Source organism: Hemitrygon akajei, chromosome 1, assembly GCF_048418815.1.
Source record: "Hemitrygon akajei chromosome 1, sHemAka1.3, whole genome shotgun sequence".
Lineage (NCBI taxonomy): Eukaryota > Metazoa > Chordata > Chondrichthyes > Myliobatiformes > Dasyatidae > Hemitrygon > Hemitrygon akajei.
In genome coordinates, this window is record NC_133124.1 from 189,799,274 (window position 1) to 189,943,452 (window position 144,179).

The 144,179-nt window shown below is 43.2% G+C and overlaps 2 protein-coding genes across 5 annotated transcripts; one reads left to right on the forward strand and one right to left on the reverse strand.

Moving 5' to 3' along the window:
• Positions 1-3,001: 3,001 nt before the first annotated feature.
• On the reverse strand, positions 3,002-47,253 carry fahd2a (fumarylacetoacetate hydrolase domain containing 2A). 4 transcript variants are annotated; one of them, XM_073057436.1, is made up of 9 exons: positions 47,156-47,253; positions 29,466-29,765; positions 25,811-26,027; positions 25,144-25,203; positions 21,837-21,999; positions 16,484-16,592; positions 7,050-7,137; positions 6,359-6,453; positions 3,002-3,272 (listed from the first exon to the last, which is right to left on the reverse strand). In XM_073057436.1, exons 2-8 carry the CDS (start codon positions 29,756-29,758, stop codon positions 6,391-6,393), a joined length of 993 nt encoding a protein of 330 aa, XP_072913537.1. In that variant the 5' UTR covers positions 29,759-29,765; positions 47,156-47,253; the 3' UTR covers positions 3,002-3,272; positions 6,359-6,390. The 4 variants fall into 4 exon arrangements, with proteins under 4 accessions (XP_072913537.1, XP_072913559.1, XP_072913553.1 ...); XM_073057458.1 differs by having other exon boundaries at positions 29,466-29,708; positions 47,156-47,237; XM_073057452.1 differs by having other exon boundaries at positions 29,466-29,752; positions 47,156-47,236.
• A 224-nt stretch (positions 47,254-47,477) lies between these two features.
• Positions 47,478-119,449, forward strand: LOC140733743 (putative aminopeptidase W07G4.4). The gene is made up of 17 exons (XM_073057471.1): positions 47,478-47,588; positions 76,483-76,524; positions 79,828-79,924; positions 82,645-82,710; positions 85,708-85,790; positions 92,225-92,333; positions 94,173-94,297; positions 94,831-94,930; positions 101,784-101,859; positions 103,252-103,337; positions 103,896-104,000; positions 111,271-111,346; positions 111,603-111,721; positions 113,333-113,425; positions 114,095-114,152; positions 114,809-114,990; positions 116,539-119,449. The coding sequence occupies exons 1-17, from the start codon at positions 47,569-47,571 to the stop codon at positions 116,731-116,733; spliced, it is 1,632 nt and encodes a 543-aa protein (XP_072913572.1). The 5' UTR covers positions 47,478-47,568; the 3' UTR covers positions 116,734-119,449.
• Positions 119,450-144,179: the final 24,730 nt, after the last annotated feature.

The following is a 144,179-nucleotide window of genomic DNA, read 5'->3' on the forward strand; positions in this document are numbered from 1 at the left end:
ACACCTTTCATATTTACCAGCGTCATCTCTCTAGTGATTTGGTTCCCGTGACCACCACCTAGAATTGAGATGAAGTTGTACAGTTCAAGAAAGGGTGCAGGTGTACCAGTTTGGCATCTATGATTAAAATGCATATAATAAATGATCATGGTGTTTGGGTCATTACTACCATCAGTGAGGGGGGTACAGGGGTCTGAAGATACACATTAATTTTAGGAACAACTTCTCCACCATCGAATTTCTAAACAGTCCATGAATCCTTGGACATTCTGTCACTATTTTTGCTCTCTCTTTGCATTACTTCCTTTATTTTATCATAATTTATAGTATATTTTGTGTATTGCACTGTACTGCTGCCACAAAAACAAATTTCATGACACATAAATCTGATTCTGAAGAATAAACACAAACTGCACTGCAGATGCTGTGGCCAAATCAAGACGTACAAAAAAAGCTGGATGAACTCAGCAGGTCGGGCAGCATCCGTTGAAAGAAGCAGTTAATGTTTCGGGTCGAGGCCCTTTGTCAGGACTAAAGGAGGGGGTAGAGGCTCTATAAAGAAGGTGGGGGGAGGGGTTCTTGTTAAATGGTTCACCTCTCCTGCGCATCCCCTCCCCCACCCCTTGATCTTTCCTCTGATTAGTTTTCCACCCTCCCCCCCACCTTCTTTATAGGGCCCCTGCCCACTCCTCCTTTAGTCCTGACGAAGGGTCTCGGCCCGAAACGTTGACTGCTTCTTTCAACGGATGCTGCCTGATTCTGAAGAAGCTTGTTATTTAATTGTGGCTATTTTGTTACTTATGCAAAACTTTTTGATAGAGCAGTAAAAGGTTCGTATTTATCTCTTCACATCTGTTAAACCATTTACTGAGATTATGCCTGATTCTAACCCTCAGCATCAAATCCCATGATTTTTTGACTATTTATAAAAAAACATTGGATTTATGAAGCATGATAAAAGCTTAAGAATTGTGAGCAGGAATAGGCCATTCGACCCCTTGAGCCTGCTCTGTTAATGTAATCTTGGCTCAGTACTATTTTTCTGCACTACTGTATTTCCTATGTTTATTTCTCCCAGATCCAAAATCAATTAATCTCAGTTTTGTGTGAAATCGATGACTACTCCACAGTCCACTGGGACGGAGAATACCAAAAATTCCTTGCCTCGTTATGGGGTTTCTCTTGTGATTTTGCTGAGAGACTTTAAATGTTAGAGGCATGAAATGTACTTGCACATCAGCTTGTGTACAGCTGACCTCCTGTGACATGGCAAGGTAATTTAACCTTATAGAATTCACAGGTCACGACTGAAAAATGTGGGATGTGGGATAAAAATACACTCTTTTGAAATTCGTGTGTGGAGTGAAAAGTAAATAAAATGTATTTTTTTTAACTATTGCCGGTGGCGTGGCTTTGCATTATGGAAAACCGCACTATGGTTGATTTCTAGGAATGCACTTCCCTCCTGTCAGGAACACCCAGAAAGGTCCCTCAGAACATAAACACTTCTTACTCTTTTACCTTTAAAAACAAAAACTCAGACTTTAATTTTATTGTTAGAAAATGCCATTAGATGCTGTGGAAATTACTCTCTTAAAAACAACAGCAACATCTAAGGGTATAAATCTAAACTCTTGTAGGGTTGGACAACTTTGTCCCCCACCTGAAATGCTATATCTGTTCATCTTTCCATGGAAGCTCCTGACCTGCTAATTGTTTCCAGAAATCTCCATTTTCATTTCAAATTTCCATCACTTCTGTTTTTATTTCAGATATCCTCTAGGATTTGAACTTACAACTGCTCCTTCTTTTGGCTTTACTGAAAACGGCATTAATTTTACAGCTCACTATTTGGAACTTGTTAAATGATTCATTAATAGGAAAAATGTCAAATTCAATTTTTGTAGACATGGTAATGTATATGGTTGTTAGTTCAGTTATTTTAGTCTAAAAATGTTTACATATCTTAGGTTATTATTAGTGACTACTATAACTAACTTGTATGCAATAGAATCTCAGAAATAATGTGTTACAAATGTGTTTTAGTGCCATTAGCTGAACTGGGGTAACTACACAGCTCTTTAAATAATGCTCTAGAACAGGGGTGTCAAACTCATTTTAGGTCACGGGCCGGATTGAGCAAAATGCAGCTTCATGCGGGCCGGATCAGTCGGACGTGTGCGAACGCAGCTTTCGTTGCCTCCGTTTTTTCAGCCTGCTCTCATGTGTCTCAGTCTCTGCTATAACTACAAAGTGTTTCACTTTACAAATTCCGTTTCTTATGAAGAAGACTGCCGAGCAAGACTGCCGAATAAACACTAAAAACCCTGAAAACCTGGTACCTGAATAAACTCAGCATTAGCCATATCATACGCCATAGGTGCTTCGATTACTGGGGCCAGCTTTAAAAGTAATTAGATATTATCTCGCGGGCCAAAGATAATTCCACCGCGGGCCGGATTTGGCCCGCGGGCCTTGAGTTTGACATATATGCAAAGCTATTTCAGATGTCAGACGATTTTAGTTTTGCTCTCATTTAAAACTGCTAAATTTTCTACAAAGAACTGCGCTTCAGTTTTACTGAGTCACAGAATTATTTTTGATGCCTGACCTATGAAGGGAAGCACGTCATGTGTCTTCTACACCACCCTATCAGCCTGTGTTGTCACTATGTAATTGGACTATGGGGTCTCACTAATCATTAACAATCCTCAGTGCTGTAATGCTTATTATATATATCCCAACCACTATCTGACTTCCTAAAATGCATTATCCCACACTTGTCGGGATTAAATTCCATCTGCCAGTGCTGCACCTCAATTTACAAGTGATCTATGTCCTGCTGTGACCCTTCTCAATCCCCATAATGTGTATTAAATATGTTGTGTATTAAAATATTTTAATTCTAATGTGAAGTTTCATTGCACCTGCTTCCATTTACTTCTGCTCAATGTTGAAATGAACAATGGAGTTCCTGTACTAAAATAAAAGTGAAACCAGATGTGATTTGGCAACTTTATTTATGATAACTGCATGTACTTTGCAGCACAGTAATGACAATGATTTAAACAAGACTACTATGCATCATTAATCCTTAAATCACCTAATTTTAAATGTTTCATTCCTTGTTAAAGTGCATGTTTGAGATTAATGGTCAAATCAGACAGCTGGATCTCTGCAGAAGAGCTCCATTTCATAAACATGTCTCCAACTTCCTCCCATGTTCTGGCCACTTCTTGTACCAACTGCTCCATCTTGTCAATTAAATCAGCCTGCAAAATAAGAAGCATTTTCCAGTTTAAGAGTGTAACTGGCACATCGGCTTATGGTAGTTGTTTGAGCAGTTTTTTTTTTAAAAATGAGGACTCATCTTTAACAACATTTTTGACAGATCCTTTACAGATATCCTCTCTTCCTGTTTTTAAATTACTGTATTGTTAACTATGATATGAAGATTTCTCTGCAACCGCACACACTCATCCAACAGGCAGCATCTTGGCAAATCTAATACAGTTCTCAGAAATTGCTCTTTTAGATTTAAGTGGATATACTGAAAGGACATATCATGCGTCGGAACATCCTAGTTGAGCCTTCTGAGGAATGTTTGTTTAGTTGGATATGACAAGTAAGCTTAGAACACCAGAGCTTAATCCAAGTTCCCTAACATTTTAGACTTCTCCCTCAAAACCGAAATATAGCAACTAATGTGTCTGGAGCAAACAAGCATTTTCAAACAATTTTAGGCAATGATCTGTGTAATTCGGCAAAGGCCATTTCTTCTGTATGACACTGTCCGGGTGTAAAACAGCTCTAATTCAAGGGCGGTATAGGTGGCGCCATAAGGTGCTGATGGCTCTTGCTGACACACTGGAGCGAGAGAGCTGCAAGAAGAGGACGGCTGGCACAGATTTGAGGAAGGCCACCACCTTCATCAAAGAGGGAGCCCGGCCTTTCATAACCAAACAACCAAAGCCAAATCTGCTGCTAATGGCCAGGTCCTGAGAGATGAGGGTCGATGTGGGAAGGAGGCTGCAGTTCCCGGAGGTGGTGCACACAACCCTCTGCCCGGACATTGTATTGTGGTCAACTGAAGACAGGAAAATAATTCTGGTTGAGCTGACAGTGCCATGGGAGGAGGGATGGGAAGAGGCCCACGAGATAAAGGCCTTGAAGTACCAGTCCTAAGTGCAGGAGTACAAAGACAGGGGATGGCAGGCATCGCACACAAAATGCTGGTGGAACACAGCAGGCCAGGCAGCATCTATAAGGAGAAACACTGTCGACGTTTTGGGCCGAGACCCTTCATCAGGACTAACTGAAAGGAGAGATACTAAGAGATTAGAAAGTAGTGGGGGGAGGGGGAAATGCGAAATGATAGGAGAAGACCGGAGGGGGTGGGATGGCAGGCATGGTTGTTCCCTGTGGAGATCGGCTGCAGAGGTTTCCCAGCCAAATCAGCATGGCGGTTGTTGTCAGCTCTGGGCCTGGACAAAAGGAGAAAAAAACAAGCGGCTTGTAGGATGGGGGAAGAGGCAGAACGAGCCTCTTGTTGGATTTGGAGTAGACGAGAGCAGGGAAGCTGGAGGCCAGGAGCAGATGGGCAGTGACTTGGCCACCACTGCCGGCCCACCAACTGGAGAGTGTCGTGGTTAAGGGTCGAAACACTTCGTGAAGGTTGGGAACCACCTGATGACATCTGCTCCTGGCTGAAGGCTATGGTTACCTCATAAGGTATCTGGAGAATGAAGCCTAACATGTGTATGTAACAAGCAAGTATCAATAATCTGAGAGGAAATCCAACATTGATAAATTCTAATCTCATAAAGTAATCAGATGTTACACAAGCCCCTAATAGAAATATGTAAGGTATAGGGTAAATATATGGAGTATAAAGGATAAATAGAAAACTGGTATTGTAGTTTAAAAAATAAAGATTAGGTTTATTTGTCACACAAGAGTAGGTTGAGTGAACTTGGCCTTTTCTTTTTGAAGTGACCGAGGATGAGAGATGACCTGATAGAGGTGTATAATATGATGAGAAGCACTGATCGTGTGGATAGTCAGAGGCTTTTTCCCAAGGTGAAATGGCTAGCATGAGAGGGCTCAGTTTTAAGGTGCTTGGAAGTAGGTACAAGGGGGATGTCAGAGGAAGGTTTCTCGCAGAGAATGCGGGTGTGTGGAATGCGCTGCCTGTGAAGGTGGTGGAAGCGAATACAAAAGGGTCTTTTAAGAGACTCTTAGATAGGTACATGGAGCTTAGAAAAATGGAGGGCTATGCAGTAGGGAAATACTAGGCAGTTTCTGGAGTTCGTTACATTGTCAGCATAACATTGTGGGTCTAAGGCATATATGTCAAACTCAAGGCCCGCGGTGGAATTATCTTTGGCCCGCGAGATAATATCTAATTACTATTAAAGCTGGCCCCAGTAATCGAAGCGCCTATGGCGTATGATATGGCTAATGCTGAGTTTATTCAGGTACCAGGTTTTCAGGGTTTTTAGTGTTTATTCGGCAGTCTTGCTCGGCAGTCTTCTTCATAAGAAACGGAATTTGTAAAGTGAAACACTTTGTAGTTATAGCAGAGACTGAGACACATGAGAGCAGGCTGAAAAAACGGAGGCAACGAAAGCTGCGTTCGCACGCGTCCGACTGATCCGGCCCGCATGAAGCTGCATTTTGCTCAATCCGGCCCGTGACCTAAAATGAGTTTGACACCCCTGGTCTAAGGGCCTGTAATCTGCTGCAGAACATACAGTGAAATGTGTCGTGTAAGTCAACGACCAACAGTCTGAGGATGTGCTAGGTGTAAGCGTCACTGTACTTCTGGTGCCCACGTACCACAGCTACACCTTGTTAAGCCTAATCAGTTTGTCTTTGGAATGTGGGAAGAAACCAGGTCACTGGAACAAACCCACACAGTCAACGGGAAAACGTACAAATTCCATACACACAGCAGCGGGAATTGGTGGTGTAGAGTGTTACGGAAACTGGTATGCTACCGTGCCACCTGGTGAAAGAATTTGGTTCCAGAGGCGATCGGGGACTAAGTCATTTTATGCGGAAAGTGGTTGATATCTGGAACACGATGCCAGAGGAGGTGCTGGAACCTAACACAAAGACTGCATTTAAGATTCAGACAATTTAATATGCAAGGATAGAAAGATACAGACCCAAAGTAAGCAAGTAGGAATAGTGTCGGTGGGTAAAAAGGTCAGCACAGACGGTGGGTGAAGGGTCCATTTCTGTGATGTACAACTTCATGACCCTATGACCAATCATATAGCTCCACTGGTTAGCCCAGTCTGCTGCTCTATCTCTTCGAAGTTATTGGAATATTTCTCATTAAAAAACTAATTACCTTCAATGAATCCAAAATGAGACCGCAAAGACCTAAATTACGACATTCCTTAGAATTCCAATTTCATCTATTTCACATTCCACAATGTCTCCGCGCTGCAAGAAATTCAAAATGTGAACACATTTCATGCCTGAAGTTAAAAATTATGTACAGGGTTTGTAGCTCTGTAAATTACAAACATTCAGAATTCAGATATTTAACTGTATGACCAATCTAAAATAAGTCTGAAGAAACAATTTAGAAATAATTAGTTGATCAGAAGATCAATTTCATCTGTCTGGGAAAGAAGCCATAGGCAACGAAAAGGCAGCTCTGCCAGTTGTGTGCGCACTCCAAGGACATAATTAACATCAACATGTCTTAGTAAATGAGGCAAATTTGCCAGACTTTGCATGCTCAGAAATATTTATGAACTCCTTATGTAAAGTACACCCGTTGACATTTCAAATTGAGAATTGTGTTTTTCTGGCATCTTTTGTAAAGGCATGAATTCTCTCAGCTGCCACAAGATTTAGGAGGTAATGGATCGCTGTCATTCCAGATATATTACACATACTGCTGAAGGAGCGAAATTCGGAGGTGTTTTTCACACTTGCCTGAATAGTTAGCATATGTATGCATAACTCCAAGCACCCTTCACACAGTAAAATCACTGTTGTTTCAGCTGAAGGTAAGAATTAGCACCACTTACTCTAAGGAACTTGGATGGATTCCTAAATACACCCACCCCAGAAGGTGTTCCCGTTAGAAAGACATCCCCGGGGTACAGGGTCACAAACCTGCAAAGAAAAATGGCAATATCAGAGCAGAAACCACACGAGGACATCATATAAATGGTGTAGCTGGTAAAAGTCAGCTAAAACAGGCAAGCAGCTTACATAATGAACTTCACCACTGTGGTGATCTGCTTAAATGAAAGCAAATTTTTTTGGCAATCACTTTCTGTGGCAAATTGACCCTTGATACTAGATAAAGGGCCAACAATGTGACTCCTGTCTACCTGATTAATGGCCTGAAAACAAACCAAAAGTGCTGATTTGTGTAAAAGTAATTAATCGCCTTGTCTCTAAAGAGTTTTTTTTCCGCATTGTTTGGTTGTAAGATTAATAGAATGCATTGTCCCCAAGGAGGCAGAGGCCAGTCGCTGAAGGTCACCCGACCAAGAGGTTAGGGTTGTACAAATGTCGGGTTGGATGCCTCGCCCCTTCCATCTGGACTGGGAGGTGGCGATAAGGTGGGCAAGTTCTTTCTTGGGCAGACCACTCGCCTGGGTCCCACCTTCGGGCCAAGCAGCTGAACCGGCGCCAAGGACCTCCACCCTAGCCGGTCCACGGTCGATCGCCTGCCTCAGGGACCACGCAGACATTGCTAAGTATACTCGGTGGTGTAGACCACTAGGGGTTGCTTAAGTTAGCCATACCTATCAGTAGTGTATAATATAAAGCACTTCTCGCAACTCTCTACTTTTCTTCTCTGTATTAACAATAAAGTGAGTCTCGGAGGAACTACTGAGTCTGGGTCCATTTGCAGTTGCAGCATCCACTTGTTACAATTATACTTATTTGGGTATCAGTTTTTGTGGAACATAACCATAATAGAATCAATGAAAGACTGCACCAACTTGGGCGTTAAACCAGTGTGCAAACTGTGCAAGTACAAAGAGGAAGAGATAATAATAAATAAACAAACAATGGACATCGAGAACATCAGATGAAGCGTCCTTGACAGTGAGTCAATAGTTTGTGGGCACATCTCAATGACAATATGAAGTTGAGTGAAGTTACTCCCTTTGGTTCAAGAGCCTGATGGTTGAGGAAGAATGATAACTCCTGAACCTGGTGGCCTGAGTCCCGGGGCTCCTGAAGAGAAGAGAGAATATCCAGGTGATGGGGGGTCCTTCGACAATATTTTCTGTGGATGTGCTTATTGGTGTGGACCTGTGATGGACTAGGCCATATCCACTACTTTTTGTAGGATTTTCTGCTCACGAGCATTGCTGTTTCCATACCAGGCCGTGACGCAGCCAGTCAGTATACTCTCCACCACACATGTTTTGGATGTGATGCCGAATCTTCGCAAACTCCTCAGGAAGTAGAGGCATTACCATGCTTTCTTTGTAATTGCTGGTCCTCGGATATAGTAACACAGAGATTCCTGACCCTCTCCATCTCTGATTCTCAGATGAGGACTGGCTCATGGATCTCTGGTTTCCTCCTCCTGAACTCAATAATCAGCTCCTTCGTCTTGCTGACGTTGAGTGAGAGGTTGTTGTTATGACACCACTCAACCAGATTTTCAATCTCCCTCCTATATGCTGATTCATCACCGCCTTCTATTCAGTGCTGTCATCAGCAAACTTGAATATAGCATTGGAGCTGTGCTTAGCCACACAGTCATAAGTGTAAAGCAAATAAAGCAGGGGGCTAAGCACAGTTCCCAAGGAGACACCAGAGGAGGCATCTTCTTTCAAAAAACTCCTCAAATCCACGAGACACGATTCCCCACTCACAAAGCTGTGCCAACTATCCCTAATCAACCCCATCTTTCCAAATGCTTGTATATCTCATCCTTCAGAAATTCCTCTAGTAACTTAGCTAACACAGATATCAGACCTACTGCTCTGTAATTCCCAGTTGTTTTCTTTGTAGCCATTTTTTAATAAAAGTACAACGTTATCTACCCTCCAGTCTTGACACCTCACCCACTGCTAAAGATGATGTTTCTATATCAGCCATGACTGATGCAATTTCTTCACTAGCTTCCTGCAGTTTTCTTTTATCTATGTCTCTAACCACTTAAACATCTCTACTTCCTCAAGGCTAAGGAAATTGGCATATCCCTGATGACTCTCACCAAATCTTACAAGTGCACCAATGAAAGTATCCTATCCGGATGCTTCATAGATTGGTGTGGCAACCATTCCGACCAAGATCACAAAAAGATTACAGAGTTCTGAATGCAGCACATAATCCATTGCACATACTATCCTCCATCTGACTGATTACAAGTCCCATGGCCTCAGAAAAGCAGCTAACAATCAAGGACCCCTCCCATTCTCTTTTCTACCACCTGCTGTTGGGCAGAAGATACAAAAGCTTGAGAACGCATACCACCAGTCTATCTCACTGTTATAAAACTCTTGAACAGATCTGCTATGCACTAAGGATGAACTAATAATCTCTCAATTTTAAATACAAGAGGTTCTGCAGATTTTGGAATCCCGAGGTAACAAACACAAAGTGTTGGAAGAAGCCAGCAGATTAGGCAGCATCTATGAGGAGGCCAGACGATCAGCGTTCACTCTCAACGGAGCCCACCAAGGTGAATGCGGAGGGGATCACCGATCGCTCCCAACAGACCAGGCTTCAGTTTTGAGTCATGAGGACTGTTCATTGTTCTGAGGTTTATGTGATTGGACTGTACTTTATATTGGCATCCTTCAGATTTTTGGCATTTTTTTTCTTGTGGCCAATAGTTCTCAAAAGTCACAGTAGGTATTGGAGGAGGGGCAGCTGGATTATTTTCAGGATACAAATGGTTAAATGTAGAAATAACTTCTCCTCAAAGCACAGACAGGAAATGTGGAAGTTTGCTGAACACGAATCTTGAGTCCATGACTTACGTGGGTCTATGTTAATGGAAAAGCAGATATAACTTGTGAAGGGTAATAAACACAATTGTCAGCAATTGTGGTTTCAGTTAGAGAAAGATCTGAGTCAGTCAACTCAGAAAGCGAAGTATGTCTGGACTAACTATGTGAGGAATGTTGATACACTAAGTGTTGAAATTCTAACTGGGGATCTGTGCGTTGACAGTAGCTTAAGTGATTTGAAAGGAGTGCAGGGATTTATGATTTTAAAGCAGTTTCAGTAATTCACAATCTCATATGGCTGCGGTTGAATTTCCCAGTCACTTATCTTATTAAACTTGGGGATTTAAGAGAAAATGTTAGGTCCGATGGCAATCAGTTGTGAGAGTATCAAAGGAGCCAGTGGAGCAGTTGGCACATTTGTGTGCCATGGTCCCAAAGAAGCACCAGACTGAGTAGACGGAAAGAGAGTTTAAAAGAAGCGAGCAGCATCAGTCAGCGCATTTTGTGCGCTACCGTTTAGGAGATTCCAGATGGTGCAGAGGGAGAGAAATTTTACAAAAAGCGAGCAAGAGCAGTTGGCACATTTTGTGCTCGACAGTTTCCGAAGAGACACTGGGTTGATTGCGCAGAATCAGGCACTTGGCAAGTTCCAATAAAAAGCAGTTAGGTTTAAGTAGAGCAGCCATGGTGTGAGTGGGCCAGTGTTGGAGTGGGGTGTTGAAGCTGTGTTTCAGTGAGGAGAGGTGGTGGTTGTAGGTAGAACTTTTTGTTATTAATTCTTCCTATCTTGTTGCACATTTAGAGCAGTGGGGATCCCAGAGAGGGTACTGAAAATTCTCCTCTTGCAGGCCGTGGAAAGACAGGGACGTCCAGCGTCCCCGACGACAACACCTGCAAGAAGTGCATGCAGCTGCAGCTTCTAACAGACTGTGTTAAGGAGTTGAAACTTGAACCATATGAACTCGGGAGAATGAGAGGCAGATAGACAGTACATTCAAGGAGGTAGTTACACCAAAGGTGCTGGACACAGGTAACTGAGTGACCGTTGGGGGGTGGGGGGGGGGGGAGAAGAGGGGTAAGCAGTCAGTGCAGAGTACTCCTGTGACCATTCCCCTCACTGACAGGTATACTGGTTTGGATATTATTGGGGGGGGGGGGGCAGTGATCTAGGAAAAGAAAGCCACAGCTATCAGGTCTCTGGCACCGAATCTGGCTGTGTGGCTCAGAAGGGAAGGGGAAAGAAGAGCTGAGCTGTATTGATAGTGGTTAGAGGAACAGAAAGGAGGTTCTGCGGTTGAGAACGAGATATCCGGATGGTTTGTTACACCTGGGGTTCCAGAGTTGGAGACATCTAGGATCGAGTCCAAAGCATTCTTAAATGGGAGGGAAAGCAGCCAGAGGCCATGGTACATGTCTCTACACCTGATAGAGGTGTACATGATAATGAGAGGCATTGATTGTGTGGATAAAGGCTTTTTCCCCAGGGCTGAAAAGGCTAGCACGAGAGGGCATATTTTTAAGGTGCTTGGAGGTAGGTACAGAGGAGATGTCAGGGGTAAGCTTTTTTACACAGAGTGGTGAGTGCGTGGAATGGGCTGCTGGTGACGGCGGTGGAAACGATAGGGTCTTTTAAGAGACTCCTGGATGGATACATGGAGCTTAGAAAAATAGAGGGCTATGGGTAAGCCTAGGTAGTACTAAGGTAAGGACATGTTTGGCACAGCTTTGTGGGCTGAAGGGCCTGTATCGTGCTGTAGGTTTTCTAGGTTTCTATGTTTTCCTTCCAACAAGAACATACCTTTCCTGTACTCTGTGCAATTGATGTTTAAACACCCTTCTCCACATGTTTGATGTGGACTTGCCAGCAAAAAGTTGTAGGTATATGCAGGCAGGAACAAATGAGGTATTTGAGGAGTATAAGAAATACAAGAAAACACTTAAGAAGGAAATCAGGAAGGCTGAAAGAAAACATGAGATTGTTGTTGCAGACAAGGTGAAGGAGAATCCTAAGGGTTCTACAGATGTATTAAGAGCAAAAGCATTGCAAGGGACAAAATTGGTCCCCTGGAAGATCAGAGTAGTAACCTCTGCATGGAGCTAAAAGAGATGGGGATGATCTTGAATGGATTTTTTGGGTCTGTATTTACTTAGGAGACGGACGCTGAGTGTATGGAAGTGAGGCACAGCAGCAGCGAGGACACGGACTCTGTACAGATTACAGAGGAGGAGGCAGCTGCTGTCTTGAGGCAAATCCCCAGGACCTGACAAAGTGTGCCCTTAGACCGTGTGGAGGCAAGTGCAGAAATTGAAGGGGTCCTCACAGAGATATTTAAAACATCCCTGGCCATGGGTTAAGTGCTGAAGGATTGGAGTACAGCTGATGGTGCTCCTTTGTTTAAGAAGGATGCTAAAAATAAGCCAGGAAATTATAGGCCTGTGAGTCTGACATCAGTAGTGGGAAAGTTATTGAAGTTAAGGGACCAGATATACAAGTCTTTGGTTGGTTGGTTGGTTGGTTGGATGGATGGATGGATAGATAGATAGATAGAGATGGTCAACAAGGCTTTACATGTAGTAAGTTGTGTCTAATTGATCTTATAGAATTTTTCAAGGAAGTGACCAGGAAGGGTGATGTAGGCAAAGCAGTGGATATTGTTTACATGAACTTTAGTAATGCATTTAACAAGGTCCCCATGAAAAGTTGGTCAAGAAGTTTCAGTCACTTGGCCTTCAAAATGAGGTAGTAAATTGGATTCAAATTGGCTTCATGGAAAAGGCCAAAGAGCGGTTGTAGATGGTTGCCTCTCTTGACTGGCAGCCTGGTGTGCAATAGGGATCTATGCAGGGTCGTTTGTTAAATTTGTGGATGACACCAAGACTGCGGGTGTAGGGGACAGCGACGGAGACCGTCAAAGCTTGCAGCGGGATCAGGACCAGCTGGAAAATGAGCAGATGGAATTTAATGCAGACAAGTGTGAGGAGGACCAACCAGGGTAGGTCTTTTACAGTAAGTGGTAGGGCACTGATGAGTTCCGTAGCACAGAGGTATCTATGAATTCAGATCCAAAATTCCTTGTAAGTGGCATCACTGGTAGATAGGGTCGTAAAGAGAGTTTCATCACATTGTCCTTCATTAATCAATGTATTGAGTACAAGTGTTGAGACGCATGTTGAAATTGTATATGATGTTGTTGAGGCCTAATTTGGAGTATTGTGTCCACTTTTGGTCACCTACCTACAGGACAGATGTAAATAAGATTGAAAGAGTACAGAGAAAATTTACAAATATTTTACCGAGACTTGAGGACCTGAGTTATAAGGAAAGACTGAGTATGTTAGGACTTTATTTCCAAGCATGTACAGTAGAAGATTGAGAGGAGATTTGATAGAAGTAAACAAAATTATGAGAGGTATAGATAGGATAAATGCAAGCAGACTTTTTTTGCTGAGGCTGGGTGAGACTATAACTAGAAGTCAAAGGTTAAGGGTGGAAGGTGAAATGTTTAAGGGCAACATGAGGGGGAACTTCTTCACTCAAAGGGTGGTGAGGGTGTGGAAAGAGTGCTAACGCAAGTGGGGTGGATGCAGGGTCAATTTCAACATTTAAGGAAAATTTGGATAGGTCCAAGGATGGGAGGAGTATGGAGGACTATGGTCCAAAGGGCCTGTTTCTGTGCTGTAGTGTTCTATGACTCTAAGTACATTTTCAGGTACAACACTTTATATCTGTGAAAAAAGACATCCAAAATATGGATCCAAGTTTTGTTATTTCCTCAAAGAAGTCCAACAAATGTGCTGATCAGGCAAGATTTCCTTTTAAGAAAACTATGCTGACTTTGGCCCTCTTTATCATGTGCCTCCAAGTGCCTTAAAACCTCATCCTTAATAATGGACTCCAGCATCTAAAGTCAGGGTTACTGGCCTATAATTTCCTCTCGTCTGCCTTTCTCCCTTCTTAAAGAGTGGAGTGACATTTGCAATATTCCTGTCCTCTGGAACCATTCCAGAATCTTGTGATTCTTAAAAATCAACAATCTCTTCAGCTGCCTCTTTCAGAACCATATCGTGTATTCCATCTGGTCCAGGTGACTTACCCACCTTCAGACCTTTCAGCTTCCCATACACCTTCCCCTTAGTAACAGCAACTTACCTCACTTCTGCCCCCTGACACTCTCAAATTTCTGGCATACTCCATCACTGTGCCTTCCACAGTGAAGACTGTTGCAAAATACTTAATAAGTTCATCCTTTGTTTCCCATTTCTTTGTTCCCCATTACTATATCTAACTACTCTCACTTCTGTATTTATATATCTGAGAAAAATTTTGCTATCCTCTTTGATATTATTGGCTAGCTTACCTCATATCTATTCCTATGGTTGGGGGAGGGGGTTACAAACTAAGACCAAAAATTCACCTCCATTTCCTCACAGCGGTACTCTGGGGGTGATTGTGATTGAATTACTTAATCAACTGCATCATTACAGGAAACAGAACATAAGCAGAAAAATGCTGGAAACACTCAGCATGTCAGGCCATATCTGTGAGAAAATAAAGAGTTAACAGTGACCTTTAGTCAAAACTGGGAGGAAGACACAGAAGCTCCTTAGACTGCAGGCAGGGAGGAGGGATGTCTCTGCTCGGGTAAAACTGGGGTGAGCACGTACCATAAGCTGCATACACTGTTATCTGGTCAATGAGTGAATGGGAGTCGGTAGAGGGTGGAAATGTAGACAAATAAAAAGTGGGAGTTGTTAACAGTGGAGCAAGAGGTTAGAGGTTAGCCCAGGCAGGTTAGACTAGAAAAGTCCCCACCCCAGAAAGAAAAATGATTCAGGGAAAAATAAGAAAGGGACGTTGAGTGCAAAATTGTTGTTGTGACACCACTTAATCAGCCAATCTATCTCACTCCTTTATGCCTTCTTAACGCCATCTGAAATTCTACTAACAACAGTGGTACTTTGAGAGTTTGAGTTGTGCCTCGCCATACAGTCAGTTTTTAGGGTTAGGCTACACAGAACATTGCACAGAACACAGAGACTTGCACCATTGCAATGGCACATCTATATTGCTGGACAGCTTAATGTTACATCAGTGAAAATTATGATGTAGATGATTTAGACCAGACCACACTTTCATAGAACAACTTTCCCTCTACTGAACAATAAAATAACAGTATCCCATATACGTCAGATGTGAATTCACACTCTTTGATCACTGCTAATTCGACTATCAAACCGTGAGAGTCACGCACTAAGACAATATTGACCAGTATTATCTGTTACAATCAGGGCTCTTTTATCTTGCACCTTAAATATGCTTTCATCTAGTTCCGATTATTGTAAATGTGACTTAATTCCCCGAGTATTTCCAAGAAGTCAATTTAGTAACATTGCAACATACTTTGGAAAACTAACAAAAATATTCAATGAAGAAATCAAAATAAATCATTGTGTAGGAACTTTTTGAAGCTAGAGGCAGATTTCACAGCTCTGGTTACACACAATTAATCTCATGATCCGATTTTCTTTATCCTTACAGAGGGTAGGGTTCACATGCCCCCTCTCTCTGTTTCAAGTTATTGCATGATTTCCACCTGAAAAACCTAGCACTTCACAGTTGACGTTTTGGTATTGTACGTATTGGAATTGATCAGTGACCTTCCTCCTAGCATAAGCTCAAAAGGGGGGGGGGGGCTGCTGTTGTACAATTCCTCTCAGCAACTGAAGCCACTTGTGTCTGCATGCAGCAGAACTGAGACAACAGTAAAGCAGGGGGGGGAACATTGCGCTGCACCAGACTATGAAAGGAGTAACCCCAACCAAACCCTTGGCGTACAATGGGATCACCCATCACCAACACCCTGGGAGTTACCACTGACCAGAATGTCAACTGGAAGAGGCACACAGTGTCAACTATCTCTTGTCTTTCCACAGACGCTACCTGACCCACAGAGTTCTAGTGCTTTTTGCTCCAGATTCGAGCATCTGCATTCTCGTGACTGCTGCGTTTACAAGAGCCGGTACCGCAGAGACTGTATTCTGTGACTATTGATTTACCTCCTGACACCCCGAGTCCAAGGCACAAGGCAGGAGTGTGACAGAATTTTTTTCATTGGCTGGATGAGCTGAAGATGCCCAACAGTATCCAGTAACTTATCTGCCAGTGGCTGCATTGCATACCACCTACACAAGGCAGCACAGGTATATTCACCAAAACCTGTGATCTCTCCCACCAAGAAAAGTAAGGGCCAATGGAACTCCATCACTGGCATATTCCTTTGCAAGTTCCATACCATTCTGACTTGGAAATATAACACCAATCTTCAATGTTGTTGGGTCAAAATCCTGGAACTCACCACCCAACATAAAATAACTTCAGATGACTGCAACAGTTCAAAAGCACTGGCTCATTATCACCTTCTCAAGGGCAATTACAGAAGGGCACTAAACAAAGGTCTTGTCAATAACACCCTCATCTTATACATAAATGACATAACTGAAGTAAACAGGACATACTAAAAAAAAGTACTTACTGTGATACCCAAGCGACAAGATCCTCTGTTTTAAAGATTAGTTGACTAGTGTTGCTATCCTGCATAATCTGTTGATTAACACGGCAGCGTATCCCTAGGTTGTGAGGATCTGTAATAGAGAGAATCTGGCTAGACTACATGGGCAAACTAGATATAAACACATCTATATTCAAATCACGTGGAATGAGAAAATATTACAAAGAACAAGGCAACAAGAATACATATAATTATTGGCCAGGTACAGCTTACCCTGTTCTTGTCTTTAGAAAAAGCACTTAATAAGTACAAGCGAGTGTCTTCAAACTGAATCTGAATTAGATTTTAAATTTACGCTTGATCGATTGCTTTAATCCCAATATCTTTCTTCTTGTTGCGACTCTTCTTAACTTTCCCTTACTTCTGGTTAGTATTAGACATCCTACATTTTCACATTTCTAATAATTAATTATATTTTAATATCCAATTAATTAAGTAAAAAGACAAGCCACAGGTGATGGAGTACCATTTCAGGATGGATGACTACGGTAATAACGACAGGCATTCTGGGCAATGGAGGTGAAGGTTTCAGACTCTTTTAAGATACTTTATATATCTTCTGGATGGAGGAATTGGGGTGGTCAAATATTTTCCCCACTGATAAAGACCAATGACTGCCCATAAATGTTTTGGCATAATGAAGGATGGAAAGATTTAATATAGTGCCTTAAAATTTTCCATGTGCAGTTTAAACTGTGATCACTGATTTTATCAGGCAAAGACACCTTTGCGGACATTCCAATGCCTTAAACACCAATGTATGAGATAGTTCTAACAAGAACTACGAATGCTGGGAATACGCAGGGAGTCAATCATAGCTTTAAAAAGTAAATACAGGTTCTGAGACTTTAGGTGCGATAGAAACATGATTCAACATTAGCAAAATTCAACATTAGTTAGGCCTAAGGGTCAGTTTTCACGCTTATACAGCTCCTTGACTGATGGCTAACCAATGCAGGTGACTATAGGTGAACTTATAACAAAAATGCTGGAAATACTCAGCAAGTCAGTCTGTATCTGTGAGAAAAGAAACAGAGTTAAGATTTCAAGTTGTCAGACACCGTTAACGCTTTCTCACAGATTATGTCCGATTGGTGGAGTATTTGCAACAGTTTGTTTTTGTTTTAAACTTTAAGCATCTGCATTTCTTTTATTTTCACTGCAGGTTGATGTAGGTAACAGAAAATATATTGGAATTGTAAGTACAGTTGGCCTTCCTTATCCGCGGGTTCCACTTCCGCGGATTCAACCAACTGCGGATTGGGAAAACCCAGAAGTTCTCTCTCCAGCACTCATTGTTTGAGCATGTACAGACTATTTTTTCTTGTCATTATTCCCTAATACAGTATAACAACTATTTACATAGCACTTACATTGTATTAGGCACTATAAGTAATCTAGAGATGATTTAAAGGTACAGGCAGTCCCAGGGTTATGAACGAATTCCGTTCCTGAGTCTGTCTTTAAGTCTGATTTGAAGTCGGAACAGGTACATTTGGTATTATTTAGCGTCAGTTAGTCAAACGTTTGTCTTTGTATATAGTATATATTTAACCTTTCAATGCATATAAAACACTTAAGAAATGCATGCATTTCAATAATTAAACCACTGCATTGCTTAGTAATAATTGTAGCTTTCATCGGGGCAGGACCTTTCTCATACTCCATTAAAATTGTTCAGATCGTTGACTGACTGTAGCCTAATGCTTTTCCAATGACCGATGGCATTTCACCTCTTTCTGATCGCTTTATTACTTCCACTTTATTTTCAGTCGTGATCGTGATTATTTTTGTGAACAGAAACACTGCGGATTCAGAGCTGCACCAGGTACTAAAGACCACCGCACTGAGACAGGTTAAATAAGGTCCAGGCTTCCACTGGGTCCTAAAGACCACCTCACTGGTCAGCTAAATAAGGGACTTGAGCATCCGCGTTTTTTGGTATCTGCGGGGGATTGGTTCCGGGACCAATCCCCCCGCGGATAAGGAGGGCCGACTGTATATATCGAAAAGGCCATACATACTAAATTAATGATGAAACAGAAGGAGCAAACTCAGGAAGAACAATGGTTTTTATATCCCTGGCTTGCAAAAGGCCATTGACCCTACTATGACAGACATAAAAATCTGAGAGAAAGCAGAATGAGAAATACATTAGCTGCAAAATCTATTAGAGAGTAAAAATTTACAGAACTTAACAATTCTGGGGAAACACTTATTCATATTTAGTTAAATAATTATAGCTCAAGAATTGAAAATACAATACATGGCTAGAATGAATAAACAGAATGTGAGGAGATGGAATTGCTTTTAGTGGTGCTGTGAAAGGAATGTTGGTTGAGAGTGAAAAATTCAACGCTCTCTAAGGTGGAAATGAAAAGTTTATAAGTTCATAATGTTTACTTTTCATGGCAAACAATGCTATAATGATTTAATAATGCAATCAGAGATTTTAAATCATTGTATCTTACTTTTTAAGTAGGTATCTCTGTTCTATTCAAAGTTCAAAGTAAACTTATTACCTAAGTACAGATATGTCACCATATACAACCCTGAGATTCATTTTCTTGCGGGCATACTCAATAAATCAATAACAGAATCAATGAAAGACCGCACCACATTGGATGTTCAACCAGTCTGAAAAAGGCAACAAATTGTGTAAATACAAAAAGGGAAAAAAAACTAACAAATAAATGAGCAATAAATATCTAGAACATGAGATGAAGAGGTCTTGAAAGTGAATTGAAATGTTCTATTCAAAATCAAGAGGAAATCTGCAGATGCTGGAAAACCAAGCAACACACACAAAAAGCTGGAGGAACTCAGCAGGCCAGGCAGCATCTTTGGAAGAGTACAGTTGACATTTCAGGCAAAGACCCTTCAGCAGGACTGGAGAAAAACGAAGATGAGTAGTAGAGTTCAAAGGTGGGGGGGGGGGGGGGGAAGAAAGAAACACAAAGTAGTAGGTGAAACTGGAAGGGGGAGGGGTGAAGTAAAGAGCTGGGAAGTTGATTGGTGAAAGAGACACAGGGCTGGAGAAGGGGGAATCTGATAGATGAGGACAGAAGGCCACGGAAGGAAGAAAAGGGGAGAGGAGCACCAAAGGAAGGCGATGGGCAGGCAAGGAGATAAATTGAGAGAGTGTGGTGAACTACATATACCTGTCTGGACACCCCCCTTCCCCCGCTGACTGCTCCTGTGGCTCCTCCCACAGACCCCGGTATAAAGGCGATTGGAGCCTGAGCCCTGGTCTCAGTCTCCAGAATGTAGTATGGTGGTCAATTGCTGCTTGTTCTTTCTTCCAGCCAATAAAAGCCTATATCTCGCCTCACGTCTCGGACAGTTATTGATGGTGCATCAGAGAAGGAAAAGGGGATGGGGAATGGTGAAGGGAGGGGGGGCCATTACTAGAAGTTTAAGAAATCAATGTTCATGTCATCCAACTTCCACCTACCTCAAATTTACCTGTTCCATTTCTGACACCTCCCTCCACTTTCTCAAACTCTGTCTTCATCTCTAGAGACAGCTTATCTTCTGATGTCTATTATAAACCCACAGACTCTTACAGATACCTGGACTCTACCTCCTCCCATCCTGTTACTTGTAAAAACGCCATCCTTTTCTTTTAATTCCTGTCTCTGCCGCATCTGCTTGCAGGATGATGCTTTTTATTCCAGAGTGAAGGAGATATCCTCCTTCTTCATAGAAAGGGATTTCCCTTCCTCCACCATCAACGATGCCCTCAACCACATCTCTTCCATTTCATGCATGTATGCTCTCATCCTATCCTCCCACCACTCTACCAGGGACAGGGTTTCTCTTGTCCTCACCTACCACTCCACCAGCCTCCACATCCAGCAATTAATTCTCTGCAACTTCCGCTATCTCCAAAGGAATCCCACCACCAAGCACATCTCTCCCTCCCTCTAACTTCCTGCTTTCCACAGGGTTTGCTCCCTATGTGACTCCCTTGTCCATTCATCCTTCCCCACTGATCTCCTGGCACTTATCCTTGCAAGCGGAACAAATGCTACACTTGCCCCTACACTTCCTCCCTCACTACCATTCAGGGCCCTAAACAGTCCTTCCAGGTGAGTCTGTTGGGGTCATCTACTGTGTCTGGTGCCCCCAGAATGGCCTCCTCTATGTCAGTGAGACCTAATGTAGACTGCTTCACTGAGCACCTATTCTCTGTCCGCCAGAAAAAGTGGGATCTCCCGGGGCCATTCATTTTAATTCCACTTCCCATCCCCATTCCAATATGTCTATCCTTGACCTCCTCCACTGGCACGATGAGGCCACACTCATGTTGGAGGAACAACACCTTATATTTTGTCTGGGTAGCCTACAACCTGATCAGCATGATCATCGATATCTCAAACTTCCAGTAATGGCCCCCCCCCCCCCACCTTCACCGTTCCCCTTCCCCTTTTCCTTCTCTGATCTTATCTCCTTGCCTGCCCACCACCTCCCTCTGGTGCTCCTCCCCCTTTTCCTTCTTCCATGGCCTTCTGTCCTCTCCTATCAGCCTCCCCCTTCTCCAGCCATATATCTCTTTCACCAATCAGCTTCCCAACTCTTTACTTCAACCCTCCCCTTCCCGGCTTCACCTATCACCTTGTGTCTCTCCCTCCCTTCCACCCATCTTTTAACTCTACTCCACATCTATTTATCTCCAGTCCTGCTGACGGATCTCAGCCCGAAACGTTGACTGTACTCTTTCCCATAGATGCTGCCTGGCCTGCGGAGTTCCTCCAGCATTTTGTGTGTGTTGACTGAAATGCTCTATTACAATCTGGACTCTTAGACTGAGTGTGTGCCACACAGTAATGGTAATGAGATAACCAGGTTAGAATGGCAAGTCTGGAACTGAGAGATCAGATGTACATCATCTCAATTCCACCACATTCAAACATCTGTGCTGCAGAGTGCAGGCACGAAGGTCCGTAACAATGCACTGTCAGGCAATGCAACTGGCTAGCAGTTTTGGTCCCTTCAGCAAAAAGGTAATAATGTAAGAGTGAGTCAGAGGCATATTTGTTTTTTTGCTAATATGAGGTTGCTGGAGAATGAAAGTGATAAACTGAGTAAAATGCTACAACTGGAGGAATGCAAGATCTTGAAAATTGACAGTGTTACAGGAGATACAGAGAGATTATGAAGGCATTTTGCAATCAGGATGAGAATTTTTAAAACATAATACAGTCATAATATAGTGCTTGGGGGTGGGAAAAAGCATTGGGTAACAGGCAGGCAAAAGGTTATTTTTTCCCTGTGATAGCGCCAAAAGGATCCAGATGCATTGTTCTGTTAATACCTGAGAGAGCATCGCGGGTGACAAGGGCTGGGCCCAGAGGGCAAAACGTGTCAAATGTTTTACCCAGCAGCCACTGCTTGCCGTTCCGCTTCATCTGCCAGTCTCGTGCACTGACATCATGTGCTACCATGAACCCAGCCACATAGTCCATTGCTTCTTCTTTCTGTGAAGAGGTATAACATACTTATTGCCATCTTCACGCTGTAATCACCCTTCAACTAGTTAATATTGGACCATATATAATTTAATTCTAACAGAAATGTTGTTAAGTGTTGAGATATTTATATTTCTGCATGATTCTATATTCACAGTGTTACATACCCCGTAACTGGGTCACTTACCAGCAAAGATAGAGAGGTCCGTTGAAGTCTGATGGTACTATTTTTAACAGTATTTATTGATAAAAATACACAAAATAATATCAAGGCAAACTTACAGATAATATACGTCGTCAATACTAAGTCTAAAAGTAATCAATAAGAAATAGCTCTATCGTTGTCTAGGGGATAATGTATTGTCCGATGGAAATATAAAAGTCACTCAGTTCATTCAAGCTGCAGCTTTTGGGTTGGAGAGAAAGACGGGTTAAAACTTGCCCATTCCTTTTATGATGTCAATCCTTCGAGAGTCGTTGGGAGTTGATTTCCCCGTTGTTAGATAAAAACCGTTCTGCCGTGGTACAGGGCCCACCGATTCCGGGGCAAACGGAAAAGGACGCACGTGGCCTTCCACTGGTTTTTGCTATTACGGGATCGTTAGCGTTTCTTCTGGTGCTTCTGAGGGGCTGTTCCCACAGACCCTCTTTTTATCCTGACTCACAGGGTCTCAGGTGTCAATCAGGTTGGGGATGATGCAATCCCTTCACCAACCTCCTCCTTGGATCATTGCCTGGGGGGGCTTCGATGCATCGTACAGGATGCAATACACAAGTCCGGCTCCAAGAGACAATAGCCGGTATCAATGGGTCCGCCTTTCGGAGGCCAGGACACATTCCAACTCTTTGTGGATTTTGCATGTCTTTCTCTCATTTCCTGGGTCTCCTGAACTGAACTGATCCTGCGATTCTCACAAAGGAGGGGGCTACCCCACACCCTTCGGCCCCTCAGAGCTGTGGCACATTCGTAACAACAGTCACCAATTCTATACTTGTTCTCAATGTGGCTGCTTATATTTATGACACAAACTTCCTAAATTTGGTCCAAGTTACTCTAGTTCAGTGTTACTAATGCAAATGTTCCCTAAGAGTATCCTCAGATTCAGCCTGTTCTCCAGTTGCTTCCCCTCTGATACCTAGTGAGCATACAAGACAGCTCGGCAATATTCAGTGTTCAGCAGCATTTCTTCAAAGCTTGCTTCATTCTGGGGGAGACTGACAAATAATGTACACTTAGTCTCTGGTCTTAAATTCAAACAGGCGAATTCTAGATACTGTCCCAAAAATTGGGTTTTGAAGTTGGAAGACATTGAGAGATTTTAAATTCCTTCAAATAGTAATAAATAAAAATGATGAAAGCAGAATGCCGGACTGGGTTAAAGTGGTCTTTGGTAAGGCTTTTGACAAGGTCTCACATGACAGGTTAGTCCGGAAGGTTAATACGTGAGGAATCTGAGGCAGATTGACAAAATGGATCCAAAAGCTGGCTGATAGGAAGCAGAGGGCAGTGATGGGTGAGTGTTTTATGACCAGAAGTCTGAAACAGTGGTATACTGCAGAAATCAGTGCTGGGACTATTGTTCTTTATGATACTATGATAATAAAGGTGTAGAGGACAAATTGGATTAGTGTAGATAGGCACTGTTGTCAACATAGACAAAGTGGACTCAGAGGGCCTGTTCCTGTGATGAATGATTTGATGGTTCAATAACATTCAGTTTTTTTAAACCCACAAAGTGTCATCTAACCATAACCTTTTTGCCCTAATTCATACTCTTCAGTGCTTATCTGTTTTGTGGATTCCTGCACTCATCTGTTGACCAAGGCCATCGAATAACACATCAGACATTTCACTGATCCACAGATCCCTGTTCTGATAATTCCTCGCACCAGCACATCATTCCCCAGAAGAAAGGCCCCCAAGTGCAGACCCACTGCCTTAATCAGTAGAAGGCACTTTCTGATCCCAGTGAATCATGCAGAAGAGGCCTAACGGTGCTGTTTATATATAGTCAGAAACTCATGGGTCAAGCCTTTCTGCAACATCAGTGTGGCAGGGAAAAAAGCTAGATGACTCAAAGAAAATTATCCTGAAGCACAGTGCCCCCTTTTTATGGTTGTTAAAGGTTCTTTGAATTGAGCAATCCCACAGGATTGTGAGTGCCTTGTTTCCACTCTGACTCTGGGTTTGTGGATGGCAAATGAACTACTGATGGGGTGTGTGTATGTTTTGCTTGTTACACAGAGCCTCTGTAGGCTCCTGATGCATGGTCTCAGGGTTTTCAGTCTAATTCCAAATGTTCCTTCTCTACTTGAAACAGTCATAGATCAGGGATTTTCAGGAATCAAGAGTGGCTGTTGCATTTCTTCAAGGATGACTTTGACTATATCCTGGATCTTTCTCTCAGTTCACCTCCCATGTTGATCCCCAAATACCCCTTCCCTGAATTTAGTGAAGGTCTGTCTTTGCCTACACTCAGAGACTGAGCTTCAAGCCAATGTTGATGTTTTGATCAAAGCATATAAAAAAGGGTGGGCCTTACAATCAACGTCTGCAGTTCAGGGCTCCTCTACCAATCTTCCCCTGAATATACCATACTACCCTCCAATAAAAAGTTTCATGACGAAACTTGGGAAAACATGGACTACTTTCAATATCTCAGTCACATCTCAGTGAAGACAGGCATCAGTGATGATAGTCAATGAGGCATGATTGTACCATTTACAGATAACACTCACACCTTATCAAGGGCACACTTTAACATGCCCCCCTTTCTTCTCAACGACAAATACCATCTCTATCTTCTACTGCAAAATTGGCCACAAACAGTATTGCACTTTTAAAATAATCCTTATGTTTCTGGGACCTCTGGAGTGTCAATAAGTCTTTCTTTTGCCCAAATATTTACACAGTCAAACTATTGTATTTCACAGGGTGCTGGAATGGACCCTCCTGTCCTTATGCCAATAGTTTATACTATATATTAAATGGTGGGTAGTGAAAATGTATTATTCGATCCCAATGGACTCTCTTCCCCCAACTGCAGTATCAGAAAAAGTGAACCTGCAGTACATTAACCAGAATAGTTGTTGCCACAGATAATCTGTAAACCCTGGCTTGCTAGCTGGTCCGTACCCATGACATGGACAAACCTTAATGTGCTTGCCTTTCTTCCCAATGACAAACGCCAGCTCCACCTCCCAGTCCACCTCCTGAAAGAACACAAATGAGAACGGTTGTTGAATACTCCCACAATAAGCTCTAATTTCTGTCAGGATCACTGAAAATCACACATTGTTTTCTCTGCTCTCTGCACACTGTAAATTCCTGCCTGCTTAGTCAAGAACCACAGCTGAACTTTTCAGGTGGCTGCTTCACCAGAATTCAATTAAACTTCCGGAATAAATTTAGAACAATCTTTGTCAAATGCAAACATCTCACATTAAAAGTATCCCTTCTTGAATCTAATTGGGCCAAGGAAGAACTTTTAATGGACAATAACTTAAACTTATTTCACCAGCAAACCAGTAGGACTTTGACTCCTTCCTCCCATGAATTTCCCTCTAGTTATAAAAGATCCCTATAGAAAAAAAACATACTGTGGCGACCCACTTCCTAGCGCACTCGAACCGGCTCACAAAAAGCCCGCGCGGGACTGTGAATACGTGCCCTCTACAGCATCCGCGCCCGGGGAGGGCGGGATCAGGAAGGCTTTAAAGCGAGGCCGCGAAGTTCGAATAAAATCTTTTTGTAACTGCAGTTCACCCACTCCGTGTCGTTATTTCAGCGCTGCGTGTAGCACACCGCTACAATACTTACATTACTCTCTTTAGGGTGGATGATGTCACTGTAGGGCCCTACTATAGAACTACCAAACTTGCTGAATATAACAGGCTCCTTAGGGATTGGGACATTCTGTTCCAGGCAGTGATCCATGTAGTTCATCCCAACACACACCACTTTGTCTGGGTTTGTTACAGGTGACAAAAGTTCTATCTCAGAGAGACTAAGTGCATGGCTTCCATAATCCAGGGCTCTAGTAACACAATAAAAATTCTGATAAATTATACAATTAACAGTTATTCACATTGAACAACAGCATCACACACTATATATTAACATCTATTGACTCCATATAATAAGACTTGTTTTTCTACAATTTATTTCATGATCAAAGACCATCTTGAGATTTGTCACTGTTTTAATGCATCAAATGGTTACAGTCAATTTACATGCCGCAAAATTCAAGAATCAGAGATGAGATCATGACCAGATCATCTCCTGGTCTAGACTTGTCTGTGGTGTCTCTTAGTGTCACCTGATAATCAGAATCAGAATCAGACTTTAATCGCCAAGTACCTATGCACATACAAGGAATTTACTTCCGGCAGATGTTGTCTCTCTGCTCATAACAATAATAATGATAAATATAAATGAAAATATACATTGTACATACAGGTAGTGCAATCCAAGTAATAGTTAGCCGACAGTTAACCGGCAGTTAACTGTTCAGCAAAGTGACCGCAGTAGGGAAAAAACTTCTCCAGTGCCTATTAGTCTTAGTCTGGAGGGATCTGAAGCGCCTACCAGACGGAAGCAGATCAAACAGTCCGTGCGCAGGATGGGAGGAGTCCTTTATGATGTTCCCCGCCCTCTTCTTCAACCTGGAAGAGTACAGGTCCACAATAGAGGGCAGGGAGGCTCCAATGATGCGCTCGGCAGTCCTCGCTGTGCGCTGTAGTCTGGTTCTATCTTGCTTGGTGGCGGCTCCAAACCACACAATGATGGAGGTTCACAGGACAGACTCAATGACTGCAGTGTAGAATTGCAGCAGCAATTCCTGAGGCAGACCGTATTTCCTCAAGAGCCGCAGGAAATACATCCGCTGCTGGGCCTTCTTCAGGATGGAGCTGATGTTCTGCTCCCACTTCAGATCCTGAGAGATGGTGGTTCCCAGGAACCTGAAGTTCTCCACACAGGGCTGCTGAGGACTGTGAGGGGAGACATAGCGGGGGGATGTCTCCTGAAATCCACTATCATCTCCTTTGTCTTGAGCGTGTTCAGCTCCAGATTGTTCCGACTGCACCAGAGCGCCAGTTGGTCCACCTGCTGTCGATATGCAGACTCATCACTATTCTGGATGAGTCCGATGACGGTAGTGTCGTCTGCAAACTTCAAAAGCTTCACACAGGGGTTGGAGGAGGTGCAGTCATTGGTGTAGAGGGAGAACAGCAGTGGAGAGAGGACACACCCCTGGGGGGCGCCGGTGTTGGTGATTCGAATATCCGAGGTGACCTGTCCCATCCTTACCTGCTGACTTCTGTTGGTCAGGAAGCTGTAAATCCAATCGCAGAGGTCAGGTGGCACAGTAAGGTGAGACAATTTGGAGCAGAGGGTATGAGGGATGATGGTATTAAACGCTGAACTGAAATCCACAAACAGTATCCGAGCATAGGTCCCAGGACGATCCAGATGTTGCAGGATATAGTGCAGTCCCAGGTTGACTGCATCGTCTACTGACCTATTTGCCCGGTAGGCAAACTGCAGGGGATCCAGCAGGCTGCTGGTGAGGGTCTTCAGGTGGTTCAACACCAAGCGTTCAAAGGATTTCATGACTACAGATGTCAGTGCGATAGGTCTGTAGTCGTTCAGTCCTGTGATGGTGGGTTTCTTGGAGACCGGGGATGATGGTAGAGCGCTTGAAGCAAGTCGGAACCTCACTCAGCTCCAGAGATCTGTTAAAGAGCTGAGTGAAGATGGGAGCCAGCTGATCAGCACAGGCTCGTAGACAGGAGGGGGAGACCCCATCTGGGCCTGGAGCTTTTCGGGTCTTAAGTCGCTGGAACAGTCGACATACTTCTCCTTCGCTGATTCTAAGCTGTGATCCAGGGGCGCTGGGCAGAGATGGTGGGGAGGTGATTGCAGTGATTGGGGGATGAGTGCCAGTGAGTGATGGTCGAGGGAAGGCAGGAAGAGAGACTGAAGAGGGGGGAGGGACAGGTGTAAGATGGACCCTCTCAAATCTACAGTAAAAGGTATTAAGGTCGTCAGCCAAAGCTTTGTTAACCTCAGCGGGGGGGGGGGGGGGGGGGGGCAGGGCGTCTCCTGTAGCCAGTGACCTCCTGCAGGCCTCTCCACACCGACAATGAGTCGTTAGCTGAGAAATTATTCCTCAACTTTTCGGAGTAGAACCGCTTGGGCACTCTGATTTCTCTGGTCAGTGCATTTCTGGCCAGCCTGTACTGGGCCCTATTCCCACTCCTGTGGGCGTCCTCCTTAGCTTGGCGAAGATAGATAGATAGATAGATACTTTATTCATCCCCATGGGGAAATTCAACTTTTTTTTCCAATGTCCCATACACTTGTTGTAGCAAAACTAATTACATACAATACTTAACTCAGTAAAAAATATGATATGCATCTAAATCACTATCTCAAAAAGCATTAATAATTGCTTTTAAAAAGTTCTTAAGTCCTGGCGGTTGAATTGTAAAGCCTAATGTCTGAGTTTGGGGGTAAACCATGGCTTATTGTTGGCAAAGGTCCATAATCTGTTTTTCATGCAATATTAATCATTGGGAGTGGCTACAGAGGCATGGAGTTGTTCGTAATGAAACCAGGAGCTGGATGAGGAAAATTTAAAGTGACACTGCAAACAGGCGTAACACTCTGGGAAAGGTTTCACTGCTAACGTAATGGTCTTTCTGTAGAAGCCGTGTTTGCATTATGGTTAGAGGTAATGGGTGCTTTGGGATGTGAGCCGTCTATCGAGGGAATGTGTTTTCGTGCTGTGTGCCTGACACCAGTATGAGCCGGGTCCTTTGTTCAGCGGGAGATGAAGGGTGAAGACACTGGAGAGAACCAGTCGTAGGATTCGACCTGGTGGGGGACCGTGATTCGCTGGAGCAAAGTGCCGGGGTCCACTGAGGATGGGTGAATATGTATGACCTTCGGAAGAGATGAGCTCCAACTTGAGCACATTTGACTGTTTAATTACAGTGCGCCCCTTTTGTTTTTTTTTCTTTACTAACCCTTTAGTTAAGATTCATAAATATCATTCCTTCAATCGTCCGCAGTGTGCTGTCTGTTATTTTTTGACACTGTGTTGTAACAGGGTAGTGGATTACACTGCATCCACATATACTGGGGTTTGGGGTGGGAGAGCTGTCTCAATCTCACGGGTTTGGCGGGACCGAAGTGTGTATTCCCACCCCTTTCCTTAAAGCCACCTCTGTGGAGGCAAGACATTGGGTGTATTTATGGCAGAGGTTGATTGGCAAGAGTTACTGGGAGAAAGCCGGAGGATGAAGTTGAAAAAAAAATCAGAGATTGAAAGTAGGAACAGACTCAATAGGCCAAAGGGCCTAATTCTACTATAATTAATGGTTTTACGGTACTTATCTGACTTTTTTTTGTCTGAAAATTATATCTAGTTTTCACCCTCTAATAAGCAGTGAACAAAATGAGCAAATACCTTCTTGCTGTTTCCATGGCAACGTCTCCCTTTTCCAAAAACTCCTTCATATTTCTGGGAAGGGAGTTATCAAATAAATTCAGGTCAATTACATTTCCTCCATCCCTCTCCTGCACTCCCACTCTCATTCCACTTCGATCACCAGCAGTCAGGAACTGGACAAGTCTCATCCTCCAACCCTTGGACTCTGACAGATGCCTCACTTGGAGAGGCCAGTTACGATTCAAATAAAGGTTCCACGGCCTGGTTTGGGCCAAACGGAGAATTGCAGTTGTTTTAGTGACAGCCTGCATTAAAACACTGAATATAGTAATTTAGTCAACTTGTTTGATCTTCATAAAAAAAACTATTATTTCACAAACATATGTTAAACTTATTAAGATTGAAATTTAGTAGCAATCCTAGATTAAGCAATTGAAAAAAAATTGCAGTTATGAACAGAATACTGTAAAAGTTTGCTTGAATTACAGTTTATTATTAACCATATAATATATATAACCATATAACAATTACAGCACGGAAACAGGCCATCTCGACCCTTCTAGTCCGTGCCAAACGCTTACTCTCACCTAGTCCCACCTACCTGCACTCAGCCCATAACCCTCCATTCCTTTCCTGTCCATATACCTATCCAATTTTTTTAAAACGACAAAATCGAACCTGCCACTACCACTTCTACTGGAAGCTCGTTCCACACAGCTACCAATCTCTGAGTAAAGAAGCTCCCCCCTCTACTCTCAATGGAAAAAAGCCTATCCACGTCAACTCTATCTATCCCCCTCATAATTTTAAATACCTCTATCAAGTCCCCCTCAACCTTCTACGCTCCAAAGAATAAAGGCCTAACTTGTTCAACCTTTCTCTGTAACTTAGGTGCTGAAACCCAGGTAACATTCTAGTAAATCTCCTCTGTACTCTCTCTAATTTGTTTGACATCTTTCCTATAATTCAGTGACCAGAACTGTACACAATACTCCAAATTTGGCCTCACCAATGCCTTGTACAATTTTAACATTACATCCCAACTCCTATACTCAATGCTCTGATTTATAAAGGCCAGCATACCAAAAGCTTTCTTCACCACCCTACCCACATGAGATTCCACCTTCAGGGAACTATGCACCACTATTCCTAGATCTCTCTGTTCCACTGCATTCCTCAATGCCCTACCATCTACCATGTATGTCCTATTTTGATTATTCCTACCAAAATGTAGCACCTCACACTTATCAGTATTAAACTCCATCTGCCATACTCTTCTAACTGGCCTAAATCTCTCTGTAAGCTTTGAAAACCTACTTCATTATCCACAACGCCACCTATCTCAGTATCATCTGCAAATTAAGCAGAAATTATGTTTGAATACTGAAGGAATTCCACAGGGAGCTTCATACTGAGATATATTTACCATGAACTTTTATTTACTGTATCTACTTCACATGAAGCTTTCAACACCATTTTCTGCCTTTGTTTAAACTACCTCTTTTTAATAAAATAAATTGTTTACACAGTCACCTCAGTTTATCTGCTACTAATGCATTTTATCAGTTTCTTAACTATTCTAATCCGTTTAACTGTAAAGCTCCACATTTTAAATTTCAGCTCATCCAAACCCAAATACTAAAAAGTTCCACTTACACATTTCCCTCAATATCAAATGTAAATTTTTGATGTTCATATTTCTCCATGGCATGCATGCAAGTGAACCATTGGCTCATCAAGTCTATGCCAGCTCTCAAATTCCATCAGTTCCATATCCCCATAACCCTCACAGATCCCACACAAACATACTGACCCTCACTGATGGATGGGTCTCTCTCTCACACACACAAATTCACATAGCCTTACTGAGGGCCAGGACAATGCTCAGGAGTTCCACTCTGAAACTTTATCCTTCTGTGTACTTCTTTTAGAGTTAGGAACGGAATTAGGCCATTCAGACTATCAAGTCTGCTCCAAATTATGGCTGATTTATTATCCCTCTCAACCCCACTCTCCTGCCTTCTCCCCATAACCTTTGACACCCTCACTAATCAAGAGCCTATCAACCTCCACTTTAAATCTACCCAATGACAAGACCTCCACAACTGTATGTGTCAACGAATTCCACAGATTCATTACCCTCTGACTAAACAAATTCCTCCTCATCTCTGTTGTAAATAGATGACCCTCTATTCTCAGGCTGTGCTTTCATTGAAGCTTTGGACACTACCTCACTTATTAAAAAAATATACAGTATTTCTGTTTTTGCACATTTTAAAAAATCTGTTCAATATATGTAATTGATTTACTTGTTTATTTATTATTATTTTTAATTTTATTATTTTTTCTCTGCTAGATTATGTATTGCATTGAACTGCTGCTGCTAAGTTAACAAATATCATATCACATGCCAATGATAACAAACCTGATTCTGATTCTGGTTCTGGACTTCCCCCACTAAAGGAAACACTCTCTCCACATCCACTCTATCTATGCCTTTGGTTTCAAGGAGATCCAACCTCATTCCCCTAAATACCAGCAAGAACAGGAATGGAGCCATCAAACACTCCTCCTGTGTTAACCCTTTCATTCCCAGAATCAATCTCAAAAACCTCTTCTGGACTCTCTCCAATGCTAATTACTGCTGCTAATACTCCAAGTGTGGTGTGAACAATGCCTGATAAAGCCTAACATCCTTGCTTTTATATTCTAGTCCTCTTCAAAGGAATGTCAACTTTGCATTTGTTTTCCTTACCACTGACTCAACCTGCAAGTTAACCTTCAGTGAATCCTGCACGAAGGCCCCCTCCTTCCCACTCTGTGCTCCTTGCCAGTCAGCCAGTCTTCTATCTATGCCAGTATCTTTCCTGTGACACCATGGGCTTGTCAAGTAGCCTCACGAACAGCACCTTGCCAAAGGCCTTCTGAAAATCCATGTACACAACATCCACTAACTTTCCTTTGTCTATCCTGCTTGTTATTTCCTCAAAGTCCAACAGATTTGCCAGGCAAGATTTCCCCTAAAGGAAAACCATGCTAACTTTGCCTTACTTTATTATGTACTTCCAAGTACTCCGAAACCTTATCCCTACTACTGGACTCCCAACTTCTTCCCAACCACTGAAGTCACGCTAACTCTCCTGCAATTTCCTTTCTTTTTCCTCTCTCTCTCTTCTTAAAAAAATGGAATCACATTTGCAATTATTCTGTTCTCAGGAACCATTCCAGAATCTAGTGATTTCTGAAAGATCACTATTAATGCCTCCACAATCTCTTCAGTTACCTCTTTCAGAACCCTGGGGTGTAGTCCATCTGGTCCACTCGACTTATCTACCTTCAGACCTTTCAGCTTCCCCAGCACCATCTCCTTAGTAATAGCATCTACACTCACTTCTGCCCCCTGACACTCAAATTGCTGGCATACTGCTGGAGTCTTTCACGGTGAAGATTGATGCAAAATACTTATTAAGTTTGTCCGCCATTTCTTTGTCCCTCCATTTCTACCTCCCAAGGTTATTTTCCATCAGTCCAATAGCCACTCTTGCCTTTCCTTTCCTCTTTCTATAGCTGAAAAACTTTTGGTATCCTCTATTATTGACTAGCTTACCTTCATATTTCATCTTTTCTCCTCTCATGGCTTTTTAAGTTGCCTTCTGTTGGTTTTTAAAAGCTCCCCAATCTTATAACTTCCAACTATTTTTTGCTGTGTTATGTGCCCTCTCTTTTGGTTTTATGCCGTCTCTGACCTCCCTTGTTAGCTATGGTTGCTTCATCCTCCCTTTTTCTTCTTCTTCTTTGGGATGTATCTGTCCTATGCCTTATGAATTGCTCCCAGAAACTACTGTTGTTGCTGTTCTGCCAACACCTCTGCAGGTGTCCTCTTCCAATCAACTTTGGCCTGCTCCTCTCTCATGCCTCTAATTCCCTTTACTCCACTGTAATACTCATACATCTGACTTCAACGCCTTCCTCTCAAACTGCCTCCTGAGGGTTCCTTTACCTTAAGCTCACAAATCAAATCTGGTTCAATATACAACACCCAATCCAGAACTACGTTTTCCCTAGTGGGCTCAAACACAAGATGCTCTAAAAAGCCATCTCGTAGGTATTCTACAAATTACATCTCTTGGGATCCAGCACCAACCAAATTTTCCCAATTTATCTGCATCTCTCTCATAAAAGATTTTTGTTGCCTACATTTTACCAACTGATAGGAGAGGACAGGAGGGGGTGGGATGAAGCTAAGAGCTGGAAAGGTGATTGGCGAAAGTGATACAGAGCTGGAGAAGGGAAAGGATCATGGGACGGGAGGCCTCAGGAGAAAGAAAGGGGGGGGGGAACACCAGAGGGAGATGGAGAACAGGCAAACAACTAAATATGTCAGGGATGGGGTAAGAAGGGGAGGAGGGGCATTAACGGAAGTTAGAGAAGTCAATGTTCATGCCATCAGGTTGGATGCTACCCAGCCGGTATATAAGGTATTGTTCCTCCAACCTGAGTTTGGATTCATTTTGACAATAGAGGAGGCCATGGATAGGCATATCAGAATGGGAATGGGACGTGGAATTAAAATGTGTGGCCACTGGGAGATCCTGCTTTATCTGGCAGACCGAGCGTAGGTGTTCAGCGAAATGGTCTCCCAGTCTGCGTCGGGTCTCACCAATATATAAAAGGCCACACCAGGAGCACCGGACGCAGTATACCACACCAGCCGACTCACAGGTGAAGTGTCGCCTCACCTGGAAGGACTGTCTGGGGCCCTGAAAGGTGGTGAGGGAGGAAGTGTAAGGGCAGGTGTAGCACTTGTTCTGTTTACAAGGATAAGTGCCAGGAGGGAGGTCGTGGGAAGGGATGGGGGAGACGAGTGGACAAGGGAGCGATCCCTGCGAAAAGCAGAAAGGGGGGGAGGGAAAAATGTGTTTGGTAGTGGGATCCTGTTGGAGGTGGCAGAAGTTATGGAGAATTATATGTTGGACCTGGAGGCTGGTGGGATGGTTGGTAAGGACAAGGGGAACCCTATCCCGAGTGGGGTGGCAGGTGGATGGGGAGAGGGCAGATGTGCAGGAAATGGGAGAGATGCGTTTGAGAGCAGAGTTGATGGTGAACGAAGGGAGGCCCCTTTGTTTAAAAAAGGAAGACATCTCCTTCGTCCTGGAATGAAAAGCCTCATCCTGAGAGCAGATGCGGCGGAGACGGAGGAATTGTGAGAAGGGGATAGCATTTTTGCAAGAGACAGGGCGGGAAGAGGAATAGTCCAGGTAGCTGTGAGAGTCTGTAGGCTTATAGTAGATATCAGTAGATAGGCCGTCTCCAGAGACAGAAAGATCAAGAAAGGGGAGGGAGGTGTTGGAAATGGACCAGGTAAATTTGAGGGCAGGGTGAAAGTTGGAGGCAGAGTTAATGAAGTCGACGAGCTCAGCATGCGTGCAGGAGGCAGCGCCAATGTAGTTGTCGATGTAGCGAAGGAAAAGAGGGGGATGGATACCTGTATAGACTTAGAACATGGACTGTTCCACAAAGCCAACAAAAAGGCAGACATAACTGGGACCCATGCGGGTGCCCATGGCTACACCCTTGGTTTGGAGGAAGTGGGAGGAGCCAAAGAACTAATTCCGCTAGACGGAGGAGAGTGGTGGTAGAGGGGAATTGGTTAGGTCTGGAATCCAAAAAAAAGCGAAGAGCTTCGAGACCATCTCGGTGGGGGATGGAGGTATATAGGGACTGGACGTCCATGGTGAAAATAAGATGGTGGGAGCCAGGGAACTTAAAATCATTGAAAAAATTCAAAGCATGAGAAGTGTCACGAACATAGGTGGGAAGAGATTGAACAAGAGGGGATAAGACAGTGTCAAGGTATGCAGAAATGAGTTCAGTGGGGCAGGAGCAAGCTGAGACAATAGGTCTACCTGGACAGGCAGGTTTGTGGATTGTGGACCTGAACAGCAGACACTATTGCGGAAAAGGAGAAAATATGAACCCGACTCGACGATCTGGATAGATAGTATAGGACAGCCGAGAGGTATACCTAACGAATTTAAGGCAAGAAATGAGATTGCTGCAGGCTTCGAAACATTTCTACCCTTGATAGGAACTATTAAGAATGTTGAATGGATAAATTATATATATTACAATCAGCAAAGATTCATCAACTGCACCAATGATGCACTGGAGGCCTTGGGAGAACAGTTAGATGCAACTAGCAAAATGGCGTGGCAGAATAGACAAGCATTGGACTGGCTGTTGGCAGAAAAAGGAGGAGTTTGTGTGATGTTTGGAGAGAAGTGCTGTACTTTTATACCAAATAACACTAGTCCAGAAGGATCGTTTACTAAGGCAATGTATAAGTTGAAAAGTCTCAGAAAGGAAGTTAAACAGAATGCAGGGTCCGGACATCAGTTCTTTGATTGGTTGGAAAGTAGACTCGGAGGATGGGGAGCATGGCTGACTAAAATGGCAATAACTGTCAGTATTATATTGTTGAGCTGTGCGCTTGTGCTGTGCTGTTTTCTTCCTTGTCTCAAGTCTCTTGTAGTGCGTGCTGCAACCAAACAATTTCCGATGCTCGTGGCAATTACTGAAGCAAGCTTAGTTGAGAAAAAAACACCGAAAATGTATTGTTACAGCCTACAACACCTGCAGGATGAACAAGAGCAAAACGACAGTGTGGGAGTAGATTGTAAGGGCTTCTGAGTTTTTTTCCCTGTCTCAGGTACAAAGGGACAAGTTTTTGGCTCAGCGGCCCGGGGTAACAGGGAATGAATACTTTGAGGTCTTGGCGCAGAAAATTATAGTTTAACCCAAGATTTGGGAATAAGTGCTTGAGTTTATTGGGGCTTTTGTGCATGGACTCTTAGTCTTCTTTCTCTGTGTGAGACCCTATGGGTCTCAAAGGGGGGTTATATTGGAGTATAAAGTTGCAAACTATGTAGTCAGCTTTGTGTTTGCTATTTGCTATGTATGTATCCAATTTAGTAGGAGAATGAAATCTCTGTATTGTTTCTGTACTATTGAACACATCAGTGACTTAAGAATGTAGCCAAATAAGAAGATAATGGTGTGTTAATGAGAGGCTAAGAGATGTAGATTAGAACATGATTAAGTTAATGGGTAGGAACAATAGTGGCAAGTTGGGAGCTGATGTACTGGTGATACGCAACTGTAGACCCAATGGATATGCTAATGCAACTAAACCAGGAGATTGCTATAAAAAATGCTATGTACAAGGATCGGTGGGCAATCAGCGACTAGCTCACAGACTGTCTCAGCTTTGATTTGCAAATTAAAGTTTAACACTTCTTGAAGAATCTTCTGCATCTCCTGGTCGTTTGTGGGGCACAAGAAACCACAACACTCCCTTGTCCACTCGTCCCCCCCATCCCTTCCCACCGATCTCCCTCCTGGCACTTATCCTTGTAAACAGAACAAGTGCTACACCTGCCCTTACACTTCCTCCCTCACCACCATTCAGGGCCCCAGACAGTCCTTCCAGGTGAGGCGACACTTCACCTGTGAGTCGGCTGGTGTGGTATACTGCGTCCGGTGCTCCCAGTGTGGCCTTTTATATATTGGTGAGACCCGACGCAGACTGGGAGACCATTTCGCTGAACACCTACGCTCGGTCTGCCAGATAAAGCAGGATCTCCCAGTGGCCACACATTTTAAGTCCACGTCCCATTCCCATTCTGATATGTCTATCCATAGCCTCCTCTATTGTCATCAGGTTGGAGGCTACCCAGCCGGTATATAAGATGTTGTTCCTCCAACCTGATGGCATGAACATTGACTTCTCTAACTTCTGTTAATGCCCCTCCTCCCCTCCTTACCCCATCCCTGACATATTTAGTTGTTTGCCTGTTCTCCATCTCCCTCTGGTGCTTCCCCCCCCTTCCCTCCAAGGCCTCCTGTCCCATGATCCTTTCCCTTCTCCAGCTCTGTATCACTTTCGCCAATCACCTTTCCAGCTCTTAGCTTCATCCCACCCCCTCCGGTCTTCTCCTATCATTTCGCATTTCCCCCTCCCCCCACTACTTTCAAATCTCTTACTATCTTTCCTTTCAGTTAGTCCTGACGAAGGGTCTCGGCCCGAAACATTGACAGCACTTCTCCCTATAGATGCTGCCTGGCCTGCTGTGTTCCACCAGAATTTTGTGTGTGTTGTTGTTTGAATTTCCAGCATCTGCAGATTTCCTCGTGTTTTACCAACATCATTTTTATTAATTGGTGAATCAATGGCAAGAAATTAAGCATTCACAAATTTTACCTGGGAGGAAGCATGAAAATCTGGAGAAACTGTTTCATATTGAGTAGCTTATAAGAGATTCCTATAAAATCATAGGAACTTAATTATAGAATGTAATATAACTTGAAAAAGCTTATTAGTACCCACGAATTTTTTTGAACAATAGAGAAGAAACACATGGAAATTTTACACTGAGAACAATGTTACAGCAATAAACCTAACTTTGACATTGCTATAGAGAAAATGAAGCTCAGAATTAAAGTGTAAAGATTTAATTGGTTCAGTACAATATCATGAGCCATAGGGGCTGTTCCTGTGTTGTACTGTGCTACGTTCAAAGTTCTAAAAACTATTTTGCACCTTAAAGCTCCTGAATGATCTACATGTCTGGATAGAGTAGACTTAGATAAAATCTTTCCACATGATGAAGCCTATAAAAAATTTTAAAGAAGAAATGCAAAAAGTGATTTGTCCACAACCTGGTTAGAATTTGAACAATCACATTCCCTTTGTTATAATTCAATGTAAGTGATAGTAATGATCAACAAAAACGAAACAAAGAGATTACCAAGACAAGATAAAATTATATGGAATTTTGTTTATCTTTAAGAAACAATGCCAGGTTAAACTGGTCACATTTAAAAATCCCAATGAGTCATTGACACTCCTAATAAGTAACAAGTCACAGGTTGAAATGACCTTTAACAGTATTTACAATGGTAGAATATGATGAAGGACTGGATTGAGAAAGTCTCGAGTAAAAGTATAATGGAAATGAAGAATGCAATATTACAAAGCAGAACCAAAAGGTGACATAGATGCACCTACTCCTGTAAGAAAGGATCAAAGACAATGACTTTCATCCCAATATCAACCTGGAAGAAGTTTTGTTGATCCAGAGCAGGCTTAACAAGATGAAGGAGAACTTAGAGGTAGAGCACAGATTGGTGAAAAGGTAGCCCTAAGAGTTGCCAGTATGAGAGATGAAGCTGCATTTTCAGATGATGTAGCTGAGAAACAGGAGATGTGGCGCTGGAGCATCATGAGTCCTTGTAAGCTACATTCAGCAGATTTACTATTTATTAGAACTGTTCCACTCTATTAAATCTCAATTCTAAGACTGAAAGAATTAGCATAAGATGAACTCTTAGACTCCTGGTCTACCTTGGCATGGCCCTTGCAATTTACTTGTCCACCTGCACTGCACTTTTTCTGTAGCTGCAACACTTTTGTCTACATTCTGCTTTCTCTTTTTCTACTTCGATGTACTTATGTATAGCATGATTTACCTGGATGGCAAGCAAACAAGTCTTTCACAGTTTCTCAGTACATGTGGGAATAATAAACCAATACATTACCAATAGGAAAATCTCACAGTGAAAAATGTTAGACTATTTTATACAGTATTACAGGGCACTTAGAAACTTTAAGTTATTCAGGCAATGCAAACATAGTTTGTGAAAGGAAAATTACCATTTGAGAGATTTATTGAGGTTATTTTAAGAGGTAACGTGTTATGCATGACAAATTTCAAGAAGGGATGTGATGAGGTGCTGTATCATGTTATTGTGGAAAATTAAAGCTTGTGGTGGAAGAGATAACATTTTGGCATTTTGGAACTTGGCTGACTGACAGCAAACCGAGAATAGACCTGAAGAGGTCTTTCACTGGCTGCAACATGTAGTGTTTAGTGCGCTATGGGGATCAACACTGGGCCCTTAACACGCTATAGAAATGACTTGGATGAAAGCACCAAAGACGTGACTGTGAATGAGCAAAAACCTGCCGAATGAAATAGTGTGAGAAAATGTGAAATTGTCCATTTTGGCAGGAAAGATTTAAAAAAAGTGTATGTCTAAATGTGGAAAAACTCCATAGCACTGATGTACAAAGGGATCTGAATGTTCCAGTACACACATAATTAGAAAACTAAAAAAAATTCTTCTGTATTGCTGGGAATAGAATATCAAAGTGGCGACGTTATGTTTCTATAATGTAGGGTGGGATTTAAGGAGGGATGTTATGGGTTGCAAGCAATTCAGAGAATGGGTGACAGTGTTATGAGGAAAGGCTGTAACTTATTGCTTCCTACCCACCCCTCTCTGAGCCATTGTACTTACCCTTGCAACTTAAAATGGAATTGGAATTGGTATATTACTGTCACTTGTAACGAGATAACGGTAATGTTTTGCATTATTGTTCATACAGATCAATTCATTACATGGGGTATTGAAGTAATACAAGGTTAAACAACAACAGAATGCAGAGTAAAATGTAACAACTACGGAGAAAGTGCGGGTAGACAATAAGATGAAAAATCATAAAGAAGTAGACTGTGATGTCAAGAGTCCAATTTATCATACTAGGGAACCATTTACTGGTCTTATAATGGAGGGATAGAAGCTGTCATAGAGCCAAGTGGTATGTGTTTTCAGGCTTTTGTATGGAGAGGGAAGAAAAGAGAATGTCTGAGGTGGGTGGCGTCTGGCTGCTTTACTGAGGCAGTGAAAAGTATATCAGAGTCCATGGAGGGGAGACTGGTTTCTGTCATGTGCAGTTTTTTGCAGTAGTAGGCAGAGCTCCGATGCATTCGGATAGGATGCTTTCTGTGGTGCATTGATAAAAAGTTCAGCATTGTTGATGAAGACTGTTATGTCCTGTAACTCCAGAAAAGCATCAAAGGAAAACATGGGAGCTGGGGATATTCCTGCACTTCATTTTACTTCTTTAGTGAGGCGCTCACATGATGTGGTGGGGTAATAACGTATGCCATTCATGTACATTTACATATAACCCATAATAAATTATGTGAACAAAGAAAATGCTTAATCAAATATATTTACATTACTCAAGTAATTACTGACATATTAAATACTTTACAAAGACGGAAGCATGTGTACAGCCTCCCACCTTCCTGACCAGTTCTTTTCTTTTGTTGACATTGAGAAAGGTTGTCATGGCATCAGGTTTCTGAACTATTTCCTTCCCGTACCCTGACTAATCATCGTTTGAGAAACATCCCATTCACTGTAATCACTACAAACTTGGTACAACACCTGACCCTAACCATTCCTCCTCACCAGCACACAGTCCTTTAGAGTGAAACAGATTCACGTATTCCCCTTCCCACCTGGTCAGCCGCATCTGTTTCCTGTGATGTGCTTCGCTCTACACTGGCAAGACCAAGCCTAGATTAGGCATCATTTTACAGAGCGCCCATCCTCTATGTGCAGCAGACATCCTGATTTTCTGGTAGCAATTTCATCTTCCATTTCCACACTGAATTGTCTGTCCTCAGTCTTCTCCACTGCCATGGTGAGGCCAAGAGCAATCTAGAAGATCAGCATCTTATATTCCGTTTGTTAGCTGACAGCCCAATTGTATGAACTTTAAATTTGCAATTTCAGGTAACCTACTGCCACAGTATTATTCTCCCATTTGCACCACACCACCCTGGTTCTCTCCCGTTGTTCACCTTTTCTATCCCTCTCTCCCCTTTGTTGTCTAGATTCTCTCTGCCCTGATTCCATCTGTCCATCATCCCTCCCTTGTCTGCTTCCAGCTATCACCTACTAGCCTTGGTCTCCCCCCTTCCTGCACTTGACTCCATCTACTATTCATACCGCACCCTCCCCACATGTAGTTTCACCCTGTTACTAACAGCCTAGGTCTCACTTCCCTCAACACTCTCTCCCTATGCAGGGCCTCAAGCCAAAATGTTGACCATTCTTTTGCTTCCACATTGAATTGAATGGAATTGAAATGACTTTATTACTTATATCTTTCATAGATTGTAGGTGGGGTGACTTGGGTCCCTAATGATCCTTTGGGCCCTTTTTACACACCTGTCTTTGCAAATGTCCTGAACAGTGGGAATTTCACATCTACAGATGTGCTGGGCTGTCTGCGCCACTCTCTGCAGAGTCTTGCGATGGAGGGAGATACAGTTTCCATAGCAGGCAGTGATGCAGCCAGTCAGGATGCTCTCAATTGTGCCCCTATAGAAAGTTCTTAGGATTTGGGGGGCCCACACCAAACTTTTTCCAACCATCTGAGGTGAAAAGAGGTGCTGTTGTGCCTTTTTCACCACACAGCCGGTATGTACAGACCACATGAGATCCTCAGTGATGTTTATACCGAGTGATGTTATGTTTATCTTCACCCTCTCATCTCCAGATCCAATGATGTCAATAGGGGTTAGCCTGTCTCCATTCCCCCTGTAGTCCACGGCCAGCTCCTTTGTTTTTGTGGCATTGAGGGAGAGGTTGTTTTAAGCTGCTTGATTCGCCAAGTCCTTCCAGCAGTTTATATTTTGTACAGGCTATGCCTGTAATTCTTTTGACAGGATGGATGTGGAGAGAATCTTTCTTATGATAGAATTTAGAATTACAGTTCACTGTTTAACATTAAGGGATCACAAAGTTAACACAGATGTGAATTGACATTTTTTCTCTCAGTGGGTTGCTTGCCTTTGGAACTTTCCTCCACAGAGGATAAGTGGAGACAGGGTCTATAGCAGAGATAAATTCTTAATGAGCGAGGGGATGAACAGCTATTGCAGGCAGGCAGGGGAACTAGATATGCCAATTAACAGAGCATAATCGAGCTTTAACCAGCGACCAATCCGCATTTGAGATTGATTAACAATAGCAAATTAAAGGAAGACAAGGGAAGCACAGCGGTCATTGTCTGATTGGACAGAGTCAGAGTGGTGATCTTGAGGCTTTGGCTCTTCAAGGCTTCAGTGGAGAAAAGCTTCAGTCAGCGAAAGCAGAGAGAAGAAAAAAAAGCTCTGGGTTATTTTTTATACCTTCCTTTCTTTATATCTGCTCAGCTAGGACAGTAGAGATGCCAGGCAGGATAGTTGAACGCTCCTCTCGTGGGATGTGGAAAGGCAGGGAGACCTCCAGTGTCCCTGTGACTACAACTGTGAGAAGTACATCCAGCTGTAGCTTCTAATGATCCCCGTTAAGGAATTGGAGCTGGAACTTGATGTATGCCGTAACATTCATCCTACCCATGTCATTGGTACCTGCATGGACCACAACCTCTGACTGTTCACCCTCCCACTTAAGAATGCTGAGGACTTGATCAGAGATGTCCTGGGCCTTGGCCACCCAGGAGGACACATAGCATCCTAGAATAACGTTCTCACCCACAGTACCACCTGCCTATTCCCCTAATGAATTCCCTAATATCACAGTGTGTCTTTTCCTTTCTGAGTCACAGAGCCATATCAGGAGTGATATATAGGACACATAGAAGGTAGTTACACCCAAGTTGCAGGACACAGGAAACCGTGTGACAGGCAGCAATGGGAAAGGGGTTAAGGAGCCAGTGCAGAGTACCCCTCAACAACAGGTTAATCATTTTGGATATTGTAGGGGGTGGATTTAAAAGCGGAAAGTTAAAGTGGTCATGTCTCTGGCACTGAGTCTGGCTCTGGTGACTCAGAAGGGAACAGGGGGCAGAAGAGGCCCACTGTGATGATGGGGGATTCATTAGTTTGGGGGACCGGCAGGCAGTTCTGTGAGCGAGAACGTTATTCCCGGATGCTATGTTTCTTCTGGGGTGGCCAGGGCCCAGGGCTCAATCTTCGTTTGAGTCTTCAGCATTCTAGAGCGGGAGGGTGAACAGCCAGAGGTCATGGTCCATGTAGGTACCAATGTCACGGGCAGGACAAGTGATGAGGTTCTACATGGAGAGTTCAGGGAGTTAGGTGCTAAGTTAAAGGGGAGGACTTCCAGGGTTGTGATCTCAGGATTGCTAAACATGCCACGTGCTAGTGAGGCCAGAACTAGGAAGATTATACAGTTTAATATGTGGCTAAGGAGTTGATGTGGGGGGGGGGGGGTGGGTGGGATAAGATTTTTGGATCATTGAACTCTTCCAAAAAAGGTGGGGCATGTACAGAAGGGATGGTTTGCACCTGAACTGGTGAGGGAACTAGAATCCTAGCAGGAAGGTTTGTTAATGCTGCACAGTGGGGTTTAAACCAGAGCTTCAGGGGGATGGGAACCAGAGTGCCAGAACAGTTAGCGGAAAGGTTGTGGAGGCAGATGTTGGTAAGGACTCAGACAAAGTCAGGAATCAAAAGGTTGAGCATGGTGTGACTAGTGTCCTGAGCTGCATATGCTTCAATGAAAGAAGTATCGTAGGAAAGGGGCATGGATCAACACCTGGAATTATGACTTTGTAGCCATTAGTAAGATTTGGTTGCATGAGGGGCAGGATCAGCAGCTCAATATTCCGGGGTTCCATTGTTTTAGTCATGACAGAGCGGGAGCGATTAAAGGAGGAGGGGTAGCATTACTGGTCATGGTAGTGCTCCATCAGGACAGACTGGAGAACTCGACTAGTGAGGCATTTTGTGTGGAACTGAATGGTATGGCCATACTAATGGGGCTATTTTACAGACCACCCAAGTCCTAGGGATTTAGAGGAACAAATCTGAAAAGAGATCGCAGACTGTTGCAAGAAGCATACAATCGTTATAGAGGTGATTTTAACTTCCCACATATTGACTGGGAATCCCATACTGTAAAAGGACAAGATGGGGTGGAGTTTGTCAAATATGTTCAGGGAAGTTTCATTCATCAGTATGATCTGCATTTAGGGGATAAGACAGGGCAGGTGACAGAAGTTTGTGCAGGGGAACACTTTTTATCTAGTGACCACAATACTATTAGTACATATGCAAAAAGATAGGTCTGCAGAGTGGGTGAGATTCTAAATTGGAGAAAGGACAATTTTGATGGCATCAGAGATGACCTGGCAAGTGCCAGACTATTTTCTGGCAAAGGTGCAGTTGTTAAGATACAGAACTTCAAAAATGAAATTTTGAGAGTAAAAAGCTTGCATGTGCCTGCAGAATAAAAGGTAAAGGTAATATGGGTGGGGAACATATCTTTTCTAGAAAAAAGAGGTGCATAGCAGGGATATGCAAGTAGGACCAAATGAGGTGCTTATGGAGTATAAGAAAAACAAGAGAATATTTAAAAAATAAATCAGGAAGGCTAAAAGAAGACATTAAATTGCCCTAGCAGAAAAGGTGAAGGAGAATCCTAAGGGATTCTACAGATATGTTAACAGAAAAAGGATTGCAAGGGACAAAATTGGTACTCTGGAAGACAATGTGCGGAGACAAAACGGATGAGTTCTTAAATAAATTCTTCAATTCTTTGCTTCAGTATTTACTCAGGAGACAGACACAGAGTCTATAGAAGTGAAACAAAACATAATTAACTCCACAGACCCTGTACAGATTACAGAGGAGAAGGTAATTGCTATGCTGTGGCAAATCAAGGTGGATAAATCCCCAGGGCCTGACAAGGTGTTCTCTCAGACCCTGCGGGAGGCAAGTGCAGAAATTGCCAGAGCCCTAGCAAAGAATTTTAAATCATCATTAGCGACAGGAGAGGTAGCAGAGAGTTGGAGGATAGCCATTGTTGTTCCACTGTTAAAGAAAGACTCTAAACATAAACTGGCAAATTATAGGCCAATGATTCTGACATCAGTTGTGGGAAAGTTATTGGAAGGTGTTCTAAGGGATCGGATATATAAGTGTTTGGATAGACATGAGCTGATTAAGGATATTCAGCATGGCTTTGTGCGTGGTAAGTCATATCTCACCATTATTACAGAGTTTTTCAAGGAAATTACCAGGAAAGTGGATGTTATCTAAATTGACTTTAGTAAGGCATTTGACAAGGTCCCATATGGGAAGTTGGTCACAAAGGTTCAGTCGCTCAGCCTTCAGGATGAGGCAGTAAATTGGATTAGACATTGGCTTTAGACCTCCCCAATCTCGGTGTCATCCACAAATCTGCTTATCCAATTTACTACATTATGACCCTCCCGCTTTAATCCCTAGTAATGCCACCCTTCTGCATTTAATCCTTCCTCCTCTACCATGTCTAAAACAATGGAACCCCAGAACACTGAGCTGCCATTCCTACCCCTCCTGCAACCAAATCTCACTAAAGGCTACAATTTCACAATTCCACATGTTGATCCATACCCTCAGCTCACCTGCCTTTCCCACAATATGCCTTGCATTGAAATAGATGCAGGTCAGAGCATTATTCCCACCATGCTCAACATTCCAATTCCTGTAGTACACACAAAATGCTGGAGGAACTCAGCAGGTCAGGCAGCTTCTATGGAAATGAGTAACCAATTTCAGGCCGAGAACCTTCTTCAAGGCTCTTCACAGGACGATTCCTATGTTTGTAGATAGATAGATAGATAGATAGATAGATAGATACTTTATTCATCCCCATGGGGAAATTCAACATTTTTTCCAATGTCCCATACACTTGTTGTAGCAAAAACTCATTACATACAATACTTAACTCAGTAATAATATGATATGCATCTAAATCACTAACTCAAAAAGCATTAATAATAGCTTTAAAAAAAGTTCTTAAGTCCTGGCAGTTGAATTGTAAAGCCTAATGGCATTGGGGAGTATTGACCTCTTCATCCTGTCTGAGGAGCATTGCATCGACAGTAACCTGTCGCTGAAACTGCTTCTCTGTCTCTGGATGGTGCTATGTAGAGGATGTTCAGGGTTTTCCATAATTGACCGTAGCCTACTCAGCGCCCTTCGCTCAGCTACCGATGTTAAACTCTCCAGTACTTTGCCCACGACAGAGCCCGCCTTCCTTATCAGCTTATTAAGACGTGAGGCGTCCTTCTTCTTAATGCTTCCTCCCCAACACGCCACCACAAAGAAGAGGGCGCTCTCCACAACTGACCTATAGAACATCTTCAGCATCTCACTACAGACATTGAATGACGCCAACCTTCTAAGGAAGTACAGTCGACTCTGTGCCTTCCTGCACAAGGCATCTGTGTTGGCAGTCCAGTCTAGCTTCTCGTCCAACTGTACTCCCAGATACTTGTATGTTAACAAAATGTTCCCATGACCTCTCCGGCTCTAATTCTCTGGTTCCCATCCCCCTGCAACTCTAGTTTAAACCCTTGTTTCGCGAATGTCCGTAAGAATTTCAGGTTGTATACTGTATACATTCTCGTATATTAAATTGAACTATCTGAATTTGAGCCATCGGCTACCTTGAGAAGCTGCACAACATAAGCAATTGTCTGAGTCAGCCTTTGATGCTGGGTGGGAAAAGCATTTGGGGATGAGAGAGTGCTGATCTAATTAATTGGACTTCAGACCGAATACACAGCAGGGAATTTCTACATCTGCGTCCATTAATTTGATTTGGATGCAGTTTGACATTTCACGTGTAATGCACATTTACAGTGTGAGCTCACTGGTTCAGATCGACAGAACCAAGCTAGAGCGAGGATCCCAGCTCTCGATAGGCCCCGGTGCCGGCTGAACCTCATCAGAGAGCAAACCGCTTTCTATTCTCCTCAGTCCACATCTTTACAGACGGACCAAACCGTTTGCAGAAATGCTTCAAACCTCAAAGAGTAGAAGTTTTAGCACTTTTACCTCCAATCTCAGCCGTTACCACACAAGGATAACCAAATGAAGCGGGGCGCCAATCAAGTTGGAATGCGTACCGCAGCCAATGAGAGTGCGAGGTGGGCGGGTCGAGCGGCGGAAGCCGATAAATCGGAGGGGAGGCCGCTGTTCCCGCAGGTGGTCGACCAATGGGAGTGCGAGGTGGGCGGGTCGAGCAGCGGAAACCGATAAATCGGAGGGGAGGCCGCTGTTCCCGCAGGTGGTCGACCAATGGGAGTGCGAGGTAGGCGGGTCGAGCAGCGGAAACCGATAAATCGGAGGGGAGGCCGCTGTTCCCGCAGGTGGTCGACCAATGGGAGTGCGAGGCGGGCGGGTCGAGCAGCGGAAGCCGATAAATTTGAGCCCTGTTTCCGCAAGTGGACGGCGTTACGCGAGCGGCGATGGCGGGCGAGGTTTTCAGGTGAGTGATGTGTTCACGTGAATTTGGGTCCATGCACCGGCAGAGCAGAGCAGGGTCCCTCCCCGAGCCCCTGAAGCACCACTACCCTGCTCTGCCGGACGGTGTACTTCACAGCAGTCCGTGGTCCACCGTTCGTGTCAAATCAGTGCCCTTGCTGAGCGGTTTCAGGACACACTGCAGCACTTGGGCTGATTTTGCACAAATGAAGCATCAGTATCAAATGAACATAATATTAACGAATGTAAGTAAACAGTAAATCAAAATTCTGAAAAGTTGTGTCCCCTGTTAGTGAGTTTGCAAACTTTTTTATTTTGCACTTTTCTTGCTAATAAAATCAGTTTGACTTAATTGTTTTCATGGTTAGACAGCATGGAGACTAATTCGTCTGCTCGTTTATCTCACTGGGCATCAAGTGGCTACCTATGTTAATCCCATTTTCCTGCTTTTTGGGCTTTAGCTTTCTGTGCTGTTGTAGCGGGGTGATACACGCAGCGCTGAGATAACGACACGGAGTCGGGGATGCTGTAGGGGGCGGGGATTCACAGTCCCGTCACGGGCGGGGATTCTGTAGGGGGCGGGTATTCACAGTCCCGTCCCAGGCTGGGATTCTGTAGGGGGCGGGTATTCACAGTCCCGTCCCGGGCGGGGATTCTGTAGGGGGCGGGTATTCACAGTCCCGTCCCGGGCGGGGATTCTGTAGGGGGCGGGTATTCACAGTCCCGTCCCGGGCGGGGATTCTGTAGGGGGCGGGTATTCACAGTCCCGTCCCGGGCGGGGATTCTGTAGGGGGCGGGTATTCACAGTCCCGTCCCGGGCGGGGATTCTGTAGGGGGCGGGTATTCACAGTCCCGTCCCGGGCGGGGATTCTGTAGGGGGCGGGTATTCACAGTCCCGTCCCGGGCGGGGATTCTGTAGGGGGCGGGTATTCACAGTCCCGTCCCGGGCGGGGATTCTGTAGGGGGCGGGTATTCACAGTCCCGTCCCGGGCGGGGATTCTGTAGGGGGCGGGTATTCACAGTCCCGTCCCGGGCGGGGTTCTGTAGGGGGCGGGTATTCACAGTCCCGTCCCGGGCGGGGATTCTGTAGGGGGCGGGTATTCACAGTCCCGTCCCGGGCGGGGATTCTGTAGGGGGCGGGTATTCACAGTCCCGTCCCGGGCGGGGATTCTGTAGGGGGCGGGTATTCACAGTCCCGTCCCGTGCGGGGATTCTGTAGGGGGCGGGTATTCACAGTCCCGTCCCGTGCGGGGATTCTGTAGGGGGCGGGTATTCACAGTCCCGTCCCGTGCGGGGATTCTGTAGGGGGCGGGTATTCACAGTCCCGTCCCGTGCGGGGATTCTGTAGGGGGCGGGTATTCACAGTCCCGTCCCGGGCGGGGATGTCTCGTCCCGGGCGGGGATTCTGTAGGGGGCGGGTATTTACAGTCCCGTCCAGTGCGGGGATTCTGTAGGGGGCGGGTATTCACAGTCCCGTCCCGGGCGGGGATGCTGTAGGGGGCGGGTATTCACAGTCCCGTCCCGTGCGGGGATTCTGTAGGGGGCGGGTATTCACAGTCCTGTCCCGTGCGGGTATTCACAGTCCCGTCCCGTGCGGGGATTCTGTAGGGGGCGGGTATTCACAGTCCTGTCCCGTGCGGGGATTCTGTAGGGGGCGGGTATTCACAGTCCCGTCCCGTCCGGGGATTCACAGTCCCGTCCCGTGCGGGGTATTCACAGTCCCGTCCCGGGTGGGGTTCTGTAGGGGGCGGGGATTCACAGTCCCGTCCCGGGCGGGGATGCTGTAGGGGGCGGGTATTCACAGTCCCGTCCCGGGCGGGGATTCTGTAGTGGGCGGGTATTCACAGTCCCGGCCCGGGCGGGGATTCTGTAGGGGGCGGGTATTTACAGTCCCGTCCCGTGCGGGGATTCTGTAGGGGGCGGGTATTCACAGTCCCGTCCCGGGCGGGGATGCTGTAGGGGGCGGGTATTCACAGTCCCGTCCCGGGCGGGGATGCTGTAGGGGGCGGGTATTCACAGTCCCCGTCCCGGGCGGGGATGCTGTAGGGGGCGGGTATTCACAGTCCCGTCCCGGGCGGGGATTCTGTAGGGGGCGGGTATTCACAGTCCCGTCCCGGGCGGGGATTCTGTAGGGGGCGGGTATTCACAGTCCCGTCCCGGGCTGGGATTCTGTAGGGGGCGGGTATTCACAGTCCCGTCCCGCGCGGGGATTCTGTAGGGGGCGGGTATTCACATCTCAACAACAACAGAACATTGGCAGATGTGGGAAATCCAAGTAACACACACAAAATACTGGAGGAACTCAGTAGGCCAGTCAGCATCTATGGAAAGGAGTACAGTGAACATTTCATGCTGAGATCCTTCAGCAGTACTTGAAATGGCTTTTCTCTTTTTCCTTCTTTTTGAGTTCTTCGAGCTGCATTTGTATTAACTTTCTTTGCACCTCTTCCTGCTGCTCAGCCAACCTTCGTTTGTGTTTCCGGTATTTCTCAACCACATGGACTAAATGGTCTCTAAATTCTTGTGGGATCATTGAGGTCAGCCCAACCACTTCCTCCAGTTTGGATTTTACTTGCGGAGGCATTGCATCCAAAATGCTATGTCGGAACAGTGTGGTGATAAATAAGCTATTTTCCACCTCTTGCTCAGTCCCCAGTCTCCACCTTTTCAACTGGTTTTCTATGTAGGCTGCTGGGTTTTTTGTGTCTCCCAGTGGATCCCCCTTTCAGGCTTTGGGGTCCACTTTGGGTGGGTAAAGCTTCCTGAGGGCCTGCCATACCCTCTGCCTCACTCTGTCAAACCCATCTCCATCAGTTCTCTGGTCGTTCGAGTTTACTATGCCAGCCATTTCCATTAGTTCTTTAAATTTCGAGGTTCCCATCAACCTTATCAATAATGCCTTCAAATCTCCCATAGCCAATAATCGTCCCGCTGTTTCTTCTTCAAAGGCTCTAATCCATTTCCCTGCTCCTTCATGTAGATTGGGCAGAGTGTTTTTCAGCCCTTCTAGGTCCTGGGGATCCCCAAGGGATATACTGCACTTGTCCTGATCCTTTAACTAACAACGGCATCATTCTTCCTCCTTCTTCCCACCTGCCCTGGCTCTCCTGCTCGCCTGACTCCCCATCTGTCTTAGGGTATGTCTTTACTGCCTCCCACACAAATTTCTCCAGGGTCCTCTTCTTCCCTCAGTCTCCCTGTGGAGTTCTTCCTTTCTGTCCTGATTCAATACTTGGTTGGTCCCTGGAGTATTTTTCGCATCTCCTCTGGCAATCCCCTCTCAGTAACTTATCTAGCTCTCTCTCTACTTCCGCAAGTCGCTTTCCTAACGCCTCCTTCTGCTCTTCTAGGCTTCTGCCTCCTTCCTCTTCCCCACAAATTCTCGCATCCTCTCTCTCTCCACTTAACTCTTGCTCCTCCAATGAGTCACCTTCTCTTTCTTCCTGTCCGTGTCTGTACACCTGTGGCAGGGACTCCTCATGATCCTTACTCGTGCTTGATTCCCTTCTCTCTTATGTTTCTCCAAGACTCTCATCTCCTATCTTTTTTCCCACTTCCTCTTGAATGCCTCAGCTCTTCCTGCCCTGATGAGCCACTTTCTTTTCTAGTCTGTTGATTTCTATGGTATAACTGATACTCCTCATACTCCTTTTCCTCTCTCAAGTATTTCATCCGTTCAATCTCTTTCATTTCTCTCTTTGCCTGTTCCACCTTTATCCTTTCTGCCTGTATCTCCTTCCATATCGCCGCTTTTTCCTTCTCGTATTGTCTTTTTTCCTCATTATCCCAAACTTGTACTTCTCCCTGCATGTTTACTGTTCCCGTCAGCAGGGGGCACTGCTTAGGGGTTCCTTCCTCATTATAGGGAGGGGGCCTTTCTGTTTCTTTCGCATCCGGGTACAGAGCTGAAGCCAGCTTCTCACTGTACCTTCCTCTCTCTCTAACAGGCTGTTTCTCCAGCACCTTAGTGTCTTCCTCGCTTGTAATCAATATTCTACCTGTCCTCCTCAGCCTTTCTCCCTCCGTTCTGAAGAGTTTTAACACTTCCATTTCTCGTTCTCTTTTTTGCATTTATCTTTTGGTTTGTAATTTTTAATTAGTGTCTCCATTTCTTTGCACAAGCTTACATCAAACGTTCCTTCTCTTGGCCATTTTGTGACCAGGTTTTTGGTTCTTTTTTCCCATTCTTCTGAAGTTTTTGTGATCTCATATTTATTTACCGGGATTTTTTGCTGAGAATCTCTACTGCCGTTCCTTTACCTGTCATGTTCTCTCTTTTTAAGGTATTTCAGAGATTCACAGTTCGTTTACTGGATAATATTATTTACTCTAATTCTATGCCTTGTCTATCGTCTATCTACCAGCGCTTTAAACTACAGTAGATTCCGGATTATAAGCCGCTACTTTTTTCCCACATTTTGAACAGCTTTGAACTCTGCGGCCTTTAATCCAGAGCGGCTAATACATGGTTTTTTTTCATGCCGCCTCGTAAACATTTTGCCTCGTAACAGTAGACCAATAAAATTGATGAGTAGTTCACAGAGGTCCAATGAAATTGTACGATAAATCAAGCGCACTTTCACAATTAAATTATTGTAAATCAGTCATTTGTACTCACCCTCATCAACATGGAAAATACTCGAAGAAAAGCAAGACCCGAGCACGTCAGACCCGAGCGCATCAGACCCGATTAGACCCGATCGCGTTACGCAAGCGCGTCAGACCCAAGCGCATCAGACCCGATTAGACCCGATCGCGTTACGCAAGCGCATCAGACCCGATTAGACCCGATCGCGTTACGCAAGCGCGTCAGACCCGATTAGACCCGATCGCGTTACGCGAGCGCGTCAGACCCGAGCGAAAACGCTGCTTTTAAGTTAAAGGCAATCAATAACTTTTCCTGGTAGGCTGCAGTATATATATTTTTTACCAGTCGCTAGGAGATATTGGAATGTTGTTCGTGCTGTTCAGTAAAAAAGTATATGCAACGTAATTTGTGTTACCGATACGTATGTATATTTAAAAGTAGCGGTGCGGCCTAAAATCCGGTGCGGCCTTTACAATTAAAAAATTGATTTTATTTCTAAAATTAGAGCCAGCGGCTTTTAATCAGGTGCGCTCTGTAGTCCGGAATCTACGGTATATATTGGACTGTCCTTGTTTCCTATTCTGTTCTGCTCGTACAGACCTCTACATAGAGTGGTATCCATGAGGATTTTCTCTATTTTTCCTTTCCCTGCCCGTTCAGACCTTCGTTTCATATGAAGCGGGTATCCACAGGGATTTTCTCTATGCACCTCGACTATTCAGACCCTTATCTCTTAAGGCGGTACCCACAAAGATTTTCTCTATTTTTTCTTTCCCTGCCCGTTCAGACCTTAGTTTCATACGAAGCGGTATCCACAGGGACTTACCAACACCACGTGGAATTTTTCTTCACTTAACTTCTTATTAGCTTATTTGTACTTACCCTCACTGCAGTGTTCTCGATCAATCCTCTGAGCCTCCTGTTAACCCCCAATTCTGCCAGATTCTTTGGACCAGAGAGAAACTTCGGCAGTGGTTCCACACTTCTGAGACTCCAAGACCTCCCCAAAACCAACAGAATTCTTAGTCCAAATTGTCGCAAAAAGCGCTTACCTTTTGTTTGGGTGCACCCTTAATTCTGTTAGCCCTGTGGGGGTCCCTAAGAGGACTGGGAAGCGTCCCCAATCTGCCGTTTCCTTTCCGCGGGTCTCTTTCCGATCCGACTACGCCAATTTTTGTCGTGGTTTCTTGTGCCCCACAAATGACCAGGAGACGCAGAAGATTCTTCAAGAAGTGTTAAACTTTGCAAATGAAAGCTGAGACAGTCAGTGAGCTAGTCGCTGATTGCCCACCGATCCTTGTACATAGCATTTTTTATAGCAATCTCCTGGTTTAGTTGCATTAGCATATCCAATCAGTCTATAGTTGCGTATCACAAGTACATCTGCCACTATTGTTTCTACCCATTGACTTACTGTAGATGTCGGATTATAAGCCGCTACTTTTTTCCCACATTTTGAACTGCTTTGAACTCTGCGGCCTTTAATACGGTGCGGCTAATGCATGATTTTTTTTCATGCCGCCAAAAACATTTTGCCTCGTAACAGTAGACCAATAAAATTGATGAGTAGTTCACAGAGGTCCAATGAAATTGTACGATAAATCAAGCACACTTTCACAATTAAATTATTGTAAATCAGTCATTTGTACTCGCCCTCATCAACATGGAAAACACTCGAAGAAAAGCATTGTGCTGCCTTTATGGCAGTTATTTAGTTTATAATATTTTCGCTTATTAATTCATTTGTTAGTTAAAGTTAGAACTGTTTTAACTATATTTGTTTTCTGTACTACATCCCGGGATGCTATGACGTCACACCCGGTTTCGCCGCGTCTTGTGGGATACCGGTTTGCGATAAACGGGAAGGCGGGGGGTGAGCGGCGGAGCCAAAACACTGCTTTTATGTTAAAGGCGATCAATAACTTTTCCTGGTAGGCTGCAGTATATATATTTTTTACCAGTCGTTAGGAGATATTGGAATGTTGTTCAGTAAAAAAGTATACGCAACGTATATTTAAAAGTAGCCGCGTTACAGGCACGGTTCGAAAAAAAGCATTTGCAATATGTATTTGTTTATGTTACCATATGGATTTAATTAAAAGTTAAAAAATCCTCACGTGTAATATCTTTCTGTGTAAATATCTCATATTACAACGTGGGACACCTGCGGCCCGAAAATCCGGTGCGGCCTGTACAAGTACAAAATTGATTTTATTTCTAAAATTAGAGCCAGCGGCTTTTAATCAGGTGCGCTCTGTAGTGCGAAATCTACGGTAATCATGTTCTAATCTACATCTCTTAGCTAGCCTGTCATTAACACACCAATATCTTCTTATTTGGCTACATTCTTAAGTCACTGATGTGTTCAATAGTACAGAGACAATACAGAGATTTCATTCTACTAAATTGGATACATACATAGCAAATAGCAAACACAAAGCTGACTACATAGTTTTGGTTACACAGCAAACAATGCAACTTTATACTCCAATAGTCCCAGCAGATTGGAAGATAACAGATGTCATCTCTGTTTATCAAAAGGTGTAGGCAAAAGGTGGGTAACTATAGGCCAGCTAGCTTAATGTATGTACAGTCAGCCCTCCTTATCCGCGAGGGATTGGTTCCGGGACCCCTCATGGATACCAAAAAACACGGATGCTCAAGTCCCTTATTCAACCTGTCTCAATGCGGTGGACCTTAGGACCCGGTGGTGGTGCTCTGAATCCGCGGTGTTTCTGTCCACGAAAATAATCACGATCACAATTGAAAATAAAGTGGAAGTAATAAAGCAATCGGAAAAAGGTGAAACGCCATCGGTCACTGTAAAAGCGTTAAGCTACGTTGGTCAACGATCGGAGTAATTTTATAGGATAAAGTGAGAAAGGCCCTGCCCTGATGAAAGCTACAATTATTACTAAGCAACGCAGTGGTTTAATTATTGGGTTTTGAGTTTTTGAACTTCCACATCAACCCGGCCGGATGGAGAGTGCGCTTGGGAGCGGTCTGTCACTGGCTTGCATTTGGAAACTTCCGTTCCCAAGCCCGGCACTGAAACATACGTTCTTAAGTGTTTTGTCTGCATAGAAAGGTAAAATATATACTAAGACAAATGCTTGACTAATTGACGCTAAGTAATACCAGATGTACCTGTTTCGACTTACTTAGTAAGAGAACTCCCTATTTTTTTCAATCCCGATCCACAATAACTCACGCACATCCTCCCATATACTAAGTCATCTCTAGATTACTTATAATGCCTAATACAATGTAAATGCTATGTAAAATAGTTGTTATACTGCATTGTTTAGGGAATAATGACAAGAAAAAAGTCTGTACATGCTCGAACAACGAGTGCTGGAAGAGCACTTCCGGGTTTTCTCGATTCGCGGTTGGTTGAATCCGCAGATGCGAAACTCGCGGATAAGGAGGGCTGAGGGCCGACTGTAGTTGGAAAATGATTGAACCTATAATCAAGGAAGAAATAGTCAGACATCTGAACGGAGGTAGTTTCTGAAGAGGGTCTCAGCTGAACTGTAGACTATTTATTCATTTCTGTAGATACTAACTGACTAGCTGAGTTCATCCAGCATTTTGTGTGTTGCTGTAGTACCTATTTTGTGGTGCCCCACATTGTCAGAATGATTGCAATATCATACTTTGAAAGACTTGGTAGAGAATTAATTTGGCTGATTTATTTCCACAGGTTGCTTGCTTCTAATAAGCATGTTGCAGCTTATTGCTGTCATAAATCTTATGTGCTTGGAATATGACAGTAATCATTAGGCCTACTGTCAATAGTAAGGATAAAATTGCACCATTCCTTCTTATCAGAGGGCGACTGGACACAGTTTAATAGTCATGAGGCAATAGCCCGAATTTTTGCTGTCAGGAAAATTCAAATGAACTCTGAACATTGTCACATTACTTGCCAAATAACAATTGTTTAGCACAGCCACTCAATTTCACAACCTTAAATGTGGTTCAGTTTGTTCTGTGGAAAACCTTAACTGATTAAACAATAACAAATTAAACAATTAAGACTTAGAAGTGAGCAGCAGTTATTTGGTAATTTTCTTCCTGAGTACTGATAACCAATTTAAGCTGTTTGCCTTTGATGTATTGTATTCTTTTAAAAATTGCTAATTATTAACTTGGAGTTTGAAATATGCCAGTGTGGCGACCCACTTTCTACACAGGCGAACTGGCTCACAAAATGGCGCTGGGCCTTCTTCACCAACAAGGGGAGAAATCCCGCGTGCGGGAAGAGACTTTTTGTAATGCACCTCTGACGTTATTTCCACCCGGAGAGGGCGGGAATGGAACTGCGTAAAAGCCAGTGCCGTGAAGTTTGAATAAGCTAGTCTGGTGTGCAACTTACAGACTGTGTGTCGTTATTTCTAGCTCTGTGTGTAGCACATCGCTACATTGGTGACCCCGATGGTCCAAACGGGATTTGGACCAAAGATGATCAACTCTTCATCTGTTCACGCAGTTTTGTTAAAACTGCCCACTTTCTGGATGCTGCGACCACGCGTGTGGTTTGGCTAAGCAGAAGCCCAGTTACTATTACGTAGTGAGCTCCCTTGAACAAGAGAAAGCCGCCCAGGATGAGGATTTCATACAGTCACCCCCGGAAGAAGGCCAATATGCAGCATTCAAAGTGTTGCTCATAGGTACCTTTGGCCTCTCACGGCATGAGCAAGGTACCCGCTTGCTGCACCTGCACGGTTTGGGAGACAGGCTGCCGTCAGCATTGATGAACGAGATGCTGGCCCTGGCTGACGGACACAAACCCTGCCTCATGTTTGAGCAAGCGTTCCTAGAGCAACTGCCCGAGGACATACATCTCCTACTGGGCGATGCAGATTTCAGTGACCCCCGGAAGGTGGCAGCCCGGGCAAACATGCTGTGGAAAGCCAAGAGCCAGAGCGGGGCGTCCATCGGACAGATTACCAATCCACAGAGATTATACTTGGCATAATTTACCTATTATTATTTAATTATTTATTGTTTTATATTGCTATATTTTCTACACTCTTCTTGGTGGGTGCGACTGTAACGAAACCCAGTTTCCCTCAGGATCAATAAAGTATGTCTGTCTGTCACGCGCCCAGCAGCAAGCCAGACCGGGCCCGGCAACGGAGCACACACAACCCAGAGGCAGGAGTGAAGAGGCCAATGAACAGTGGTGTTTCTACCACCAGCGGTGGGGCACAGAAACCCGCTGTTGTCGCCTGCCCTGCAAGTTCCCGAAAAATGCCAGGACCAGCCGCCGCTAATGGCTACGGCAGCTGGCCACTAGGACAGCCTCTTGTACGTCTGGGACAAACAGTCGGGACACCGCTTCTTGGTCGACACTGGAGCGGAAATCAGCGTCTTGCCCCCAACGGGGTACGACACCTGCAACAGGAAGCCAGGACCCACCCTGAGGGCTGCAAACGGCAGCACGATACGGACCTACGGCACCCGCACAGTGCAGCTGCAGTTCGGCGCTAGCCGGTTCACGTGGGACTTCACACTGGCCGCCGTGGCCCAACCACTCCTGGGGGCGGACTTGTTGCGAGCTCACAGCCCGCTGGTCGACTTGCAAGGGAAAAGGCTGGTCCATGCCAAGACTTTCCAGACGTTATCCCTGGGTGACCCCACACCTGGACTCCATCTTGCTCTCTGACAATGAATTCACCAGACTCCTGGTGAACTTTCCATCGATTCTGGCACCGCAGTTCACGGCAGCCATGCCCAGACACGGAGTACAGCACCACATCCCGACCCAGGGACCACCCCTCCATGCCCATGCACGAAGGCTCCCCCCAGACAGGCTCCGCCTGGTGAAGGAGGATTTCAGGAGGATGCATGGTGCCCAAAGCAGCCGGGGGCTGGAGACCTTGTGGCGACTACTGCAGACTGAATGAGGCTACACTCCAAACCGCTACCCCTGTGCCGCACATACAGGACTTCGCAGCAAACCTGCACGGGGCAAACATCTTTTCCAAAGTAGACCTTGTCCGGAGATACCATCAAATCCCGGTGCACCCTGAAGATATCCCCAAAACAGCACTCATCACCCCGTTCAGTCTATTCGAGTTCCTCCGAACGCTGTTTAGCCTGAAGAATGCCGCACAGACGTTCCAGCGGCTAATGGATGCAGTGGGACGCGATCTGCACTTTGCGTTCATCTATTTGGACGACATCCTCATAGCCAGCAGTAGTCGTCAGGAGCATCTGTCCCACCTCTGCCAGCTCTACTCCTGCCTGAGTGATTTTGGCCTCACGATCAACCTGGCCAAATGCCAGTTCGGACTCGACACCATCGACTTCCTGGGATTACCACAGGATTACCAAAGATGGGGCAACACCTCTACCCGCCAAGGTAGATGTGATCCGCCACTTTGCCCGGCCCAACACGGTCAAAGGCCTGCAGGAGTTCGTTGGTATAGTGAACTTCTAACACCACTTCCTCCCCTCAGCAGCCCATATCATGCGTCCTTTGTACACCCTGATGTCGGGTAAAGGCAAGGTCATTACTTGGGACGAAGAGGCCGCGGCTGCTTTCGTTAAAGCCAAGGAAGCCTTGGCAGATGCCGCGATGCTGGTGCACCCCAGAATGGACGTTCCAACCACCCTTACAGTGGACGCATCCAACACAGCAGTTGGTGGGGTGCTGGCAACCCCTGGCGTTCTTCAGCAGGCACCTACGGCCACCCGAACTCAAGTACAGTGCCTTCGACCGGGAGCTGTTGGCACTGTATCTGGCAATCCGGCATTTCAGGTACTTCTTAGAAGGCCGGCCATTCACCGCGTTCATGGACCACAAAACCGTTGACCTTCGCGTTCATGAAGGTGTCCGATCCCTGGTCGGCCTGCCAGCAAGTGACGTCTGTCCTACATCTCCGAGTACACGACGGACATCCAGTATGTCTTGGGAAAGGACAACATCGTGGAGGACGCACTCTCCAGACCAGCTGTCCAGGCCCTGTCCCTGGGGTGGACTATGCAGCACTGGCGGAGGCGCAGCAGGCAGACGAATAGATGCCCAGCTACAGGACCGCAGTCTCGGGTTTGCAGCTGCAAGACTTCCTCGTAGGCCCAGGTGAGAGGACCCTCCTGTGTGACGTGGCTACCGGCTAACCTTGCCCCATCATCCCGGCATCCTGGAGGCAGCGAGTTTTCAACTCCATACACAGCTTGGCGCACCCGTCTGTCAGGACAACCGTCCAGATGGTCTCCAGCAAGTTTGTGTGGCACGGACTTCGCAAGCAGATCAGCAAATGGGCCAAAACATGCACGCAGTGCCAAACAGCCAAGGTGCAGCGCCATACCAAAGCCCTGCCGTAGCAGTTTGAACCCACCCGCCAGAGGTTCGACCACATTCATGTGGATATCGTGGGGACCCTGCCAGTGTCACGAGGAGTGCGGTACCTCCTAACTATGGTAGACCGGTTTACGAGATGGCCAGGCGGTCCCGCTCACCGACACCACCGCTGATTCCTGCGCCCGAGCGCTGATTGCAACCTGGGTAGCACGCTTCGGGATACCGTCCCACATTACCTCCGACAGAGGTGCCCAGTTCACCTCCAGCCTGTGGTTGGCTGTGGCCAACCTGTTGGGAACATAGCTATACCACACAACTGCCTACCTCCCAGTCGAACGGACTGGTGGAACACTTCCACCGTCACCTGAAGTCGGCTCTCATGGCCCGCCTGAGTGGACAAGCTTCCCTGGATCCTGCTTGGAATCCGCACGGTGCCCAAAGAGGATCTGCACACCTCGTCGGCCGAGTTGGTGTACGGCGCGCCCCTGGTCGTCCCAGGAGAGTTCATACCAGCCCCAAGGGGGCAAGAGGAAGAACCCGCAGCAGTCTTGGACAGACTACGCGAAAGGCTCGGCAACCTGGCCCCCGTACCGACTTCACAGCACGGACAGATCCTAACCTGCAGAACTGTAAATTTGTATTTGTATGAAGGGGCGCACACCGGGCACTGCTACAGCGACCATACGAGGGGCCGTTCTAGGTGATCAGGAATAATGGGCCCACATACGTTCTGGACATTGGGGGGGGAAAGAGGAGATTTTCACAGTGGACTGACTCAAACCAGCCCATATGGTCGAGGTTCAGGCACCACGACGCAGAGGTAGAACCGCCCAAACAGAGGCTGATCCAGACTGTGGACATTGAGGGGGGTGTATCGCCGGTTCTGGGGGGGGGGGGGCGTTATGTGGCGACCCACTTTCTACACAGGCGAACCGGCTCACAAAATGGCGTGTGCGTCGGCAGAGAGGGCCAGCCCCAAAATGAAAGCCCGTGCGCGGGAAGAGACTTTTGTAATGCACCACTGACGTCATTTCCGCCCGGAGAGGGCGGGAACAGAACTGCGTAAAAGCCAGTGCCGTGAAGTTTAAATAAACTAGTCTGGAGTGCAACTTACAGACTGTGTGTCATTATTTCTAGCTCTGTGTGTAGCACATCGCCACACCAGAATCTTTCTGTTGGTGTGAAAATTAATCATTAGTGATCATTGCAAAATTTTGAAGGAAAACGACAGTAATTAGAAATAACTGCTGCTCACTTTTATTGCTTAATTTGTTATTGTTTAATAAGTGAAGGTTTTCCTCAACACAAGGTTCACTGTGCTTAAGTGAAGCACACTTTTCTGTTGTTTTCAGGAGCGGGTGATTTAAAAACCGGGCGGGACCAGCCTGCAAGCACATACCTTCAAGGTCGGCAGAGGAGTGGCAAGTGAAACGAATTAGTCAATTTATCAGCCGATATAAGCAATGTTTGCTCTAGGGGAGCGGCCTGTCTGGGAGCGGCCCTGTCTGGGAGCATCCTTGTCAAGGGAAGTGCCTTGTGAGAAAAATGCTCGTCTTTGGCTCAAGAGTCTTCAGTGAGGAGGCTGAGGAGGAGACTACGCCACAGTTGGAGAGAGAGAGGTGGTGAAGAGATGACAGGTAAACTGATTCAGTGTGATGCTTGCCTGATGTGGGAGGTCAGGGACAACACTGATGGTGCCTCCGGCAATTACAACTGTGAAAAGTGTGTCCAGGTTCAGCTCCTGAAGGACCGTGTTGGGGCACTGGAGAAGCAACTGGATGACCTCAGGTTCACCCAGGAAAACGAGAGTTTTCTGGACAGGACCTACAGCGAGATCGTTACAACCGGAAATACTGGAGGAGAGGGAGGGGGCGTCGATGAGGAAGGGATGAATGCTTGAAGTACAGGAGACCCCGGGGGATATGCTACTTGAAAACAGGTTCACCCTCTTGGAAGCTGTCGGGACAGAAGACACTGCCAGTCTGAGAGGCGGACAGGTCTACGAGTCAAAGATTGGCACTGAAGCAAAGCTGAGGAGACAGACTTCAGGCAGAGCCGTGGTAATAGGGAACTCCATAGTGAGAGGTACAGAAAGGGGTTTCTGCGGCAATAGGCAGCATTTCTGAGAAATTCTGCAGCGTGACTTCAGTGCTGGTGAGGGCAGGAACAGGGAGATATGGGATCTGAATGTGTGGCTGAGGAGCTGGTGCGGCAAGCCGGGTTTTAGATTCTTTGACCACTGGGATGTGTTTTGGGGTAGGGATGAATTGTACAAAGGAGACGGGTTGCACCTTAACAGGCGGGGGACCAGCATTCTGAGAGGCAGGTTTGCTGCCTCTACACGGGTGTGTTTAAACTAGTAAGTGGGGGGTCGAGGAGACGAACTGGAAATATAAGGATGGAGTTAAAGGGAAAGAGAGAATAGAAAAATAAGAAAAACAGAATTAAAGGGGCAGAAAGCTCAGGAAGGGATCAGAGAGTAATAACCAGTGCAATAGGGATCGATCTGAGAAGTGAGGGGAGTAATGGATTGAAAGTATTATATATGAATGCACGAAGTATAAGAAATAAAGTGGATGAGCTTGAAGCTCAGTTGGAAACTGGCAAGTACGATGTTGTAGGAATAACAGAGATGTGACTGCAAGAGGACCTAGGCTGCGAAATGAATATTCAAGGTATACGTCCAATTGAAAGGACAGACAGGTGGCAGAAGGGGTGGGGTGGCTCTGTTGGTGAGGAATGAAATTCAATCCCTTGCGAAGGGTGACATAGAATCAGGAGATATAGAATCAGTATGGATAGAACTAAGAAATTGCAAGGGCAAAAAGACTCTAATGGGAGTTATCTACAGGCCCCCCAAATAGTAGCCTGGATATAGGGCGCAAGTTAAATCAAGAATTAAAATTAGCATGTCGCAAAGTTAATGCTACGGTTGTAATGGGGGATTTCAACATGCAGGTAGACTGGGAAAATCAGGTTGGTACTGGACCCCAAGAAAGGGAACTTGTGGAGTGCCTCCGAGATGGATTCTTAGAGTAAGTAGCTTGTACTGGAGCCTACCAGGGAGAAGCCACCCCCCCCCCCCCCCCCCCCCCCCGGGAGGAACTCAGGAGGCCAGACAGCCTCTATGGAAAAGAGTATAGTTGATGTTTCATGCTGAGACTCTTCACCTTGCAAAAGTGAATTGCTTCACAATTTTCTGGATTGGAAAATATCTGCCACTTCTCAGCCCAACTCTGCACTTCTGTCATTGTTACATTGTGACCTACTACAACCTTCTTTACTATCCACAACTCTACAGACCCTTTGTGTCATCTGAAAACTTCCTAACTCACATTTCTACTTCCTCATGCAAGTCACTTATAAAAATCACAAAGAACAGAGGTCCCCAGAGCAGATCCCTGCGGAACACCACCTGTCATCAACTGCCAGGCGGAATAAGCTCCATCTACTCCATCATCTGCCTTTTGAATGGATGCAGCCAGATCTCCCTGGATCCCATGCTTCCTGACTTTCTGAATGAGCCTACCACGGGGAACCTTATCAAATGCCTTACTGAAATCCATGTACAGTGCAACTACTGCTCTATCTTCATCAGTGTGGTTGATCACATCCTCGTGAATTCAATCAGGCTTGTTAGGCAGACTTGCCCCTCCCTCCCACAAGTTCATGCTGACTATCCCTGACAAGATTATTTTTGTAAGTTCTGTCTTCAAGAATCTTCTCCAATAACTTGTCTACCACTGCAGTAAGACTGGTCTGTAATTCCTAAGGAATACTATACTCCATTTCTTGATCAAGAGAGTAACATTTGCCCTCTTTCTCCTCGCCCCCATCTTCTGTTTATTAAGGGTACATTTTCTCTTCTATCCCTGATCAGTCCTACCTTCACTATTCATTTTCCTATTCTTCACATGTGTGGGGTTTTCCTTAATCCTACTTAGGCCTTCTCATGCCCCCTCTAAAATCCATTCTTCAGCTCCTTCCTGGCTACCTTGTAAACCTCAGGAGCCCTCTGTGATCCTAGCTTTCCTAAATCTTAAGCTTCTTTCTTCTTCATGACTAGATGCTCAAGAGCTCTTGTTAACCATGGTTTCCTTAACCATCCTTTCTCTGCCTCAATGGGACAAACCCAACCAGTACCCCATGATAGTGGCGTCTTAAAAAAAAAGTCTCAACGTTTCTACTGTGCATTTTGTTTTGTACACCCATTTACAATTTATGTTCCCAAGTTCCTGCCTAGCAGCATCATAATTTCCCCTCTCCAAACTGAAATTTCCCATACTGTCTGTTTTTCTCCCTCTCTAAAGCTATAGTAAAGGTTGGTGAGTTCCCAGTGAACATTCTTCCCTGAGAGATCTGTCACCTGGCCAGGTTCATTGCTTTAAAGGGGCAAGTAAATGAATTATCAAAGTACCTATATGTCACCATAAAACAACCCTGAGATTCTTTTTCTTGTGGACATACGCTGTAAATCTATAGATTGATAATCATAATGGAATCAATGGAAGACTGCCTAACTTGGGTATTCACACAACAATTGTGCAAATTCAAAAAGAAAGAAAGAAAAATAAAAATCAAGAACATCAAATGAAGAGTCCATTGGTCCATTGCTTGAGAAAAAATTTCAATGATGGGGCAAGTGAAGATGAGTGAAGCTTGTCACAACAACACGCACAAAATGCTGGTGGAACACAGCAGGCCAGGCAGCATCTAATAGGGAGAAGCACTGTCGACGTTTTGGGCCGAGGCCCTTTGTCAGGTGAAGCTCTTATCACCTTTGGTTCAAAAGCCTGATGGTTGAAGGGTAAAAACTGTTCCAACCTGGTGGTTTGAGTCCTGAGGCTCCTGTACCACCAAAAAGAAGGGTGCATATCCTAGGTGGTGGGGGTCCTGATGATAGTTGCTGCTTCCCTCTGACATTGTTTCTTGTGAATGTGTTCAATAGTGGGGAGGGCTCTACCTTTGATGGACTGGGACATATCCACTTTTTTCTTGTAGGATCTTCTGTTCAAGGGCATTGGTGTTTCCATACCAGGCTGTGAAGCAGCCAGTTGATACACTCTCCACTACACATCTGCAGAAGTTTGTCGAAGTTGTAGATATCAAGCCTCTAATCTTCACAAACTCCTAAGGAAGTAGAGGCACTGCTGTGCTTTCTTCACAATTGCACTTATGCCAAGGACAGGTCTTCCGAAATAATAACAACGAGGAATTAATGTTGCAGACTGTCTCTACATCTAATCCTCTGATGGGGACTGGCTCGTGGACCTCTGGTTTCCTTCTGAAGTCAATAAACAGTTCCTTGGTCTTGCTGATATTGAGTAGCAAGAGGTTGTTGTGGTGGCACCACTCAGCCAGATTGTCAATCTTGCTCCTAGATGCTGATTCATCAGCACCTTTGTTTCAGCCTACTACAGTGGTGTCGTCAGCAAACTTGAATATGGCATTGGAGTTGAGCTTAGCCATACAGTTGTAAGTATAAAGTGCGTAGAGTGGGGGCTAAGCGCACAGCCTCCATTGGGGGCAAAGTACTGGAGAGTTTAACATCGGTAGCTGAGCGAAGGGCGCTGAGTAGGCTACGGTCAATTATGGATAACTCTGAACATCCTCTACATAGCACCATCCAGAGACAGAGAAGCAGTTTCAGCGACAGGTTACTATCGATACAATGCTCCTCAGACAGGATGAAGAGGTCAATACTCCCCAATGCCATTAGGCTTTACAATTCTACCGCCAGGACTTAAGAACTTTTTAAAAGCTATTATTAATGCTTTTTGAGATAGTGATTTAGATGCATATCATATTTTTTACTGAGTTAAGTATTGTATGTAATTAGTTTTGCTACAACAAGTGTATGGGACATTGGAAAAAAGTTGAATTTCCCCATGGGGATGAATAAAGTATCTATCTATCTATCTATCTCATGCACGTGTGCTGATGAAGACCACGGAGGAGATGTTGCCAATCCGACCAGACTGGGGTCTGCAAATGAGGCAATCGAGAATCCAATTGCTCAGGGAGGTATTGAGGCCAAGGTCTTGCAGCTTATTGATTAGTTTTGCGGGGATGAAGGTATTGAATGCTGAGCTGTAGTTGATAAAGAGCGTCCCGATATATGCACCTTTGCTGTCCTGATGTTCCAGGGTTGAGTGAAGAGCCAATGAGATGGCTCTCATGTGTGACCTGTTGCTCCGGTAGGCAAAATGGAGCGGCTCTAAGTCACTCCTCAGGCGGGGATTGATGTTTCATCACCAACCTCTCAAAACACCATCACTGTGGATGTCAGTGCAACTGGGCGATAGTCATTGAGGTGTGTCACTGGTATAATTGAAGCCTTTTGAAGCATGTGGGTGCCTCAGACTGCTGAAGGGAGAGGTTAAAGAACTCAGTGAGCACTCCAGGCAGTTGGTCAGCACGGGTTTTTATTACTGGGCCAGGTATCCCATCTAGGCCGGATACTCTTCATTGGTGTACCCTCCTGCAGGCTGCTCACACGTCCGCCTCAGACTGAAACCATAGGATCATTGGAGGATGTGGGAGTTCCTGATGACTCCTCCATGCTTTGATGGTGAAAGTGAGCACAGAAGGCTCTGAAAACATCTAGAAGTGAAGCTCCGCGGTCACCTTCATGGCTTGATTTATCTTTATAACGGGTGGTAGTATTCAAGCCCTGCTACAGCTGTCAAGCATCTTTGATTCAGGTTTAGTCCGGACTTGCCACTTTGCCCAGAGATCGCACCTACACCTCGTGCAACTTACTTGGTCGCCAGACTTGAATGCCTGTGGATCTGGCTTTCAGTAGATTGCGGGTCTCATGGTTCATCCGGGGATTCTGATTGGAGAAGACTGACTTTGTAAGGACACACTCATTGACAAATGTTTTAATAAAGTCTGTGACAACCATGGGGTATACATTCAGATGCACAGATGAAATCTTTAACAGGGCACAGTCCAGAGACTCAAAGCAAACCCATAGCTGGATCTCTGTCTCCCGTGATCGCCTCTTTGTTCTAATCTCTGGAGCTTGCTCTTTAGCCTCTGCCTGGACAGCTAAGTGATCAGATTTACCGAAATGCAGTCTTGGCATGGTACGGAATGCATTCCTTATCTTAGTATAACAGTGGTCTTAAAGTATTGGGACCTCTGATGCTACAGGTTATATGCTGATGGTAATTGGGCAGCGCTTTATTCAAATCAGCCTGGTTGAAGTCCCTAAATATGATTTGAAATGTGTTGGGATGGACAGTTCCTTGTTTGGAGATGGCATCAAGTATCTCAAGGGCTTGATTACAGTCGGCCACTGGTGGTATGTGAATTACAGTCAGGATTATGGGGAACTCCTTAGGTAAGTAGAATGAATGACATTTGACCATTGGGTGTACAAGTTTGGGGGAACCCGAGTTCAACAAAACTGCCGCGTCAGAACACCACCGAGAGTTTATCATGAAATACACCCCCCCCCCCCCCCCCCCCCCCGGCCTTTTGGCTTTTCCAAATCAGCAATTCAGTTCATTTGGTAAATTGAAAAGCCTCCTGGTTTCACTCAAACATAGAATACAATAGTTCCTCGCATCCCTCCAATACAACAATCTTGACCTCAGGTCCTCAGTTTTGTTCTCCAGCAAATGCACTGGAAGACTGAGGGGTAGAGAAGGGGGCCTTGTCCCTCTGCAATAATTTGAAAGAGGTATATTTAAAAGTATATTTAGAGGAGTTGTCCACAACATCACTGTGGTTCACCGGTGCCAATATAGCCTCTCCTCTAGTTAACCTCTAGTTAATCTGTCTGTATATTGTCAGGAATCCTTCATGGACACACCTAGCAAATTTCACCTCATTGAAACTTCTTGCACCTTTCCAAAATCTGCCTCTCAGTGTGGTTCCCAATGTCTCTGTTACTATTGGAGTTCAGTGGGGTGTGGTCTATATTCCCAGTAGTGGTTGCTCCCTTTCTGTTTCTAACTTCCACCTGTATTGATTTAGTAGAGAATCCCTCCACGATGTCCTCCCATTCTGCAGCTGGGACACTACTGTATTCCTCATCCCCTGTCTCTTTTATCCCCTTGTCCCCTTTGATACATTTAAACCCAAGAGTATCCAGTAGCTCTTCCTGTCCTTGTGACAGGCAAGTCTCTGGAATGGCTACAATGTTATAGTTCAATGTTTTATCTCCTTTGTTCCTGATACAGTGCCTGCATTCAAATAGATGCACCTCAGCCCATCCCACTGACTACAATTTCCGCAGTCACTACTGCCTCTCCTTCTGTCCTATTATTTCCAATTCACCTGCCAAACTGATTTTAAACCTTCCTAATCTTTCAAATCTCTTACTATCTTTCCTTTCGGTTAGTCCTGACAAAGGGTCTCAGCCCGAAACGTCGAGAGTGCTTCTCCCTATAGATGCTGCCTGGCCTGCTGTGTTCCACCAGCATTGTGTGTGTGCTGTTGTTTGAATTTCCAGCATCCGCAGATTTCCTTGTGTTTGCTCTTTAAATCTTCCTAACAGCTCTAGCAAATCTGTCTGCAAGGATATTAGTCCCCCCCTCACGTTCAGGTGTAACCTGTCCTTTTTCTACATGTTATACATTCTCCTGAAGAGATCCCAATGATACACAAATTTGAAACCCTGTGCCCTTTACCAATTCCTCAACCACACATTCATCTCCCAAAATTTCCTGATTTGTTTTACCCTCACTGGTGTATGGCACAGGCAGCAATCCAGAGATTACTCCAGTAAGTTTGTCAAGCAGGACTAGCCCTTCATGAGTCCATGCTGTCTGCCTAATGATACCACTTCTGTCCAGATATCTCACCACTTCCTTAATGATATATTCAAACATTTTCCTAACTATGGATACAGAGCTAACTGGCCTATTGTTATGTCTTTTGCCAGCAGCCTTTTTAGTAAGCAGTGGTGTGACATTTACTGTCTTCCAATCTGCAGGGATCTGCCCAGAGAATTTTGGTAAACTATCACAAATGACTCTGCTATAATTTCCACCATTTCTTTCAGTTCATTCATTCCATCAGGACTTGTCTACGTTTAGACTCACTACTTAGTTCATCAGTATGTTTTTAGTGACACCGATCTTCACCTTCCATCTCATCCACATCATTTCTCTTTGTGAAGTTAGACATGTCTTTCACTGTGACACAAAACACAGTCATTCAAGGCCTTGGCCACTTTCACATGATCCAATATTAGTTCCCCATTGTTTATTGACTATAGCTTCAATACTATCAATCCAAGCAAACCTATCACCACGTTCCGAAACCTGGGAGTTAATTTAATGCCTCCTTCTGTAACTGGAACCTTGACTTTCTGACCAACAGACTCAATCAGCAAAGATAGACAGCAACACCTCCACAATTAATCTAAACAAATTGTACCACTGTAGTGGGCAGTGTCTCAAGTAATGAATTGGAGTACAGGAAGGAGAGGGAGCTTAGTGATATGGTGTCATGACAACAACCTTTCCCTGAATTTTAACCAAATAAAAGAGCTGGTCAGTGAATTCAGAAAGGAGAGCAGTGCACGTGCTCTTGTTCACATCAGCAGTGTTGCGGTTGAGAGAATTGAGAGCTTTCAGTTCCCAGATATGAACATTACTAACAGGCTGTCATGATCCAACCATGTTGATGTCACAGCCAAGAATGCCTCTACTTCCTCAGGAGGCTACATATCCCTGTCGTCTCATCAATGCATTGTGTCTGGATGCATACTGACTTGGTAAGGCAGCTGCTCTGCATGTGACCATAGAGAAAACGGCAGAGTTGTGCACACAGCATGTCATGGAAACCAGCCTCACACTCTGTGGCTCGGAATCAGATTCAATATCACTGGCATATGTCGTGAAATTTGTTGCTTTGTGGTAGCTGTAAACTACGTTAGCTAGAAGTATCTCCTCCTTGGTAGGGGTATCTCCTCCTTGGTAGGGAGGAGGAACTCATCACTATTGGCAGCTAGACTTTGCTGCAGAGACTAAATAGGGAATTAAGCTAGTCGTTGAAGAGTAGGTTGATAAAGTAAACCCTCCCTATTGTGAGGGTACTCGTACATACAATCTATATTAGATAGGGCTTAAAATCTCCTTTTCAGTTTAGGGCTATGCAGACAGTGAACCCAATACAATCACAAAGGGACCTACATTCATTGCCATTTCACACAATTATATATATAAAAAAAATCACTTTTAAGATTTGTGCTAGTTTGCTTTCATAATCTCTCTTCTGTATTGCTTACTTAGTATTTCTTTGGTTTTAAAGGTTTTCCCAATCTTCCAGTTACCTACTGCTTTTGGTAACTTGTGGACATGAGCTTTTAGCTTGATGCCTTCTTTTATTGCTTAGTTGTTCAAGGCTGACTCTCTATACTTTTACTGAGCATGGTGATAGCCTGTCTGAAAGTCTTCCACTGTTCCTCAACTGCCCCACCTGATAGTCCATTGTACCCCAGCCTGTTCCTCCCTCATCCTGTCCTAGTCTCCCTGGCTTAGATGTTAATCTCTGGTTTTAGTAGATGGCACCTTTCAATTTTTGAGCAATTCAACCATATTCTGATTACTCTTGCCAAGAGGATTCCTAACTGCAAAATCATTAATTTTATGTCTCATTACACAGAACCAGATCTAAGATGGCACCTAATCCCCCATGCTGTTTCATTCTTAAATGCATTAGATATATCTTGGGGTTTATTGTCTGTGCTACTATACTGCTGTTACTCGGTGTCCTATAGTCAACTTCCACCAGTGATTTCTCCCCCACCCCTCCCTTGTTCATAATCTACCCAGATGGACTCGAGCACTCTGCTCCCTTGCCGAATGCTTAGAAGAGTGCTTTTCTGCCTCCCTTACCTTCCTGCCTGTCCCTCACTGATCTACCAGAGGCATTCAGATAGTGTCCTTATGCTGTTTATCCTTTTAGAATCCGGTGACCTGTGTCCTTTGCATTTGATTTTTCTGTAGTCCACTGTTGCTTTTCTGTTTTATAACCACCTTGTTCTGGTGCTTTCATAGTTTCCCCCTCTTTCTTCTTGGCTTCCCACCCCCCCCACCCCCCGCTATATTATTTTAGGCTCTCTCAACAGCACTAGCAAACAATCCCCCTAGGGATACTGATCCCTGTCCTGTCCAGGTGTAGACTGTCCAGTTTGTACTGGTCCCACCTCCCTGGAACCAGTTCTAATGCTTCAGAATCAGGTTTGGTATCACCAGCTTGTGTCTTGAAATTTGTTGTCTTTGTGGCAGCAGAACATTGCAATAAATGATAGAAAAAACTTGAACTACAAAAATAGAAATAAAGAATGAGGCGAGGCTCTGTTAATGAAACCTTCCCTTCCTGCACTACTAGTTGAGTCACATGCTCATCCTAACTACGTTGCAGTTCGTACTGACTGACGTGGCATTTAGCAATCCTGAGGTTATTACACTGGAGTTCTGCTTAATTTATCTCTTAAGAACCCAAGTGGCAAAACCTTCTCCCACTTTTTTCCTGAATTGTTGGTATATACACGTGCAATGACAATTGGCCATCACTCTCCCCTTCCACAATGCCCTGCAGCTGCTCTTGAGATATCCCTGGTCCTTACACCTGGGAGGTAGCACACCAAAAGGAGTCCTATTTGCGGCCGTAGAAACTGCTATTCTCCTTACCATGGAATCTCCTATCATGATAGCTCTGCCACTTGGTTTCCTGTCCTCCCGTGGAGCCATGATCTTGACTACTGCTGCCTTCTGATGAGCCATCTCTCCCAACACAATCCAAAGTGGTGTATGTGTTTTGAGGTTGGATATTAGCCCAAGAGTCTCGTGTACTAACTTCCTGTTCCCTACGTTTCCCTATGGTGTGGCCAACTCACTAAACGTTTATTATCCACAACGTTCTCAGCATCACGGATGCTCCAAGATGAACTATTCACAACTCCAGGGTGGGCATGTAGTCTGCCAGAAGCGGTAGCTGAACACATCCTGCACATGGAATCTGGCCGCCTCCCTGAGTTCCTAGATAGTGCAGGGGGAGCATGGCACAGGGCTGAGCTCGCCTGCCACAACTATAAAGCTTTGAGGGAAAAGAGAGATAAAAATATACAAACTTATCTTCATCATACCATACTGTTGCTTGTGCTCCTCACTGAGTCCTGACATTCACCAAAGGTCACACTTGGGCAATCAGCAACACATTGACTTAACAGCAACCCCTCTCAAACTAACAGGTCCAAAATTTTCAGTGCCCTACCTGTGTAATAACAAAGAAAGAGAACTGTATGAGGTCGCCTTAGCCTCCACCTCTTCTCGTAGAAGCCTCAGTTTCTCATTCTAACCCTTCGAGACCTGATAAAGCATTTCAGCCTAAAACGTTCACTATTTTCCAACCTCGATGCTACCTGATCTGTTGAGTTACTCCTGCGTTCTTTGTGTGTGTGTGAGTGAGAGAGAGATATTAAAAGAAGCGATCAAGGGCAGTCTACACATTTTGCACACCACAGTCCTCAGGAGACATTGAATTATTCATAATTAAGCACGGCATTGTTCAATAGAGAAAAAAAGAGCTAGGTTTAAGTGGAACAGCTATTGTGAGTGGGCAGTTGAGACTTTGGCTCATCGAGGCTTCCCTGAAGAGAGGCATAGGCCATGTGTAGAGTTTTTTATTAATTTTTTTTATTGCACATTTAGAACAGTGGGGATGCTAGACAAATACTGAAATGCTCCTCTTGTGGGAAGGCAGGAAGACCTCAACTGTCCCTGAAGACTACATCTACAAGAAGTGCATCCAGCTGCAGCTTCCAGCAGACCATGTTAAGGAGTTTGAGCTGGAACTGATGAACACTGGATCATCCAGGAGGCTGAGAGTTTGATAAACAGGGTATACAGGAAGGTAGTTACACCCAAGGTACACATCACCAGTAACTGAGTGACGGTCAGGAGGGAGGAAAGGGTTAGACAGAGTACACCAGTGGCTGTACCACTCCACTACAAGTATACCACTTTGGATACTGTTGGGTGGAATGCTCTATCAGAGGAAAGCCACAGCAGTCAGGTCTATGGCATTGAGTCTGGTTCAATGGCTCAGAAGATAAGTGTGGGGGGGGGGGGGGAAGAAGAGGTTCTGTGGACATGAAGTGATTTTCAGATGGTTTGTTACCTCCTGGGTGCCAAAGTCAGGGATTCCTTGGATCAAGTCCACAGCGTTCTTAATTAAAGGATGATCAGCCAGAGGTCATGGTTCACACCAGTACCAATCACATGGGTATGATGGGTGACGAGGTCCTGCAAAGTGAGTTCAGGGAGATGGATGTTAAGTTATATTAGGATGGCTACCCATGCCATGTGTTAATGCAACCAGAAACAGGAAGATCATACAGTTTAACGTATGTCTAAGCAGTTAGTACAGGAGGGAGAGCTTCAGGCTTTGGATCACTGGGCTCTCTTCCAGGGAAGGTGGGACAAGGTGGGACCTTTATAGAAGGGTCTGTTTGCACTTCAACTGGAGTGAGATGAGTATCATATCAGGAAGGTTTCTTGGTGCTGCTTAGGGTGGGGGAGTGGGTGGAGTTGTTTAAACTAAAGTAGCAGTGGTATATGAACTAGAGTGCCAAACGGATAGGAGAATGGTTGTGGATAAAGATGTTCTTAAGCCTACACACCAAGTCAAGAATCGAAAGGTCGAGCAAGGTGAGGCGAATGCGCTGAATTGTGTACGTTTCAATTGTAGGAACGGTGGATACGCTTAGGGCATGGAATTAAACATTGTAGCCATTAGTGAGACTTGGTTGCAGGAGGGACAGGACTGGCAACTCAATGTTCCAAGGTTCCATTGTTTTAAGCAAGATAGAGCTGGTGGGATTAAAAGGGAGGAGGGGGTGAGTGGGCAGCATTACTAGTCAGGAAAAATATCATGGCAGTGCTCATCATGTCACAGCGGAGAGCTCATCCATTGAAGCTATATGGATAAAACTGAGGAACAAGAAAGGTACGATCATGTTAATGGGATTATATACACCAACAGTTTGCAGAGTTTTGATTTGTAGAGAGATCGCAGATTGTTGCAAGAAACATAAGGTTGCGATATTGGGTGATTTTACTTTCCCACATTGACTGGGGCCCTCATACTGTAAAAGGGCTCAATGGAAAGGGTTTGTCAAATGTATTCAGGAAAACTTTTTTAATCAATACATAGAATCCCCATTCACAGGGAGTGCAATATTAGATCTCCAATGAGGGAATGAGACAAGCTTGTGCAAGGGAACACTGCGCGTCTAGAGATCATAATGTCATTACAGGCAGTCCCCGAGTTATGAATGTCCGACTTATGAACAACTTGTACTTATGAACGGCCTGCCATAAAACCTATTATATTAAAAATTCGTTGGCTTGAGGAAGGAGAACGCTGTCCGCCATTTTAAGTTGGATCATGTTGCCATTAACACTGTGTTGATTGTGTAACTTTGTATTTGGCTTAAATTTTTCTTAGCAAGGTTCACCCTGATCCCCTCCCCCCCTTTTCCAGCCAGCACCGCCCCCACTGGTCCCATTTAACCTGTCTCTGCGGGTGGACTTTAGGACCCGGGGGAGCTCAGGACCCACCGCCTGTGGCTGCTGCTGAATCCATAGTATTTCTGTTCCATTGACAGAAAATGATCACGATTGAAAATAAAGTGGAAACAATAAAGCAATCGGAAAGAGGTGAAACGCCATTGGTCATTGGAAAAGCATTAGGCTACAGTCGGTCAACAATCGGAACAATTTTAAAGGATAAAGTGAGAATAATGGAGCATGTGAAAGGCCCTGCCCCGATGAAAGCTACAATTATTACTAAGCAACGCAGTGGTTTAATTATTGAAATACATACGTTTCTTAAGTGTTTTGTCTGCATAGAAAGGTAAAATATATACTAAGACAAACGTTTGACTAACTGACGCTAAATAATACCAGACGTACCTGTTCCGACTTGCCTACAAATCCGACTTAAAGACGGACTTAGGAGTGGAACTCATTCTTAACCCGGGGATTGCCTGTAGTTTCAAGGTAATTATGGAAAAGGATAGGTCTGGTCCGCAGGTTGAGATTCTAAATTGGAGAAAGGCCAATTTTGATGGTATCTGACAAGTGTGGATTTTGACAGGCCGTTTTCTGGCAAAGGATTACTTGGTAAGTGGGAAGCCAACAAAAATGATACTTTGAGAATACTTAGTTTCTCTGTTCCTGTCAGAATAAAAGGCAAAGATAACAGGTTAAGGAGCCTTAGTTTTTAGGAGATATTGAGGCACTGGTTGAATCCAGAGGGCTTAGATATATTAAGATTGCAAGGGATAAAGTTGGTCCACTGGAAGATTGAAATGATAATCTATGTGTGGAGCTAAAAGAGATGGAGGAGATCATAAATGGATGCTTTGCATCTGTATTGACTCAGGAGATGGACACAGTCTATAGGTATGAGCGAATACAGCATGGACCCTATACAGGTTACAGAGGAGAAGGTGTTTGCTGTGGATGCAGATTAGGGTGGATAAATAAGACTTTGATAAGGCCTAATTTGGAATATTTTCTCCAGTTTTGGTCACCTGGCTACAGGAAATGTATAAATAAGGATGAAAGAGTGCAGAGAAAATTCACAAAGATGTTGCCGGGACGTAAAGACCTGAGTTGTAGGGAAAATTTGAGTAGGTTAGCATAGTTGTTTACACATTGCTTTGGGTGACCTTGTTTCGATGCTGTCCTTAAAGAATTTGTACGTTCTCCCGTGACTGCATGGGTTTCCTCCAGGTGCTCCAGTTTTCTCCAGAGACGTACTGGTTAGTCGGTTAATTGGTCATTGTAATTTGTCTTGTGATTAGGCCACGATTAAATTGGGGGATTGCTGTGCGACACGGCTTGAAGTGACCGGGCATATTCTGTGCTGTATCTCAATAAAAAAAGGTCGGGACTTTATTTCCCTAAAATATAGAAGATTGAGGGGACATTTGATAGCTATACAAAATTGAGAGGCGTGTGTGTATATATAAGTAAGTGCAAGTAAGCTTTTTCCACTGACGTTGGGTGTGACAACTAGAGATCGTGGCTTAATGGTGAAAGGTGAAATGGGATCATGAGGGGGCCCTTCACTTGGGGTGTTGAGTGTGGAATGAGCTGCCAGTGCAAGTGATCAATTTCAACATCAAAGAAAAATTTGGATAGGTACATGGATGAGAGGGGTTTGGAAGGTCATGGTCGAGGTGCAGGTGAAAGGAATGTGGCGGAACTGGATGGACCAAAGCACCTGTTTCTGTGCTGAGGTATTCAATGACTATTACTCTGTGGGTGGTGGAGATTACAAATTATATTCAAGAAAATGATTAGTTCTTTGGTTTGAGAATACTGCAAAGGTGTGGTTGACATAGATGATCAACCATAATTCTATTGAATTTAAATTGAAAATGTTGCAATGTATAAAATGATGCAGAAACAGAGTTGATTTTCTCCCCCCCCCAAAAAAAAAGCTGGGTGATTCAAGCCAAATGCTAGTCTCAAAATAAGGAATTGGCAATTAATTCAGTGCAGAGTGTAATGGACCTTAGACTTCTTGGCCAGTAGAGGCAGTTAGTGGATGTATTCAAGACTATTTTGGACATAAAGGGCTGTAGAGTTAGTGAATAAAAGTGGTGCAGTGGTTTAAAAAAAAATCACCCCTGATTTTGTTGAATAGTGCAGCAACCATGGCTGTTCCCTTTTCCCAGCAGAGCTGAAAAACTTTCTTGTATGTAAAGTTGTTTTACTTAATGTTTCACTTTGGTACTCAACAGCTCCAAGTGCTGTTGCAGCAACAATCAAGAGAAAAATATCCAATTTTGTACAATACCTTCGTTTCAAATGACCAGACTGCCTTTACCATAATAAATGAAGTAATAACAATGTCAATTGTTCTGCTCTTCTTTGTGTTTTGTCATGGATGAGGTTGAAATTTGAAGATTTTATTGGTCCTTGACGTTACGCTAACTTTTATTTAAATTGTATCTTGCAGATTTCCAGAAGTTGTCGCAACAACTCAATTGCAAACTGATCAGTGAGTATAATATTTGCTCTTGACTTTTGCTCTAATAGTAATTGGTTTAATTATCATATGACTATACATGAATATAACCAAATGAAAGTGTTCTTCCAGGGCCAAGGTGCAAAACACATTTCTAACAGTTGTACAAAGCACAAGCCACATACTGCACGTATAAAGATAGCAAGTAAACACAAAAAAATATATAGCCCAAGTCCCTGAATAACATGTTCTATATATTGGTGTTGTCAGCAAGAGTAAGTAGTTTCCAGCGGTCTGGAGATAATCATGCATCTTGCCCTTCCAGGGATCAAACACTAGGTGGCAGTACTGACAGGAGGGTCCAGCCCCTAACCTAGCATGGTTGCTGTGCTACACCGCCTCTGGCGGCTCCATTTCTGACCTGCTGCTATAGGCAAGCTCGACGCTTGAGGCCCAGGCTGCGCTACAGTCGAGGGCATGCAACTCCCCTGCTGTCTGTCCCGCCAATAAACAAGAGAAGTGGACTTGTAACATTTTTCATTATCAATGTCCAACAGTGTCTTGGATTTCAGGAGAAACATTTCAAGACAATCACTCACTGTTCGTCTGCCCACCACTTTCGCACACCAACTCTGATGCCTTTCTGTAGCAGGCAGTAACATAGTCCACGTAAGTCTGGCTCCTCTGCCAACTATCAACTCACTGATGGGGTTGACCTGCAGTACTTGAAGTTCTTAACATCCGGAATTGTCTTGCGATCGTTTTAAAAAAAAAAGTGTCACAAAATCACCTTTGGTTGCCCCCCAAGAGGCCGCTGCGTCTGAATGAGTTGCCTTCTTACCGAAAGTTCTTACTGAAATTCTTAAGTCATTTATTACGTTTCCCTCAAGCATTCCTCTCTCAAGATAAATGTATAGCTATCTGAGCTTAACCAGGTTGCATATAGATGGGAGCAGTTTATTTTTAAATGTTGCAGTGGGTTTGTTAATCTTCCAGATCTTGCAATGTTGGTTGCAAATGTTTCCCAAGAGGGGATACAGTGCTGAAGTAAATCACTGCAAATGTGTGTGCATATTGAGAAAGATTTCTGCACAGGTTTATCCTGCTGGTTATGGTTTAAATGTGTTCAATATTTTTAAAATACTGATTTATGGATGTTGGCTGGGCCCCAATTCCATGAATACAGTGACATTAGATTTTAACCCCTCCCTGAACATTTGGAGTTTTGTGAAGAATAGCTCTAGAGGTAGCAGTAGTTTTTAATATCCACCACTATGCTTATGACCTTGAATTCAAGTTGATCAAATGGATTTTGATGTTGGTCTTGCTGTAACTGGGTTGCCAGAGAGAGCTAGAAGTTTGTAACTGCCATTTAGTTGAGCAACAAGGTGTCTGGTATTATCAGCACTGACTAGAGTAGTGGTCACCAACCTTTTTAAGCCCAAGATCCCCTAACTCAGCCTCAGTGAAAGGCAAGATCAACCCCAAGTCGATTAGTTACACACATGCGCACCGGGCAGAAAAGACCGGAGGTAAAAACCCCGTAACCCGGAAGTAGAAATAAAATGTATGTACACAAGGGGTCACGATCGTTTTTTCCACCGAGGACCAGTTTAATATTGACAATATTCTTGAGGACACAGTGGGGGGGGGGGGGGGGCGGGGAAGAGAGCGGTGTTCATCACTACAGGAATACAGCGATATTTGAAGGAGGTTCCTTATGTCCAGTCTATTCCGCAATTTAGTTTACGTGGCTCTCAGCACTAAATGTGCACTTGCTCACATTTTTTCTAATGAAAAAACTCAACGAGTTTGCCTTTAAGTGCAGGGTGCTTGGACTCAAGGTATCGAAGCAGTTTTGATGGCTTCATTGCCTCATTAGACAGCCTCTGGGCCCGAACTCCAGCGTCCCGCCCGCCCGCCGCCAGACACCTTGGCCAGGTGTGGCTGGTCGTGGGTGGGGTGAGAGGACAAGGTCAGGGCCGGAGGGCGATCGCAGTTCGGAGAGAGCGAGGAGTGCGACAGGGCGCGCGTCTACCCCCCCTAGTAAGATCTATCGGCCGACAAAAGTTTGACTCGAGGGATGACTTTCAGTAGATCGCAGCGAGGTAGCTACTCTGCTACTTACGAAACCCTGAGCCCAAATTAGGTTGTCTGCAAATATTTTAGCACCGGATTCCCTACGAAAATTCGTGTGCTGCACAGGTTCAGAGGTGGCGCCCATCTGTCTGCACTCCATGCCAGTAGCATCAACACTTCTCGCCGGCTGTGTGAGACGGCCGATTACCCAAGGCCAATCAATGATCCCTGGCACCAGGGTATCACTGCGTTTAGACTACTGATGACCTCACGTCCGTTCAAGTTCAACAGTGAGTGTGACGGGGAATGAGGAAAGGTGCAGCTGACTCATATTGTTTCATATTGCCAAGTCACATCGTTTCCTCGTGGCCCGGTGGTTGGGGACCACTGAAGTACATTGTGTAGTGCATTGCAGGGAGCTACACGCATGCGCACTGGGCAGAAAGAATGGAACTAAAACCCCGCAACCCAAAAACAATCTCTCAACAGTATTTGTGTATTTCTTTTTCTTTTTTTTTTGGGATCTACTGGGAAAGTCTCAAAGATTGACCAGTCGATCGCGATCGATGGGTTGGCGACCACTAGATTAGAGAATTCGCTCCTTATAAGACCATAAGGCACAGGAGCAGAATTAGGCCATTCAGCCCTTTGAGTCTGCTCTTCCATTCCATCTATTCTGATCTATTGTCCCTCTCAATCCCCATTCTCCTGCCTTCTCCCTGTAACCTTTGGTTCCCATGCTAATCAAGAGCCTACCAAGATCCATTTCTAAATATACTCAATGACTTGGCCTCCACTGCCATCTGTGGCAATGAATTCCACAGATTCAGCACCCTCGGCCTAAAGAAATTCTTTCTCATCTCTGTTCAAAAGGAACGTCCTTGTATTCTGAGTCTATGTCCTCTGGTCCTAGACTTCACCACTATAGGAAACATCTTGGGATTGGTGTCAGTTAATAACTGGAGTAGTGGGTAAATGGTTCATGCTTCTGTCATTGGAGAAATGTTTTCATAGTTCATGTTTCTGTCATTGTTTTCTGAAAGAAATTGTTATACTTGCTGCTCGGACTTTAACGTGGTACAGGTTTTGCCATCTAACTTGTGAAAGTTCATTTGTGTAACTGATTGGTGCTCACGTGATATTTCCCCTGTATGGCAACTACAAGTCCAGTACTAAGTATTGAGAAAATTCTCAAATTAAAATTATCATTATTTATACTAAGCGCAAATGACCATAGATTTTTTTTCCTGTGAACAGGTGGTCGTTTGATGGTATTGTCTTAGTAACAAATACCATTGATAAACTTTCTGGAGATTTGCTTCATTTGAAGACTGCACTTAACCAGTATAAATCTGTAAGTATGTTTAATACATGCCTTGAATAATTTTCTATTGCTATTTTAGCGGTTATAATAAAGGACTGAGCTGCAGTCAGTGTGGCTACCTCTGATTACAGATAAAAGTGCCCTAGGGTTAATTTTTAAAAAAAATATCTAGCGTTAGACCATCTGTAATAAACTCTGCAGAGCGCTTTATAGACCTGGTCTATTTCTGACATTACCCTCCTCTTTCTTGATCTCACTGTCTCTGGAGATAGTTTATCTACTGAAATCTTTTATAAAACCCACTGATTCCCACAGCTACCTGGACTATACTGCTGCTCACCTTGTCACTTGTTTAAAAAAATGCCATCCCCTGCTCTGTTTCTTCATCTCAGCTGCATCTGTTCTTAGGATGAGTCTATTCATTCCAGAACTAAATAGATGTCTTTCAAAGAAAGGAGTCTTTTGGGGTCATCTACTGCATCTGGTGCTCTCGGTGTGGCCTCCTGTGTATTGGCACGTAGATCGGGGGACTGATTCGTTAAGCACCTACGTTTCATCCGCTAGAAAAAGCAGGTTCTCCTGGTGGCCACGCATTTCAATTCTACTTCCTATTCCGACACGCCAGTCCTTTGGCTAGTCTATGCCGTGATGAGGCCACACTCAGGCTGGGGGAGCACACCTTATACTCTGTCTGGGCAGCCTCCAACCTGATGGTATGAAAATCGATTTCTCAAACTTCCGGTGATGCGCCCCCCCCACTGCCCATTCTCCCATCCCTCTTGCTTTATCTCCTTATCTGCTCATCACCTCCCTCTGGTGCTTCTCCCCCTTTTCTTTCTTCCATGGTCTTCTACCCTCTCCTATCAGGTTCTTACCCCCTCTCCAGCCCTTTGGCTCTTTCACCAGTCAACTCTTTAACCTTCCACATTGTACTACTTTCTCCTTGCCCTGATTTCTCTCTTTTCATTCCAGTCCTGATGAAGGGTCTTGGCCAGAAACGTCAACTGTTTACTCTTTTCTATAGCTGCTCCCTGGCCTTGCTGAGTTCCTTCAGCATTTTGTGTGTGTGGCTTTACATTTAGACCTATCATCAGATGAAAGTTTCACTTGTGCAATTCTTACAGTGGAATGGACATTGAGGGAGAAAGGTACATAAATTTTCATCTATACTAAATGGTTGATTTAACCATAAGTACACGAGATTTTGTAAATGCTGGAGGAACTCAGCAGGTCAGGCCCACCTCTACATAAGGGGGAATAAACAGTTGGTATTTGGGGCCACAGCCCAATATCAGGACTGGAGTGGAAAGGGGAAGAAATAGCATAAGAAAGAGGGGGTAGAGGAGGGAGCACAAACTTGTAGGTATGTACTTTTGTATTAAGCTAAGACCAAACTTCATGATAATATTAGCCATAAGGGCCTCTCTTTTATGTATGAGAAGAAATTAGTTTGGGAGTGAATTCTAGGTTTTGGACTGACTAATGCCTGCTAACAATGGATGCCTGAAATGTGATGTACAAAGGCGAGCATTGTATGAGCACAGATTGCATAAGATTTAGAGCAAGAGGTTGGAGTTTGGGAGGTGAGTTAAATTTCAAATCCATTAAAACTGATGATTTATCAGAATGAATATAAATAAAGGTTGGTTGAGAATGGTAAATATCAGTGGTCAAGGAATGATTGTTTTTGTGGGAATAAGATAAGCTAGAAGCTGTTTAGTAGTACAGTGACTAAAACATCTCCCTCACAGATCCTTCAGTCATGACCAGATGTTTTAGTGTATCTCTTGCATGTTCATGCTGGTATGTTAATTTCTCCTTAAATAAAAAGTAAATTTAGGGAATAATGGGAAGAAGAACAGCCAATATCTCAATTTCCCAATTACTTGCAGTTGACCAAATCAACTGAAGAATGATGACCATAGATGGCCAGCCTAACTGTCCCTGGCTTCATCAAACTGAATTAAGGCTTGACTCTTTAACCAGAATATGACAGGTCATCTGTGCATTTGAGTTTAAGTCAGGCTGGGTGTTGAAAAATAAACAAGAAGTGTCTTGGCATGTGTTAGATTGAGCCAGCACCCATAGCTTTATAAAACATGCCTGCGTTGAAAGGTTGGAGATCATTTGAAAGTTGAAGACGGGTGCCCTAATGGTTGTGGTAAGTGAACTTCTTGGACTCAGGACGGGATAATTGGCATAGCAGGAAACTGTCAACCTTTTGGATTGGGTCTGGTACAGGTCGGGTTTTAATTCAGCATTTCAGCAGATCTCCTGCTGAGTGTTACCAGGTTAATGAGAAGTTCAGCAACTTTCTCAGTGGAAATGTTCGACTGCTGTTGTTGAATCAAAGGCTTGTTATGTCACTCAGCTTCTCTCTGCCTCAGTAAAGTAGCCGGCATATTCAAGAACCTCACCCCTCTGGACATACTGTCTCCCATCAGGCAGAAGATATTAAAGTCTGAAAGCCCATATCACCAGGCTCAAGGACAGTTCATACTCGGCTGTTATGACTATTAAAAGGTTCCTGAGTACAATAAGTTGAATTCTTGATCTCACAATCTACGCATAATGATCTTGCACCGTATCGTTTACCTGCAGTGCACCTTTTCTGTAGCTGTTACATTTTATTCTCCCTCTGTTCTGAGTAATGATTTAATCTGTATGAATAGTTTGCAAGACAAGATTTTCACTATCTTGGCAAATATTACAATAATAATGCTTTAATATGACTAAATTCTGTCTTTCAGATCGATGCCTCAGTGGAACAGGACGTGGTATTGGTCCATGCTGTTGATCTTCCGGGGTCCAGATTGGTGAGTACGTTAAGGATGTAGCAATATTTTCCTTCTCTATGGTTGCAGATAATCAGACTTCCTGCATGAAGATGCCAACTTGTGCTAATATGTTCCATAACTCACGTGTGGTTAAATCCACCCGCTATTCTCGTGTGTTCTGTACACAGAGCTTGTTGGTTTTCCTTTTCCATAAGACATTAGAGCAGAATTAGTCTGCTCCACCGTTTGCTCATGGCTGACTTATCTCAACCACCTTTCCTCGGGTGACATCTTCCAGATAGAAAAGCTCTTCAATTATTTCATTTTTTTTATGCCTTCTACCTGATCTTTTTGTCTTGGCTTGTGTTGTGGAAACTGCTGGAGCCTGTAATGTAGAGTTTGGAACTCGAACGAAGGATCCAGTGCTCTGCTGTGTCCAGAGGAGCTGCTTTCTGGAGATTAGAGATGTGGGGGTGAGGCGAGCGAAAAGGACCGAGAACAAGCTGACTCGTGAAGAAGACCTTGCCAGGTCATTAGCGATTCCATCTTGAAGCGGTGAGGAAGATTTAAGCGTCGAGGTGAATGCAGTGAGGGTCAGCGATGGCTCCCAATGGAGATGGTCAGCAGGCAGATCGGCGATTGCTCTTTATGCGGAAGGACTGAGTTTGTGCGGCTGCTCGAAAAGATGTTTCCGATATTCTATGATTTATGTGGTTACTGGATTGTATATTGGTTTTCATTTTTTGTGTGTAAGCGGGGGCTTGGGTACGTCGCTGTTTTCTGCGAGTAAGGGGGTTAATGGATTGTTATTGTTCCTGTTTTTTTCTTTGAGAAGGTCAGGGATTGTTATTGCTGATTTTTGCTGCGGGGAGGAGGGATTTTAGTTCCTTTTTTTTAAATATAAGTTTTGTTCCTTTTTTGTGGTGGTGGAGGGGGAGTTGATGTATTCTTCTAACACCCATTGTCTTTCTGTTTGTAATAGCTATCTGGAGTAGACAAATACCAGAGTTGTATTGGACATGCATACTTTGACAATGAAAATAAACCTTTAAACCTTCTGCCGCCTTGCTATAACCTTTGACAACCTCACTAATCAAGAACCTACCAACCTCCACTTTAAGTATACCCAAAGACTTTGTCACTTCAGCCCTCTGCAGCAAGGATTTCCACACATTCACCACCCATGGTTAAAGAAACTCCTCATCTCTGCTCTAAAGGGATGTCCTTGTGTTCTATGGTTGAGCCCTCAGGTCCTAGACTCTTCCACTTTTCACCTTTTGGTTCAAAAACTGCAAGCTGTTTCTTAATGGAGCACCTGATGTTATATGTCTTATCGTGGCTCTGTGGGAGGTTTGGTATCTATTACTACTGAAACCAGGTATTCATTGATGCTAGGTCTACACAGAAGGGGAATCACACAACATAACCATTGGGTGGGTTGGAATGAAACTGCATTATTAATTACTGATAGCATCAAACTTCAATAAAAAGTGTACACAATAAAATTTTGCAAGATTTACATGAGAAAATAATATTAAAATAGAGGCACTCCTAAGGTATGCCCTTTGGCATATTTCCCGTTCATTTGGAAATGAAAGTGGTGCTGATTTGATTTTGGGGAATGGAGTGCTTATGAGTATTTCAGTGATTGGAATATGTTTGGAATGGTTATGAAAAAGTTCTGTTGGATGTTAGAGTAGTTACTTGAAAGAGGGAATGTTTTAATATTGTACATGGGTATTTGGTTCAGCTATGTTGCCGGTCAAACGGTGAGACTTGGATACACGATACCTTCCTGGGTGTGCAGAAGAAAGCAGATCAAACCATGAATTTTCTGGATGACTGAAGATATTGAGAATGAAATAGAAAATGGATGCTTGTGAAAAATATATATTTCAGAGAAAAATGTCAAATGCAAAAGTAGAAAAAAATCCTTCTGCAACGACGACAAAGTATATAATATAGATGAATAACTTAAGGGAACTTAAGGCAGAAACGATAGGGTCTTTTAAGAGGGCCTGTATTATGCTGTAGGTTTTCTATGTTTCTATAACAGATTTCATGACATGCAAGTTGATAATAAAGCTGATTCTGATTTACTTTGGGGAGGGAATATAATTTAGTCACTATGGATGTAAAGGGACAAAATGTTTGTTGATATGCAAATTGAGAGGACTTGCAACAGTTAGGATATGAAACTGAAGATGGACAAAGCTAAAAATTATGGTAGCCAGTTTTTCATCAGATTAAGAGTATGCACTGCAGTCTTTGGAAACTGCTATCAAACTACTGCTGTAGTTTTAATTTCAGGAAAAGGGAATCAAAAGCAAGAGGGAAATGGTGAGAAGGAAAAGTTTTAAAAGGAACCTGAGGATCAAATTCTTGCAGAGGATGGAGCATGTAGAGCTTCCAAAGGAAGTAGTTAAGCAGGTATAAGTACATTTAAAAGGCAATTGGACAGGTATATGGATAAGAAGGATTTAGGGAGATATGAGCCCCAATGCTGGCAAATGGGACTAACTTAGATGGGCATTGGGATGAGTGTTGATGAGTTGGGCCAAAAGTCTTGTTTCTATGCTGTATTACTCTGACTCCATGAATCTGTTTGGGTTTGGACATGAGTTTGTGGTAATTTGATATGAATAAGAAGCCAAGTTTATAACTGTGATACAAGTGTGAATTGTCTCATTTTATTAGGAAGGTTAAATGTGAGGAGCATAAAATAATTTGGTTTTAGTTCAGAAACAGCCTTGGAGGTACTTTTACATTGTTGAACATGGGAGATTGAAGGCAGAGTGCAAAAATGGGGAAATTGTGCTAAACCTAAGTTTCTATAAAACTCAGTTGAAGTGCTATATTAATTTTTGTTTATCGTACTCAGACCTAATAGAGTGCAGGAAAGATTCATTGGAATGTTGCCAGGAATGAAGGAACCAATTACCTAATGAATGCTATCTTTTGGCAATTCTTTTATAAAGGAATATCACTGAATAAAATCCCTCCAGCACGGTAATTGTAACTCTCTGAACTTTATAGGTCTTTGCACCAACTGGACCACTCAACAGGGATTACGATGATGTGCGGAGATTTAGCGATGCAGCTAACAGTGGCATCAAGCGGTATGTAAGCACATCATACGCAGTCGATTTTGATTCATGTTCTGTATCAAACATTGGGCCTCCTGCTGCTCTGAGGGTAATGAGCTTTAGTAAAATACAGTGCCTATAAAAAACCCCTTGGAAGTTTTCATGTTTTGTTGTTTCATAACATTGAATCACGGTGAATTTAATTTGGCTTTTTTGACACTGATCAACAGAAAAGACTCATGTCAAAGTGAAAACATACTTCTATAAATTGGTGTAAATTGATTACAATTATTAAACACAAAATAATTGATTGCATAATTACTCACCCCCCCCCCCCCCCCCTTCAAATCAGTATTTAGTAGATGTACTTTTGGCAGCAATTACAGTCAGGAGTCTGTGTGGATAGGTCTCTATCAGCTTTGCATTGCTGGATACTGCAGTTTCCCCCCATTCTTTACAAAATTGTCATTGCATGGCAAATGTGAGTGAACAGTCCTTTTCAAGTTCCGCCATAAATTCTCAGTTGGATTGAAGTCCGGACTTGGCCATTCCAGGACGTTGACTTTGCTGTTTTTAAGTCATTCCTGTGTAGCTTTGGCTTTATACTTGGAGTCATTGTCTTGTCGGAAAAGTAATCAAAGTTGTAGTTCTCTTGCAGACAGTATCATGTTTTCCTCCAGGATTTCCCTGTATTTTGCTGCATTCATTTTACTCTCTACCTTCACAATCCTTCCAGGGCCTGCTGCAGTGAAGCATCCCCACAGCATGATGCAGCCACCACCACGTTTCATAGCAGAGATGGTGTCTTTTTGATGATGTGCAGTGTTCGGATTTACCAAACAGAACGTTTAGCCAAAAAGCTCAAATTATGGTTTCATTAGACCACAGAACCTTCTTCCAGCTGCCTTCAGTCTCCCACATGCTTTCCGGCAAACTCCAGCCGAGATTTCATGTGAGTCGTAAAATGACTCACACATACAACAGTGGCTGACTTTGCCACTCTCTCATAAGCTGCAACTGGTGAAGCACCCAGGCAACAGTTCACTGATTCTTGAGAATTTGGATAAAACGGGTTTTAATTTTGAAAAGGAAAGAAAAAAATTAAATGTTAAGAAATCTAAACTTTATGTTTATAGAACAAGGTCATGCAATATTTCGGTGCAACCTCCTGATTTTGTAATTTTTTCTTAAATTAATGTGTTTTTTTCCTGCCATTACTTAGTTTTTGTCAACACATTGTCAGACACAATAAAAAGTTAATTATTCCTATTTATTTAGTCTTGTGTAGATTTAGAGCTTTTAAATCATTATGTCTACACCGTAGGTACACATAATATGCTGTTAATATTCACTTTTGTTCATTTTTTATACTATCTCACGTGTACTTTTAAAAACTCTCACATCATGCAATGTTTATCATTAGCATTAAATATACAAAATAACAATTTTAGACATTAAAAAAACACATTCTTAATTTTAAAGAGACAATTACTTTAATAAATCAACTGTTTTGGAGGAACAAGTTGTAAGCATATTGATTTAAAACAAAGAAGGTTCCATCTGACAGTGGTGACTGAGACCTGACGGTGGTGGCAGTGGCCGAATTACAACGAACAGTTCCAGCCTTTTCATCACTCAGGTCATTGCTTCCTTGCTTAACAACTTTTAACAATTTGGTACAGCAAATAACAATTTGTCATCTACATTTTATCCTTCTGTAAATATTAACAATAGTAAACAGCAAAATAAAAGCTACAGTACAATTGTAATGTTTAAGCATAAACATCAGAAAACACGCCAGGAATTTTTAAAAAAATCCATCCATTTCTGGGCTTGAAAATCTTCGAAAACGTTCAGTCAGCTTCATCAGGAAGTAAGCGATTAATATGTTCCTCCTCTGTGAAGTCTATGACTTCAGCAGACAGGTGGTAGATCTCCCTCAACCTGCTTGCACGACCCGGTGATGATGGCTCCATCAGTCTGACCAGAATATCTTCAACTGGTACGAAGCACATATCCTTTCCACCTGGTTCTGGACGGAAGTGCGTGTTGGGCCCACGAGGGTGGAAAATCTCCACTTGAACATCTTGATGATGAGCATCCACAGTGACAGCATTTGCTAACCACCAATTTTGGTCATAAATGACTGCAAGCCAATCTCCACAGTTAATGACACCAGCAGATATATCTGTTGTAGTCTCGTCAGGACACTCTAGGGTTCCTGCTCCATTTCTTCCATCAGCATTCTCTTACGCTCTCTTGACTCTTGCTGTCTACGTTTCCACGCCTTTCTCTTACTCCTCTTTTCCCTTTCATTCAAATCACTGATAGTTTTTATCTCCCATTCTCTACAGGCTTCTTCCATCTTTGCTTTTCCTTTCTCAGGTATTCCTCCTTTAACTCTGGCTCACTATATATTTTCTTTCTCTTTTCTTCCTGTTTCTTCTCTTCGCTCCGCCACTGATGGCTGCTGCCTAGCCATAACTTCCTAAAATCCATAAAAGGGAGGTCAGAATTTAATGGAATTAGTATGAAATTGTGCAAAATTACTATGAATTTATCTTTAATTTGGTGAAATTTTATAAAATGATTATGAAATGGTGCAACTAAATCCATTTATAGTTTTGGTCATTGGGAATACATATAGTAAGGAAATATTGTAGGCCTGTGTGTGGAAGAAATAAAGGGGAAATTATGTATATTATGAATAGAGGTTAGTGAAACATTACAACCCATATTACTATTTTATTGTGATCATAAATTATATTCAAGCCTCCATTGAGGATGATTTGGATGTTTTTGTCAACACCGTCAAGCTATGTGTCACCACCGTCAGACAGGAAACCTGACGGTGTTGACAAAACACACTTTTTTAGATGATGTGCATGAGTTGTATACAGGAGCCATCTTGTTTTCCCTCTGTTGCTAGCTGCCTCGGCCTCTACTTAAAATGCATAAATTTATGTTATAATTTAAAATAATTCTTTCTATACAAAAGAGACAGTGTTGACACGTCATGGTTGTGACAGTAGCAACATTAATAAATATGTAAAAATTATTGAAAAAATAGCAAATTTACAGGAGCTTGTTTGACTTGTTGCATTTAGCAAATGTGGAGGGTGAAAAGGGGGTCCTCAGGAATATAGTTGACCATGTGATTACCTGATACTGCTTTTTTATAAATATCTGATGGTGTTGACAAAAACTTGGGATGCATTTTGAGCAAGCATCAAAAGTAAGAGTAAATATTATTGAAAATTCACTGCTTTTAGTTTTAGAGGTTTTTCATTCTATTCTTTCATCTGACATATTATACATTTTAAATGATTTTTTCACACTTTATCAAATTGAAATGATAATCTCTTGTCTGAGGACAACTGATTCTGTGGGTACTGGGCTATCATATAATCATATAATTTATAAAATTAAAAACAAACATTTGTACAAAAGACCCCTCAGATGATCAACCCTGATTATTTTAAATAAAATGTTATTCATTTTCAATGGAATTAGCACTTTTCTTAGTGGGACATGTTTTCACCGAAGTCTGAAGGATCAGTGAGTTGTTGTATATGCAGTCTTTCCCATCTCAGCCACTGACGCTTGTAACTCCTCCAGAATTGTCATGGGTCTCTTGGTGGCCTCCCACAGCTGTGCCATATTCTTTCTATTTCTGGATGATTGACTTAACTGTACTCTAAGGAATACTCAGTGGCTTGGAAATGTTCTTGTATTCACCTCCTGACTTGTGCTTTTCAATAACCTTTTTGCAGAGTTGTTTGGAGTGTTGGTTTGTCTTCATGGAGTAGTTTTTGCTAGGCTACTAACTCACCTGCAGTTGGACCTTCCAGATACTGCTGTATTTTTGCTATCAGTTGAAACACCTTGACTGTACACTAGGGATCTCCATTTAACTAATTATGTGACTTCTAAAGCCAACTAGCTGCACCAGTAATGATTTGGTGTCATATAAAAGGGGGTTAATACTTAAGCAATCAACTATTTCATGTTTTATATTTACAATTAATTTAGTTAGAGATCTGTTTTTACTTTGACACAAAAGAGTCTTTCTGTTGATCAGTGTCAACAAAAGCCAATTTAAATCCACCGTGACTTGTGTTGTAAAACAATAAAACATGAAAGCTTCCAAGGGGTGGATACTTTTTATAGGCACTGTATATCCAGTCCTTAGAATACCTTCTAACAATATTCCTACTACTGATGTCAGGCTCACCAGCCTATAATTTCCTGGTTTATTCTTGGAGTCTTTCTTAAACAACAGAACAACATTAACTATCCTGCAATCCTCCGGCACATCACTGAGGCCAAGGATGTTTTAAATATCTCTGCTAGAGCCCCTGTAACTTTTGCACAGGGTCTCCACGACAATAATTACATCGAAACTCATAGTATTATGAACACTAGATGCAAAGTGTTCCCCCATACAAACATGTCACCTGCACTGTCTCATTCCCTAATAAGTGATTTAGTATCGCTCTCTCACTAGTTGGGATTTCTATGTACCGATTAAGGAAACTTCCTGAACACACACGACATTCTTTCCCATCCAGCCCTTTTACAGTATGGGAGTCCCAGTCAATATGTGGACAGTTAAAATCACCTACTGTCATAGCCTTGTTTCTTGTTAACAGTCTGCGATCTCTTTACAAATTTGCTCCTCTAAATCCTGCGGACCGTTGGGTGATCTGTAATATAATCACATTAACATGGGCATAGCTTTCTTGCTCCTCAGTTCTACTCACTGGCTAAGGTCTCCAGTCTATCGTGGCTGAGCACAGCCTTGACATTTTCCCTTTCTAGTAATGCCACCCCACCCCCCTTTAGTCCCTTCTGCTCTACCACATCTAAAATAACAGAACCCCAGCTGCCAGTCCTGCCCCTCCTGTGACCAAGTCTCGCCTATGGCTCAATGTCATAATTCCACATGCTGATCTGTGGCCTAAACTTGTCCACCTTTTCTGCAATACTTGTATTAAAATGTACGCCACTCAGAACATTAATCCCACCATGCTTAACCTTTTGATTCCTGACGTTGTGTGTAGGCTTAACATCTTTCTCCACAACCATTCCACTATCTGTTATGATGCTCAGGTTCCCGTCCCCTGCAAATCTAGCTTACCACCACCGTCCTGGTGCAACGCTAGAATATTAGACCCTCACCAGTTCAGGTGCAAGCAGTCCCTTCTCTTCTGTGCAGGTCCATGTTCCCTGGAAGGGAGGCCAGTAATCCAAAAATCTGAAGCCCTCCTTCCTGCACCAACTCCTTAGCCGAATTGTATAATCTTCCTATTTCTGCCCTCACCAGCATGTGACATGGGTAGCAGTCCGGAGATTACAACCCTGGAGGTCCTGTCCTTTAGCTTAGCACCCAATTTCCTGAACTCACTTTGCAGGAACTCATCAACCCTCCTACTCATCGTTGGTACCGATGTGGACCACAACCTCTGACTGCTCTCCTCACTTAAGAATACTCTGGACTCAATCCAAGAAGTCCCTGACCCTGGCACCTGGGATGCAAGGAACCATCCAAGAATCACGTTCTTGTCCACAGAACCTTTTTCCCCCCACTTGGTTGGTTTCCCTAACCAACAAATCTCCAATCGTTACAGCTCACCTCTACTCGCCCCTTCCCTCCTGAGCCACAGAGCCAGGCTCAGTGCCAGTGACCTGTGCCCTTGTGACTTCTCTTTGATGGTTAGTTTCCACCCCCCCCAACGGTATAGAAGGTAGTACACTTATTATTGTGGAGAATGGCCACAGGAGTAACTGCGCTGGCTGTCTGTTCCATTTCCCTCTACTGACAGTCACCCAGGTACCTGCCTCCTGCACCTTAGGGGTGACTACCTCCCTGTAGCTCCTATCTATCACCTCATTCATCTGTATGAGCTAATGTTCACCCAGCTGTAGCTCTTGTTCCTGAACTTAGTCTTTAAGCAGCTGCACTTGGTGCACTTCATGCAGATGTATTTATCTGGGAGACTGGTGGTCTCCCCAAGTTCCCGCATCTTACAAAAGGAACATATCACTTATTCTGGTCCCGTTCTTAGCATAATAGTTATGTACTAACAAGAAAAAAAAAGCATACTAGAAACTTAGAGCCTATGTTTGTTCTTGCCAAAGCCAGACTACTCTTAACACTACCCCACTCCACTTACACCTCCTTTCTTTTAATTGGTTCAGATAACTTGCTCCTGATGAAGCTTGTAGTTTCCAAATGGCTCCCGCCATTGCAGGATGTCACTCTCACTCGCTACTTCCAACATTGACAATAATGGACGGTACATTTTGTTGTGAAGTCCAACATATTTCAAAAGGAATTTTATGTTGTATCTACCCCATTCATACTTGCACTATAATAGTAAGACAGTTGTTAGTTCCTATTAATGATTCACACTTCATGAGGTTAACAACATGTATTAAAACTTGCTTTTGATTCTGTTTCCCAGTGCTCTGAAGGCTGGCATGGTAAAGCCAGTTTTGGTATGTCCCCCAGAAGGATTGTTCAAAGATGCTCCCTTGGTCACTGTGCTTGGAGCTTTGCATGCTTTGTATGTTGTAAGTACAACATTTAGCTGAATAACTTTACACCATTTGTTGTTAAGCCAAAAGATGGTATCATTAGTTTGCAGTTGTTCTGCAAAGGAAAGGTTTACCTTTAAATGACTCTTCTCCATCAGCGAACTCCATTATTCTGCTCTCAGTCAGACCTGCATAAGGAGGAAGCAATTTGTTACTCTTTGCTTGTAGGTTAAAATCAAGATGGTGGTACTTGGCATTATTTTGTAACTTCAAAACATTAAATTAATTCAAGTGAAACACGGGAGTCCGATTCTACAGGGGTAGTTTGAGGTGCCACGGATCACGGGGTAGAGTAATGTATGCAATTGACATATTTTTGCATATAATCCACAATTATTTAAACAAACAAGAATGCATAATCAAATATGAGAAAGACTGCAGATGTTTGAAATCTAAGGCAACACACAAAATGCTGGAAGAACTCAGCAGGTCAGGCAGCATCTTTGGAAATGAATAAACAGTTGATGTTCTGGGCCGAGACCCTTGTTCAGGATTGAGAAGGAAGGGGGAAGATGCTTGAATAAAATGGTGGAGGGCATGTAAAGAGGATAGCAGAACGGTGATAGGTGCAGGTGTAACATTTGTTCTGCTTTCAAGGATAAATGCCAGGAGGGAGATCAGTGGGGAGGGACAAATGGACCAGGGAGTTTCATGAGGAGCAAACCCTGTGGAAAGCAGAAAGTGGGGTGGGGGGGGGGGTGGTGGAAGAAAAGCTGTGGTTGGTGTGGGATGCTGTTGGAGATGACAGAAGTTAGGGCGAATTGTGTGCCGGATGTGGAGGCTGATGGGGTGGTAAATGAGGACAAGAGGGACCCTATCCCTGTTAAGGTGATGGGAGGATTGGGTGAGGGCAGACATGCGTGAAATGGAAGAGATGTGGTTGAGGGGTCAGAGATGGACCACGTGAATTTAAGGGCAGGGTGGAAGTTAGGGGCAAAATTGATAAAATTGTCAAGCTCAGAATAGGTGCAATAAGCAGTGCCAATGATGTTGCCAGTGTAGTGGAGGAAGAATTGTGGAGTATGAGTGGGGGAGGCTTTAAACATAGACTGTTCTACATAGCTGATGAAGAGGCAAGCATAACTTGGGCCCATCCTTACCCGTTGGGTTTGGAGAAAGTAGGAGGATCCAAAGGAAAAATTGTTCAGGTGAGGACCAGTTCAGCCAATGGAGGGGGGTTGGTTGGTTCTTTTGTCAAGAAAGAAGCAGAAAGCTTTTGAAATCTTCCTGGGACTGAACATCCATGGTGAAGATAAGGTGGGCAGTGCCAGGGAATTGAAAATTACTGAGGAGATTCAGGGCGTGAGAAGTATCGCAGATGTAGGTGTGAAGAGACTGAATCAAGGTGGATAGAATGGAATCAAGATGAGGACACAAGTTCAGTAGCACAGGAGCAGGCAGAGACAATGGGCCAAACAGAGTACCAAATAGTACTGTGTGTGTGTATATACACATTCATCATTACTCACAAGATTACTCAAATATTGTTAGAATATTAAATGCACAACACTCGGATCAGGTAGTATCTGTAGAGACAAACAATTCTACTTAAAATTATCTATCATCTACTTTAATTATTTGCAGTATCTAAGTTGTTTTGATTGTTCCGTGTGGTAATTATTAAAGTAACGATTGATAATCTTGGAGAGAGGTGGAGGGGGGATGTTTCCTTGGAATACATCTCTATTAAGAGTGCTGAATCAAAACATTTTTTACATCTGTCATAAATTGGTTGATGTGATATGTTTGATTCATTTAAATTACTTTCAGAATGTTTTGCTGACTTACTAAGTCTGCTCCCATGTTATATTGCAGCCATTGGAAATATGTGAAGCCCAAAAAGAGAAGTCTGATAAAGTAGATTATCTAGGTGTGTGGGCACCCAGTGAGGAGGAAGCGAAGAAACTTGTGAAACTGGCATCAGCACTGGAGATGGGCAGGTAAGAACTACTGAAGGGCCATAAAATTACCAAGAATAGACAACATTAAAACAGCCATCAAAAACAAACTTATTATCAAACTGATATTTCATTTCTTTAAATTAAAATGGCATAACTGCATGAAGGTGTTTTTTTTTACAGTTAACATGAAGAGTGTCCTGAGCAGTGTAATTTGGCAACTTTGATCTATTGTTCTAAGCATATTTCAGAAGGCAGGAGTCCTCTTGTTTTCACTTTAGTTCACTTGGTTGAGATCATCCTCTGTCCAAAGTAAAATCTTTTAAAGGGTTTATGTTAAAATGTTCAACGATGAATCACATTACAAATATGAGCATTAAAGTTATGAAACTGGAAGTCCAGAGATTCATGCGGTTCCTTGTAAATGTTCATTTAATGCAAGAGTCCCAACCTTTTTTTATACCACACCTTCCTACCATTAACTGCGGGATTAGTGGATCCCAGGTTGGGAACACCTGTTTTAATGAGTTGTCTGCATCTACCAACTAGTTTGTCTTTATATTATCTCTTTCCAGGATTGTGTGCAGAGATATTGGTGGCTCTGACCCAGAGCGAATGGCTGCTCCAAAAGTGGCTAGCTACGTTCAGAAAATTTTTCAGAAATCTGTTGTCAGTGTAAGTTGACTTCAGCACAATGTTTGTTCTGAAGCAATTGAAAAATCTACTTTCTGCTTTCATGTCCTTTATGAAACATTCCTGAAATCAGAGCACAGGAGCAATTCAACTGCCTACATATGCCAGTTGAAGCAGCTATCCAATTAACTCCATTCCCCTGCTTTTTCCAATGCTCAGCAGAGTTTTCCTCGCATGTATTTAAAAAAATACTGTAAATCTGCTTCCACCATACTCAGGGAATACACTTGGGGACATGATGTAATTGGTTTATTTTTTTCTCCAAGTGGTCAAAAGTTCCTTTTTCTTCCCCCAATTATCTGCAGCAGAAATTGGTACCCTTGTTTTCATTTACCAAGGAGTTTTAAAATATTTGGTACTGGTTTAAATTGAGTTGCCTTTTATATCGTTCTGTTCTGGATTGTGAAGTGAATTAATCCTGTTGAAATCTTTTTTTAAAAAAAAGACTTTCATATAAACTATATACAAGACGATAATAAGACATTAAGCAAAGTTAGACTATCGGCCTATCAAGTCTGCTCCGCCATTCCATAATGCCAGATTTATTATCCCTCTCAATCCCATTCTCCTGCCTTCTCCCTGTAACTTTTGATGCCCTAACTAATCAAGAACCTATCAACCTCTACTTTAAATATACTCAAAGACTTGGAATTCACAGCTGTATGTAGCAGTGAATTCCACAGATTCACCATCCTCTGGCTAAAGAAATTCCTTTTTATCTATGTTCTAAATGGATGTCCCTTTATTAAGGCTGTGCCATCAGGCGCTCCTCATATGTTCAAACGAGCTAGATGAACTCAGCAGGTCGGGCAGCCTCCATTGAAACTCATTTCAACGGATGCTGCCCGACCTGCTGAGTTCATCCAGCTTGTTTGTACGTGTTGATTTGACCACAGCATCTGCAGTGTACTTTGTGTTTACTCCTTGTATGTTAACCCTCTCATTCCCAGAATCAATCTCATGAACTCTCTCCAATTCCAGCACGTCTGTTCTTACATAAGGGGCCCAACTGCTCAATACTCCCAAGTGAAGTGTAATCAATCCTGGCTCTTGTATTCTAGTGCATGCTAAATGAATGCTAACATTCTATTTTCCTTCCTTATCACTGACATAGCCTGCAGATTAACCTTCAGGGAATCTGCGCAATGACTCCTTGCATATCTAATTTTTTTGAATTTTCTCCCTGTTAAGAAAATAGTCAACACCTTTATTCCTTCAATCAAAGTGTATGACTATACATTTTGCTACACTGTTCCATCGTCTATTTCTTTGCCCATTCCCCTAATCTGTTCAAGTCTTTCTGCAGGCTCCCTTCTTCCTCAACACTACCTGCAGATGATACCTGCCAAGTATCATCTGAAAACTTGGCCACACGACCATAAATTCTGTCATTCAAATTGTTTTTATGTAGACTTTGACTTGAAAAGCCTTGACCAGCAGCCATTCAGACATTGGAAGTTTTGAGACCAGGGGTTTTCAATCAGGTCACTGTTCAAGGATAAAAGGCAGCAGCGGATCAGTACGGTGGGGGGGGGGGGGTAGGTGTAGTGTGGAGCTAATCTCAGAGGAAAGTTGTGGTGGGCGAGTTTATGGCACTGAGTCTGCCTCTGTGACTCAGAAGGGAAAGGGTGAGATGTCTTCACCGTAGCAGACACGCAGTGTGGTGGACGTAGGTGTGAAGTTACCATAACTAGAGAAAAGGTTATTGGGAAACTGAAAGGTCTGATGGCCTAGACCAGATGGCGTACATCCCAGGGTTCTGAGGTGATTGTGGAGGTATTAGTAATGAACTTTCAAGAATCATTAGGTTCTGGAAGACTGGCAAATTGCAAATGTCGCTCCAGTCTTCAAGAAGGGAAAGGGGCAGAAAAAAGGAAACTAAAGGCTAGTTAGTCTGACCTCAGGAGGACTAGAATATAAAAGCAAGGATGTAATGTTGAGACTTTATAAAGCACTGGTAAGGCCTCACTTGGAGTATTGTGAACAGTTTTGGGCCCCTTACCTTTTAAAGGATATGCTGAAACTGGAGAGGGTTCAAAGGAGGTTCACAAAAATGATTCCAGGATTAAATGCCTTGTCATATGAAGGGTGTTTGCCTCTGTGTCTGTATTCACTAGAATTCAGAAGAATTGAAACCTGTCGAATGGTGAAAGACCTTGATAGTGTTCCCTATGGTGAGAGAGTCTAAGATCAGAGGACACAGCCTCAGAATAGAGGGTGTCCTTTTAAAACAGAGATGAGGAGGAATTTCTTTAGCCAGAGAGTGGTGAATCTGTGGAATTCATTGCCACAGGCAGCAGTAGAAGCCAAGTCTTTATGTATATTTAAGGCAGATTGATAGATTCTTGATGGGTCAGGACATGAAGGGACATGGTGAGGAGGCAGGAGATTGGGGCTGAGAGGAAAATTGGATCAGCCATGATGAAATGGTGGAGCAGACTCGATGGGCCAAATGGTCTAATTCTGCTTCTACATCTTAGACAATAGACAATAGGTGCAGAAGTAGACCATTCGGCCCTTCGAGCCTGCACCGCCATTTTGAGATCATGGCTGATCAATTACTATCAATACCCGGTTCCTGCCTTGTCCCCATATCCCTTGATTCCCCTATCCATAAGATACCTATCTAGCTCCTTCTTGAAAGCATCCAGAGAAGTGGCCTCCACTACCTTCCGAGGCAGTGCATTCCAGACCCCCACAACTCTCTGGGAGAAGTTGTTTTTCCTTAACTCTGTCCTAAATGACCTACCCCTTATTCTCAAACCATGCCCTCTGGTACTGGACTCTCCCAGCATCTGGAACATATTTCCTGCCTCTATCTTGTCCAAATACCTTAATAATCTTATATGTTTCAATCAGATCCCCTCTCAATCTCCTTACGATTGACTGTACGAGCCCAGTCTCTAACCTCTCTGCGTAAGACAGTCCAGACATCCCAGGAATTAACCTCGTGAATCTACGCTGCACTTCCTCTACAGCCAGGATGTCCTTCCTTAACCCTGGAGACCAAAACTGTACGCAATACTCCAGGTGTGGTCTCACCAGGGCTCTGTACAAATGCAAGAGGATTTCCTTGTTCTTGTACTCAATTCCCTTTGTAATAAAGGCCAACATTCCATTAGCCTTCTTCACTGCCTGCTGCACTTGCTCATTCACTTTCAGTGACTGATGAACAAGGACTCCGAAATCCCTTTGTATTTCTCCCTTACCCAATTCTACACCATTCAGATAATAATCTGCCTTCCTGTTCTTACTCCCAAAGTGGATAACCTCACACTTATTCACATTAAACGCCATCTGCCAAGTATCTGCCCACTCACCCAGCCTATCCAAGTCACCCTGAATTCTCCTAACATCCTCATCACATGTCACACTGCCACCCAGCTTAGTATCATCAGCAAATTTGCTGATGTTATTTTCTATGCCTTCATCCAAATCGTTAACGTAAATGGTAAACAGCTGTGGTCCCAATACTGAGCCCTGTGGCACCCCACTAGTCACCACCTGCCATTCCGAGAAACACCCATTCACCGCTACCCTTTGCTTTCTATCTGCCAACCAGTTTTCTATCCATGTCAATGCCTTCCCCCCGATGCCCTGAGCTTTGATTTTACCCACCAATCTTCTATGTGGGACCTTATCAAATGCCTTCTGAAAATCGAGGTACACTACATCCACTGGATCTCCCCCGTCTAACTTCCTGGTTACATCCTCGAAAAACTCCAACAGATTAGTCAAGCATGATTTACCCTTGGTAAATCCATGCTGGCTCAGCCCAATCCTATCACTGCTATCTAGATATGCCACTATTTCATCCTTAGTAATGGACTCTTAGCATCTTTCCCACCACCGATGTCAGGCTGACAGGTCGATAGTTCTCTGTTTTCTCCCTCCCTCCTTTCTTAAAAAGTGGGATAACATTAGCCATTCTCCAATCCTCAGGGACTGATCCTGAATCTAAGGAAGATTGGAAAATGATTACCAAAGCATCCACAATTTCCAGGGCCACCTCCTTTAGTACCCTAGGGTGCAGACCATCTGGACCTGGGGATTTGTCAGCCTTCAGTCCCATCAGTCTTCTCATCACCATTTCCTTCCGAATGTCAATCTGTTTCATTTCCTCTGTTACCCTATGTCCTTGGCCCATCCATACATCTGGGAGATTGCTTGTGTCTTCCTTAGTGAAAACAGATCTAAAGTACTCATTAAATTCTTCTGCCATTTCTCTGTTTCCCATAACAATTTCACCCAATTCATTCTTCAAGGGCCCAACGTTGTTCTTAACTATCTTCTTTCTCTTCACATACCTAAAAAAAGCTTTTGCTATCTTCCTTTATATTCCTGGCTAGCTTGCGTTCGTACCTCATTTTTTCTCCCCGTATTGTCTTTTTAGTTAAAGTTCTGTTGTTCCTTAAACACTTCCCAATCATCTGTCCTCCCACTCACCTTAGCTCTGTCATATTTCCTTTTTTTTAAAATGCTATGCAATCTCTGACTTCCTTTGTCAAACACTGTGGCCCCTTTCACCCCTTTGAATCCTTCCTTCTCTGGGGGATGAACTGATTTTGCACCTTGTGCATTATTCCCAAGAATACCTGCCATTAATAGGGTCTTATAACATGAAAAGAAGTGATCTCAATATCGACCCCTGTGGAACACCACTTGTCATTAGCAACCAACTGAAATCGGCTCCCTTTTTTCTAACTTTTTTGTCTCCTGCCAACCAGCCAATGCTTTATCCAATTTAGTGTCTTTCTTGTAATGCTTTCTGAACTTGTTAAGCAGCTTCATGCATGGCACTTTGTCAAATGTCTTCTAATTATACAACATCCACTGTCTCTCTTTTATCTATCCTGCTTGTTATTTCCTTAAAGAATTCCAACAGATTTGCCAGGCAAGAATTCCCTTTAAAGATCTTTTTGGGCGGCATGGCAGCGTAATTGTAAGCACAACATTTTACAGTACAGGCAGCCTGGGTTCAAATCCCTCCGCTGCCTGTAAGGAGTTTGTACGTTTTTCCCATGGAAGCATGGCTTTCATCCGGGTGCTCTGATTTCCTCCCACAGTCCAAAGACATAGCGGTTGGTAGGTTAATTGGTCATTGTAAATTGTCCCATGATTGGGCTAGGATTAAATCGGGATTGCTAGGCAGTGTGGTTCGAAGGGCGGGAAGGGCTTATTCTGTGCTGTATCTAAAAGAAAAATAAAAAATTAATAAATAAATATGCATCTGAAAAAATCTGCTGGCATCCTCTCTTATATTTTTACCTTTTCTCTCCTTATGGTTTTTTTAAAAGTTGCATTCTGTTGTTTTCTACAAGCTTCCCAATCTTCAACTTTCCACTATTATTTGCTATATTAAATGCCTTCTCTTTTACTCATGTTGTCTTTGACTTCCCTTGTTAGCCACGGTTGCCTCATCCTCCCATTAGAATGCTTCATCCTTGCGATGTATCTATTCTGCACCTTCCAAATAGCTTTCAGAAACTCCAGTAATTGCTGTTCTGCCGCCATCCCTGCTAATGTCCTTCCAGTCAACTTTGGGTAAGTCCTTTCTCACGCCTCTGTAATTCCCCTCACTCCACTGTAACACTAACTTCTGCTTCTCCCTTTTAAACTGTCTCCTAAGAAAAGCTTTCTAATCAAATCTGGTTCTTTACACAACACCCAATCCAGAATTGCTTTTCCCTTAGACTCAACCACAAGCTGCTCTTAAAAAGCCATCTTGTTAGGCATTCTGCGAATTCTTTCTCTTGGAACCCAATATCAACCTGCATATTGAAATTCTTCCCCGCACCCCCCCCCCCCCCACCCTGACTCTTGTAAAATTGCCCTTTTGTACGTGTCTTTTCTATCTCCTGTTGTAATTTGTAGCCCACATCCTGGGTACTGTTCAGAGGGCTGTATGTAACTTCCATCAGTGCCTCTTTACTCTTGCAGTTTCTTAATTCTACATCTTCCAATCGTAAGTCACCTTTTTCTAAGGATTTGATTTCATTTTTTTTTAGCAAAAGAGCTTCCCCATCCCCTCTGCCTACCTGCTCATCATTTCAATACAATGTGTATCTTCGGATGTTAAACTCCCAACTGTGATCTTTCAGCCACACTCAGTGATCCCTGCCAACATCAAACTGTACCACGAGATCATCTACCTTATTACTATGTGGATTCAGTTATTACACTTTAAGTCCTGTATTCATCCTTTTCTAATTTGCTCTCTTGTTACACTTCATCTCATCCCACTGACTGCAATATTGCCATATCATTTGTGTGTCTTTCCTCACAGTCTCACTCCACAATGCATCGACTTGTTCACCAACTGCCCCATCATCAGCCCTTTCACTCTGGTTCCCATCCCCAAACCAAATTAGTTTAAATCCTTCCCAACAGCTCTAGCGCACCTGCCCATAAGGATATTTGACCCCACTGTCTTCAGGAGTCGCTTGTCCTTTTTTTTTTAAACAGGTCATACCTTCCCCAGAAGAGATCCCAATGATCCAGAAATCTGAAACTCTGCACTACTTCCTCAGCCACTTATTCATCTGTACTATCATCCTATTCCTATCCTGACTAGCACGTGGTATTGGGAGTAATCCAGAAATTACTATCTTGGCTGTTCTACTCTTCATCCTCTTCCCTAACTCCCTATACTCACTGCACAGGACCTCCTCCCGCTTTCGATCTATGTGCACCACAACTTCTGACGTGCAGCTGCTCTTGTTGTGATATAATATATATAGTTATTAGGTACCTAGCTATTCATAAGGATGTGTATTTTTGGCGTGAGTTTGCTTCCAGTGAAAGCCAGTTTAAAGTGATCTTTTTTTTTTGCCAGGTTTCAGTGACTAGTGATTTAAGTACTCTCCAGGAGCAATACCCATGCTTGGCAGCAGTCAATCGCTGTGCCAAAGGTCAGTTGGTCATTCAATTGCATTCTGATTTAAAAAAATGTAGTTTTGATACATGCAGTTGCTCCATGTGCTAGAATCCAACACTGTATAGCTGTCTCTTCCCACCCTGCCAAAGCGCCAAATGTTTATTTCCTCTCCATAGATGCTGCCTGACTTACTGAGTTTGAGTTGTGCAACACAGACAAAATGCTGAGGAAATGCATTCTTTCAATGAGTTTGGTCTTTCTATTGTAGCAATTTACTCCGCAGGTAGAGCAGGGTAAAATCCTGAATCAGGTCTGAGGGTGGAGAGGGAAGATGCGTATACAGAGGTGAGGTGGAGTGGTGGGAAAGAAGCTGGAGGTGATTGGTGGTCTGAAGGGTGAAACATGGTAGGCAGGTTGTGCCAGGGAGGGGAGGGGAGGGCAGGGAAGAGTTTGGAGACAATAACTAGTGAATAATTGATGGAGACAGACAAAGAGAATGTCAGTGTCTCCCAACTCACTCCCTTCCCTTACATTTTCACCTCCCATAGTCACCTTTAACTGCTGTCTCATCCCTCTGCACTCTCAGTTCTGATGCAGAGTTTTGACGTGAAACTGACAGAGAATAGAGCATTCACCCTTCACAGATGCAGATTGACTCACTGAGTTCCTCCCGCAGATTGCTGCTTTAGGTTCTAGTATCTATAGTCTCTTGTGCCTCTACCTTTGTTAATCCACTTTATTTCTGTGGCTTCCAAATTGTACAGAATCCACTACATCCATAAATTTGTGATTAATTGACAATTCCTTTTTAATCTATTATACATTTCATAGCTCTAGAACTTGGGTGACAATGAAAGCAAATTGTATGCACTCCATTAGACTGTAATTCCAGAGTGGTTGAATTCTGATGTTTTTATTCTAATCATGTGATCCTATAATTCTGCATATGGAAATCTCAGTAATGTTACTTCCTCCTTTCAAAAGAATCAGAAGGGGATGGAAAACTGCAATGAGGCAGAGTGCAAGAAAGTTAAGATGTTAACGTGCATGAGATTTCAAAAGTGATTATCAGGCAAAATAGTAAAAGGGGATGGGTCCTTTTGAGGCAAAAGTGAAAACTAGCATGTCCATGGATGCTGAGGGCAGTGTGCATCTTCGAGAGTGTTTCTGAAGTTATAATGAAGACTGATAGTCACTGCAAAATTTTTTGTTACCTCACTAGTGGGTGGGGGGGTGGGTCTTCCAATCTGAAGTGTTGGAAACTGAATTCTGGTACTTTAGCCATTAAAGTTTTTACTGATCTATTCAAGGCAAATTTTTAGTTTTGCATTCTCAAGATAGGTTCTACTGTATGTGGCCATATAATGGACTAAATGGTGATGTATAAAAATAGTTGTTTTTCTTTCTCTCCCTTAAATCTCTTCAGATGTGCAACGTCATCAGGCGCGGGTTATTATGCTGGAATATCATGGAGCAGGTGCCAAAGACAAAACACTTCTGATTGTTGGCAAGGTATAAATCTATGTAATGGCTCAAGACTGATGCCTTGTTGTTTTAATGGTACTGCAATGTTTTTAATCATTTCACTTAATTTTAAATACCAGCCCTCTGCAATGGTTAACATCTTATGATTATCATTTAATTGGTCTGAACTGAAGTTACAATTGAAAACTGCCGGAAACACTCAGATGGCCAAGCTGCATCTGTAAGGGCCTTTTCCCTGAAATGTTAATTGGTTCTCTTTCCACAGATTTTGTCTGACGTGCTGTGTGTTTCTGGTATTTTGCTTTTAATCACTCTCAAGCACCTGTTTGAAGAGATTGGACGAGGGATTTAGGAATGGATGAAGTAACTACATGATTTTAAGTAATCAATATCTCAAATAGACTTTCAGATGGTGGTGGAACCCTAGGGTATTTTGTATGGATTAAGAAAAGTGGACTGAGCTGCTATTTTTAACAATTGGGGCAAATTTATTTTTTAAAAAGTGTGGAATAATTTACGTTTGTATTGACTAGTTGATACCAGTTACGTAATTGTTCATATTTTTGTTAAAAAAATTGTTCCCAGGGAGTAACCTATGATACCGGTGGTGCAGACATCAAAGCTGGTGGCATTATGGCAGGAATGCACAGAGATAAATGTGGAGCTGCTGCTGTGGCTGGGCTCTTCCAGGTACAAGCTTATCTTCTGTTGATTATTTAAGTTGGTCCATGACTTGCCTCAGCCATGATTTTTTAACTTTTGTTCCCACTGGTGTGAGCACCAGGCTGCATCTCCTTTTTTAAGAGACGCTAGTCTATGCAGTCAGAAATAGCACTGTCAGCAAAGTAATGCTGATAGTTATTAAAACCACTAAACATAAGACATAGGAGTGGAATTAGACCTTTTCATCCATCAAGTCTGCTTCACCATTACATCATGGCTGATTTATTTTCCCCATAACCTTTGATGCCCTTACTAATCAAGAACCTATTAACTTCTGTTTGAAATATACACAATGACTTGGCCTAGCCAGCTGGTGGTGTAGTGGCATCCGCACCAGACTTCAGGGTGAATGGTCCTGGGTTCGAATCCAGCCGGCTACTTGCACACATTCCATCTGTGCTGGGTTCAGTGTCAAGCCAGTAACTCAATTCCTTGTCTCTGTTCTCAATGATGCCCTGGTGATGAGTAAATGAGATTTAATGCTGATTGGGAAACAGGGAGCATCAGGTAGCTGGCATGTTTCTAATTTTTATTTTATCTGCTATCCTCTCTCACTCCCTTGCCACCATGACTCTATTTCTCCTGATATCTTCACTTTCCTATCACCCTCCCTTTCACGTTCCCCCAACTCTTCCTTTCTTTCCCTGTGCCTATCTATTTTGCACTTGCACCTGAAACACTGACCAAATGTTACCTGTGCCACCAAGTCGGAAGGTACTTTGTTACCAGTCTGTGATCTTCCTGTTAGAAACAGGACATCACACCAATCTTAACCAATATGCACATTTTAAAGGAGAGAATAAAACTATAGCTCTGAAAATCCTTGAGTATCCAGTAACCTTAAGGTCTCTGCTTCAGAGGCCGATGCTAGAACGTCTTGAAAGAGGTTGAACCCTTGCAAGAAAACAGCTCCTGATAATGTACCTGGTAGGGTTCTGAAAACCCGTGGAAACCAACTGGCAGTTGTGTCCAAAGACATTTTCAGTCTTTCATTGCTGTAGTCAGAAGTTCCCACCTGCTTCAAAAGGGCGACGAGTTTACCAGTGCCCAAGAAGAGCAGGCTGAGCTGCCTTAACAACTATCATCCAGTAGCATTCACTCCTACTGTAATGAAGTGCTTTGAGAGATTAGTTTTAGCTAGTCAACTCCTGCCTAAGCCAGGACCTGACCCACCACAATTTGCCTATCGCCACAATTAGCCTACAGTGGATTGGCTCTTCTCACAGCCTTGGTACACCTGAACAGTGCTAATACTTGCATCAGGCTGCTGTTAATTGACTGCAGCTTAACGTTTAAAACTATCATTCTTATAGTTCTGATCAAAAAGCTCCAAAATCTGGGCCTTGGTACTTCCCTCTTCAATTGGATCCTTAACTTCTGCACCGGAAGACTACAATCTGTGTGGATCAGAAATACTCAACGTTGGTGCACCTCAAGGATGTTTGCATAGCCCACTGCTCTACTCTCTCTACTCTCATGACTATCTGGCTAGACACAGCTCAAATGCCATTTATAAATTTGCTGACGACACAACTATTGTTGGCAGAATTTCAGATGGTGATAAGAAAGCGTACAGGAGAGAGATAGATCAGCTGGTTGAGTGGTGTCACAGCAACAACCTCACACTCAACGTCTGTAAGACCAAAGAACTGATTGAGGACTTCAGAAAGGATAAATTGAGAGAACACACACCAGTCCTCATAGAGGGATCAGAAGCAGAAAGAGTGAGAAATTTCAAGTTTCTGGTTGTCAACGTTGCTGAGGGGTCTATCCTGGGCCCAACATATCGATAACAGTTACAAAGAAGGCACAATAGTAGCTGTCATTCATTAGGAGTTTGAGGACATTTCTACAGATGTACCGTGGAGAGCATTCTGTCTGGCTGCATCACTGTCTGCTATGAGGTGTGGGGGGAAACCACTGCACAGGATCAAAATAAGCTGCAGAGTTGTAGACTCAGTCAGCTCCATGGGCACGAGCCTCCCTGGCATGCAGATCATCTTTAAGGAGGAATGTTTCAAAAAGGCAGCATTAAGGACCCACATCATCCAGGACATGCCTTGTTCTCATTGCTACCATCACAGAGGAAGGAGGTGCATGCACTCAACGATTCAGGAACAGCTTCTTTCCCTCTGCTATCAGATTTCTGAATGGACGTGGAATCCATGATCACTACCTCACTACTTTCTTCCCTTTTTTTGCACTACTTACTAAATTTGGCATTTTAAAATATATATACTTACTGTAATCTAGTTTTAATTATGTATTACAATGTACTACAGTTGCATAACAATAAATTTCACGACATTTGCCAGTGATGTCAAACCAGATTCTGATTCTGACATTGTCTTCCTGAAACATTCACCCAGCCTCCATCTGAATAAGCATTCAGAAGTTAAATAATTTCTACAAATTAATCTCTCCCACACCAGTACTGTTAGTATTGGACAGTGTCTACAGGAAAACATTGCATCTTTGAAAAGAAACTGGTATGTTGAATGTATAAATTCCATATTTTATGGTGGTTCTGTAAGGTTCAGACATGTTTCATAGCATCATGCTAATGTATAATATGATTGTTGCTTATTATCCTTTTGATATATTCACAGAAAGAGGCCTTTCCATTCACCATGTCCATGCCAACCACATACCTTGATACACTAATCCCACTTTTCAGCATGTGGTTTATAGCCCACTATTCCTTGACAGTTTGTATGCTTGTCCAGAGGCTTTTTCAATTTTATGCAACTCTGCTTCCACCATCTTGTGTGTTTCAGATTCAGATCACATTTAAAACTCACTCTGAACCTATGCCCTCTAGTGTTAGGCTCCTCTGCAATGAAGAACACCTCCAAATATGCTTTCCCTTTCACAAAACGATTGACATTGTCTGAATGCTTTGTTTTTCTAAGTGCACACCTATGACGTTTTAAGAATTGATTCAAACTTTTTGCAATGAATTGGCTTGTTTCCTGCATGCCATCTCTCCTTTTAATTTCATGGGAGTTATGTTTTTTATTTTCATACCATTTTCACCAAATTTAGGGAACTCTGGAAAATTCAAACCAGCAATTGCACAATTTCAGTAGCCATTTGGATTACATTTTACCCTGCCCCCTGAGTTTGCCACCTTTCCAAATTTCTGATTTACAGTTTTTGCTTGGATGTTCCTGGTATCCTCAAGGACATCTGTTTTTTTTGTAATTTTTTTTAATTGAAGTTCATCATCAAACATTTCCATGAGATGTATTTCAGACATTGTACATATATATCATATAATCATATATATCACAAATCTCCACAAATAGAAAAGAGTGGAAAGAAAAATCAAGCAAAAGGAAAAAGCTATGTACAAGTAGGGAGTGATCTTTTTTTTTACAACCTATTCATTGATTTGTGAGAATAAAATCAGGCCTATGAGGCATTATGTAGTTAAACCATTTTCCCCAGTATGAATCAAATTGTTCCAGCTTATGATTAACAGATGCTGTTATTTTCTCCATTTTGTAAATGTCCATTGTAATTTACATCCATGTATTTAAAGTTGGGCTCTCCTGTGATAACCATTTCCTAGTCTTTTTACCAGCCACCAACAGTATATTCATTAAATATTTACCTCTTTTCAACTGTTTTTTTTATTGTTAATTCTGGAGTCTTTCTGTAGCACTAACACTCACTTTATTAAATTTCTTTTTAAATAGGTAAGAAACTCTTGCTATTTCTACCAGCATGACTTTATATTTTATTGTTTTTCCTTATTAATTTTTGTCATTGTGTTTCTTTGTATTTTTCCCAATCTTATCACGTGCTCTCTGTTTTTGACTGTTTTCTTTGAGTTTGATATTCTATTTGTAAATTGTGTGTAAAATTAACCATACTCACAGCACGGATGTCTCCATGTGTCATTGATTGGACAGCAATGACTCCCATTCTGAGCACGATTACTGATGTCACAATATGCAGCCATGATTTTGTGCTAATGAAGAAAAACCAAACCAACGCAGAATTCGAGGTTGAAAGGGGTGATTTATGTTTAACAGATCTGTTGAAAGTGCAGATTTGTGTTGAAGTTCATGAAGGCAAGGCAGTGGATATTGACTACATAGACTTTAGCAAGGCCTTTGACAGTGTTCTAAATTGGAGGCAGGATCTGACCCAGCTGGAAAAATGGCAAATGTAATTTAATATAGACAAGTGTGAGCTGTTGGATTTGGAAGGACTTGCACAGTGAGCGGTAGGATACCGATGGGTATAGTGGAACAGAGGGATCTGCTAACGCAGGGCCATAGTTCCTTGAAATTGGTGTTACAGAAGGATATAGTTGTAAAGGCACATTGGCATTCAATACTACCATGTTCTCAAAAATAACCAATACGGTCCAATGCGTTAACCTCAGTACCTCTTTATGCGACACCTCACCTGCGGACCCCAGTCAGTTCGCATTGTCAACAACATCTCCACAATCTCCATCAGCACAGGTGCCCCACCAGGCTGTGTGCTTAGTCCCCTGCTCTACTCCCTTATCACTGTGTGGCTAAGCACAGCTCCAATGACCATTCAGTTTGCTGATGACTCCACTGATCATTGGCCGATTCAAAGGTGGTGATGAATCAGCATATAGGAAAGAGACTGAAAATCTGGCTGAGTGTTGCCACAAACAACAACCTCACTCAATGTCAGCAAGACCAAGCCGCAGATTATCGACCAAGGTGGAAATTGGAGTCTATGAGTTGGTTGGCAATGGAGAATCAGATGTGGAGATGGCCAGAAACTTTAATTCCTCGGTGTTATTATTTCCGAGGGTCTGTACTGGGCCCAGTGTCATTACAAAGAAAGCACAGCAGCACCTCTGCTTCCTTAGGTGTTTGCAAAGATTTGACGTGTCATCTAAAACTTCGACAAACTTCTACAGATGTGCAGTGGGAAATATATTGACTGGATGCATCACAGCCTGGTATGGAAACAGCATGCCCAGAAAATCCTACAAAAAGAATGTATCACAGATTCATTACGTTTTAAGTTTACGTCATTACGTTTCATTACATTTTACGTTTTCATTACGATTTAATCCTGTTTACGGATAAAATCTTCCCAACCATTGAACACATGTACATGGAGCACTGTCACAGAAAAGTCATGCTGTCTTCTCACTACTGCTATCAGGAAGGAGGCACAGGACCCGCAAAACAAAGTTCAGGAACAGCTGTTGCCCCTCAGCCATCAGACTCTTAAGCAGAGTGGATAACTTCACTCACCCCAGCACTGAACTGTTTCCACAACCTATGAGCTCACTTTCAAGGACTCTTCATCTCATGTTCTCTACTTTTGCATATTTCTTATTTTTCCTTTCTTTGTAAATACTGTAAGTGTCTGCAAGAAAATGAATCCCAAGGTTGTATATAGCAACATATTTGTACTTCGAACATAGAAAGCATTGAGTTAGAGGAGTGAGGATGTTATGCTGAAGTTGTATAAAATGTAGGTGAGGCACAATATGGAGAATTATGTGCAGTTGTTGAGAGATGTCAATAAGAATGAAAAAATGCAGAGAAGATTTACAAGGTTGTTGCTAGGGTTTCAGGACCTGAGCTGTAGTAAAAAGTTGAATACATTAGAGTATTAGAGTATTAGTTAGAGTATTACTCCCTAGAGTGTGGAAGAATGAGGAGAGATTTGATAGAGATATACGAAATTGAGTGTTGGGGTAAATGCAAGTGGGCTTTTCCAACTGAGATTGGGTTGAATTGCGACAAGAGGCCATAGGTAAAGGGTGAAAGGGGAACATGGGGGGGGGGGAGCTTCTTCACTCAGAGGGTCGTGAGAGAGTGAAACGAGCTGCCACCAGAAGTGATGGATGGGGGTTCGATTTCAACACTTAAGAGAAATTTGGATAGGTCCATGTTTGGGAGGAGTATGGAGGGCTAGGGTCTGGGTGTGGGTGGATGGGATAGGCAGATTAATTGTTCAGATAGGTCAAAAGGCCTGTTTCTGATTATTGTTCTCTGACTAGGAGAAGCATTTCCAGTATCCCTATGGGCGTTACTTTTAAACTGTCAGGCAGCACTGTGGGTCTGCTTTCAGACATGTTTACCGGAAACATAAACGAGGAAATCTGCAGAGGCTGGAAATCAAAGCAATACGCACAAAAAGCTGGAGGAATTCAGCATGCTGCTCTTGCTGAGCTCCTCCAGTGTTTTGTGTGTAACGTTTAGTGGAAAACTCTCAGTAAGTCCAAGTACAGTTGTTGGTGAAGCTATATCAGAAGGTAACTAGAGGTCTTTTTCATATTGCCTCAAATGGATAGATAGATAGATAGATACTTTATTCATCCCCATGGGGAAATTCAACTTTTTTTCCAATGTCCCATACACTTGTTGTAGCAAAACTAATTACATACAATACTTAACTCAGTAAAAAATATGATATGTATCTAAATCACTATCTCAAAAAGCATTAATAATAGCTTTTAAAAAGTTCTTAAGTCCTGGCGGTAGAATTGTAAAGCCTAATGGCATTGGGGAGTATTGACCTCTTCATCCTGTCTGAGGAGCATTGCATCGATAGTAACCTGTCGCTGAAACTGCTTCTCTGTCTCTGGATGGTGCTATGTAGAGGATGTTCAGAGTTATCCATAATTGACCGTAGCCTACTCAGCGCCCTTCGCTCTGCTACCGATGTCATACTCTCCAGTACTTTGCCCACGACAGAGCCCGCCTTCCTTACCAGCTTATTAAGACGTGAGGCGTCCCTCTTCTTAATGCTTCCTCCCCAACACGCCACCACAAAGAAAAGGGCGCTCTCCACAACTGACCTATAGAACATCTTCAGCATCTCACTACAGACATTGAATGACGCCAACCTTCTAAGGAAGTACAGTCGACTCTGTGCCTTCCTGCACAAGGCATCTGTGTTGGCAGTCCAGTCTAGCTTCTCGTCTAACTGTACTCCCAGATACTTGTAAGTCTTAACCTGCTCCACACATTCTCCATTAATGATCACTGGCTCCATATGAGGCCTAGAATGGTGTAGTAATATCTGAAGCCAATTGACCAATTGTAATTACCTTGACTCAAGTTTCATCTCATTTTTAAGCTCATGTTAACTGATGTGCAGGAGTTAAATGGCTAGAGCAATTTACTTGAAAGCAAAGCCATTTATGTTACAAGATTGAGATCATCTAGGTCTCTGAAGTTTTTACCTGTTGATTTTTACTGATTTGAATTATCTCCAAATGTAGGTACTTTCAATCCTGAAACCCAGAGGAATCAGTGTAATCGGTGCAATGGCAATGGTCAGGAACAGTGTTGGATCGGGTACGTGATCAAGCAGACTATTTGTAGCATTACTGCTCTATGCATATTTGCTTAAGTGGTGTTGCTTGGATGAAGTTCTGATTAATCAAAGTTGAATCGGAGCCAGAAATAGAAACTATTTTCTATTTGTCTCAAAATCCTACTAAATTTTTGGATGGTGCATATATTTTCAGAGACAGATGTTACTGTTAAATTTGTCTCTAATGTACATGTAATTTAATTTAACTGTTTGAACCTGTGGTGTTCACTTGTGTAGATTGCTATGTGGCTGATGAGATTATCACATCTCGGGCAAAGAAAAGAATTCGGGTTGGAAATACAGATGCTGAAGGACGGATGGCAATGTTGGATCTGCTGTGCCACATGAAGGAAAAGGTGTGTACTCTCCCACCATTGAAGAAAACCTGCTTGAATTCCAAATCCATCTGTCCACAGGGTTAATACAAAATAAATTCTTCTCCCTCCTGTTCTGTTTCCTTATTTTGAAAGAATGTCAACTAGTAATAGCTGTTGTGATTGTTGAACCATTCAATATTGAAGCTAGAGCAGGAAGATACAAAGGTTTTTTTTAAAAAAAAGAGCAGATATTCTGAAGAGAATCTATTTCTCCTCAATCCATGCAATCTTTTATACCCTTTAAACGCAGAATAGTAAGTGATTAACTATAGTTTCAATGACTGTTCTCACCACCTTAACTGACATGTTGAATATATTTAGGAACTTAGCACAATTACTCTACGTATTTACAATGGTTGAACATCCCACATAGAACTCCTCTGAATATTGAAATACTGGTGGCTGTCTGAAAGCTCCTTAGCACGACCTCCAGACTTCCAAAGTAAACTTTTGTTAGTGTTGAGGAATAGCTCCCTGAATATACAACTCACTAAAATATTAACCCTCCTGAGGGAGGAAAGAGTGGAGACTGGCTATGAGCAGAAGAGGCTGAAGTGCTCAGACCTGGCAGCTGGCTGAAAGACCATCATCTACCCTGAGGAGGTAGGATGCGTGGCTTCATTGGCTCATTGACGACAAGGTTACTCAGTGATATGACAGTGACTGGAATGGGGCTCAGGAGGACCAACAGAGAGCTGGCTGAAGAGGCAGAAAAGGGCAGTTTTTGACTGTGGCTAAGGAAGGACGGAATTTGGGGGACCAACTAACCCCATTGTAAGCTTGCAGGGAGATGTCCTGGGGCTGAGGGAGCGAAACAGCAATGAATAAGTTGTCCCTGGCTAATGACCCTGCAGATGACCTGAGGGCACTGTTGGAGGCATGGTAGGCAGCATTGGCGAACAGGAAACATCTTCCAGTGACTACAGACATGTCCTGAACTGTGCATTAAATGGCACGGATTCACCTTTAATAATGTGTTAATTAAGGGCATGGCCACTTAATGCTAATGCCTGATCTCATCCTGAAGTTTTCCATGATCACCTATTAACACTAACAGGTATTGTCTTCTCTCTCTAGTTTCAATGGTACAGAATCAGTACTACACCCAATGATTGGTTTTGATGCCTTTAAAATATCAGTTGAAGTTAAATTATGAGCAGGTTTAATTGGTTCTCATTTTATTATCTGCCATCTACAATTTCCTAACTCCAGAATAATCACTGAAGAGTGTGAGATGTAGAAATGTATGGAGCTCATTTATGATGGGAGCACCTTCTGTTAAAGTTTGTACATTAATTGAAACACAAGGTCCTGAGGGTTTTTGACAAGATGGCTGAGTTGAAGATGTTTACTCTTATGCATGAATCTAGATGTGAGGGGAATGTTACTGTTTAACAAATCTTTTCTGCATCTGATGGTTTCTCTTTTCAGTTTGAATTGAAGCCATTGATCTTACTCCTCTTGATAAATTCTTACTGACATTTCATTTAGGATATCTGAAAGGCTGAATAGCATTTTGCCTGTATGAGTACGGTTTGAGCATTACCTGTTATGTTTCAAAAATTAATTATCGCAGTTTCCATTTTGCAGGCTCTTGACAACATTGATCCTACCCACTGTGAATTGTTCACGATCGCCACGTTGACTGGCCATGCTATTCGAGCTGTTGGTCCCAACTATTCTGTAAGTTCAATCTATTTTGTATGACATGAAAAGATCTTGCGGACACTTGCAGTGTACCACATTATGTCAGCTAGTTTTAAGTCCAGTTCCATTGTAGAATATCGAATGAATGACAACAATTTCTAGTTAGGGTTTTTTGTTTGATTGCAGAGAATGCAACCTTATTTCATTGTTTAGGCGCAGTTAGTCTGACAAATGTGTTACTGTTGAGTGTTAAACATACTTAAAGCAGGCACATCTGTACTGATGCTGTGCCATTAGATTGGTTTAGGTTTTTTGTATTGAGACTTAGAGCTATAGTCCTGTCTGGCCAACAGAATTATAAACAAATGATTGTACTCTCATTGGAAGAGCCAAAATATCAGTATCCTGGCTATATTTTATCACTAACTACTGCACAGTAATTGAAATTCATTTCAACTCTTATTTTTGTGGGATTTTTCTGTACAAATTGACAGCAGTGATTCATCTGAGAGCTGGTTTATGATGACATAAAGCAATATAAACAAAGCCTTAGATTTTTGTAAATTGCATTAAACCTGAACAGTTGCTATCTTTCTTTAAAGTGACTGCAAAATTGGGCTTACTGCAATGCAGTGTTGAAGTTCGGAAACTGTATGTTGCCCACTCGATCTTGCATGCATTAAACCACAACTACTTTTGCTGCAGATAATCATGGATAATGGCCCTGCACGTTCGGCCAGAACTGCTCAGGAGATTCAAGAGGGTAAGAATAATTTCTGCCTCTACTTATCATGCTGGCATTTTCAAATTTATATCACCTAATGTTACAGGCACTCAACATGGTAGAAATCTATTTCACTAATAGCTTCATACCAGTTCAAAGGATAAATTGATTACTTGTGCAGATTTTGCATTAACTTTAACAAATATTTGTTTGGAATATGTAGTTAATTGCCATGGAAACTTTTGTCTTCTGGAGAAGGGTAGGAATAACCATTGTTGAAGTTGACAGTGGCACAGCAAGAGGTTACTGCCTCAGCTCCAGGAACTTGAGCTCAACCCTGACCTCTGTGCAACTTCTGTACATTTCTTCCTGTGACCCCATAGGTTTCCTCTAGCTGCTGTAGTTTTCTCTTACATCCCAAGTGATGTACAGGTCAGCAGGTTAATTGGTCACCCCAAATTGTCCTAGTGTGTAGATGAATGATGAAATCTGGGGGAGTTGATGGCAAAGTAGGGAGAATGAAATGGGATTTGTTTAGGATAAGTGTTATTGATTACTTGATGGTAAGCAGGGACTGATTGAGTTGAACGGCCTGTTTCCATGCCTTATGACTGAATTTTATTAACATTATATTGCATAATGTTGCAATGTTATTACTACACAAGCTGAACATTTTACTGTTGTCTTCCTGTCAGCTGGTGATAAAGTGGGGGATCCTTTTGAAATCTCCACCATTCGACGTGATGATTATGAGTTCCATAAAGGAAAGTCAGAATATGAAGATATTTTGCAGTGTAACAACCAGCCATCCAGTGCCACAGCCCGTGGACACCAGTCTCCTGCAGCTTTCCTGATCATGGCTTCTGGTCTAGATAAGGTGATGTTGGACTTCTGAGTATGTGCTTTAGAAGTGTAGCCATTTACTGTGAATTCTACAGTCTTTAAATTGGTTGTGTATAACCATGCATTCTTGTAATTTAATTATCAGTAACTCCTGTCGCTGCATGGGTAGATGTTAGTGTCAAGTTGTCAGACCAGAGGACAGGTGTCTCGTGATATTCACCCAAGTGTCAGTATTACTGATTTCACCTGGTTGGACAAGGCACAATTTCCACACTTGCAGATGAAATGGCATTCAGAGGTGCATTAACCATGAGGGGGATTGTAATAACCTTGAAGGAAATGTAGTAAAAGCTGGTAGAATGGCAGAAAGCTAGCAAATGAAATGCAGTGTAATGACTTTTGGTTGGAAGAATGTGAAAATCAATTTGAAGTTCGGACACAGACCTGGGATGACTTTGGAGGTGTGGGTGAGAGCGTATGGTCCACTTAACAATATCATCTGCTTGAGGAAGTTTTTTTTACTTTTAGTTTTAATAACAATATGTGTAGAATTCTGGGTTTGATGAATAAAGTAGGAGTGCAAGGACGAGGTTATGTAAAGCACTTTGGCCAGAAGTGAAACATTATTTGATTATAGTTGTTGCAAGTTTGGAATTATGAAAAATCAGGAGAGGATGCAGAAGAAATTTACCAGAGGAGGAGAGGGATATTCAAAATCAGTAAGGATATAGACAAGCTATATAGAAATTGTTTCCACTGGCAAAGTGACCAAGAGCTAGGAGATTGAAAATCAATTGACAAAAGAAACATGAGAATTCTCCTCATGCAGTGTGTTATTGGTCTCAGGATTACACTGTCAGGTAGTGGAGGCAGATTCAATCAGCATTCTAAAGAAAGTTCAATAAACGTTTGAGCAAGAACAATTTGGGGCTCTGGAATGGAAAGGAGGTGGGTGTTTGGGACTAAGTTGGTGCACTCTTGTGTAGAGCTTGTGGAGAAAATGGCCACCTTGTTGTAATCATTGTGTTTCTGTATAAGCCATGAAAAATTTCCGACCAGAATAAATTAAATATGGTGCTTTCATTATACCATTGTTACTAGTATCAGGGAAGTGGTGCAGGAGCCTCTCACTCTCACTCAATGATTAGAAACAGCTTCTCATCTGAACAGACCATGAGCACTTCACATTATTCCTCTTACACATTATTTATTTTGTAACCTATTAGTAATATTGTCTTTGTACTGTGCTGATGCCACAAAACAAATTTAACATCATACGAGGCAATGATAATAAACCTGATTCTGAACCCCATGAAGTTCTCAGGGCGCTGACAGCTTGTTAGTCCCAGTCCATGGATTGTGTCAGTTATTAGTTATGAGAGGAAAACCAGAGCTGACAACAACTCTGATGAACTGATACAAAGGTTAATTGCTTGGTTATGCTGGTGTCCTACAATTACTTTGTTTTTTGGATATGCAGGATTTAAAAAATTTTCTTATTATTCTAAGGTTGATGGAGATTCTTTACAATTATCAGGTCTACTGTAACACCATTTGTACTAAATTAGTTCTTTTCTTACAGCATGGAATCGATTCTGAAAAGCCCCTTCGCTACTCCCACATTGACATCGCTGGATCTTCTGGTCCATTTCCTGGGATACCAACTGGATCACCAGTGGTTGCCCTGGCAGCGAAATACATCCTACCTCGTGTTTTCCCTGATCAGTATTCGGGGTGCTCCGCAGGAAGTATAATCACAGGAGCTCCAGTGAAATAGTCAACCCACATTATTGATTCGAAAGGAAACCTGATGTTAATTACATTTCTGTGGGTTGGTTGGTAGTTCAACTTTTTAGAATAGTCTACAGCTGGTTAATAAGTAATCCAAATTTTTCTCAGGTCGGGTAATCAATGAGTGTACTTTGTATCTGTATGGAATTTTTAATGGCTTTGTCTTGTGCAATCAACTATTTCAAATTTTTTTGCTGAGGGTAATCCATCAGTTGCAGAGCTAATCAGTCACAACAGCAAATTGTAAAGGGTTTTTGGGTGTTTGGCAGGAACTTTTTTGAAGGCTATTTTTAAGTATAATTTCAATAACTATGCACATTTAACATCCAAGTTAGACCTTTACACATTTCCAATTGTATTCATTTGCCTTTGTAACTATAATTTTGACAAATTTTGAGCCAATTGAGATTACATTTTTAAAGCTGATGTTCTGGTGTTAGCTGAGCTTTACTGCATTAACATAGGATTGAAAGGTGAGTTTAGGATTGTGTATTGATAGTCTACCATTCATTGAACATAGAACCGTACAGGCTCATTGTGCCAACCTTCTAACCTATCCTCAATCAATTTAGCCCTTCCCTCCTTCATTGCCCACAACCCTCCATTTTTCTTTTATCCACGTGCCTGTCTAAAATTCTCTTAAATGTCCCTAACACATCAGCCTTAATCACCAACCCCAGTTGTACTTTCCAGATGCTTAACACTTTAAAAAAAAAACACTACTTCTTGCATCACCCCTAATCCTTCCTCCAATCACGCTAAAAGTATGTCCTCTGTTATTAGCCAAGAGCATTGGCTGTCCGGTATAGATATACCTCTTATAAACTATGCACCTCCATCAAGTCACCTCACATCCTCCTTTTGCAGCAAAGAGAAAAGCCCTCGCTTGCTCAACCTTTCCTCGTAAGCCCTGAGGTGATTGTGAATAGGCTTTTTCACAGTGCCTCCACACTAGAATAGTACATCTTTCCATTAATACAATGGCTGTCAGAAAAGTCTGTGCAGCAGTGGTAGCAAAATACTGTTTGGGATCTGAAGCGTTAGGTTACATTACTAATCTTAACTGCCCAAGGTAGAGGCCCATCTTAAATTGGGGGGGCTGCTTTGTCAAGCACCTCCCCTCTTTTCACCAAAAGCGGAACTTCTCAAACATTTTAATTCCAATTCCCATTCTGACATCTATAGCCACAATGAAGCCACCGTCAAAAGTTCAAAGTACATTTATTATCAAAGTATGTATACATTATACAACCTTGAGTTGCATCTCCTTTCTACAAGGCAGCCGCAAAACAAATCTCTTAAAGAACCCATTAAAAAAACGACCATCAAGCACCCACTGCGCAGAGAACAATATAAGTCAGCAAATAGCTTACGAAAGTCACAAAGCCGGACCTCACCACAGCCGGAGCAGGCCACAGCCTTAGCTCGTCGCAGAGCTGAGTAACCGTTGTAAGACCACAGACACGAAGCCAGGCATCATTGCAGGCCACAGCCTCAGTTCAGTGTGGGGCTGAGTAAATGCCGCAGAGCAGAGAGCAGAACTGGCGCTCGCCTCACCTCCGGTCCCGACACCCTGACCTTTTCAATCCGGCCCAGTGCTTAAGTTGTCCGACATTGAGTCAGTACTTGCTCCGGGGCCTGAACCTCACTGCCACGATTCAGCCTGTACCTGACCTGGAACTTGAATTGATCAGACATTGGGAATTTTCGTGCTCTCGGCGATGCCACAGCTCTGCCTTGACTGCTTTGACCCCACCTCTGCCTTTGCTTATCTTGACCATGCCTTCCCTGTGCCTTTGGCACCACGCGCTTCTGCTTCCTCAATCGTTTCTCACCTGTGCCACTGCCGCTGCTCTTCACTCCATTGTTAGCATTGATTGTTATTCATAAAGTGTTCTAATAAGGCATTTAGTAGTTTTTTGTTTTTGCTGGCGAAAAGTAGTCGCTGGGCATCACCAACAGGGTTGGAGGAGCAACAGTTTAAATTTCAGTTGGGTAGCCTCCAACCTGATAGCATCAATATTGATTTCTCCTTCAGGTTTAAAAAAAAATCCCTCCCCTCCCATCTTCTATTCCCCACCTTCTATCTATCCTTCTTCCCCTCACCCCACTTTTTTATCTTGTCATCTTCCCCCTTCCTTTCCGGGCCTGAAGAAGGGTGGTTTATTTCCTACATGCTGCCTGACCTGCTGAGTTCCTCCAGCATTTTGTGCATGTTGTGTTCAGTAGATGTGAAGTTGTTTTATTAACTACAGTTTTAAAAGAGCAACTTCAGTCAAAATAGAGACATGGATCTCTTAACACATCGGACAACCAGGATTAAAACAATGCTTTCACTGTTGTGTTAAACCAGGAGAAAATCTGAAAGTATGAAGATTGGTGCTTGATGATGGTTCAGTGAACAGTGATCTTACTGTAATCAAACACTGAAACAGCAAGAAGATGGTTTTTGAAAGCTCCTTAGTGAAGGAGTTTAACTGAATGAAGCATTTTCTCCTCTTAGATGATGTTGCAATTTCATAACCTTGCTCCTCTTCTCGTGATTTATTTGGATTTTGAGTGGGGTAGTAAAGAATGTGCTAAGTTTCCTGTGCCATTTTAATCATTTGTGATGTTAGCTCTCTATCTCTAACCCAGAATAAAATTGTATGTGTGATATGGTAACTGAAACTATCTAATTAAAACTTCTGATTGACTAATAATGGCTTAGGGAAGATTTTGTTTTTCTGGAGAATTCCAAAGATTCACTACTCCATGAAGAAATTCAAGTCAAGTCACTTTTATTGTCATTTTGACCATAACTGCTGGTACAGTACATAGTAAAAATGAGACGACGTTTTTCAGGACCATGGTGTTACATGACACAGTACAAAAACTAGACTGAACTACGTAAAAAAAAAACAACAACACAGAGAAAGCTACACTAGACTACAGACCTACACAGGACTGCATAAAGTGCGCAAAAACAGTGCAGGCATTACAATAAATAATAAACAGGACAATAAGGCAAGGTGTCAGTCCAGGCTTTGGGTATTGAGGAGTCTGATAGCTTGGTGGAAGAAACTGTTATAGTCTGGTCATGAGAGCCCGAATGCTTCGGAGCCTTTTCCCGGACAGCAGGAGGGAAAAGAGATTGTATGAGGGGTGCATGGGTCCTTCTTGATAAACTCCTTTGTCTGACACGGATCTCTACTTCTAGTCACCTTAAAAACCAAGTCCATTGGTATCCTGTTAACCCCGAACAAATTGAGTATTATTGAGATCACCTTTCATTCTGATAAAATTCAGTAGTTAATTTCTCTGGTTCAGACAGTACAACATCCCAGGAATCAACAATTGCAATACTTCATCAATTTCCTTTATATTATTCTTAGGGAAACTAAATTTGTGTACAGTATCCCAGATAGTTTTAATTTCTCTATTCTTCATGTAATAAAGGCCAGCAGGCAGTATGTTTTCCTAATTGCTTACTATACCTACTTGTTAACTTTATAAATCTTTTTTTTCCAAAGGAATCCAGGTCCATCCATATATCTTCCAATCTGTCTATCTGTGTTTATCAAAACATATATTTTTATTTTTAACTACTGAGCTGGTTGATTACACATTTTTTCCCCCACTTGGTGTTCCCAGCTATCCTCTAGTCTAGTCACTGAAGCCTCATCACCTAACCTTATGCTGTCAGATAGGTTGAAATAGAAGAATAATGCCAGTAAACTGTGATGTCACCTGCTAACTATAGCCCAGTTGCACAAGCAAAAAGTTACGAGCTGTCCCAGAGACAAATTATTCAAAAAATAACTAACATATTGGTGTTTGCAGAAGTGGATCTCCCTAAGCCAATGACCAAACAGCTGCAGAGCCCTATTTGAGCGGTGGGGTGCATCTACCAGAGATTGATTTATTGAGGTACTGTGAGCTCCTTCAGCCCTTTGAGCCATGCCACCCAGCAAACCCCAATTTAACCCTAACCTAACTTACAATGATCAATTAACCTGCTAACTGGTAATACACACAAAAATGCTGGAGGAACTCAGCAGGCCAGGCAGCATAAAACAGTCGACGTTTTGGGCTGAGACCCTTCATCAGGGCAGGGGGAGAAAGGTGAAAAGTCTGAATCAGAAGGGAGGGGAGGGAGAGGTACAAGGTGGTGAGGGAAATGGGGAGGAGGTGAAGTAAGGAGCTTGGAAGTTGATTTGTGAAAGAGGTAGAGAGCTGGAGAAGGGGAATCTGACAGGAGAGGGTAGAAGACCATAGAAGAAAGGGGAGAAGCACCAGAGGGTGATGGGCAGGTAAGGAGATGAGATGGGGAATGGTGAAGGGGAGGGCAATTATCAAAAGTACAAGAAATCACCCATGTTCATGCCATCAGGTTGCAATACAAGGTGTTAACTCTTCCAACTTCATTATGGCAGAAGAGGGGGCCATGGACTGACAGGTTGGAATGGGAAGCGTAAGTGAAATGGGTGGCCACTGGGAGATCCTGCTTTTTCTGGTGGATGCTCATCAAAGCGGTCTCCCAGTCTATGTCAGGTCTCACTCAGGCCACCTCAGAGACAGTAAATAACCTCCACAGACTCTCAGGTTAAGTGTTGCCTCACCTGCAAGGACTGTTCAGAGTCCTGAATGGTAGGGAGGAGGTGTGGGGGCAAGTGTGGCACCTGTTCTGCTTGCAAGGATAAGTACTGGGAGGAAGATCAGTGCAGTAGGATGAATGGACAGGAGAGTCATGTAGGGAGAGATCCTAGAGGAAAGTAGAAATTGGCGGGGGGTTGTGGAGGGTAGAGATGTGCTTGGTGGTGGGATCCCGTTAGAAATGGCAGAAGTCACAGAATTATGTGCTGGACGCAGAGGCTAATGTGATGGTAGATGGGAAAGGACGAACCCTATCTGGGGTGGGGTGGCAGGAGGGTAACTAATGGGTATGTCTTTGAACAGTGGTAGGCAGCCAGAGCATCTGGAGAAAACCTGTGCATTCCACAGGGAGGGCATACAGATGATGTCGGAATTGAATGCCGATGCCTCGAGTTGCAGTATATTTGTGCTACCTGCTGTACTATTGTGGTGCCCAATGGATGAAAGGACTTGGAAAAGTGTCTACCTTGAAGTTCTTAGGATTGATTCCAGAGTTTTGTCATTTGGATTAAGCATGAATTTGTAAGCCTTGCTCATATTCCACCTTATGCCTTTCATTGTACCCAAACACCACCCCAGCCCCCTGACACAGTATTGTACCCCTCCCCCACAATCTTGATGGACATTAATTTGCTTGAATGTAATGTATTGTTGGGGTTTATGTTGATAACCTCGACTATAATCCAACAAGGGGTGATAACTTTTCCATTTTATACACACTATTAAGATTGTTTTGGAAATGTTTCCAGGGTATTCATGTCATTACTGTAGTTTCCTGTTTTTGACACATGATGGAATTTAATGTTTTTGCTTTAGTGCTCACTCTATTATAATAATTTATTGAGATTGTTGGCATCTCCTCTGCAATATCCTACTGCTGTTCTGTAGAGCTAGTGAATAACTGATCTGTAGCCATGCCTTTGATATACTATTTAATCAAACATATATAGGAGCGCAGAAAAATCTGACCATAACTGGCTGTTGAGGGGTTCTCTGGTATTGAGTTAAATGTTTTGCATCATTGTGGCCTTAGCACAAACATGGTTATTTTCTGTAACTCCTAGTGCACCTATATGGCCAAAATCACTTGACATATGGCTGTCAAAGCTGGTTTAACCCAAAGATTATATGCAAAACATTAATCAGAAAGGTATTTTCCGTCATCTATTATAGTTGACAGTGTGGTGTAGTGTAAACTGTTCATTTCGATGGTAGACTTGAGACTGCAAATTGCTGGAGGGACTCGGCAGATCATGCAGCATCTTCAGCAGATGAGGGATGATCAGACCCTGCATCAGGACCAAGTGTGGAGGGAAAACAGCCAGAGATGGGAGGAGGAGGAGTGAGGCAGGAGCTAGCAGAGGTAGATGGAACTACCTAAGGGGGTGAAGGGCAGATGGATCCAGGAGTGGAGGGGGGTGAAGCTGGGTGATGGTGGTGGGTGGTGATGGAGGGTTTGAGGGTGAGTCATAGAAAACTACAGCACAGAAACTGGCCCTTTGGTCAAATGTGCCAAATGCTTTCTTCATGGCTGTGACGCCAGATTCAAGGAATTATGGATCTGTATTCCCAGATCCTTCTGTTATATCACTCTCCTCAGCGCCTCACCATTCACCGTGTAAGGCCTACCCTGGCCGGTCCTCCAATAGTGCTGCACTTCACACTTGTTTGCATTAAATTTCCATCTGTCATTTTTCAGCCGGTTTTTCCAGATGACCTAGTCCCCGCTGCAAGCTTTGATGGCCGCCTTCACCGTCCACCACATCCCCAATCTTGGTGCCATCTGCAAATTTGCCGATCCAGTTTACTGCATTATTCAGATCTTTGATATATTTGACAAACAACGATGGACCCAGCACCAATCCCTGTGGCATTCTACTAGCCAGAGGCCTCCAGTCAGAGAGGCAACCATCTACAACCACTCTCTGACTTTTTCAAAGCCAATGTTGAATCCAATTTACCACCTCATCTTGAATGCCAAGCAATTGAACCTTCTTGGCCAACCTCCTGCGTGGGACCTTGTTGAATGCCTTGCCAAAGTCCATGTACACAACATCCACTGCATTGCCTTCCATCAGTTTTCCTGGTAACAAACTTGAACAGCAGAATATTAGCTCTCCTCCAATCCTTGGGTACCTCACCTGTCACTAAGGTTGATCTAAATGTCTCTGCCAGGGCCTCTGTAATTTCTGCATTTGCCTATCATGGGGTCTGAGGGAACATCTTGTCAGACCCTTTGGATTTATCCGCCCTGATTTGCCTCAAGACAGCAAGCACCACCTCCTCTAATCTGTATATCGTGGCTGCTTTGTCTCACTTCTATAGACTGTGTCCATCTTCTGAGTATACAGATGAAAAAATCTATTTAAGATCTTCCCCCATTTCTTTTGGCTCCAAAAAGATATCTCCATAGATTACTGTTCTGATCTTCCAGAGGATCCATTTTGTCCCTTGCTATCCTTTTGGTCTTTAATGCAGCTGTAGAAGCCTTCGAGTTCTACTTTACCTTGTCTGTTAGAGCAACCTCATGCCTTCTTTAGTGCTCTCCTGCATTCTTTTTTATAATCCTCAAGTAACTCATTTGTTCTTACCTGCCTATCACCCTCTCCTTTAAATCAGTGCCTCAATCTCTCAAAAAAAAACAAGGTTCAATCGACCTGTTATCCTTGCCTTTTATAGGCACATACAAGTTTGGTACTCTAAATGTCTCAATTTTGAAGGCCTCTCACACCTTTGCCAGAAAATAGCATGTCCCAATCCACATTTGCCAGATCCTTGCTGATACCATCAAAACAGGCCTTTCTCCAATTTAGAATCTCAACCTGAGGACCAGTTCTATCCTTCATAATTACAGTGAAACTAATGGCTTTATGAAATTTACTTGCAAAGTGTTCCCCCTACACAAACGTGTCATCTGCACTGTCTCATTCCTTAATAGATAAGTATTCCACTCTCTCCCTAATTGGGACTACTATTTACTGATTAAGGGAACATTCCTGCACACATTTGACAAATTCCATCCCATCTAGTCCTTTCTGGTAGTCCCAGTCAATATGTGGAAAGTTAAAACACCTGCTATCACAACTTTGTTTCTTGCAACAGTCTACAATCTGTCTTTTTAAAAAAAAATGTTCCTTTAAATCTGGCAGACTGTTAGGTGGTCTGTAATATAGCCCCATAAAGCCTCACTAGATGAATTCTCCAGTCTGTTCTGACTGAGCTCTGCCTTGACATTCTGCCTGACTAGTAATGCCACCCTGCCCCCTTTATCCCTCCCTCTCTGTTGTGCCTAAAACAACATAGCTCCAGAATATTGAGCTGCCAGTCCTTACCCACCTGTAGATGAGTCTCATTAATGTCTACAATATCATAATTCCATGTGTTGATCTGCCTTTTCTGCAAGCTTTCTTGCATTGAAATATACGCAGTTCAGAATATTAGTATCATCATGTTCAACCTTTTGCTACTTGGCTTTATCTGAGGTCTTAACATCATGTCTCCACAATCTCTCTACTTAATCTGTTCTGTCATTCTGGTTCCCACCCATGCAATACTAGAAAACCTTCCTGCTAGGGTATTAGTCCTTCTCCAGTTTAGGTGCAAGCTTTCTCTTCTGTACTGGTCCCAGCTTCCCTGGATGAGAGCCCAATGATCCAAAATCTAAAGCCTCCCTCCTTCACCAAGTCCTTACCCATGTATGAACTTTATATTTCTAGCTTCACTAATGTTGTTGCATGAACAAAGTCATCAGAGAGATGCAATTGGTAGATATGAAAAGTTTTTATTTGATACACAAGCTGGCTGCCTTTTGCAGTCATAAGAGAAGAAAAAGAGAAACTCCCTTTCAGAGCAAAAGGCTGCTAAACCCAACACTACACAACATTTTATGTGCTAAAGATCAAAGGACATTTCCATATTTACAATTCATCCACAATGCTTCCATTGAACTACACACAAACTTCACACTTCCCACTTCGCACCCACACCACAGACACCCAAATAACAAGTCAGCATTGTCTGGTCTTCCAATTAAATTGGTTCACACTTCTTAAGAACCCATCATTCAGAGCTACATTTTAGATTTAATCTACAATTCGTATTCAAATCTGAAGACTGGTAGCTGAAGTTATTTGCTATATGTGCTAACCCCCAAAAAATGCTCCAACAACTAGCATGTGGCATGGGTAGCATTTCTGAGATCACAACCATGGAAGTACTGTCCTTTAACTTAGCACCCAACTTCTTGAACTCATCTGAGGTTTGCAGAACCTCATCATTCTTCCTACCTATGTCATTGGTACCAATATGTAATATGCCCTCTCATTTAAGAACACAGAGGACTTACTCCAAGCTGACCTGGTCTGTGGCATTGTTCTCGTCCACAGAACCTCTTTTCTGTTTCCCTAGCTAACGAATCCACTATCACCACAGCTTGCCTTTCTCTGTACTCTGCACTGACTGGCACTCAGTTTCCTGTGCCCTGCCCCTTGGGCGTGACTACCTCTCTATACGCCTTATCTATCACTCCCTCAGCCTCCCGAATGATCTGGAGTTCATCCAGTTCCAGTTCCAACTTCTTAAAGCAGAGATTTAGAAGCTGTAGCCGGATGCACCTTCTTGAAGGCGAAGTCATCAGGGACATTGGAGGTCTTCCTGCCTTCCCCCATCCTGTAAGAGGAGCATTAACTATTCTGCCTGGCATCCCTGCTGCTCTAACTGTAGGGATATATAGAACTATATAAAGAAGGAAACAATAAATAAACTGAAAAAACCCTACAGCTTTTAGCCTTCTTTCACCAAAGCCTCAAAGAAGCCTCAAAATCCCTGCTCTAACACTGTCCAGTCCAACAATAGCCGCTCTGCCTTACCCTGCCTCATTTTAATTTGCAGCTGCTAATGAATCCCGATCTCTGATTGATCATTGTTCAAAGGCCAAAACACCCACTAAGCACTGCTTTTTAATGCTCACTCACCTCTTCTCTCTCTCCTGATCTCTGATTCACTGCTGTTTGAAACAAAGGGAGGAGAGGATCAGAGGTAGACGCAGGCTGGAAATTTATGGCAGAAGGCTGTGAATGTATCCAGCTGGTGGGAGGGGGATTTAAGACCCAGGAGATTAAGAGTGGGAGGAGGGGTGGTGTTTGGGAAAGGGCAGTGACAGAACCTGTGTAGATCAGGAGGAGGGAGAAAGGAACACATGATGTTCAGGTTGCCTGCAATTGGAAAATTCAATGCTCACATCACCAGTTTATTTATTGCGAGATACAATGCAGGACAGGCTCTTGTGACCCAGCAGCCTACCTGTTTTCTCCCCCTCTCGAGTCACTGCAAATTATTCTGTGATTAGGCTAGTGAGAGATGGGCCAGTACAAACTGGTCAAGGCTGTGATCAATGTAAGGGAAATGGGTTAGTGCTCTTAATTAAGGATGAAATCAGGGCAATAGTGAGAAATAGTAAAAGATCTAAGGAGTAGAATGTTGAGTTAATCTGGGCAGAGATTAGGAATAATAAAAGGAAAAAAATACCTGCTAAGGGTTGTCCATAGGCTACTGAATAATAACATTAGTGGCATGGACAGTAAGCCAAACAATATCAGATGCATGTAAGAACAGTTACCTTGCACAGATTCGACGAATCAAGTTCATCGAGGCATTCTTGAGCATTTCATAAGATGCATCTCTGATAGCTTTCTTGATCAGCGTGCTGGTGAGCCTACAAAGGACAAAGCTGTCTTAGATCTGGTCCTGTGCAATGAGACAGGTAAACAGTGTAATTGAATGTCTCATACATATGGAGGGTGCATTAGTTTGCTCTAAAACCAGTGTATTATACTTAAACAAGGAAGACTGCAAGACTGGGAACATTGCCTATATAGTGGACAGTTGAGGAACAGTGGAAGGCTTTCAAGGATATTTTTCATGATCTTCAATGGAAGTATACTCCATTTAAGGAGAGGAAGTGTGGGAGGTCCAGCATTTGGATAACTAAGGCAATAAAAGGCATCAAGAACTAAAAGGTCATCCTTGCAACGTTGCCGGGAGTTGTGGGGAACAGGAAGACTGAGAAAACCTTAAAAAGCAGCAAAGAGCTGAGAATCAGTAAGAGATGGAAGATAGATTATGAAAGTAAAGTAATACTAGATATATAAACAGTATTATATAATTATAAAAATTGATAAAGGGTGGATAAGTGAACTTGGATTATGAGAAGGGAGAATTAATATTGGGTAATGTGGAAATGGCCGAGCTCTTGAGCAACTATTTTATGTTGGTCTTCAGTGTGGAGGACATGTCTAATGTGATAAATAGCAATATTATGGATGCCATGGGTGACGAGGACCTTAATACTATTAATTGTTACTAACAAGATAGTGATGAGAAAGCTAGTGGGTCTAAAGATAGACAAGATTCTTGGTCCTTATGAGATGCATCCCATGGTACTGAAATGCAGGAGGTTATGGTAGACACGTTTATGATAATTTACCAAAACTCTCTGGACTCTGGACAGATCCCAGTGGACTGGAAGACAAAAAACATCACACCACTCTTTGAAATAAGATGTAGGTAAAAGGCAGGTATTTATAGGCCAGTTAACTTAATGTCTGTAATCAGGAAGATGCCTGAAGCAATCATTAAAAAATAGTGAGATATCTGGATAGTATGGTTCCATTGGGTAGATGCAGCATAGGTTCATAAAGAACAGGTTCTGTTTGACAAACTTTCTAGAGTTCCTTAAAGGAATAATGAGTGTATTGGATAGAGGGGAACAGATGGATGTTGTGAACTTGGATTTCCAGAAAATGTTGATAAGGTGCCACATAAAAGACTTATCCCTAAGATAAGTGCATTGATTTGGGGGTACTGAATGGATAGAGGATTGGGTAACCAATGGAAAGTAGGGAGTTGGGATATTTAGGTGTTGCTCTGGTTGGCAGTCAGTAGTGAGCAAAGCACTGCAGGGATCGGTGTTGGGCTTATAACTGTTCATGATATACTGTACCTCAATCATTTGGGAGAGGGGACCAAGTGTAATATATAAAACTAAAGTGAGTGGAAAAACAAATTGTGCAGAGGATGAGGGAAGTCTGCAGAGAGATTAAATGAGTGGATAAGGGTCTAGCATATGGAGGACAAGCTTGATAAATGTGAGTTCATCCACTTTGGAAGGAAAAATAAAAGATCAAATTATTACTTAGATAGTAAAAAAAAATTGTAGCATTCTGTTGTGCAGAGGAGTGTTTGTGCATAAATCTCAGAAGGCTGGTTTGCCGATGCAGTAGGTTATCAAGAAGACAAGTGGAATGTCGGCTTTCATTGCTAGAGAGGCTGAATTTAAGAGCAGGGAGGTTATCCTGCAACTGCACAGCATACTGGCGAGACTGCAGCTGGAGTATTGTGTGCAGTTCTGGTCTCCTTTCTTGAGGAAAGATTTGCTGGCTTTGGAAGCTGTGAAGTGGAGATTCATCAGACTGAACCTGGAAGTGAGGGGGTTAGCCTGTGCAGATTAATTGATTCACCAGGGATTATACTTGCTGGAATTCAGAAAAATGAGAGAGAATCATTATAGGAAGTATAAAATTATAAAAAATGATACACAAGATAGAGGCAGTAAAGTTGTTTCCACTTGTAAGTGAGAATAGAACTAGACGACAGAGTCTCAAAATTCTGGGGAATAGATTTAGCATGAAGACGAGGAGAAACTGCTTTTCCCAGAGAGTAGTGAATCTGTGGATTTCTCTGCCCAGGGAAGCAGCAATGTCTATCTCATTGGATGCATTTAACAGAGTTAGACAGATATTTGCATTGCAGAGGGATTAAGTGTTATGGAGAAAAGGCAGGCAGGTAGGTAGAGCTGAGTCCATGGCCAGTTCGACCATGAGCTCGTTGAATGGTGGAGCAGATTCAATGGCCAGATGTCCTGCTCCTAGTTCTTATGGTCTTACAGCCACAAGATCCCTCTGTCCATTCATACTGTTAAGGATCCTGCCATTAGCTGTGTACTTTCCCCTTACATTTAACCTCCTGCAATGCAACACTTTACACTTGTTTGGGTTAAATTCTGCCTGTCATTTCCTTGCCCATTACTATAACTGATCTAAGTTTTTCTGTATCCTGTGACAGTTGTCTACAGTGACTAGAAGTTCACCCAACCTTTATGCTATCAGAAAACTTGCTAACTCACCCATTTACTTTTTTTCATCTAAGTCACCTATATCACAAGCACATGAGGATGGTGGAGGTGCATGTGAATCTTTGCCTGGAGTGGAAGGGCTGCTTAGGTTGTTGGCTGGTGGTGAGGGAGGAGATACAGGGACAAGTGTTGTATTTCCCACTTCTGCAGGAAAAATGCCAAGAGAGAGGCAGGTGAGAAGGGATGAGTGAAGTAGGGAGCCATGGAGAGAGTGGTCCCTATGTAAAGCAGAAAGTGGGAGGGCGTTGCTTGGGAGTGGGGGGAAAATGTGAAGTCCTGGCATTAAAGTAGATTGTGTTCTGGTCATTGACACAAACAATACATTTCACTATGTTTCAATATTTTGATGTACCTGTGCCAAAGCTAATCTTTAATCATTTTTATGCTAGGCTGATTGAATTACCACTGGCTGATTTAAGGCTGATTTATAGTTGTTGAATTTCTGAAAAAAATACCGGCCTGAAATTCTCATTCTCCTGCTAAATTTATCTGTGCTTTACTGAAAACAGACAAATAATTGATTTTTAGGTACATTAAAAATTGCCATATCAGCTATTCTTGGAGCAAGAGCCCCTGAGGCCTGAGTTTTAATTTCGATAAAGCTATACTACATTGGTTACTTTTTGAATAAGTTCTTGTTCAGCCACGTACAACGATTTTAATCCTCGTACTTGTCGGGTTATAACTATTGTATTGAAAGTGTGCTTCTGTCTGCCTTCTGGAAGCCGTTTCTAAGGAGCATTAAAGGTCGGTTCTTTAGATTTTAGTAATATCAAAAATTCTTGCTTTGCCAAAGAAAAACTATTAATTCTGACAACTACAGTATGTTGTAAATTATTCTACACTTTTTCACTCCGTGCACAAAATCTAAAGCATTAGACATTGTTGCATTGATTCCCAACGGGGGCAGTATAACCCCGAAGAGGGCGATTGCATGTCCTAAGGGGGCATTAGGGGAAATAGAAGTCATCTGGGGCATTCAAGATTCTTGGGGGGGGGCATACAGTAAGTGGTACCTTAATTGGAGGCACGAGACCTGACCAACTGTTAGTAGGGCAGGTACTTCCAAAACGGAGGATGAGCACTAGAACGCAGGAAGAACCATAGCTCTGCAGGCGGTCGTCACAACGGGTCTGAAACTCCACAATCTCATCCAACCTCACCAACCAAACAGACTTTATTGGGGATGCATAAATTAGCAACCAGGTGCCCACCAGTTCACCTTGACCAGCGGCACAGTACGAGTTCATGCATTTTAACAGATTGTAAATCAAGAACACCTAACTTTCTCTACAGATCTACAGGTCATGCAACGATACAGCGCTGGCTGAAACCTAGCGGTGAAATAGAGTTACCTGACAACCCCAAGGATTCCTCTTGAGGTGTTCAAGGCTACAGTATATGTGGTCAAGAACCATCTTTGGGGATTATGAGGCATGAGAGAGGAGCTTGCTTAGCTGGATTGGAGGGGCATACTGGCAGGGATGACGGCAGAACAGAGGTGGCTGAAGTTTCTGGGAATAGTTCACAGGGCGCAGGATAGATTTGCCCCACAGAAGACATTCTCAAATGACAGGGCTGGGCAACTGTGGCCGCCAAGGGAAATTAAGAATTGCATAAAGCCAAGGAAAGAGCATATAATGTAGTGAGTGGGAAGTTGGATGATTGGGAAGTTTTTAAAATCCAACAAAAGACAACTAAAAAAGCTATAAGAAGGGAAAATGTGAAATATGAGGGTAAACTATTTAATTATATAAAGCAGGATACTAAAAGTTTTTTCAGTTATATAAAGAATAAAAGGGAGTGAGAGCTGATATTGGACCATTGGAAAATGATACTGGCGAGGTAGTAATGGGGGGGACAAAGAAGTGACAGATGAACTTAATAAATACTTTGCTTCAGTCTTTACTGTGGAAGACACTAGCTGTGTGCTGGAGGTCCGTGAGGGTCAGGGAGCAGGAGTGAGCGCCATTAGGCAAACTCAAAGGTCTTAAGGTGGAGAAGTCACCTGGACCACATGGACTATATCCCAGAGTCCAAAGAGGTTGCTGAAGAGATAAAGGATGCTTTAAAGAATCACTTGATTTTGGCATGGTCCCTGAGGACTGGAAGATTGAAGATGTCATTCCACTCATTGAGGAGGGAGGAAGGCAAAAGAAGGGAAGTTATAGGCCAGTTAGCCTAACCTCAGTGGTTGGGAAAGTGTTGGGGTTCATTATTAAGGTCAAGGTTTCAGGATACTTAGAGACTAATGATAAAATAAGTCAAAGTCAGCATAGTTTCTGTAAAGGGAAATCTTGCCTGACCTATTTGTTGGAATTCTTTGAAAAAGTAACAAGCAGGGTGGACAAAGGAGAGGCAGTGGATGTCATTTACTTGGATTTTCAGAAGGCGTTTGATAAGGTGCCTCACATGAGGCTGCTTAACAAGATAAAATACTATGGCGTTACAGGAAATATACCGGCATTGATAGAGGAATGGCTGACAGGCAGGAGACAGAGAGTGGGAATAAAGGGGGCCTTTTCTGGCTGGCTGCCGGGGACTAGTGGTGTTACTCAGGGGTCTGTATTGGGACCACTACTTTTCAAATTGTTTGTCAATGATTTAGATAGTGGAATTGATGGCTTCATGGCAAATTCTATGGATGATATGAAGATAGGCGGAGGGGTAGGTAGTGCTGAGGAAGAAATGTGATTGCAGTAGGATTTAGACAAATTGTAAGAATAGGCAAAAAAGTGGCAGATGGAATACAGTGTTGGGAAATGTATGATAATGCATTTTGGTAAAAGGAGCAATAGTGCAGAATATTATCTAAAAGTGCAGAAAATTAAAACATCAGAGGTGCAAAGGGACATTTGGGAGTCCTCATGCAAGACTCCCAGAAGGTTAATTCACAGGTTGAGTCACAGAAGGCAAATGCAATATTGGCATATATTTCAAGGGTAATAGATTATAAAAACAAGGAGATAATGCTGAAGCTTTATAAGACCACACAGAGTTTTGTCAACAGTTTAGGGCCCCATATCTCAGAAAGGATGTGTTGTCATTGGAGAGAGTCCAGAGGAGGTTCACGATGATGATTCCAAGAATGAAGGGGTTAACGTAAGAGGAGTGTTTGGCAGCTCACTGTACTCACTGGAATTTAGAAGAATGTGTGAGGATCTCATTCAAACCTACTGAATGTTGAAAGGACTAGATAAGGCGGATGTGGAGAGGATGTTTCCTATGGTGCGGGTATCCAGAACCAGAGGCACAGCCTCAGAATTGAGGGGTGACCCTTTAGAACAGAGGTAAGGAGGAATTCTTTTAGCCAAAGAGTGGTGAATCTGTGGAATGCAGTGCCACAGACTGCAGTTGAGGCCAAGTCCATGGGTACATTTAAAGTGGAAATGATAAATTCCTGATTGGTTGGGATATGGTTAGAGGACACGTGTATGGGGGTTGAATGGGATCTGGGATCAACCATGATGGAATGGTGGAGCGGACTCGATGGGCGGAATGGCCTAATTCTGCTCTTATGTCTTATGGTCTTACGATCGGGCTAACTGGAATATTATAAGAGTAGCTAGCCAAACACCAGCTCTATCCAGACTGACATTCAGATTCCAGTCTGAATCCTTGTCGATGTAATTTTTGCTGTTGTGATTGTCTTCATCTTCGCCTCACCGTTCCTTTGCATGCTGCTTCCATCGTTCCATCCCTGTCAACTCAATCCCATCGTCAACATCCGATAGGCATCCCCAGTGTGTGTTAATTTTTTATTTTAATTTAGCTCCATTAATAATGGATACATACGAATGATGCAATTTCTATGAGTCCTAAGGCAGTGAAACCAGTAATACTGTACTGTCTAACGAGGCCATGAAAATGTCAAGATTGCAGGAGCACTTCTGTAAAACCACCCTGAAAAGGCTACTTATAAAAGCCATTACCTAGTTCTGGAAGATGAAAGAAGCATGTGAAAAACATTGCACACTCGAGTCATTTGCCAAGAAAGCTAAAAATGACCTTGATAGTGGTCTCATTGCTTCTTATAACACTTCTAAAATGATAGCAGATGATTGCCGTTGGTGAAAGATTATTCATACCTGCTGTATCAGAAGTGCTCACCTCTGTTCTCAAAATGGATACCAGTGTTTTAGCTCATTATTTTGACAAAATGAGTGAGAAGATTGAGTATCATCTATGCACAGAGCTACAAAATCAGAACTTGGGATACAACTGGACGAGTCAACTGTATGAGACAACTGCTAATTGTAACTGCTATGTATGGGTTTATCAAAAATGGAAAAGTTTATGAAGAGATTCTCTTTTGTAAAATGTTAAAAACAAATATTAATGGAGAATCAATCTAGGGCAAGCTCAAAATATATACTGAGGATAAAAATTAGGAACATGATCTCTTGTGCAACAGATGGAGCACCATATATGACAGGTCACCATGCTGGTTTAGTGGTGTTAGGAAGGATGAACAACTCTGATGGGCAGAAGGGTGCAGAGTCACCCAAGCCCCCCCTTTTTGGAGAATCGCAAATCGCTACTATTCCGATGCTGTTATCAAGGAAATGAGAGAGACACAGGAAAGCTGCCAGGGCAGTTGTTATTGATAACAGCTCATGAAAGTTAATGAGAGAGAGAGACAGCTCGGAGATACACAAAGTGGAATGTCTCCTACTGACAAAAGCCATTGATTTACTGCTATTGTCTTTTGGAGAAGGATTGTTTACTTGGTACTGTTCTATTCATTGAAACCCCTCAGGGGGCAACCAGAGTGGGCTGGTTTGATGGGTTACATCATCCCAACCTGATTGACACCTGAGACCCCGTGAGTGGGGATAAAAGTGAGGTATGGGGTAACACCCCTTAGACGCACCAGGAGAAACGCTAGTGAGCAGCAGAAACCCACGAGACCGTGTGGGACATCGGAGACCGAACGAAGGGTCGGTAAATTTTAACTCACGGTGTTTATAGCGAGACCAGTGGGGGCTTGTGTGTGTGTCCACCCTTGCCTGGATGATGAGTCCACCATGGAAGAACGGTCTAGCTAAAGGACGGAGGGGTCATACGTGAATGGCCACAACAACAACGCATCGACGGATCAACATCGTAAAGGAAGGTTGGCAAGATAATAGCTGTTACTGTTCACAATTTCTCTCTCTCTCTCTCCAACAATTGAAACACAGCGACCAACAACTACCACAGCCTGCATGAACTGAACTGAACTTTATATTTCCATCTGACAATTCATTGTCCCCTAGACAACGATAGAGCTTGTTTCTTATTGATTACTATTATACCCGCGCTTTTAGGTTTAGTATTGCTGACGTATATTATCTGTATATTTGCATTGATATTATTTTTGTGTATTTTTACTAATAAATACTGTTGAAAATAGTATCACCAGACTCCAACGGACACTTCTATCTTTGCTGGTAAGACACCCAGTTACGGGGTACGTAACAGTGGCATTTATGAAAGAAGAAATTCCAAGTCTGTTTTCAATCCATTGTGTAGTTCATCATCAACATCTCGCAGCCAAAAACCTCAGCCAGTAACTTTTTTCAAGCATGACTATTGTAATGCCTACTATCAACAAAATTAAAGCTCAAATAGCAGAACATTGTGCCAGTTGTGCCAAATTACGATGAAGAGTTTGAACATTTGCTTCTTCACATTGAAGTGCGTTGGCTGTCAAAAGACTGCTGCTTAAACCATTTCTTTGTTCTTTTTGACATTATAGTTGAATTTTTGCTCAAAGTCAACAAAAGCTTGGGAAACAAGATTAAACTTATACGTGGAGGTGTGGTATACCTAGCCGATCTGTATGACAAAATGAACATTCTCAATATGAAACTGCATGGTGAAAATTTCAATTTTATCCAGGCAAAAAGTGCAGTGTCCACTTTTATTGGAAATTTCGAGCTATATAAGCAAACCATTGGGAGAAGAATGTTCTCACAGTTTCCCTGCATGGAAAATACACCACTCTCTTTCACAGATGGTGATTTGCAAGAGTACTGTTTACACCAGCAGCCACTGAAGAAGGATTTCCATTGTTTCAGTTTGTTCCTGTCCCACTGAACTCATATCAGTTTACCCCCCACCTCCATCCGTGACACCTCACATGCTGTTGATCTTTTCAAGGATCTCATTTTTACTATGGATGCCCAGTCCCTATACACTTCTAACCCCCACTAGGAAGGCCTCAAAGCTCTTGTTTCTTTCTGGACACCAGACCCAACCAGTTCCCCTCCGCCCCCACTCTCCTCCGTCTGGCAGAACTTGTCCACACTCTCAATAATTTCTCCTTTGGCTCCTCCAACTTCCTTCAAAGAAAAGGGGTAGCCATGGGCACTTGCATGGGTCCCAACTCAGGCCTGACTGTTGGCTACGTGGAACAGTCTATGGTCCAAATCTATACTGGTGACCGCCTGGTGCTTTTCCTACAATACATCGCCGACAGTATTGGTGCTGCTTCCTGCACCTGTGCTGAACTCGTCGACTTCATCCACTTTGCCTTGTCCTCAGGTTCCCCTGGTCCATTTCCGACACCTCCCTTTCCTTTCTCGATCTCACTGTCTCTATCTCCAGAGACCACTTATCCACCAATCTCTATTACAAACTCAAGGACTCTCATAGCTATCTAGACTACACCTTGTCCCACCCTACTACTTGTAAAAATGCCATCCCCTTCTCTCAATTCCTTTGTCTCTGCTGCATATGTTCTCATTCTAGAACGAAGGAGATACACTCTTTTTTCAACAATAGGGGCTTCCCTTCCTCCACCATCAAAGCCACCCTCAACGGCATCTCTTCCATTTCACACTCATCTGCTCTTACCCCATCCTCCCACCACTTTACCAGGGCTAGGGTTCCTCTCGTCCTCACCTACCACCCCCCCAGCCTCCACGTCCATCACTTAGTTCTCTGAAATTTCTACCATCTCCAACAGGATGCCACCACCAAGTACATCTTTCCCAGCCCACACACTTTCTGCTTTCCGCAGGGATCACTCCCTATGTGGCTTCCTTGTCCATTTGTCCCTCCCCACTGATCTCCCACCTGGCACTTATCCTTGCTAGCAGAACAAATGCCACACCTGCCCCTACACCTGCTCCCTCACTACCATCCAGGTGAGGCGACACTTCACCTGTGAGTCTGCTGGGGCCATTTACTGTGTTCGGTGCTCCCAGTGTGGCCTCCTGTACATCGGTGAGACCCGACATAGACTGGGAGACCACTCTGCCGAGCATCAATGCTCCATCTGTCAAAACAAGCGGGATCTCCCAGTGGCCACTCATTTTAATTCCATCTCCCATTCTGATATGTCCATCCATGGCCTCCTCCACTGTCGTGGTGAGGCCACGCTTGGGTTGGAGGAACAGCACCTTATATTCCGTTCGGGTAACCTCCAACCTGATGACATGAACATTGATTCCTCGAACACCCGGTAATGCTGCCCTAACCCCACCCCACCTTCACCATTTCCCATCCCCTTTTCCCTCTCTCACCTCATCTCACCAATCAACCTCCCAGCTCTTTACTTTATCCCTCCCCCTCCAAGTTTCACCTCTCACCTGGTGTTTCTCTCCCCCCGACCCCCCACCTTTTAACTCTACTCCTCAACTTCTTTTCTCCAGTCTTGCCTAAGGGTTCTGGCCAGAAACATCAACTGTACTTTTTTCCAGAGATGCTGCCCGGCCGGCTGAGTTCCTCCAGCATTCTGTGTGCGTTGCTCGAATTTCTAGCATCTGCAGGTTTTCTCTTGTTTAAGGATTCTCAGAATCAGTTCAAGGATTTGAGCCATCTGGAAATTCTGGACTGGGTAATTGACCCATTTCTTCTGCAAAGTGGAAGAACAGGAAGAGAACTTGCAAGAAGAAACTATCGAAATTCAGAAGGATGAAGAAGCAAAAATGCTTTTCAAAACTGTCGGTATATGGTTACACTGTCATAGGTAGTTTCCTGGTCCTCCTACCTTGTTGAAAGAGGCTCCAGTGCAGTGAACCAAATACTCACAAAATCAGAAACCGCTTGGACGTCATTATGGGTGAGGATTTAAGGCTTTTGTTGTCACAACTTGAAACAGATTACTTCAAATCTTGCTAAAAAACCATCAAACTGAAGGATCACATTGAAATTGAAACTGCAGTACAGTGCACAGGTACTGTGTAAGCTAGGTTTAAAAACAAATAAAAAATTAAAACAGAATCATTTTTCTCATGTTAGCACACAGTAGACATGTTTTACACTATAGGAGCGCGGGAAAGAATATTGTGCCTAGGAGGGGCGTTAGCCAGTACGAAAGTGCTTTGGTGGGGGCCGTTGGCAAGTATGAAGATGCTTTAGGGGAGTGTTTGGCTAAAAAAAGTTTGGGAAACACTGGTTTATTCTCACACGTATCATGATATAATGAAAAGCGTGTCTTGCAGACTTTCTACAAATCAACTCACTGAGCTAGAATGAGGTAAAATAATAATAATAATGCAGAACAGTGTGCAAAAGCCACCAAAAGAGAGCAGTGTAGATAAGGAACAAAGTGCACGATCATAAAGAGGTAGACTGTGAGGGCAAGTGTCCATTTTATTGTACAAGGGCTAAGTTCAAGGGTCTGATAGCAGTGGGATAGAAGCTGTCCTTGAGCTTGGTAGTATGTGTTTTCAGACAATTGTATCTTCTGCTTGGTGAGAGAGGGGAGAAGAGAGAATGTCCAGGGTGGGTGGGGTCTTTGATTATGTTGGCCTCTTCACTGAGGCAGTGAGAAGTTTAGACGGCCCATAAAGGGGAGGCTGGTTGCTGTGATGGGTGGAGCTGTGTCCACAACTCCCCACAGTTTCTCGTAGCCACATACAGAGCAGGCACAATGCATCGATCAGAATTGGCAAGTCAATGGGGACATGCTGAATTTTATGATACGCTCCCTACTCCATAATTTTAACCACCTTGATCTTTGAATAAACCACAGGAAACCATTCAATCCATTAAGTCTTTTTGCAGTTCTTGAAAGATAAAACCTTGTGCCCTCACTTGGGATTTCAAAGTTGAAAAGGCAATTCTTCCCTTTTCTGTTCTTGTTTTAGATTCTAGTATAGGCCGTCTTGGTACCCACATCCCACTATTTCCTTGTAACGAGGACCCACTATTTCGTGGTGACCGGTTCTCTCATCTCTCTCGCTTGCCTTGTACATTGTTGTGGTTGCTTTTCACACCTTGCGGTGCAATGGTGGCATTTTTGCCATTTCCTTAGCATTTGACTGTTCTTACGAGTCCAGCACTCAACCCAGCATGGAGGCAAAGTGTGCAAGGAGCCAGCCGGATCCGAACTCTGGACCATTAACCTCAAAGTCCGGTGCTGATGCCACTACGCCACTGGCCAGCTATCTCGTACATTGTAGGTAGTTTGTAGTACCCAGCACATCTTTGGGATGAAGCCAGAGCACTCGGAGGGAACCCACTTGGTCACAGAGAACGTGCGAGCTCCATGCACGTGATACTCAAGATCTGAAGTGAACTTGAGTTGCTGGAACTGAGATGGTTGATAACAGCAACACTGGAGTTAAAATTAAACTGCTGGAGACTGAAAACTAGTCTTTTGACACTGTAACTTGCTTTCTCTTTCCAAAGGTACTGCCTGAGCTGAGCGCATCCTGCACTTTGATAAAAAAATTATCAGCATTTGACCTGAGATGTATGTTGTCTGTGACAGTTGCAAAATCTCTCATTAATAAGAAATGTATATGGAATCATGAGGTTGTACAGCACAGAAACAGGCCCATCAGTCGGCAGCTTGTATGCTGACCTTCATTCCAATTCACATTACTCTCTATTCACCATCACTTGGTCTTGTTCAGATGCCTTTTAAATGTTTTTACTGTTCCTGCTTCCGTTCACTTTTGCACATCAGATCTTCTTTAAACCTCCTCCTACTCAACGTGCCGTGTCGCATGATGTAGGTGATCATCCTGGGCAGTGTCTTTACAAGGTGGGTGACCTCAACCATTATCAATACTCTTCAGAGATTACAAACAGGAGAAAATCTGCAGTTGCTGGAAATCCGAGCAACACGCACAAAATACTGGAGGGCCTCAGCAGGCCAGGCAGCATCTATGGAAAAGAGTACAGTCGATGTTTCAGGGCGAGACCCTTCAGCAGGATTGTTCAGAGATTGTCTGCCTGGTGTCAGTGGTTTGTGATACGCACCAGCTACTCATACATTCATCCACCACCTGCTCCCATGGCTTCATATGAATCGGGGGGTCCTAGCAGGTGTCACACCTTGCCCAAGAGTGACCTGCAGGCTAGCGGAGGGTAAGAGCACCTCACACCTCCACCCAATGATCTTAAACTTATGCCCTCTAATTAATCTTTCGCCTAGTTGATGATCTTCCACAGGACTTGAAGTTTGTCTCGATGAGTCCTCTGTAATGCTGCTGCTTGGGATAAACAAAACAAGGACCCTTTAATCCTCTCCTCATCCTCCTTGCAAATCCATACTTGGCAAAGAGATGGGTGACCATCTCCCCTCCACTTGTGTTAGGAATGGTATGTTGTCTGTACAGAAGGATCTGAATATGAAGGCTCCTCTTACTGACATCCAAATGATGACCCAGTGGAACCAGAGGACGGCCTGGTTGATTACTGAGGTGGAGGGATGGGGGGCCTGCGCCAAGTGCCACATCCCCGAGAGCGTCTCGCACCTAATGACCAATCCCCTCTGAGGAATTGGTGGGCGGTGGGGGAGGTTGAGCAGCTTCTGGTTCCTGGGTGCCAACGTCTCAGAGGGTCTGTCATGAGCCAAACGTACTGATGCAATCACAAAGACATCTTCCAAAGATGGTACCTCAGGAAGGTAGAATCCATCTTTAAGGGACTTCACCACCTGGGACATGCCTTCTTCTCATGACGACCATCAGGAAGGAGGCATAGGAGCCTGAAGACCCATAACTCAACGTTTTAGGAACAGCCTCTTCCCTTCTGCTAGACCAGGTTTCTGATGGTCCATGAGCACTACATCCCTATTCCTCTTCTGTACTCTTTATTTTTATTGTAACGCAGCATTTTTACATCCTGCGCTGTACTGCTGCCACAAAATTTCATGACACATATCTGTGATAATAAACCTGATTCCGACTCTGGGAGAGGACATCATTTCCCAAGGGAGCCCCATCTTTGTTTGGCCTTCCCAATCTGCTCCAGCCAATTCTTGTTACACACCTCAGACCCTCTGAACCAGGTCCCCACCACCTTCAAGTTGTCAGCCCAGACACTAGATGGGAAATGAAAGCATTCTATCAGTCGGGCCTGTTGCAGAAGATCACGGCTTTCCTCTTGCCACCTCTGTCAACTGGCATACGGGAGGTGGGTGAGACTACTGATGTGAAAACCACTGATTGGAAATTATATTACCCATTTGATAAAACAAGGTCTCCTTTGATATTGCTGGCCTTCTAGCAAAGAGTCAACTTATAATCAGTTAAATTTACTGGTAATTGAAGCCTCTTCTGCAATTAATATCGGTCAATAAATGTAAATTCTTTGTACCACCGAAGATGCTTTGATTGTCATCAATATTAATATGCAAAGGAACCTACATAGAATAATTTACATGTACTTACTTCTAATCTGTCAGTTCAAGGTGAGAAATGATTTAATCCTGAATTTTGAGCAGGCCTCCAAGGAATTTTCGATCTTTGTATACAAGGCTTAATGAAGATAGTAGAATTATAATTACCTAACACTGGTTATCCTATATCACACTTACACAACCCCTCACTGTGTTTTTATTTGATTTTGTGGGCAGTCCCTCAGGATTTGCTCTTCTAGGCTCGTGAGCTCTGAGGTGCCTGAGACCATTGTGGGACCCAGGCACTTTTCCACAGTGGCTGACTGTTGCAAGTGGGTTTCTGTGTCCTCCAATGTGTGGCCTTGAGGTTCCCTACCATCCTGAATGCCCCTTTACTGGAGCTGTCATGGACAGAGGATTCCAGGAATTGGTCAGCACGTTGCACTGAAGGATGTGTTCGCTCTTCCTTTCTTGGTCCATCTTGCACCCTCGGAACAGTGTCTGTTTCAGACTCTGGGTGTGGAGCATCTGAATAAAGAGGACTATCCGATGTCGACAAGGTGGTAACTAGGTCATTCGTGCTGACTTGGGAACGGATACTGGAATTATTCTTCCAATGACAATGATAAATTTTATGGATGTGCTGTTGATGCCTTGAGGTGCCTCTTGATGGCACTCCAGGTCCCAGAATATATAGAACTGGAATTACTTAATATTTTAAACACATTTATTCATAAAAACACATAGGGAATACAAAGCATGTCTTCCTTTACATTCATTATATCATCAAATCAATACATTCATTGTGCTATCCAACCAATGCTTTCTGTTTAATGCCACTCATCGAGCAATGCAACATGCATACAGGCCATTCAGCCCAACAAGTGTATACTGACCTCAGTGACCACCCACCTTCCAGCCCATATTATTCCAAGACCCTATTACCTATCCTAGTGCCTCAATTATATGATTGAACCTGCCTCAACCACTTCTGGCTGGTTGCTGCATATACTGCATATGGGCATCTGCATGAAAAAGATGCCCCTTCACCCTAAATCTAAACCACTGAGTTTTGCTCTCCCCCACCCTGGGGAAAATGCTGACGCTATCCTACTTATCTCTGGCTCTCATAAATTTAAACGTCTCTATATCAGATCACTCCCCATTCTCCTACTTTCCAAGGAATAAAGACTTAGCCTGGCCAACCTTTCCCTAAAACTCAGCCCTCTAGTCCTGGCAACATTCTTGCAAATCTTTTCTGCACCCTTTCCAGTTTAGACCATAAAACATAGGATCATTCGGTTCCTCAAATCTACTCCAGCATTCCATTATAGCTGATTTATTTTCCCTCTCAACCCCATTCTCCTGCATTTCCCCCATAACCTTTGATCCCCTTACTAATCAAGATCCCATTACCCGCCACTTTAAATACCGTACTGTGCAAAAGTATTAGGCATGTACATATAGCTAGGGTGTCTAAAACTTTTGCACAGTACTGTAGTACTTTAATGTATTTCACTGTACTGCTGCCACAAAGCAAAGCAAATTTCATGACATACATGTGTTATGATAAACCTGATTCTGATATGGGTCTCCATTGTGGACAGAGTGAGAAGGGAGCAGGGAGAGGGAGCACCAGAGAGACATTCTGTAATGATTAATAACACGGATTCAGCAGCGCAGCAGATACGGCATTTGTGTTCGTGAATATGCAGTGATAATAAACCTGTGTCAGCTAATTATTATTTCACTGTGATGGTACTTAACTCCATTCTTTTTGCGTAGTGCTTGACAAGACTTGAGCAAAGCACAGCAACATTTCGCTGCCTGTTTGCATTTGGACTTGCCTGAGAAATTGTACAGTCGAGTCAACTGAACTCTGAAGACCAGCGGTATTTGTTTTATATGTTGTTATTCCTTTCAGCCGCAGTGTGGGCTTCGTTTCCCATTTGAGAGTTTTAGTTAATGGCCCTGCTCGGCCTGACATTTACTGTTTTCTTTTCCCTCTAACTCTGTTTGCATTAAAGTCTGTGAACTATCGACCCACTTCAGTGTCTCTCTCACTCCAGACTTGGGCCATATCCGAACGCAGTGACATTATTTCTTTAGAATCAAATGAACTTGCATCGTATCTCAGTGCTGGGTGTGTCTGCATCCATGCCACTCCCCGCCCAGGCATTTCTTCACTGTCACCTGTCCCATGCCCCTCCCATGGTGCTCCATCCTTACCATTCCCAACATCCTTTGCCCCCGCCAGATTCACAAACTCAACCTCCGCTCCACATTGAGTAATACAGCACTAGTTATGTATGTCCCTAGTTATGTATGTACCTAAGACTTTTGCACAGTACTGTATCCCCGATGACCTGGGCTCTAAAGCCATCAGTGGCAATGAATTCCACAAGTTCATGACCTTCTGGCTGAAGAAGTTATTCCCATCTCTGCTTTAAAGAGCAATCCTTCTGTTCTGACGTTGTGCCGTCTGCTCTTAGTCTCTCCAGCCATTGGAAACATCCTCTCCACATACCCTCTATCTAGGCCTTTCAATATTCAGTAGGTTTCAATGAGATATTCCCTTAACCACTCTTGGAGTATTGTGTGCAGTTTTGGGCTCCTTATTCTAGAAAGGATATACTGACATTGGAGAGGGTTCAGTGAAGATTCACAAGAATGATTCCAGGAATGAAAGGGTTACCGTATGAGGAACGTCTGGCAGCTCTTGGGCTGTATTCCCTGGAATTCAGGAGAATGAGGGGGCATCTCATAGAAATGTACTGAATGTTAAAAGGGCTGAATAGATTAGATATGGCAAAGTTATTTCCCATGGTTGAGGAGCCTAGGACAAGAGGGCACGACTTTGGATTGAAGGACGTGCATTTAGAACAGAGATGCGGAGAAATTACTTTAGTCAGTGCGTGGTAAATCTGTGGAATTTGCTGCCATGAGCGGCTGTGGGGGCCAAGACATTGGGTGCATTTAAGGCAGAGATAGATAGATTCTTGATTAGTCAGGGCATTGCATCAAAGGGTATGGGGAGAAGGCA

Excerpts from the sequence above, each read along its gene's own strand:
- fahd2a (XM_073057436.1), bottom strand. The coding sequence starts at position 29,758 with ATGCAGGCTGTCACTAAAACAACTGCAATTCTCCGTTTGGCCCAAACC. Across the intron at positions 22,000-25,143 it reads AGAAAGGCAAGCACATTAAG|AAAGAAGAAGCAATGGACTA; the intron begins GTTTGTCCATGT and ends ACCTCTTCACAG. Across the intron at positions 7,138-16,483 it reads CTTGTCGCTTGGGTATCACA|GTTTGTGACCCTGTACCCCG; the intron begins GTAAGTACTTTT and ends TTTTCTTTGCAG.
- LOC140733743 (XM_073057471.1), top strand. The coding sequence starts at position 47,569 with ATGGCGGGCGAGGTTTTCAG. Across the intron at positions 101,860-103,251 it reads AGTCAATCGCTGTGCCAAAG|ATGTGCAACGTCATCAGGCG; the intron begins GTCAGTTGGTCA and ends AAATCTCTTCAG. Across the intron at positions 103,338-103,895 it reads CACTTCTGATTGTTGGCAAG|GGAGTAACCTATGATACCGG; the intron begins GTATAAATCTAT and ends AATTGTTCCCAG.